The following is a 144179-nucleotide window of genomic DNA, read 5'->3' on the forward strand; positions in this document are numbered from 1 at the left end:
GCAAACTTGTTCCGTATTTGCAAAACATGGCTTATATGTGGTAATAAGAGTGTCAAGTAATCTGTGGTGGCAAGACTGGGCCCATGTGTCCGTCTGTGGTCAGATCAACCAGCAGGAAGTTCTCACTGTTGTGCATCTCTGTGTATCCTTTTTTATGTAAGGATACGACCCAGCAAGTCCCAGTTAAGTCTGGACTCGTAAATAGTTGAAATCACGCTGGGGGAGGTTCGCTTGAAATTTACTCTTATTTCTGTTCATGTTCAATAATTGCCATGTTATTTTTAAGAACTCCACATTCTTAGATGCTGTACAGCTGAAAATAGTCTACCTTGAAAGAAATCTTAACCACAGAAATTATATTTCTATTTCTATTATCTGTAGAAAAAGTACTCACTACTAAGTTTCTGACCAAAAACCTAAAACTGGTGTCTTTCCTCATTTTCCTGCAATTTAGAGGACACATCAGTATTGACACAAGTGCATAAAGCAATGCATACTCATGAGCCCATAACGTCTGTTAAAAATAAATCATTTCAAAATAAAATCAAAACCCACCTAGATATATGGCTGGTATTAAAAAAAATAAAAAAGGTATTTTCCTTAAGACTTGAATTTCTAAAAACAGTATCACAAGCTTGAGGTGTATCATGCTGCTTAACTGAACTCTGGTCACTGACATGAACGCACCATAAACAGAACATGGATGCGGCATGTTGAGGTCTCAGAGGCAGCTGATATGAATGCGTGGTGGTGGTGGTGGTGGGGTTTCTACCTGAGTTACCCATTCATTCACCACACAGCGTGCATTCCTAATGAAAGGAAGGCTCTTTATCTTCTTGCCTTAAACCCCATTTGTCTGTTCACTCCTTGACTGATGAACACAGCTATTTTCACTCCCTGTGACTATCCAGACTCAGTTCCAGTGTTTACACCCTTAGAATGCACCGACTAGAAAGGAATCCCAGGACCCCCTGCGGGGCTCAGTGGGTTAAGCATCTGTCTTTGGCTCAGATCATGACCTGGGGTCCTGGAGTGGACCCCAAGTCAGGGCCCCTGCTCAGCAGAGAGCTTGCTTCTCCCTCTGCCCCTGCCTCTCCCTCCCCTTGTTCTCTCTCTCAAGTAAATAAATATTTTTTTTTTAAAAAGGAGTTCCATCTAAAAAGAAGTATTTAATCTCCCTTTCTATGATATTCCCTTTCTTGAAAGGTAATTCTTTTTTTTTTTTTTAAGAAAGATATAATTCTCATAGAAACACAAAGTGAAAGGTGGCAGAGTTTTTATTCATCGCGTTAGTTAATGAGGGAGCTCGCAAGGTGTAATGACCAAAAGCATCCAAAGGACAAGCCATACAAAAGGCTACTAATAATGCTGAAAGAATGTGCTTAAGAGATGTGGACTAGGCGGCTTTCGTGCCAGGGGAGGGAAGTTGGTGGCATTTCCACCTGACACTCCTTTGCCATCTCTGCATGAGTGTTGTTTGCATGGCTTTGCAGTTATCTACAATTCACAGAATTGTGGAACAGCTCAAAGGCATTGAAAAGCAGGAGGTAGCACTAAAGGATGGGCCCTGAGAAAGCTCAGTTCAAAGTCCTTCATAATGTGTCTCTTTATTAATTATCATGTAAGCATACACAAATTACATCCTTTGGCTGCATAAACGGTGGGTCTAACCCGAAGTTAAGTCTCACTCAAATAAATGGGTATATGTGTGCTTAAGAGCCCTGCCAGAAGTTCAAGTGCAAACTCACCCTCGGAAGAAATATAGCTTCCACGCAGCGCACGATTCCAAGTTGGCACCTCTCTCTATTGCATTCTCTTTTAGGAACACTTTCATTACTAAGTGAAAATTACCATCTGGCAGGAGAGTAACCCCAAACCATGAAGCCTATCCTTAGGCAGAATGGTGAGGTAAAGGAAAACTACTTTATGTGATTAATTTTCTAGTTCAAAGATGGAGAGCTTACACTAATACATGTTTAGGGAAGTTACAGGTGGCATGCAAGTAAGTCTCACTCTTCCGATTGGATTAGATCATGTTAATTCACACACATTGAAATTCACCTGCATTTGTTGGTCTATCTATGGGATGCAAACCATCTCCTAGACATGCTCCCACTGTGGACCCTAAGTGTGCCTCCAGTTTTGCCGTGAACTGGATATGATGAACCATACCCTCATCCAGTTACCTTTAATGCGGTATATCTTTTCAAGCTCTGAAAATCCCCTAAACTGCAGCCCATAATGAGATGGCGGAGTTTACCATGTGGGTTCTCCAAAGCCATGGGGTTGATGAATATCTCTGAGTCCCCGCTAACCCACGTTTGAAATGGATTCAATTACAGACGCACCCTCTGGACTGCTGTGCCATTAAATGAGATCACCCACGTTAAAAGGTGAAAGGGGTTAGAACAAGTGTCCCCCAAATGTGCCACTTTGTCAAGTGAATTGCTTAGGGCTGAAGGCAATAAGCACCCAGCAGATTCAAGAAGAGCATTTACCTCTCCCTTAAACTCCCTGAAAGAATTAAGATAGGGGACTTGGTCCAGAAAGCAAACTATGACTAAGAGATAAATTATTTTATCTGAAAGACCTATCTATATGGCAGGACAAATACCTAAGTCCTCAGCATCTGGTCTTCTTATCAACCTGTGAATCATCTCCCTTCCCTTTGAAGCGCCAGGCCCCCTCCCATTCCTCAGCTCCCGATGATGGCACATGACTTTTGACTGCCCAGGTGTCCTTAGGTCACGTTGTCTTTGTGGAGTAGTTCACATGTGATTAATTTGTTTTTCTCCTTTCTGTCTGTCCTATGTTACTTTGCCTATAAATTAGCCTAAGAACCTGGAAGGATAGTCTTTTCCTCCTAAACAAAGGTCTTCAAAGGATTTGACATTAATCACTTAAATATTGCTATTGTCATTATTATCACTATTGTCCTCAGCTGAGAGACTGAATATACAAACCACCAATGGCCAGGTCATATAGGACAAGAAAACTCTGACTCCTAACTCAGCACCTCGAGCCCATTTCTATCCCTCACATGCTTTCCAAACCACCCACACAACGGGTTTCCTTCTACTTAGCCTGCCTCTAGCTTCTCCATGTTAACAAGCTCCAATGACAGCTTACCTAGAACCTGACTTGTTTCCAACACCATGTTTTCCCATTCTCTTACCTCCTTTGAGTGTCTGCAGGCACAGATGATGGTGGCTGACCTTCTGCCTCTAACGAGGCCCAATGGCCTTTTGTTGTTTCACTGGCTTGATGGATCTCAGATTAATTTTTTGGTGTCTGCTCCTTTTTTTTTTTAAAGAGTGTATTTATGTATTTGACAGAGAGAGATCACAAGTAGGCAGAGAAGCAGGCAGAGAGAGGGGGGGGAAGCAGGCTCCCTGCCCAGCAGAGAACCATGTGGGGCTCGATCCCAGAGACCTGAGATCGTGACCTGAGCCGAAGGCAGAGGCTTTAACTCGCTGAGCCCCCAGGTGCCCCCATGTCTGTTCCTCTTTGCCAGATGGCTTGTCACTTCCTCCCTGGTGCCACGTCCCATTTACCTTGGCATCATTAATTTTTAACACTCGCCAAGTCACCACCAAATACAATTTGCTGAGTGATGGAGTATATCCCTGAAAGTCCAGAACTCTGCAATTTCCAGTCCTTTAGTTCCTGAGCTAGGACTCAAGAGACCAGTGGCCTGTTCTACCCAATAGAGGTGAAAAGAAGAGACAAGGAAGAAGAGAGCAGAGAAGTGAAAGGTCTGTTCTGGGGATGGAAGGGATGGGTGGGGGTAGCTGATGTGACTGGGAGCTGCTGGCTGGGCTCTGAGTGAGCTGGGTCCAGAAGCTTAGGCACTTCTGTAAGGCAAACAATAGAAGTGTAGGTACAAGCATTGGAAGAGGCTGGTGCAAATGGGTGCCTCGAACTTAAGCCGTCTGAGCTTCCGCGTGAATCTCTCTCTGGGACCTGTGGATGGCAGAGGTTAAGTTTTGTGAAACTGACACGTCCCTTGTGGCTGACTTAGCTTTGATGTTAAGAACGGTTAAAAGTTAAACGGAGGCATATAAAACTAGCAAGGGTTTATCTGAGCAAAAATCGATTCCAGTCAGAAAGCACGCTGTGTAGCAGATATAGAGGAGCTTCAAGGAGTCATACAGAATGAAAGACCTTTGCAGGCAGAAGGGAACAGGAACGAGGCAGAAAAGCAGATTGATCGTTGTTAGTTGAATTTCCTTTGGGGAATGACAGGACGTCCACCAGGCTGATGACCCGACTAACGCTGATCAGGTGATTCCCACCTGGCTGGTTTAAGATTCCATTTCTGGGAGAGACAAACTTCCAAGTCTTGGTTTGGTGATGTTGGACTTAAAATAGCCACCCGTCCTGGGCCTGTCGTCTAATTTTTCACAGACTACTACAGGTCAGTCTGGGACCCTGAGGAAAATGTCTAGGGTAAAAGGGGAGGAAGGCTACTGTAAACTGAAGGTGGCTAGCGCCCTGTTGAGGTCACCTAACTCCCTTGGTGACACCCTGTTTAGAGTCAAAGTCCCACGGCACTTTTTTTCTAACCTAGACTGCTTCTTATACCTTTACAAAATGTCTTGCAGGGAATATTCAAAAGTGTCCTGGTGCTACCTGCAACAACAGAATATTCATCTGTGGCCTAGGGAGGGATGCCAGGAAGTGGGAAATGGCACTGAGCTCCTGTGCATCCCAGTTCCTAACCTTGCAAGTGTTCTGGCCGCGCGTTCCTTGCTTCCTTGCACTCGATCATGACGAGTTCAGAACTCAGCTGCGAGGACGTCGTTGCTCTGGGAGATGTTTGTTTTCCTTGGTGTCTGTTGGATGTTTAATTACTTAGGCACCAAGTTCGCAAAACACAATTCTTCAGTATAATAAAGAGATGTGCAGGAAGCAAGTGGACCCAAGAAGGAGATATTTTTTAAATGCCATTGTTTTTGCTGAAGGGTTTTATCTCTATTCTTAATTGTGAAGGAACAGATATGAAAACTAGGATCTAGGGGACTGGGAGGAGTTACGTAGAGCTGTTCCTATGCCAGACCTTTTGGCTGCAAAGACTAAGGTAAAGTGTCCATTATCGCCCTCGACCCGCAAGGATGACAAGAAGCCTGGTTCGCTGTTAATGCTTCATTTCTCGTTTATTTCATCAACTTCCTTAGCTTATATGCAGCAGGGTGACCAATAAGGGGCCAAGAAATGGGGAGAGCCAATGAGAGTCTTGTTACTATGCTGATTAAATTTGAAACAGCCAATGACTATGTCCTCCTTTAGGCGGGCTTCACCAGAAAGTTCCTTGTATACTTGCAGTGTATTTTGCTGGCAGTGAGCCAAGCGCCATCTTGTAATGGCGGGGACTTTCCCTGCCGGAGGCGGTCCCTGACATCTCCCCCTGTTTTGTTTTATGGCAGAGATCGTGCCTGTCTTAGGTTGTCAGTAGCAGAAAACATCCTTACCCATCATCAGACACAAGATATCGATGATCTCTGTCCTGTCTTAGGTTGGTATGTTTCTCTACTGATCTTACCCGTCTTTGACTACCGATCTAGTATGCTTAGCCATATCTGGGGAGATGTCCCAGCCCCTATTGACATAAGGGCTTGTACTATAGCTCGGCTCTGCTCTCGCTGCTGTGCTCTCCATTGGCGAGCTTTTCTGCATAGAAGCAGAATGCCAATAAGAAGGAGGACAAGATGACCAATTGTACCAGCCCATTGTTTGGTGAACTGGAACATATTGCTGAATGTTGGAAATAGCTCTGTAAGGGAAGCTGGTTACACACACGTCGAGTTATCTCAGCCAGAAGGATTCATGTGAAATTTTGAAAATCGTCAGACCAAGCACCCTGCAAATACTGGGAGAGCTGTTGGGAGGAATTGCTAATCTGACTAAGGTTAGAGAATTTTACAGGGGTAACACAGAGCGCCGAAAAAGGAACAATAGAACCAACACTCAGTATTTCAGCTAGTGAAGAACCGGGGGAAGATAAAGGAAGAATTAGTTAAAGGTAAAGGATAGGGTCAAGCCTTCAGAATAGCCCATAATTCACGTGTCGCCGTCGGGGGAATTAGGAATATCAGAGTCCCCCACAACAGTAGGAGGATCACGGCTTCCTCTGTCCTCCTCCTCGTTCTCAGGGGCCTTCCAGACCAATCTCTCTGGAATCCAAATCAGCACTTCTTTGTCCTGTGGGAAAACACAAACGGAGCCTCTGCTCCAGATTAATACAGGATCCGGGCCTTTCCATTGTCCCATAAGGATATCCTTCCAAAGAACTAAGGGCTTGGGGAAGAATCCATACAGGCTGAATGTCTTTCAGCTGCTGCTTGACCGTTTTTATCCTAGCAGTTTTCGTTTTTAATGGCGCGCCATTGGCCTTTAGAAGGTCCTTTAGGGAACCCTCCAACCTCGACTTTGACAGTCCAGATCCCATAATTAGAATCCCAACCTAATGGCTGTTCCGCGTATACTCGCCACTAAATCCCAGCTCTAAGGCCGCCCCGCTTCTTATTGGGGACTTGTACAAGATTCCCACGACTTTGATCGTGGTCCCTTCCCCGCTTACCTGCGGTTTCGATAAGAAAATCCCAGCTCTACGGCCGCCCCACTTCTTGTTGTGGTCTTGTACAAGTTTCCCACCACCTTTGTTGTGGTTTTACCCCGCTTACCTGCGGACTTCTCCCTTGCAAGGTTTTTCTATTTTTACTCCTCGCTTTACCGCGGAATTCCCACTTTTGAACGTGGCTAATGTCCCCGCTTACCTGCGGACCTTTACTCCCCGCTTTCCTGCGGATTACCTTGCAAGATTCCTTTATTTAGTTCCCGGGTGCCGGCGCCATTTATCGTTCTCGGCCCGCAAGAACGACAATCAGCCTGGTTCACTGTTAATGCTTCATTTCTCATTTATTTCGTCAACTTCCTTAGCTTATATGCAGCAGGGTGACCAATAAGGGGCCAAGCAATGGGGGGAGCCAATGAGAGTCCTGTTACTATGCGGATTAAATGTGAAACAGCCAATGACTATGTCCTCCTTTAGGCGGGCTTCACCAGAAAGTTCCTTGTATACTTGCAGCGTATTTTGCTGGCAGTGAGCCAAGCGCCATCTTGTAATGGCGGGGACTTTCCCTGCCGGAGGTGGTCCCCGACAGTCCATCCTATCCTATGTTTGACATTAAGGCTGTTCACATCAAATCTTTTCAGAATGACACATAAACCATAAAATAGAACTCATCTGCTTATAATGAAAAGCCAAGGCTCCAAGCTCCTAAGCTCCTGCTCTTGGCCTGTCCAGCCAGATGTACCCATCGTTGCAATACGTGTGCTTCCATGGAAAACGGCACCGTGTTTGTGGGAAGCACACCCTTCAGCCATCTGACGCAGACCCTGTGTTCACGCTGAGCCTCTTACTGCCCCTAGCGATTTAACAACTAGGAAAATCTCTGACAACTGAGGCTATGCTGAGGGATTCTAGTCCACAGACACTCAGATACACTCTTTCCGGTGGGAGTCCACGGACTCCCCCGTTCTGGGGAGCGGGGCAAAATATACCATCCCCAAACATGCTTCTTTGACATAAATTTTATCTTAAACTGATTATTTTTAAGAAATGGCAGACACAGAAGAAGCTCCAAAAACTGAACACAAGGAGCCCGGGGACCCCTCGACTATATCTGGTATGCGGAGTGCAGGGCTTGGACAGTTTCAATTTGTCACCTGTTAACTCAATCTCCTATTTTCTGGGTTTGGCCTTTTATTGTTTTTGTTGACCATGAGAGAACCTGAGCAAGTCATTCGACTCATCTTGAAGCTCAACTATTGAATTCATATTTAAAAATATTTCCAAGGGTAATTTCAATTTCCTAATTTTTTCATTTTCTTATTATCTTTTCTTAGAAAGGAATTTAATATCTGCATCATTTTCTTGAATCCCTTTGAGGATGCTAATTATAATTTTCAATAAAACCATTACTTCTGTTGCCTGAATTATTGATCCTTCCCCGGGGTTCCAGTCTCCACTTTCCCTACCTTACAATTTCTCTTACATCTTTTCTGCTGAGATCTGGTGATCTCTGGCTGCACATTTATTTTTAAAACTCAAGGATTAGCGATCAAAATGAAAGGGAGGGCTTGAGGTTACCTTTGCCCAGCATGTTGTGAGATTGAAGTGGGATGGGAAAAAGAGCTGATGCAGGTCAGGGGGGACACGTGACCCCTGAGATCCCCATCTCAGTGTTGCCTCTGAGTGATTTTAAGGGAAGCAGCTCGGGTGTCTGTGCAGAAGGAAGGTGCTTTCCCAAGAATTCCCTCCCCAGGTTAGAAGTCTGCCTGGAAACCCCGTGGATGGGTCCAGACTTTGTTTTAATTTCTGTGGCTGAGCCACCGCTTCTTCAGAAGCCCTGGCCCTGGAAACCAAAGTCGCCCACCCAGCCCGGCGGACGGTTCACAACATGACGTCACTCTTCCCGTCTTCACCGACATTGTCCCAAGAAGCTCAACCTCAGGAACCAAAGCTGCAGTGACCCCGAGGCTCATCCCGAGCTCCCTGAACAGCCTCTAACCTCTCAGGAGCAAGCGTCCATGACTGCTTTGCCACCAGTTCTGGGGTGGCTGCCCCCCCAGGCCCCACCATTTCCACGCTCCCAGGAACTCCAGGCATCCCCCTGGCAGACAAGCCCATCACACTGTGGTCTCTGTGCGGAGTTACCTTCCTCTGGAACAGCTCATCTGCCATGGGACTCAGTGGGCACCGAAGGGGAAGACTCGTCCGTGTCCGCTACCGGTTTCCACCAACTTACTTCGTGATGGCCCCGGAGTTTGCCACAAGCCACAAACCAGATTGTACTTGGACTCTAAAGAGACAAACTTATTCTCATGTTTGAAGATACCAGTTAGTGTTTTTCTAACCCTGAATTCCCAAGTTCACACTTTCCAAAGCCCGCGTGTTGATAAGTGTCTGCAGCTCCACGCAGGCCTGTCTCTGTGATTCATGCTGGAGGGCCGTGGCCTCTGTGCCACGTGCTCATTTCTGGTGCCGCACTCTCTGCCCGAGGCCACCCTCTGCGGATGACAGCTGGGAGTCCCATGCCCTCTGGCCAGCGGGGACTCTGGCAGGAGAACTGAGAGAGGGAGAGAGCGCTCAAGCTGTTTGTTTCCCTAGTTTGTTCCCTCTAGGTGTAGTCGCCCCCGGCTCTGTCCCCGACAAAGGTCACTGCTGCTGCCAAGGTGGCCTGTTCTACAGAATCTTCCTCCTTCCAAATTCTAGTGATCTCTGTCCGCCTGCCTTCAAACCTGGGGTGCTGCGGCCAGCCCTGGGCCCCTGCACTGTCCTTCCCTGAGACCTGTCCCTACTTTATAATTAGGCTCTTTGGTAAATAAAACTTCTTAAGGAACCTCCCTGGTGTGCACCATCTGTTTCCTGTTGTGCATCTGACTGATACAGCAGACCAGAGAGAATAAAAAAAAAAAAAAAAATACCATTTTCTGCACAAGGAGAATGCCACACCTTTGGGACTGGCTGGGTGATAGGTGCGTCCCATTCATTGAGTAATGACAGGCCCTTCACTCAGCACAGCTGTGGACGATATCCTGTGTGTCCTCAGCTTTATTCAGCTTTGGTGTGCGCATCAGCGTTGGTCTAACGCACTTACATTTCATGACAAAACAATGATTCCCCAAGTATCTTAGTTTTTAAGCAAACGGCCACCACTTGTACTCATTACAGCCTGAGTTTTTGCCATGTTGTGATTTTATTTATCCCATTGTCCTAAAACTGCCAGCTGGAGACCCGGGATTCTGAACTGCCCAACAAAGGCAAGGACAGTCCTGATCCCAAAGGTCCTTCCTACCATTGTACGATGCTCTCCAGGGATCAGGTCTTGGCTGCCCCCCAAGATGGGATAGCAACCTCACTTCCTCCTTCCTCTGGTCACCACCTTATCCTGCTTAATTTTCCCCCCAAACATTTACAGCCCCCTGACATTTAATTTGTTTGTGTGTGTGTTTGAATTTCTGTGATTCCCCGCAGTGGAATGTGAGCTCTGTGAGGAGGAGGCTTGGTCTGGATCCAGCTCTATCCCTGATACTCAAGACAGTTTTCAGTGTTATCATATCAAAATCCTGTATTGAATGAAAGAGTAGCAGATGTGGCTCTGGAGCTCCGGAAAGAGAAGTGAGTCTTTGGAGACGATAGTTAGAGAGAGAGAGAGAATGTCATTATCTTTAATGAAGAAATGGTGGTTGACTATCACTGCATAACTGGCCACTCAGAGCACCTCTGAAGGCTGAAGGCAGAGGAGAAAGAAGGCTGGCGGCATCCTGAAACAGAGTGGCCGGAGGAGAAGAGGGAATCTGGGAGTGCTAAGTGCTGTCGTGGAAAGCCATGTCATAAGGGAAAGGGGCGGAGAAAGGACGAGCTACCTAATGTTCAAATGCAGCAGAAAGCCCTGGTGAGGTCAAGGGACATGTCCACGGGCTGCGGGCTGCCTCACCGAGTGTCCACTGAGCACAGTTCACAAGGACTGTAAGATTCTTGCACACTGGCCCAGGGCCCCTTCCTGGGAAACACGCAACAGCACCGTCTTCCCTGTTGTCCTGGGAATGGAGAGGAGCCGGTCTAAATCTACCTCGTGTTCATGTGTGGCCAACACCGACCATCTTCCAGGTCTGTGCCCAGCAAAACAGAAGGGAGGTGGGGGCCCTGGGAATCTTCCTGTGGTGTGGCTGGTGGATGTGAGCACCCCTGGGTCCTGACGTGGAAGTCAGAGGGAGCTCAAAGGAAGGAGAGCTGCCACTGCCAGGCAGCATGAGTGAGAAATAAAATTTGGATGCCTGATGCTTGTGACCGGCTCCTCACAGCAGCAAATACGGCTGGTACTCCTTAACACACACAGACTCTTACTCTGGTACCCACTCGTAAGCAGAAGACCATCACCGGGTAAGAGCAAGCCAGGCTAATAGGGTTCAGACCTACAGTCCTAATGACCAGCATGAGCCTGATACAACCCCTAATCAGTGATTATCAAATATTCTGTGGCCACATATGATGGACTGGTTACATCTCTCGATCATGGGCATTTCTGGAAGACGTCCCACTCTAGAGGATGAAGTAAAGACATGTGACGCATGATCATAAGTTAGTAAAAATATAGACTCAAAAACGTGGAGACTGACTGGTCATATATTCATGTATTCCATTCATATAATCAATTCATTTATTCCAAGACAACAACGGGCAAGTTTGCTCCTCACCTCTCGTTCCTCCTTCAAACGTATTCTGCAAGTTTCTACCAAGAGGAGCTCTGCTTCCTGCCTCATGCTGGCCCCAAGCAGCTGAATCTAACACGGGAGGTCACAAGGGCTGAGTGAAGCTGCTGTAGTTAGTTCACAACGGACCCAAACAGGCACTGAGGAGCTGCCAGCAGTCCTACTGTGCTTCTGCAGTTAGCTCTGTCTCCTGTCCATAGAGAAGATGTTGTGACATATTGTCAATTTTTTTCAGTGATCTCAGCCCAGAGTCACACTTCCCATGGGAAAAACACTCTCAGAAACGTTGTCATCTTTCCAGTGGTACAGTAATACCTCTCCATGTGTCCTTATCTTCCCTCTTTTTCTGACTTTTATCATAAAAAGGAACATCCCATCTCAGATCAAAGAGGGAACAGGACTCTCAACTCTCCTGCCTTGTCTGGGGACTCGGTCCACATCCTGCTTCAGGGGCAGGAGAATCTCCTGCGGACCATGTACCCTGTAGGACCTGAGGTCAGCAGCGAGCCAGACGCTGGGGGCAAGGGAAGGGTGATGGCAGCCTTGGACGGCAGTAACTCTGTAGATAGCAGTGCTCTGGACCAACATAGAACTTACCAGAGGAAGAGGAAACTAAGAATTCCATTTTGATACATCTAGGTTTCAAGCTGTCTCTGACCTACAAATGAACACACTTGTCTGAGGAGGCTCCAGTGGAATTTATTGAGAGGCAGAGCCCGAGATGAGCTACCCACGGACACAATTGAGCTACAGGAGAAGACCCCAGAGTGCTGCCGAGAGCCTCTGACAGCCTGCAGTCAGGTGACAGGGAGTTGGCAAATGAGCCTTAGCAGGAGCCGGCAGTCGAGAATAAAAACCAGAATCCGGTGGGCAAGTTCTTCTGGACGAGCTGGGTTCAGATGACATGAGTTATCATCACTGGGAATTGGCATCTCTGCTGCCCTAACCTAGATTTCAGAGGATCAGCAAGAATATTATTCAAGAGCCTCAAGAGTATCCCTAAAACCTCATTCATCCACATTGAGTCTAACAGGCACTTTATAAATAATGTATTAGAGCAGTTAAGATGTGGGAGTTTAATTAGAAATTATAGGCCTTTACTACTCACACCCAGGAGTAGAGAAAGCATTGGAGATGTTGGAATAGAAACCATCCATAAAAAAAGTAAAGTAGGCCCAGCTGCAATCAGCATGGGCAGGGAGTGCCGCCCGTACCGCGTGACCCAGTCCAGGAGCCAAGCAGGCTGGTCATGCTCGGTGGGGGGCTCACCGGACCTTGTTGTTCAGATGCTGCTTCCTCTGACCCCAATAATATGAATCTTACCGAGCCATGTGGTCAGGGAAGTAGCCCTGAATAGAAACTGTAAATGATCTGCTTGTTAATTCACAAATTGCAAGATTTTTGGAAGCCTGACTAATATGGAAATATGTAAAGATTTGTTATATCTATACAAAGAGGGAGTATACAACAAGAAGTGTATTTTATTTATTGCATCAAAAAAAAAAAAAAACAACCATGGAAGGGTGCCTGGGGAGCTCAGTCGGTGAAGCATCTGCCTTAGACTCAGGTCATGATCCTGGGGTCCTGGGATCGAGCCCCACACTGGGCTCCCTGCTCAGTGGGGAACCTGCTTCTCCCTCTCCCTCTGCTGTTCCCCCAGCTTGGGCTCTCTCACTCTCTCTCAAATAAATAAACAAAATCTTAAAAAAAAAAAAAAGACTGCCTCAAAAAAGATACAATCATAAAGTCTCTGGCATTTCAGAAATTATATATGATTTTACATTTAATTTAACATAACTTTTGTGCTATACAAAAATGAATCTCTGATTTTAGGTTTTGGTCTAGAATGGAAATGATAAAACGACCCAGGAAATCACGATTCGTCTCTAGGCATCTGGAGACAAGCTTCTCTATAGCACAAAGTGACTCAGAGGTTTGGTACTTACCCACTGAATTTAGGCCATATAACCTATCAAAATAAATGATTTAAGATAACATTTGTTGCAATAAGTAACAAATTATATTTTATTATTATTACTTTAAGTAAGTAGGTAAATCCATACACAGAGAAATATTCGGGGGAATAACCACATCTACATCAGATTTAGTAGTATCTCCTGATGGCTCTTTTTTCCTGTTTTATCAAAAATTGGCATACATCACTATGTCTGTTTAAGGTATACAGGGTGAGGGTTAGATTTACGGATGTTATAAAGTGACCATCACAGTAGGTTTGGTTAACATCCATCATCTCATATGGATACAGGAAAAAGAAAAGACAAAAATTCTCTCTGTGATCAGTTTTTAGGATCTATTATATTGACTTTTGAATGTTATCACACAGCAGTGCGAGCCCTGGTCATCACGTTGTACACTGTACCTCTCATACTGATGCATCTCGCTGCTGTTTGTTTGCACCTTTAGCCACCTCCCCCCAGGTAACTTTCCCCAGCCCCCGTCCTCAGAAACCATGCATTTGACCTTTTTCTGTACACATTTAGCAGGATTTTTCTGTTTTATTCTGTACTTTTCTTTTAGATTTCACACACAAGTAAGATCCTGTGGTATTTGTCCGACTTGTTTTCCTTAGCCAGATACTTCCTAGTTCCATCCATGTCGTTGCCAATGGTAGGGTGTGTGTGAGTGCATGCGTGTGCGTGTGTGTGTGCGTGAGAGAGAGAGAGAGAGAGTGGGAGACAACTGCTTTATCCATTCACTCACTGATAGAGACTTAGGCTGTTCTCGTGTCTTGGCTATTACAAATACTGTCGCAGTGAACATAAGTATGCAGAGGACTTCTCAAGCTAGTGTTCTCATTCTTTTGGTTCTATTCCCAGAAATGGAGTTGCTGGATCATAGGACAACCATTTTGATGGACACTGCCACCAGCATGGGGTAATACCTCACATGGTTTAATTTGCATTTCCCTAGCGACTACTAGTGGTGATGACCATCTTTCTATATAACTTAGCCACCTATATGTCTTCTTTGGAAAAATGTCTATTCTGGTCTTTTGCTCAGTTTTTTTTTTTTCTCAGTTTTTGATTGGATTTTTTTTCCTGTTGAGTTGTATGAGTTCTTGAATATTTTATCAATACTGGGTACTATATTCAGTAGTAAATGGGGGTATAAATTAGCTCCCTTCCTCATAACAGTCAGATTCTCAATGGTTGGGCCCCACAGATTCTCCTGCAAACCCTGTGGTATGATGTCAGAGCAAGGGTTCCCACAAAGTGACCCACAATGCTGGGAAGGCATCTTCCTTCTCTTCTCCCCTCAGGGGGGTCCTCACCAAGGGGTGCTGCAGTGCCTGGAGGAGGGGCAATGAGGTCAATGTGTAGCTGACCCTCTGCCAGCTGCCTTCATCTAATGCAATCTGCCTTCATCTCTGTGGTACAGGGAATGTTTCGGCCTCACGCCTGTGTTCTAGGATTTTCTCAGCAGTGTCTCAATCACGGTTAGGTGTTCTTCTTGTGAGCGGGAGCAAAGTCAGGCATAACATACGATCCTATCTTGGTGGCATTACTTTCCTGGCAGTTATTAGAAATAATTTCCCAAAAAGGAGAAAATCATGACACTCATAAACAAATAAAATAAACCTGTCTTAAAGATTTTATTTAACTCATTGGTTAAATGGAATAACCAAGCATAATGTACACATGAAGGCAACACAGTTTTGTTTTGTTTGTTTCTGCATTGGAGGTGGGGGTTCTCCCTCGGGACCAAATTCACCTGCATGTCTCTAGACAAGAATTATTCTGCACTATGGCTCATTAACTTAGCTTGCAGAGCTCTAAAATAGCCTCTATGAAATCAGCATCTGATTACCCAGAGAGCATGCTCCACAGTGAACGCAGATTTTCTCATTGAGGCACACGTCTTCTCTACACGGCCCGCATTGCAGGAATGCTCATGAGGAAACTAACCAGGAGGTCATGTGGCATGTGCTCCACTCTGTCTGCTTTCTGCCCAGCCAGCCTTGGCTGAGGGATGAGGAGGTGGCCAATGCAGCAGGGAGCAGTGTAATTCTGAGAAGGTCTCGTCTGCCTGCCCACCATGCATTAACCATGACAGCCTGGTGCCTGCAGACTACGAAGCCTTCCATGGAGACCCTCAAAACCTGCCAGAAGCTCCTGGGGTCCCTTAGATGGCAGATGTTTGAAGAGTTGCAGATGGCACAACAGAAGAGGGTCTGCTTGTAGGACTGGTCACGTTACAGAAGACAGTTCTTTTTTTTTTTCTTTTCAGCATAACAGAATTCATTGTTTTTGTACCACACCCAGTGCTCCATGCAATCCATGCCCTTCTTAATACCCACCACCTGGTTCCCCTAACCTCCCACCCCCGGCCCCTTCAAAACTCTCAGATTTCTTTTCAGAGTCCACAGTCTCTCATGGTTCATCTCCCCTTCCAATTTCCCTCAACCCCCTTCTCCTCTCCATCTCCCCATGTCCTCCATGTTATTTGTTATGCTCCACAAATAAGTGAAACCATATGATAATTGACTCTTTCTGCTTGACTTATTTCACTCAGCATAATCTCTTCCAGTCCCATCCATGTTGATACAAAAGTTGGGTATTCATCCTTTCTGATGGAGGCATCATACTCCATAGTGTATATGGACCACATCTTCCTTATCCATTCGTCCATTGAAGGGCATCCTGATTATTTCCACAGTTTGGTGACTGTGGCCATTGCTGCTATAAACATTGGGGGTACAGATGGCCCTTCTTTTCACTACATCTGTATCTTTGGGGTAAATACCCAGTAGTGCCATTGCAGGGTCATAGGGAAGCTCTATTTTTAATTTCCTAAAAAATCTCCACACTGTTCTCCAAAGTGGCTGCACCAGCTTGTGTTCCCACCAACAGTGGAAGAGGGTTCCCCTTTCTCCACATCTTCTCCAGCGCACGTTGTTTCCTGTCTTGCTAATTTTGGCCATTCTAACTAGTGTAACGTGGTATCTCAATGTGGTTTTAATTTTAATCTCCCTGATGGCTAGTAATGATGAACATTTTTTCATGTGTCTGATAGCCATTTGTATGTCTTCATTGGAGAAGTGTCTGTTCATGTCTTCTGCCCATTTTTTGACATGATTATCTGTTTTGTGTGTGTTGAGTTTGAGAAGTTCTTTATAGATCTCGGATAGCAGCCCTTTGTCTGTAGTGTCATTTGCAAATATCTTCTCCCATTCCATGGGTTGCCTCTTTGAGTTTTTTTTTTTTTTTTTTGACTGTTCCCTTTGCTGTGCATAAGTTTTTGATCTTGATTAAGTCCCAAAAGTTCATTTTCGCTTTTGTTTCCTTTGCCTTTGGAGACATATCTTGAAAGAAGTTGCTGTGGCTGATATCGAAGAGGTTACTGCTGATATTCTCCTCTAGGATTCTGATGGATTCCTGTCTCACATTGGAGGTCTTTTATCCATTTTGAGTTTATCTTTGTGTACGGTGTAAGAGAATGGTCGACTTTCATTCTTCTACATATACAGAAGACAATTCTAATTCCCTTAGATAGCAATGTCTTGAAGGAAGGTACCACACAGTTCCTCCCAGTATGACAGCCTCCTGCTGAACAAAAGATGGACTGGATTTGAGGGCACAGACAATGTTAGCAGCTGCATACCATCGGGCATGCACAGTACAGCTGTGGACTCTGCAGACAATGGACTGGGAAGCAGTCACTGCAGACAGACTACATGTTGGCCTCACAGTGAACCCCCTCACTCCCCAATGGATTATTGCCGACTCCTAGGTCACATGTTTAGAAGGCAGATTGTAAGATTTCTTTTAAAAATGAGAATCAAGAATCAAGAATCAATGAAACATGGAATTGGGAGGGAGACAAACCATAAGTGACTCTTAATCTCACAAAACAAACTGAGGGTTGCTGGGGGGAGGGGGTTTGGGAGAAGGGGGTGGTATTATGGACATTGGGGAGGGTATGTGCTTTGGTGAGTGCTGTGAAGTGTGTAAACCTGGTGATTCACAGACCTGTACCCCTGGGGATAAAAATATATGTTTATAAAAAATAAAAAATTTTTAAAAAATGAGAATCATTAACACATAAGTTCCAGGAGTCGAGGACTGGGGGTACTAGCATTAAAGTTACACTTTACTTTTGCTGGTTCTGAGGTTCTAATCAATCTGCACCTGTTAAAACCAAGAAATAGAAGAGATGCATTAGAGCATGGCTTTGCCTGGACACCTACTGTGTTTTTAACCCATTGAGCCACCCAGGCGCCCCACCTACTGTGTTTTTAAAAGAAAACAAAATTATATATTCAATCGACAACTGGAAAATTTTCAGAAAGCCTTCCAACAGAAAAGCTTTGTACTCAGTAAGCAGTGCATGTGACCAGGAAACTGATTACACAAGCCTATGTTTAAGTGCTGTGAAACCCATTATGTAAATAAGGCAAATTCAGTAATAATATTGAGGTCTAGAACTGTAGTAGCCATTCCTTTGATTGTGGCTGGGGTCATGGCCACATATATACAATTTGATTTGTGAGAGAAAATGACTATTATGAACCATATTTTACAGACAATTCCCTAGCAATGTTTGGGAGACACTGGGTCAGAAAGAGGGGAAATACAGCAGGTTGCTCCTGAAAGCTCCAGGAATTGATATACTTTGCAAAGCAAGGGGCAGGACACATTTTTGTACCGTGGATGTGCAGCGTCTTACCATGTTCCTGCCTTGCTTTGCCTGTTGCTAAGATCTAGTGGCTTCTTGGCCCTGGAAAGGGTCCCCTTCAGTGGGGTGTGGACTCTAAGAACCAGCCACATGATTCTGGAAGCCAGTGCACAATGGCTTCTTGTAAAAGAAAAATGGCAGGTGTTCAGAAACAAGTGGATGAACAAAGATGGAAATGTTTGTTGGAAGTTCTCAGGCTTGTTCTCAGTCTCCTTTCTGGTTCCCATGTCTGTTCATCCTGCTGTACTATATTTGCCATCATGGGGGCGGGGGAGGGCCCATGTCTCTTTAGTCAATTCTCAATCACCTGGTGAGCCCAGGAATCCCTCTAGATCATCCTCCGCCACACCCACACCACACATCTCAGGAATGTTTCTCCTGCTGGAAGTCTTCACAGTGGGGCTGTTAACCTCGTCTGACCCCCAAACACACTGAGATGCACTGTTTCTTCAATGGCAGAGTGAGGACCTCAGCAAACTGCTATTCCGGGGGGGGGGGTGGGTGGAGAAAAGAAAACCAACAAAACAACAAAATACCAACCCAACAATTCAAAGGTCAATATATTTATGGATGCACAGAATAGCTATTTTTTAAAGTCATGCCTGCTGTGATGCCTTGAATGCCAAGGACAGCCACTGTCTACACACTTGTCTTAGCCCCTGAGAGTCTGCTTTGTCTGCCAATGACCATGAGTTATAATTGCTTATTTCTGTTTCTATGTATAGCTCCTCATGAATTCAATTTCCGCTAAATACAAATTATTAAGATACGTGCTTGAGGGTGTAAAATAATGAATGATATTGAACAGGATCAGCTCACCTGCCTCCAGAGACCCATTGAAGAGCACCTGAATCATTGACAGAAACGACCTCCAGCAACTCTTCCCGGGTAAGCTGTGCTGAATCGTCCACAGGGACGACCTCCAGTAGCTCTTCCTGGGTAATTTGTGCGATGATGTCAACTGACATGAAACAGCGGAGCCAAAAGCATGAAGAAATTTAACCTGAGAGGAAATGTGGTTTTTTTTTTTTTCCTATTAGTTAGGAAAATGCCAGTCTCCTCAAAGTTAGTTAGCAGAGCATTTCTGTGGATAAGTTAGAAACTGAGAGAACCAGGGCGATTTCTGGAATATCCGAGGAGGGTTGTTAATCTTGTCTGACCCCAAAACACATTGAGGTGCAGTTTCTTCAATGGCAGTGAGGACCTCAGCACGCTGGTCTTCCAGGAAAACAAAACAAAACAACAAATGCCAAGCAAACAATTCAAAGTAACTAGTTTTGAATTCTGAAAGTGAACCCAGTCACAGAACAAACCAACAGCCGTCTGTCCAACAGAAGCCACTGACCCTTGGTGAGACAGTGGGATCTGGAATGTTCTAACCCCCGCCTCCTCGCACACCCCCTCATCCCACACCCTGCTCAGCAGAATAATGCAAAGTTGGCTGGATGTGTTAACATCTTAACAAGGCTGGCCTCGAGCTGAACATCGATTAATACCATACACCAGACTGGTAGAAGGGAAAAACAAACAAAAGAAATGTGATAACCTCAATAAATGCATAAAAAGAATTTGACAAAATGCATTACCCACAAACAATCCAACAGGAAATTAAGGAAGCAGTTACATTCCAAACAGCATAACTGAGAATAAAATACCTAGGAATAATTTTAACAAAAGAGGTGTGATACTCATATACCACAAACTACGAAGCAGTGTTGGAAGAGGTTAAAGCAGATGTCAGGAAGCGGAAAGACGCCCGCTCGTGGACGGGAAGGCAGCATCATCAAGGTGGCTGTCTCGCAAATGGGGCTGCAGCTTCACAGCACACCTACTGACATCCTGGCTGCCTTTCATGCATGAATAGACAAAGGTGAACCCAAAATTCACATGAGATGCAAAAGGCCCAGAAAGGAAGAATTAATCCTGAAAAAAAAAAAAAAAAAAAAAAAGGAAAATTTAAGGCCTTGTATTTCCCAATCTCAAAACCAGCTACAAAAGTACAGTGACCAAGAGAATGTAGAACGTAGGTAGGGACAGAAACAAAGACCAAGGGCACAGAACTGAGAATTCAGAGAGACCCTCACTTTCATCAGTTGATTTTTGACAAGAGTGCCAAAACCATTTAATGAGGAAAGAATAGTTTCCTTAACAAGCGGTGTGGGGAGAACTGAGTATCTTCGTGCAGAAGAGTGTGGTCCATCCTCCCTCACACCATGGACAGAGATCCACTGAGAGTGGCCACAGAGTGACACACAGGAACTGAGACTGTAGCCTTCCAGAAAAAAACCAAAGTAAATCTTTGTGGACCTGGCTCAGGCAATGACAAGCAGTTTCTTAGAAAGTTGAGCATTGACTTAGCACAGGACCCCACAAATGCACTCCCAGAGGTACACCCAAGCTCACTGAAAACCTACATTCACACACTGTGGTGTGGTATCTGTGCACCAGTGTCCCCAGCAGCTTCATTCCCAACATCCAAAGAGTGGAAACTCCTCAGTGTTCGTAGGCGGGTCCACGGATACACGAATCCTGCATCCATCCAATGGGCTCTCATTCAGCTTACCCAGGGACCACAAAACTGGAGGTCACAGGCACAGCCCTCTAGACTGCCCCACCTGCCCAAGAAAGCAGACACCAGCCTGAGTCTGGAAATCTCTGAGACCCTGTTCACTTCAGAGCAGCTACGAGCTTGCGTGTCCCTACGGACCATTCAGGTCTGGTCACTCTGCTGGAATGACCCACAGAACTCAGGGAAGTGCTCTGCTTCCAGTTTTAATATAGCAAAAGGGTAAATCAGAACCAGCAAAGGAAGAAACATACACGGTGGGTCTGGGACAGGGAGGGTTCCAATCGTCAAGTCCCCTGAGAGGCGCTACCCTCCTGGCATCATGCGGACAGTGCGTGCATGGAGGACCGTCCGCCGGGAGGCGCTCGAGCGTTGCTGTTCCGAGTACTTCCTGGGTCTTTCTCACAGGGACACGATCAGCTGAGCCACTGCCAACGTGACTGACCTCATTCGTCAGGCCCTCTTCGTTCCCAGAGGTCAGGCTGACATCATTTGGCTCATCAGGTGCCCTAAGACTGTCAGTGCAGCCAGCCCTACCACGAGCTGTCTGGGAGCAAACTCTAGCAACTGCGGGGTGAGGGGACCCACAAGGACCTTCTAAGGCTTGGGAAATTCTAAAGATTGGGAGGTTGTCCCCTAGGAGCTGGGGACAAAGGGCAGTGAAATTCCTTATTACACAAGCCATAGGAAGGAATGAACTACCGACTCGTGCCACAACACAGATTTAGCCCAAAACGCATGATGGTAAGTGAACGAAGCCTGATGTCAAAAGCCACATGTTGTGAACCACAACTTCTATGAGATGTCCAGGAAAGGAAACCCATAGAGAAAGGCAGTAAATCATCATTGCCAGGGGCTGGGGGAAGGAGGCATATGGGGAGGGACTGCTAATGTGTCCATGGCTTCTCTGCTCGGGGAGGGTGGTGGAATGTTCCGGATTTAGAGAGTGGTGATGGGTGCACAACTCTGCATATACACTCAGCACAGGTGATGTTCATGGCACTTGAATTATCTCTACAAGAAAAAGCACGTAATTCAACAGTTCTGTATTTAATATTTACCTATTCACTAAAACTTACTTGTCCCCCAAAGTCAGTACTTATGCCGCTTTCAAGCCATTCATTTACGGACACGCACAGGGCATTGAAAAATTCGTCACCCAGCGCATGTGTTTCTGGCTGAGTGACAATGGAGTGTGGCCAGCTTTCTTGTCTTGCTTTCGGAAAGAGATGGACAGAAGACACAGACAGCCGGGAAGGCACAGTGTAAAGCCAGCAGCATCCACTCTGACCCCTGCTGGGGGAGGGCGGGTGGCCTCAGACAACTTCTTAACACTCTAAACCCTCCTTTCTCTTTCGTAAAACAAAGAAAATCAATGCATTGCTGTTAGGATCTAAGGTTTTAATCTATGTGTGTGTGGGGGGGGCGTGTTTTGTGTGCACGTACACACAGCCATAATTTTCCCTAGGGAAGATGTTTCAGTATTCCCTAATTCAGTGTTCACTGTGACTGTGTAGAACATGAGGGCCAGGAATAAAGCGAATCCAATGTACATATTGGATTCTCTCTATATATGTATATATATAAAACCACATGTGTATCTTTACACACATGTGTCAGTCATGTGTCTGTGCCCGGAAGTCTATTTTAGCTGATAGCGGACTGCTTCCTGCTGACGAACATGTGCACGATGCGACATTCTTCATCCGTTTCCTTCCAGCCTGCCTCTATTCTTATATTGAAGATGAACTTCTTATAGACAGCATGTTTCCGAGTCTAGATTTTCATTCCATTCTGCCCATCTTTTTGGTGTTTCATATTTTCATTGGTTTATTGTGACCAGTTATATAAAAATAATCCTTTTTGTTAGGGCTTAAGTCCATCATTTAATTTTTGTGTCCTGTTTCTTGTCTTTGATTTTAGTTTTCTTGTTTTTTTTTTTTTTTAATCCTTTCTCCTGCCTTCCTGTGGATTTCTTGACCATTCTTCTAGAATTCATGTTGATTTATCTCTAGTGTTTTGGAGAGTGTCTCCTGCATAGCTTTCTAGTGGCCGCACTAGGTGCTACGTTTTACACACATCAATGACTGGGCTCTGCTGTTACCCTTCCCTGTTATAGTTGTCTCAGACATTTCCTAGTCACGCGTTTGGAAATTCATCACACTGTGTTGCGATTTTTCCTTTCACCGTCCAATGTAATTTAAATAGTTCAAGGGGAGAACAAAAATCCCTTGATCTGCCCATATTTCTGTCTACTGTGTCTTTTTTTTTTCCATCCTGGTGTTTCAAGGTTTCTTCTTTTGTCATCCACTCTGTGTAGAGCACTTTCTTCTGCCGTTCCTAGTTCTGCTCTGACAGACAGTCCTGCTTTCTCTGTCTGAAAATGTCCTGATTTCCTCTTCACTCATGAAGGACATTTTGGGTGGACAGAGAATTCTGAGTGGACAAGTCTTTTCTTCTAGTACCCGGGCAATATTACATGACTCCCCTCTGGACCCCATGGTTGCTGTAGGAAACCCCCTTGCCTTTGAAGTGGTGTTGCTCTGAGGGGAGGTGATGGTTCCCTCTTGAGGTTTTCCAGACGTCACGTCTTCTGTTTGGGGGAGATTGATGACAACGTGTGGTGGGTCAGAACTCTTTGGGTTTCACTGGCAATCTTGTCTCTACAAGTTTATGTCTTGCCAAATTTGGAAGCTTTCTGCAAGCCACTGTTTCTTTTTCCTTGCTGAAGTGCACTTGGCACATAGAATCGTGTTAGTCTCAGGGGTACCACAGAGTGATCTGACAGTTGCATCAGATCCCTACAAAGTGCTCACCATGAGGACACCCTCCCTGTCTGTCACCTACAATCATTACAAAGTTACCGACTATACTCCCTGCGCTGCACTTCCCACTCCCACGAATTCTTCCCTTTCTAACTGGAGGTTTGTACCTCTTGATCCCCTTTTTTCCCAACCCCCACCCCTCCACTCTGACCACCGTGAGTTTGTTCTCTGTATTTATAGGACCGATTCTGCTTTTTGTTTATTTGTTGATTCATTTGTTTTGTTTTCTAGATTTTGCATGTAAATAAAACTGCGTGGCCTTTGTCTTTCTCCTGCTGACTTAGCATGTTACTTCACATGATACCATCCAGGTCCAACTTCACTGCTACGAGGCTGGTACTTCTTTGAATATTTTTTCAGCCTGATGTCCTTCTGTCATCCCGAGGCTCCAAGGACACGTACACTGGAGCTTCTGTTACAGTCCCACAGGGTCCTGAGGCTGGGTGCATTTTTTCAGACTGTTCTCAGTATCTTATCCAAACTGTCTAATTTCTATTTCTCTATCTTCCTATTCATTCATTCTCCCCTCTGTTATTGTGCCACACCCTGAGCATTTTATTTTGGTTGTTATATTCTGCACTTCCAAGTGTCTCACTTGGTTCCTCTATAAGTGGTCTATTTCTCTGCCAAGACTGAACTACGAGATCTAACTGTCTTCTAATTGCTTGTTGAAGTTCTCGTATGCTAACCGACTTAACATCTCTATTGGATAATTCTAACAGCTCTGCGACCTCGGCCTTGACATCTATCGACTGCCTTTCCTCATTCAGAGATCTCCCCTGGTTCTCAGCATGATGAATGGCTTTCTTCAGAAGCCTGGACAGTTTGGGTATTATGTTGTAAGACTCTGGATCTTATTTAAAGCTACCGTGTGAGCTGGCTTACTTTGACACTCGTCAGTAGAGGAAGTGGGGAATGCCAGTTTATGCCTGCCAGCTGGGGCAGAAGGGCAGGGTTCCTATTTGGCCTCCTTTAGCTCACATCCCGTGAGGGGGTCCTCATTACTTTAAGGCAGGGGTGGGAGGTGTGGCCGTACACTGAGGCCTGTGTGGTACTTCCCTGGCTGGGATAGATGGTGGCGTCTTGTGACTGCTCCCCCATGGCCTCCAACAACATGCCTGGGAGGAGGGTTGGCCTTGTCGGATTTCCCTAGGCACCTAGGGGAAACCTCAGCCATTCGCCAGGCCTGATCCCCCAGCATCCCTATGGGAGGACCTTGCTGCTGTTGGGTGACGGAGGGAATACAGCCTCCCATGTGCTTTCTGCACTAAGACTTTGGGGGATGGAAGTCCTGACAGCTCAGCAGACCTTCGTCAACACTACCCTGGTCATGAGCATATGTTGGGACAGTGTGCGATAGTCTCACGAGGGAAGTCTAGGATCCGCACCTCTCCCTGCTGGCATGTTGCGAGTGGGACTACGGGTTTCCCTGTGCTGTGATCAAGAGTGGAACAGTTACCCTAAAAGTTTTCTTCCCCAACAGGGTGCCCCCTCCCTGTTCCTTGGTTAGAGAGAAAGCAGGATTTCATTAGGGCTGTGTGTGTGGTGTGTGTGTGTGTGTGTATTGTAATAAAAAACAACACACCACATAAAATTTTCTACTGTAACCACTTTTAAGAGTGCTGTTCAGATCAGTCGTGTTAAGTATATTTACCCTGTCATGAAACGGATCTCCAGAACGTTTCCATGCTGCAAACTGAAACTCTGTACTCACTAAACAATTCCCCTTCCCCCCTTCTCATGGTAACCATAATTCCTAGTATCTGTTTCTCTAAATGTGGTTACTCTAGGTTCCTCATACAAATGAAATCACACAGTATTTTTATTTTTTGTGACTGGCTTATCCCACTTAGTATTATGTCCTCAAGGCGCATCAACGTTGTACCCAATGACAGCATTCTTCAATAAAACTGAGGGTTGTTTTTGAAAAGATCAACAAATTTGACAAATTCTTAGCTAGGTTAAGTAAGAAAAAAAACACAAAACACTAAAATAAATAAAATCAGAAAATAAAAAGACCACAGAAGTAAAAATGATTATAAGAGTATGCTGTGAAAAATGGTTTGCCCAGAAATTGGGTAATGAAAAGAAATAGAAAGATGCCTGCAAACTCATGACCTACCAGGGCTGAATCATGAACTGGAAAATCTGGACAGACCAATAAGTATTAAGGAGCTTGAATCTGTGATGAAAAACCTTCCCACAAGGAAAAGCCCAGGAGCAGATGGCTTCACTGAAGAATTCTACCAAACAATTAAAGAAGAATTAACACCAATTCTCTTGAAAACCTTCCAAAAAATTGAAAAGAGGGACCACTTTGAAGCTCATCCTAGGAGGTCAGTATCACCTTTAAACCAAAGCGAGACAAAGAAACTGCAAGAAAAAAAAAAAATACAGCCCAGTATCTCTGACCAATATTAGTACAAAAGGTCCCAGCAAATACAAGCGAACTGAATCCAACAGCATATTAAAGGGATTATACACCACAACCAAGAGGGATTTGTTTCTGGAATAGAAGCATGATCCGGCACATGAAAATCAATCATGGTAACTCACCACACTCACAGAGAGAAGGTCAAAACCACACGGCCACCCTGGCTGGTACAGAAAAGGCATTTGACAAGATTCCACAGCTGTTCTTGGTGTACAGTCCTGGACCAACAACCTTCGAATCCCGTCTTTTTATTACCTTTGTCTGGCTTTATTATCAAGAATATGCCTTTTGTTTGTTTGTTTGTTTGTTTCCCCCCTAAATATGTGGCATTATATTGGAAGTACTTACTCCTTGAGTAAGGGTAGAACTTGAGTCCACCAGGACTTGGACTTTGTGAGAGGAGTTTTGACTACTGATGTCTGAGGTCCTGGCTGGGATGCTTCCCCCAGAGAGGAAAGGGCCACCCAGTCCAATACACTCCACACCACCCACTGCTGAGGTTGTGAGGAAGAAACAGACACAGAGGGTAGCCTTCCAATGCCTCTTTGAACCCTGTGGAGAGAAGGGTTCCTGGGTCATCAGAGGTGTCACTCACTAGCAGTCTGCACCAAACCAGAAGGGTTCAGCCCGGACACAATCCACCCCCCCACGCATGCCCTTTTGGTTCACTACTGGTCTTCTTAGAGCAGAATATCTCTTTTTCAGTTACACCCTCTTGCTGCCAGTGTGAGAAACTAGAACATATGAAGTGGAGCCGTATGCAGTTACCATGTCATTCATATCACAGTTTCTAGATTCACCAGCTTATCCACATGTTATTAATTCTTTTAAAATATCCTACGAAGGTATCAGTATTATTATTTTGAAGAATTTTCTTGCAGTTTATCCACATATTTAACTCTGTGCCCTTCATTCTTTCCTGTATCTCAGACCGTGCAGTCTCTACAATTGCTTTTTTGTGCTCAGGACACATCCTTTGACCCGTGTTGACTTATGTAGTAGCCATGTGGTTATTTAAATGTAAGGAGATTTTTTAAAAGATTTTATTTATTTACTTGACAGAGATCACAAGTAGGCAGAGAGGCAGCAGAGAGAGAGAGGGTAAATCAGGCTCCCCGCTGAGCAGAGAGCCCAATGTGGGGCTCGATCCCAGGACCCTGAGATCATGACCGGAGTCAAATGCAGAGGCTTAACCCACTGAGCTACCCAGGTGCCCCAAATTTAAGATGATTAACATTAACATTAACATTAACATGGGGTTCCCCAGTCAGAGTAGCCACATTTTACATGCTTATTGATAACCATATGTGTCTGGTGGCTAATTTTCTATTCTCATAGAAATTTCTACTGAGCTGTGTTGCTTTAAAATGTCATTAATGAAGATCTCCACGTGAAGACGTACTCACTTTTTGTTATCCAAAGTGTCTTCCCTTCGCACTCCCTTTTCACAAATCTTCTCCTGAGTATAGGATTCTGGGTTGGATCCCTGCATTTGCATATAACAAGGGTAAGGAGGTGCTTCTGTAATCCTGCAGCTGAGAAACCCAAGGTCAGTGTCCTTCTCCCTAAATATGACCCTTGTGTACAACCCCAGATGAGGCTGGAAATCGGGGCCTGGCCTGGCAGGTTCCTGCTCCTGTGACTGCAAGCATCCTGTGACCTGGACAACCATATCTGCGGCTCCTGTTACTCCCCTGTAGCCATGGATAAAGTGGATCCCACATTGTTAGCTTGGATGTGAGATGGTAACTAATGAGTTACTTTCAGTTAATGAATCTTTCCCATGGGGCCTGAACTATCAGAGTCAACTGTTTATATCGAAAAAAGATACCGAAATAACCACTTTCATTCTCACTTCAGTTTACTTTATATGTATGAGATCTCCAAAGCCTCAGCTGACTCAACAGAAGCAGTAAACTAACAGACTCACTGTGGGTAAGGGGCCGTACTAAGCCCTCCCAAGGGTTAAGTCAGTGCTTATGAATACGTTCATCCCCCCAAAATGTCATAATTCTCACATGTGGGTTTAAGTAGCCCAAAGATCTAGCACTAATAACATTTTTGCTCAGCTGTAGTATTTTCAACGTGTACAGAATCTTCCAATGCCCTAGAGCTTGAAAACGAGCCCATGGTCTCTAGGGGAGCCTTGCGTGCACATGCGAACCAAATCCATTTTCTCATTTGGAAGACAGACCACTTCACGTTTATCACTATCTTCCTAATTCTTCTTCCCATGTTGCCACGGCCGATGAGCCAGGCTGGTGTAGAGGAGACTGCCAGGACCATGGAGAGCGCCGAGGGACCCTTAACATGTTAGTTACATGCACAGCGAACAACAGATTAAATAACCCAATAAACGTGTTCATTCACTATGGGTCCATGGCCCCCCGTGTGGGAAGACGGTCCACGACCCCCATGTGGGAAGACTATTTCAACATCCCAGTCGCATCATCACCGTCCGTTTATACCCTATACAGGAAAATATATCCATCGTGTTTGTTCTCCTTCAGGGCAAGAATCATGAACTTTATATTTTATTCTTAAAAAATCCATGGAAAACAATTATCCGCCAGATGTTCTGTAAGGAAAGAAAACAAACAAAAATTCCAAAAGTGCTGATTATTCTAGTTGCACGGAATGCCCCAACATGTTTTTCTCTATGGCTATATAATGCTGGGTCATAGTGAAGGCGGCTTTACGTCATCATGGAGTAAGCAGGGGTTCTGAAGTTCTAGTCTGAATAATAAGTGCTAATTATGTACTATTTTCCTTTTCTATTTGGAAATAAAACTTGGGGAATTATTGTCTTTGAACATTTATTTCATAGAAAGATGTTATTTGCAAACTGGGATTTGTATATTTATAGTGCTCTAGAAACCCAGCTCTGGGAGGAAATCTTGTGTAACCTGTTTTAAGTACATAGCAAACATCCAATGAATAACTTACTGAATATTAAATTATTGTTCTCTGGCAAAGGTATAAATACCTACATTCATAGGTACTTTAAGTTGTAGTAATCAGTAAATACTAGGCACTTTATGTTTTACTTTGTGTTCGACAATTTAAACACCTTCACAAATCATATTAACAGAGCACCGTATTCTCTATATAGAGCAGAGATAAAATAATACACACACCACAACAGAGTATATGCATTTGCACAATTTTTAATAATTTAGGGGAAAAACAATATAATTTCATAATTCAAATTTCATTCAATTTCTCTTAAAAATATTTTCCTAATTTAATTCAAAAATGTTATTTCATTAACAAATAAGCAGGTAAAATTTACAAATCAGTAAAGTGGGTGATTCGTCACTGCAGTTTGATACAATTTTGTATTCTCTTTTAAAAAGAGAGCAGAATACAATGAATTTCACTATCTATAAATCTGCAAAATGCCAGCTACTGAAGTGATTAACATTTCTGGAACTTACTATGATCATTTGTTAAAGTTGTAGTGATTTCAGGGTGTAAACAGTCAGCTGTGCATTAGCTAGAACCTATCATTTTTGTGCTGAATCCTTCTCCACTCTGCATAAGACTTTTGGGGGGAGGGGAGTATATACCATTCACCAAAGTAGGTTCTTCATATATTACTCTATTGGACCCTGAAAATCCTTCATTCTTCACCTAAAGAAACTTCAATATAGTACTGTGGTAGATTAACCTTCACGTGACTCCCATGATCTGCTGGTTCGAGTCCTTCTGTGATCCCCTCCTCTTCAGTGTGGGCAGGACTTAGGACTTGCTTCTCACCAACTGAATTTGGCAGTGGGGATGGGCCGTCACTCCCATCATCACATTACAGTGTATAAAACTCCGTCTTGTTAGCAGACTTGCTCTAGAGTCTCTGTCTCTATCTCTGTCTCTGTCTCTCTCTCTCTCTCAATCTTGCTGGTCTCGAGCAGAAGCAGGCTTCCCAGAATCTCCCAGCAGTAAGGAACGGAATGCTGCCCATAGCCGTAAGACCAAGGACTTCCCCAGCTGAGTCTCTGGATGAGGACACAGTCCTGGCTGATGCCTCAAAGCAGCCTTGCAGAAAACACAGTAAACCGTGCCCAGCTGCTGATCCACAGAAACTATGAGATAATATACTGTGATGACTTGTTAAACGTCATAGAGAACTAATATGAAACCATAAGAAAAAAGGGGTTTTGTTTTTGTTTTTGTTTTGAGAAAAAGAGTACAGAGGATATCTTTTCCTATTATTTAAAAAAGTCACAATAAAATGGGCATACACTCAAAGGTCATAGCAAGGCTCAGTGTATGGAGTTCTGGGTGGTCCTGTTGTGGTCAAAAGAAGCAATGTGATTCCTGGCAGGCACATGGCAAGTGGATTATCAAGACCATAGCACTTTTCACTTAGAAATGGCTAGTGAGTGCAAATGGTTGGCTCCGTGCAATTATCCTCTGACCCCTACCACAGAAGTCACTACTGGAACAATTCCTGTGGTTAATACAAATTCTTTACACCTCGAGTATGCAAATATCCCTGAATATGAAATGAACTGGTTGATTCTGGGTGCTCTGATGGAAGACTCTGACTCCAAGATCCTGGATCCTGACCAGCATGACAGATTGGGTCCAGATCCCACAACCTGCATTTCTCCTGGCATCAGCACCCTTCCCCCAACATTCCAAACAGTGACTAGACTGAGGTGGTGTTTCAGGGGATGGCTTGCCTAGATCACTCGGAATTTAGAAAAAAGAAATGTAGAATTTTGTTCAAAACGAGTCTTTCCCCAAGTAAATGAAAAGACAGTTGCAAGACATCCAGTTGTTGGGACAATCTTCAGAACAAGAGAACCACAAGGCTGCAAGGAATCCTGACCATAGCATCCTACATTTGAAAGAAACAAATTTAGGATTAAGTTCATACTGATGAAAGGGAGGAAGGATACATTTGCAGTGTTAAGGACAGAGTTTATACCTGAGCACTACTTCAGTTAGAAAATACACATGATGGGGAGATCGTCAGCTGATCTTTATCATAATTTACAAAGATTAATATGGTGAATTACAAAGGAAAAAAAAGCAAAGTAGTGCAGACTAGAATGCTTTACACGCTTTGCTACCTATGAATTTTTCTGTTCCATAAATGAACAGAATACTACAATTTCATAGCTGACATTTAATATTCATTTCATCACTAAAAATGTATGCAAACTGACTTAAGAGACAGATCATAAAAACAATCAGCCAAAAAAAAAAAATGTTTTTTTCTAGTTCGCTAGTGCGTTTTCAGCCCGTGAGCTCTGGTTCACATGGAGATAGAAACGCACTCCACGACCATCGGAGAAGCACTTCCCGGCTTAGAAGCATCCGCAGGTGATTGATAAAGTAGGCAAAACACAGATTTGCATGCGACACACAACACTAGGGTCCAACTTTGACTTTTATAAACTTCCGGGTCTCATTTGTAAGAGAGTAGGACCACAGCGCACATCCTTGTTCTCGCTTCAAGCCCAAAGTCATTATGCAAACCACGTGTGAATTTTCAACAATTGGGCCAGACAGTCAGACACCGCTACAAAGGGGTTAATGGGCACAGCCGAGTCCTTCTACACACACAGGTCATGAAGCAGCACGGAGCAGAGCCTCCCAGGACCGCAGGCGAGCAAGCTGACAGTGCTGCAGGACAGCCACCTGTCCGGGGGATGTGGGGGGGCTTTGTCCGTGGGGAGCCCCCGCTTAGTGAGAAAGTCCCATCACCAGAGCCCGAAGTGAGGCACTGCTGCCCTTCAGAAGAAGTACTCTCTCTGGCTCTCACTGACTGAGCTTTGCACGTTGACCTCACTCTTCAGAGCCGTCTCAGCACTGTCTCCAGCCGGGGGAACAGTTGACCCATTTTTTTGGTACAGCCACCTCTGCTGATAAATGCGTGCAGCTATGGCGGTGAGACAGAGCAAGACAAATACCACCACCGCTATCACACCTGGGGAGAGAAGTGGGAGGCGCAGTCACAACACAGACTTGTAACACACAGGACTCACGTAGCTGACAGCAAGCTCATGTACATCACACACGCATCGTCAGGAAAGTGGGCACTGGCCTATTGGAACACTGAGTTTACTTCTAAGTCCACATGTCCTTTGGATACAGCAGTTTTATGCCTTTAGACTAAAGATCTATTGGCCTGGCTTTCACTTGGTGCCTGCCTGTTAAAATTCAGAACCACAGCGTGGCCTCTAGGTCATGGCCCCACGTCATGCTAACAAGCGAGCACGTTTTCATTATTTTAAAAGGATGGAGTGTATAGACTTGTCATAGAGTAACTAAATGCTCATGTACACGTACATTAAAAAGATCTGCTGCTGACGTTCTGCAGATTTACAGTTCTGTGGTGAGTACACCAGTTCCTTCTATGACGCTAGAAGAGTCTTACGTGATCTCTGCTGCTGGGAGCCATGCTTTGTGCGTGATCCCCTTCAGGTGCTTGTGTGTAGGGTCTATGGCTTGTTTTTAAGCAAGGAAAACAATGGAGGTGATGTGCTGTACCTTGGTTGTGTGAATATGGTACGTGAGACAGTGGGACCTGTCTTACGGGACCGTCCCTCTTCCTGCTGGCAGTAAGGGGGCAGGCAGTCATGGTGGGAGTCTCTATAGGAATTCTTACATGGCATGGAACTACAGGGAACCTCTAGGTGCTAAAGGCAGCCAGCAACAATTGAGAAGCTCTCGGTCCTACAGCTACAAGACTCTGGATGCTGTCAACACCCATGTGGAGGAGGAAGTGGATCCTTCTCCAGAGGAATATTCAGATGAGACCTCAACACTGGCTGACACCTTCATTGCAGGCTTCTGTGACACTGAGCAGAGGACCCAGCTAAGCTCTGCCAAGACTGCCGACCCACAGAAATCTGGACATACTAAAAGGGAGTTGGGTTAAGCTCTACGTGGGTGGTGATTTGTCAGGCAGCAGTAGATAACCGATATACCACTGTATTAAAAGTTTGTAGAAAGAGAGACAATGTTCAGCGATAGGGAAAACAGATTATTTGACATCTTTTGCTGGTAATGCTTTAAGTACTAAAGTGTTAGCTGTGTCAGTGCTTCTCAACTTTGGCTGCACAGCAGATTATAGCTCAGAATCTTTGGTGGGAGGCTTGGACACCAGTATTGTTTTAGAAGTTCCTCTGATTTTTTACAGGCTGCCCATGTTGGGATGGTCAGATGAGGCCTAGAGGGGGTTGCTCAAGCTGCCATATTCATAAAAGAATGAATGTTAATCCATACCCAAACAGGGAGGTACCAAAAAGGCATTAATCAGTCAAACACTTTTAAGATGACTGACACAGGCATTGATATTCCAATTAGCAAATGTTAGAAAATGCATTACTGTTTAGTTACGTGAATCCAAATTCATGTTGTTAAATGAAGATTCTTCACTATGCTCTGGGACAGAGATAAAGAGCATAATGGAGCCCAACAGACTTGCAGCTCGGTGGGTGCCTCCGGTCACAGGGATTCCTGAGCAGATGCTCAGAGCCCCTGGGAAGATTCTTAAATACTAACAAGTACAACAGTCATCACGTTCACCACACTTTGCACCTCACCTGACAACAAACAGTTGTTGCTTTAATTACTCTTAAGTTTTGTTACAGGACTTCGCTTTGAAGAGCTACATTGTATCCAGTTTTAGTATCAGGGACAGGAACTCAGTAACAGTGATCAGGCCACTTGATTATCCAGTCACTGTCACCATTACCCTCAAACACCCAGGATGTTATTGTGTATGTAACTGAGTACTAGCTTGTTTGTTCTGTGAGACTTGGTAGGGTCCTAGAGCAACCTCTGTCTTCATCCGCTCTCTGAAGAGACTGAGATGATGTGACTAATGCATCCAATGCCTTCCATAACCTTCCTTTTGACAATCCCAGTGCGAATGTGTTTGTGACAAGCACTTAGGTCTATCTCTCCATCCATCTACACATCTGTGTCCTTCTCTATTTGTCCATCAATACAATGGATCCTGTGGCAAGAAACACTCTGTGATCTCCGGTGTACCAGGTGTGAGCATGATTTAGGTTAATTCCCCTTTCTGTATTGTTCCCTTTGTTTGCAAGAGGAGAGGTGACGGAGGGCAGCACGTGGAGAAATCCACCTGCCAGGGTGGTTCTTTAACCGGACTAAGTACTTTACATGTGGTGTGGTCTGGGGTCATTCGGACACAGGGCTGAGAATTCCACCCAGGATTCTATACTGTAGCTCAATGCAGCACACAGCCACCGCACAGATCGAAGGCAGAGCCAGGTGAGTTGCAGGGGCCATAACCTGAGCTGTTCCCTCCCTCACACCCTGTGTGGTCTGATTCTCCCTCCTGTCTGTCAGGAGCCAAGCAGGATTTCTCAGGGGAAAAATATAGGTGCAACTTACTTACTTTGTACAACTTGCCAGTGATATTTAACCAAAGGTGATAAAGCCCCAGAGACCACGCCTTCTCTTCTAGCACCAACCTGACTACCATCGTTGCTCTCGCTAAACATGGCACCAACCGTGACAGTTTGCATGTTTCGACTCTGATTCCTATTTCAGAAACATGAATCACATTTAAGTCGATTTATTTTAAATCAGCTTTTTGCCTTATATTGAAGTCTTCTCATTCAAAATAAATGAGAATGGCTCAGGATTAAGACTTGATTTATATTTTAACACAAAAGTATTCCTTTTAGGTATACATTTTAAATAACACATATGTTTCTTTGTTCCTGGAGTTGTGAAATCAGAAGATCATGTGCCTCATTCATTAGAAAAACAGAAGTGGTTAAGATAGGAATGGGCAAGTTCACATTCTTACACAGATTTGGTCAGCACTTGAAAATGTCTGAGTACCTTCCTAATAGTTTGGAGAAAACTGGCATCTTGATGAACAGAAACCCAATGGGCATATGCAGTCTGGTCTGCCTGAGAAGCAGACACCCACTTGCATCCCCCAGCTTGGGGACGACCTCCCTTTTCTGGAGTAGCCATGGGACAGAGAGCCGCTCGCTCCCTCCTAGCCTGCAGAGTTTACAACAGACACATTCCAGTAGTCTAATAAATGTAAGCCTTCTCTGAATCATAAGGAGGATACTTGAATATTCATTTTTTAAAGCAGGCCTAAATAAATTCTGTTTCAGAGAATACAGTGGGAGATATTTAGGATGGAACTACCTGTACATTTTCAAATATATGTAAGTACATAGAAAATGTCAATATACATTATATGTGAATATATATGTAAATACATGTATGGTTTATCTATAGGACTTTGCTTTAAAGAGCTGTGTTATATCCAGTTTTACCATCACATGTATAGAATACATGTGACACTAAACGTGTATATATAATACAAATATATGTGAATAGTTACATTTAGAAATACAAATAAATATATGTAAATCTAAGATAAGACTGACACCAGGAAACAGTTCCATATATTTATGTTTAGAAAAATCTTTAGGTTTTCTATCTTTATGTTTATGAAAATGACAACTTGCACAGTTTAGGTGGTTCTAAACTCACTTAATGCTTTACTTTTAATATTATTTTTAAAAGTTTTGGGCGAATGGACTGAGAAGTTGTGGCTGTTTTGGATCAAAGAAGTAAAGGTGAATATGTCATATACGTGTATGTGTATATATGATCTCCTGGGACATATGAATGGGTATTTTCAAATGAAAAACCTTATTACTCTGTAGTTCGGCAACTATCCTTTAACAAGTGTCTCAGTCCTACCATGGGTTCCCTCCACTCAGCTCCCCTGAGCCCCGGCAGAGGCCGACATGGGGGCAAGCCCGTGAAGAAAACCCGCAAAGGGGTGTCCTGCCATTGACCTCGCCCCCAGCTCGGACTCCGGAACACGGGTTTATGCCCGCAGTGACAGCAGCGCCAAGGACCAGGTCGTTCACCGCCCGGTTACCTCCGATGACAGCAGGGCCACTTCTGTCAGCGCTAACTAAGGGCTCTCCCCCGTCTGCCGGTCCAGAACCACCTACAGCAGAGAAAGGAGAATGACAGAGGCAGAGGAAGAGGACTTTGGTGACATTCGCAAACATCCGACAGGAGAGCAGAGCGCTGCGCGAGCAGAAAGGAACAGGAAACCCAGACCAGAGCAGGGCCAGGCGACCCCACCGAGGACCTGGGCAGCCCCGGGGTGCAGACGAGGTGGAGGACCGCGGGCGGCGAGCGCGACTGCGGGCGGAGGGGCACGCACCTGCGCCACCTGCGAGCGGGCGGGTGGCCTCCCGCGCCGGGGCTCCGGGCCCCACGGACTCCGCGCACCGGGACGCGGTGGCCACGTGTCCACGCACGGTGACCACGACGGGGCCGCTGGGGCGCAGAGCAGCCTTGAGCGGAGCGGCGGGGCCGAAGCGCACAGCTGACAGGCAGCCGGTGAAGCCGCGCACGCCGGCCCGCAGCGTGTCCGGGTCCGCGCCGGGGGGCTCTGCGGGCAGACAAGCCGGGCACTGGTTAGGGTGTGGGAGGCACAGGCCTGGCCCGTGTCTGCAGGGCCGCCACCAACTGACCCGCTCTGCGAACCCTCGGCCCCTCCTTCCGTAGGGCAAGACAGGCAGGGCGGTCCCTACGGCCCCGCTGGTGCCCGGCGGACCCCAGCTCTGTCCGCAGGCAGGCCGAAGCGACCCCGGGTGCAGTTCCGCCCAAAAAAGGAATCCACTCTCTGCCGTTACGCGTTTCAAAGATCACAGCAGTATTTTGTAACGGAATCTGTGGCCGGTAATCGAGGTGGCACAGTGAAATGTCACCCACGCGTGGGGACAACAGTGCTCTGGGAATCCCTGGGGTGGTTCTAACCTCCCCATTTACACTTGACTCTGGCCCTGTTCTCAGCCCCACAGAGGTCGCACCCCAGCTGCAGCTGCCACCAAGGAACCCCACCTCCCACTGCCTTTCCCCTGTCACAGCGGTGGGCTCTGTCCCCTTCCCGTAAGTCTGGGCTGGCTCCCCGTCCTAGCCCCCGACCTGGCTCGGATCTGACCGAGGTTGGTTAGTGGGAGAAGGGCCACGACAGACCCAGGAGAGCAGAGCACCAATCTCTTCACCTGGAGGACAATTAGCCCCTACACTGCACTTGCTCAGTGCGCCCCAAATCTGACCGGGCCCAGTTACGTGCAGGCTTCGGACGTTTCACGGGTGCGCAGGGAAGCCGCCTCAGTGTGGGGACCCGGGGCATCCGCGTCTGACTCCCTCCCTGCTTCAGTGTCTCCACTAGTCGGCTGACACCTTCTCCTACCAACCATACACAACAACCAAGAATTCACCCGGTGCCTTCCACAGGCCGGCCACCATGTGGGGTCATTTTATTCCTGCTGGAAGCCAGTTGACATTGATTTCAGAAATGCGACCTGGATCCAGGCTGGTCAGGGGAACCGTCTTTTCAAAACGATATTATCTCTATCTTGCCAATGGCTTTTGGACATGTTGGTAATTGCTCGTGTTAAGGGAGGGATAAATGGGGATCGTTGCACTATTCTTAGACTGACTGCTCTACCTTCCGCGGAAGAGATGCACGACTCTACAAGTCGTTTTGGTTAGCGCGACAGCAGGTCTTAAAGTTCACCCTGAGGATCTCAGCTGTGATCTGTCCCTCTTGATGTTGTGGATAAACTCTTAGGGGGTAGTGTTTGCTTCCTTGGAGTTTCTGAGAGGTGCTCTAAGCGCTATGTAAAAGACCTCTAAAAGCAACTAAAATGAGGGGCATGTTTGCATTGCTACAATCCTCATAAAGAACTCTCTGAAACACACAGCTCTCTTGGCCAGGCTGCTCATATGACGCATCAAGGAGGCTTATGTATGATGAATTCCAGGTAGATTCTCATAGTGAAGTAAGCCAGATGGAGACAACTCAGTTGAATGATCATTTTAGATTAAAGAGCTCTTCTGGGGCACCCAGGTAGTTCCGTTGGTTAAGGGTCAGCCTTTGACTCAGGTCATGACCTAGGGGTCCTGGGATTGAGCCCCTTCATGCTCCCTGCTCTGCGGGGAGTCTGCTATTCCCTTTCCAACTGACCCCACCCCACCCGCAGCCCTAAGGCACTCCTCTCTCCCTCAAATTTAAAAAAAATAATTAAAAACAGAGTTCTTTAAAGGTCACATTTTTTTTTTTTGCATTCAGACAATATATCTTCCATAAAGAAAGGTGTCCTTGCTTGAATATACTTAAGAGAATATCAAGAAGAACTAAAACAGGAAAACGCTGTGATAGTAACATAGGACTGCCACAACACTTCAATACTAAAAACAAAAACAAAACACCACAGGCCAATTAAAATTCCCAACCACTGAGCAAAAAAAGGAACCGGACAACACTCACTTTCCTGGTCAAAGTCTGACATGAGCACTACCAGGCTAGGGTCACAGAATCAATCCTGGGCAGATGTGTATCTTACTAATTAACTGGACTAACTTTGTGAAATTTATTTTAAAGATAAATTTTAAAATGTCTATAGGCAGTGCTATTATTCAAGAAAGGAACTCCGGTATCTCAATGTGGTTTTAATGTGAATCTCCCTGATGGCTAGTGATGATGAATATTTTTTTCATATGTCTGTTAGCCATTTGTATGTATTCATTGGAGAAGTGTCTGTTCATGTTTTCTGCCCATTTTTTGATATGATTATCTGTTTTGTGTGTGTGTTGAGTTTGAGAAGTTCTTTATAGATCTTGAATATCAGCCTTTTGTCTGTACTGTCATTTGCAAATATCTTCTCCCATTCCATGGGTTGCCTCTTTGTTTTTTTGACTGTTTCCTTTGCTGTGCAAAAGCTTTTTATCTTGATGAAGTCCCAAAAGTTTATTTTCGCTTTTGTTTCCTTTGCCTTTGGAGACATGTCTTGAAAGAAGTTGCTGTGGCTGATATCGAAGAGGTTCCTGCCTCTGTTCTCCTCTAGGATTCTGATGGATTCCTGTCTCACCTTGAGGTCTTTTATCCATTTCGAGTTTATCTTTGTGTATGGTGTAAGAGAATGGTCGAGTTTCATTCTTCTACATATAGCTGTCCAATTTTCCCAGCACCAGTTAGAATGGCCAAAATTAGCAAGACAGGAAACAATGTGTGTTGGAGAGGATGTGGAGAAAGGGGAACCCTCTACACTGTTGGTGGGAATGCAGCTTGGTGCAGCCACTTTGGAGAATAGTATGGAGATTCCTTAAGAAATTAAAAATAGAGGGGCGCCTGGGTGGCTCAGTGGGTTAAGCCTCTGCTTTCAGCTCAGGTCATGATCTCATGGTCCTGGGATCGAGCCCTGCATCGGGCTCTCTGCTCAGCTGGGAGCCTGCTCCCCCCCCCCCCGCCCACATCTGCTTCTCTGCCTACTTGTGATCTCTGTCTGTCAAAATAAATAAATAAAATCTTAAAAAAAAAGAAATTAAAAATAGAGATCCCCTATGACCCTGCAATTACACTACTGGGTATTTGCCCCAAAGATACAGATGGAGTGAAAAGAAGGGCCATCTGTACCCCAATGTTCATAGCAGCAATGGCCAGGGTCGCCAAACTGTGGAAAGAACCAAGATGCCCTTCTATAGATGAATGGATAAGGAAAATGTGGTCCATATACACTGTGGAGTATGATGCCTCCATCAGAAAGGATGAATACCCAACTTTTGTAGCAACATGGACAGGACTGGAGGAGATTATGCTGAGTGAAATAACTTAAGCAGAGAGAGTCAATGATCATATGATTTCACTTATTGTGGAGCATAAGAAATAACATGGAGGACATGGGAGATGGAGAGGAGAAGGGAGTTGGGGTAAATTGGAAGGGGAGAGGAACCATGAGAGACTATGGACTCTAAAAAACAATCTGAGGGGTTTGAATGGCTGGGGGTGGGAGTTTGGTTGTGCCCGGTGGTGGGTATTATGGAGGGTACATATTGCATGGAGCACTGGCTGTGGTGCATAATAATGAATTCTGGTACACTGAAAAGAAATAAAAAATAAATAAAATGTTACTAGTCAAAAAAAATTTCTTATGAGATGCACGACTTGCGAATGTTTATTTTCATTTTGTGGATTGCCTTTTTACTTTTTTAGTAGTGTCTTTTGAATTACTAAGGTTCTAATTTTGAGGAAGTCTGACTTATCTGTTTTCCTATTTCTGCTTGCACTTTTAAGAAACGATGATCTAACCCAAGGCTTTTGAGAAACCTTCTCTAAGAAACTCATGCCTAACCCAAGGCAACAAAAATGTACAACCATCATTTGGTCTAAGAGTTTTATAAATGTAGCTCCTACATGGAGGAGTATCATTCATTTTGAGTTAATTTTTCTAAATGGTGTGAGGTAGGGTCAACGTCGCTTTTTTAACCTGTTGGCTCTGTCCCATTTGTTCAAGACACTAGTCTTCAGCTCCACTGGATGGGCATGGCAACTATGTCTAATGTCAACTTACAATAAATAGTTTGACTTCTTGACTCTCAGTCTACTCTGTTGGTCAATATGTTTGTCCTTATACCAACAGCACACAGTTTTGACACCGTGGCTTTGTACCAAGTCTTAAAATCCAGGCAAGAACTCCAGCTTCACTCTTCTTTTCAAGATGGTTTCTGCCAATTGGAGTCCCTCACATTTCCATATGCATTTGGGATCGACTTGCCACTTGGACTTGGATCGGAACTGTATTGAACCTGTAGATCAATTTGGGGGAGCACCACCATCTTAGCAACGTTAACACTTCCAGTCCACGAACATGATGTCTTTCCATTTGTGTAAATCTTCCATAAATCCTTCCAGCAGTGCTTCATAGTTTCCAGCGTATGTGTCTCACACCTCTTCTGTTCAAGTTATTCCAAGGTATTTTATTCTTTCTGATGCTACTTTAAGTGGGATTTACATTTCTGTCTTCATTTCATTTTTGTATTATTCATTGCTAGTATAAAAATACAATAAATTTCTATATGTTGATCTTATATACTTGCTCAAACTGTGTACTAGCTCCATTAGCTTTTTTCATGGATTCCTTACAAGATCACATTCTCTACAATTAGAGATATTTTTACTTCTTCATTTTTATTCTGGATACTTTTTACTCTTTTTTTTTTCTTGCCTTTTAGTCCTCACTCAAACCTATACTACAATCTTGAAGGAAGACATTGAGAGTAGACATCCTTATCTTATTCCTGATCTTAGGGAAAGATTTCCATTATTTTCCATTAAGTGTGATGTCAGACATGGAGTTTTAGTAGCTGTCTTTTTTCACACAAGGAGGTTTCTTTCTATTCCTACTTTGTTTTTTGGTTTTATTTTTTTATGAAAGCACAGTGGATATTTTTCAAATGCTTTTTCTGTGTCTATTGAGGTAACCATGTGGCTTTTGTCCTTTATTCTATTAATATGCTGTATTATGTTGATTGTTTTTATCTGTTGACCCAACCTTAAATTCCTAGAATAATTCTTATCTGGTCATGTATAACAATTTGCTTATGTTACTGAATTAGATTTTACTGGATTAGATTTGTTAGTATTTTGTTGAGGATCTTTGCATTTGTATTAATATTGCTAAAATTATATAAAATCTTTGTGTCTTCCACCCTATGACTTTCCTCCCAAATGAGATAAATTCTTAGGCAGAGCACAAGAAAGACAAAACATATGTCACAGAAGTCAATGGTGTTTTTAATATCCAAACTGCAGTCTGTCCATGAAGGCATCAGTAAGTAACCTCCACATTATTTATAACCCAATTCTCATATATGGAGTTCCATTTCAACACAAGATCCTTCAGTGGGTTTCTTATCCCCTCTAAGGGTTATCTGCATGACTGTACTGACTTGAACTACATTCAACGTATTGTACTCTTTCCCAGGAGGAAAGAGAAAGGCACATCTTTATTCTGCACCCTTCAAAGCAGATTTTCAGGGGCACCTGGGTGGCTCAGTGAGTTAAGCCGCTGCCTTCAGCTCAGGTCATGATCTCAGGGTCCTGGGATCGAGTCCCGCATCGGGCTCTCTGCTCAGCGGGGAGCCTGCTTCCCTCTCTCACTCTCTGCCTGCCTCTCTGCCTACTTGTGATCTCTCTCTGTCAAATAAATAAATAAATAAAATCTAAAAAAAAAAAAAAAGCAGATTTTCATTTTGGTATTTTGGGGATCTTTGGCGTTGTTGCTCTTTAATGCACAAAAGACAAAATCCACAGACTACCATTTACACAAAAGTCTTTAGAGAGATAAAGCTTAGTGAAAATATCAGGGCACCTTACTGGGTTGTTTTAAAGCTCTCATACTTCAGGGTTACAGGCCACATCCAGGTTAAGACTAGACAGAAAATTAGAAATGTAATGATCTGCACTTAAACTAGGATTTTACTAAAATTATATTATAGTAACCAGGAGCACTTGACCTGAGCAGTTGTCGTTAATAAGACCACTGAAGAGCGGAAAGAGCAAGAGCAGCCTGTTAATCTAGAAGATGACCCTGAACCACTCCTCCCAGCGTGTATTAGGGTAAATAATAATGATGATAAAGGAGATCCATCATGAACACTCTTTTTTATTCTTCATGTTCCCTATTGTACTGACAGTGCTTTTAGGGCAGGTACAGTATGTCTTGTTTCTAGGATTCAAAATGCCCAGGGAAGTACAAGTGCACATCAGGGACCCCCAGAGCTTTTTTTACTGAATGGACAGGTTGTTGAGTCAAAGGAGCTCACCAAAACAAGTGGAGGACAGCCTGCCATAGCTCAGGACAACTGTATTTGGAAAATAAACGGCTCTTCACTATCCAGTCGGTTGGTCTATTTTACTGCAAGTTTATGAAAGGAAGCTCAGCTCCTATTTCCCAAATCTGAACACAAAATAGTCATCTTCTCATAGTCACTAACTGCTAAGTAGAAGTTATCCTGAAATAAAGTTACCCAAAACATGAAAAGTGTTATTAGCCTTTGATCAAGATGCATACCTGTAGGTACAGATGAAATGAATATTTATAATTTTATTAGACTCAGTTGCTTCAGGCAATAAACTTCATTGCTGAAATTCAACTTCAATTTCTACAGCCTGAGAGAGATGCTTTTTGACTAGACCATTCTTGAATAGAAACATTAACATCTTCGATTCCATGCTACTGCTCTCTACATATGAACTTCCAGGAAAATAAGAATGTATATGATAAAATGTATTATTCTCCTTTTTTATTAAAATGATTCCCTTTATATAAGGCAGTTTAGTTATTAAATCAGTTTCCATAATCCATGACATATCCTTTTACAGATAATACATTCAAAGCTAAATTGTCTTTAAAAATGGTTGTCAATTTCACACTTTCTGCTGGCAACTTCCTACCTTGTGCCACAGTCACCTCTGAACCTGCCTCATCTCTCCTGTCAGAGCTGGAGTCACTGAGGGCAAGTGGTTAGTTGTGTGTGGTGTGTTCCTTTTGTTCCTTGACCCTATCTGTCCTCATGGCTGGGAAGAGTGCCCACAGATGCCTGCTCCAGCAACAAAGGAGGGATGACTCTGCACTCACAGACCTCACCTGCACGTAAGTAAGCTGAGCTCTGAGGCTTGCGCATCCCTAAGATGATCTACTCCTCACTCTGTTCAAGCCATGAATGGTAACTGTCAGGCCAGAGAGTGGAGCTCAGCAGCACATAAAAAGGGAGCAAATTCTTTTCCATTTGGGTATTAAAAATTCTTTTCCACTTGGATTGTATAAAAAATTATAGCCTTCAGCTGACAGCCGAGGACGGGGTTCCATCGCACTGTTCTGCGAAACTCAACGTGGGCTCTGACTTTTTAGGAACTTCGTAACCTCCTCCCACTAACTGTATGCTGTTATTCTCATGGGTCAAAGCCAGAGGAGAGCTTTGTTTCTTTCCGTTGTTTACCCAGTTCTTGTGGTCTTTCTATACTGTGTCACTGTTCTTGTTTGGTTTGGTTTTGGTTTTGGTTTTTAAATTTATTTGACAGAGAGAGAGACAGTGGGAGACAGAACACAACCAGGGGTGTAGGAGAGGGAGAAGCAGGCTTCCCACTGAGCAGGGAGTCTGATGTGGGGCTCCATCCCAGGATCATGACCTGAACCGAAGGCAGATGCTTAACGACTGAGCCACCCAGGCAAACCTCCCACCACCCCCTTTTTTGCCACTGTTCTAAATAGAATAATAATAATAAAAATAAAAACTTACTGGGTGTTGTATCTAACTGATGAATCACTAAATTCTACACCTGAAATTAGTATTACACTGTATGTCAGCCAACTAGAATTTAAATAAAAACTTTAAAAAATAATAAAAAATTTACTCATATCACAAAAACATGGATGTCCAGAAACACCTAGAAAACACACCTGAAGTCACACATTAGAGACTAAGCTATTCCCCTCCCTCTCCCATGGGCTGTATGAACAACAGACTTCTCCCAGTGCTCAAGGAGAACAACTGTGCTCGTCCGCATTTCTGCGGCAGCTGCTGGAGGCCCACTCTGCACGTGTAGAGGGGGCAGGAATGGCGAGCCACACCAAAGCCTTTCTGCCAACACATCATGGGGCTCGATTCTTTATCCACCTTAAGGCACAGTTAGAAAGCAGGACCACCACTTCAGCATGAATTTGGTATCCATTATATGATGCCAAGACTGTTTTCACAGCAAAGAACCCGGGGAACCTGCTTCACTGGCTTAACCTGCACCTGTAACTCCCAGGACCAACTCGGAGCTTCCTGTCCCCTCTACCATCTAAACTATGAGCATCTGCATTTACCATTTACAAGGGCACACTGCGATTTTCCCCACTTCCTCTGAAAAATAAGAACTCATAATTTTATTGCCCATCATCTTTTAGAAAAATGTCACCTTTTTAACAGTTACTATGCTTCTCACCCTATTTTGAACATGTGCTCGTGGGCTGTCTTTAAATCTCCAGCATCTGTAGGATGTTTTATGTGTCGGGGATGGAAGAAATGATCCAAGAATCAAGGTAACAAATGGCTGGAAAGGTAGTAAAGAGTCCAAGAATTATCTCGGACCGAACACAGCCAGATGAGTGTCACGTACCAGAGCAGGAATTCTACTCAAGACCACAGGAGGATTTCTCCCAAATAACTTTAAATATCGACAGCACATACAGTCTACAATATAAACAATCAAAAGGAAAAAATACCTTTCAAACTTTATTTGTATTTCAATTAATTCTTGGTGACAAGGGGGAAACAAAGGTATAAACAATTTGGTGCTTAAGCAGCCTGGCATGCTTTTGCTCTGCTACTTTTATGAAGAATGACTCACAGCCCTAAAGGGTGTGGGGGATCTTCAGATCCTGACCTTCCAGGGGTAGCTGGGAGCACTGAACACAGCTAAGAGCAGGGCCCAGCCTACTGCCCAACACGTACTCACTTGCTTCAAAGAAAATGTAAGTCCTTTCTCCTTGTAAATGTAAATCTATATTTACCACTGGGTGATTTCTGCATTTGACTCCTGATTAATATACAATCTGTGAACGTGACACCTGCTTTGATTTCGCCTTTCCTCAATTGTTATAAAAATACCAAGTTTCATTCAGCTTGATTGCCAAGTGAGAGGGCACGTGAGGAGACCCTCAGGGGTCACTGTGGCTCACCTAGCAGGCAGCCCTCACTGGTGATTACAGGCACACTGGGACAAAAGGGCCACTTCTACCTTGACTGTCACTTGCTAGAAAACCGTGAATATGACAAGGAGCTTCTTTCAGCCTCATGAACCCTTCTCCTGTTTGCAACTTGACACTTCTGACCCATGTCGGGTTTTGCAGGAGTGGGGACGATGTTCTTTCTGACACTTACCTAAAATTGTCCCCAACATAAGGGATTTGACAGCATTGAATTCTGCCCCTGATGACAGGACGACTTGTCTCCTTGCACTCTGGTCAACCTATTAAATATTCCACAAGAAGCAAACATCAAAATGGCGAGCAATTTTGGTGATGAGAGACTGGGGGTCTGAGGGAGACCGAGGAAAACAGTAAGAGCGAGCCGTACGCTCGGCTGCCCCAAAGGTCATTGGTTTCATAGCGATTGTTTTAATGCCTTGGATTTCACACGACCCCATTGCCTATTCTTTTCCCTTTATTTGTCTTCATGGTTTAGGGATCTGTAATTGGTATGATCCACAAAGAAATGCAATAAGCTATTTCAAACCTTAAAGCTTTTACTTATTTCAAACAGAAATTAGTAACACAAGCCAAAAGTATTACTGGCACAGATTCAATATATAAAGGTTATTCTTCAAAACCTAGTGACAATGAATAATTGAAACACTGAAGCTTTTAAAAAATGTATTCCCACTTTAAGCAAAACCTTGCTTTTCCCCTCGTGTTAACATTTCTGCTGCTTTTGCTCTTTTGTAGTCAGATGGATATAGGCTCTCATTCTCATCAGAATGTCTCCAGTAATCACTGGGAGAAACTGGGCAACATTCCCCTATGGAGGAGGACAGCTTGGCATTTTCACAGTCAAATATTAACAAGAACCATGTCAGCCTCTTGCTAAACAAACAAATGATTTTGCTGAAGCAAACACTTTGACTATGTTTTCTGTCCCCGGGACTTTCTGGGAAGACTGCTGAACGTGTATCTCTTTTCTAGGATTTATTCTCAAATCCTTGCTGGAGGTCATACAGTGAATGCCACAAGTTTGGTTACTCTTGCTGCTGTGAATCTACCCCTTACCTCCACAGAGACCACCACCTCTTCTCTGTGAATCGTCACCTGGTGAAGCCGCCCATCGGCGAAGTTTTTAAAACCAAAGTTAAAAACGTCAGGTTCTTGGTGCCTGTCCAGCTTATACCTGATCTGCAAACTTCCTAAACAAGCCAAAAAAATGACATTTTTAACTAAAATGGAATTTTATAAAAACCATCAATACAGGTTATAAAGCACACTTTGTTTTTGTTTATTTCCTATAATTTGAATTTATTGAGCATTTGCTTAAGGACACCGAGAGTCTCTATTCCTGGAAGAGTGATCATTTATGTGCTCTTCCAGGGCTGAATTCAGAATCCGATTGCACTATTTGAAAAGTCAAGCCCAAATGGTCTTTTCCCAAGTTCTTCCATTTTCCTTAACAAAAGGAAAAAATTCTAAGTTAAGCATATGGGAACTCGGAGCTAGGCTCAAAGTTAATTATTCATGTGGTATTCATAGCATTTAATGGTAAAACCTCAAGCAATATTGCATTAACATTCAGTCTCTATAAGCATCACTTCTTTTAATGTGACTTATTTTAATGCACTTTAATGTATTGCTGGCATTTGCATAATGAATTTTTTTTGCACAACTAGAATTTTTTCCCTAATGTTTCTGCCATAACCAAGAAACAGAAGAAAGACCAATGATTTGCTACGACATCTAAATCTCCTGATGTCCTTCACAGGGATGCCCACTGCCCCATGACCTCATACTGCCTGGAGCAGATCTTCCAGAAAGTAGGTCTCTGCCCTTTCGCTCTGTGAAGCAAGGTTACAGCTTGGGCTAATGCTCCATCTGCAACGGTCTTGGAAAGACTCGGTGGCCATGAGTTGGGTACCTCTCATCCCACTTCTCTTCGTATGTAGATATTGCCATGAATGGCTTCCCAGCCACCAATGAGTAAAGAACAATCCTGTTCATGTGATGCATTTCAGATAGCTTAATATATTTCTTTACTTTGCTAAGAAGGAGGAGGAAATATTTCCCATGTACAAAGTGAGCTATCTTGTTTCAAAGTGAATTGCAGAACTAATTTATTCACGTACAGAAGGAAAGACTTCCCAGAATAGCAAGAAGCCTAGCAGCACATCAAATACCTAAAATGATCAAACTTGCATGGGGAAAATGTATCTTAAATGTAATCATGGAAATGTGAACTTTAGTGATAAACACTTGAGGTTTATCATGAACAAGGGTAACAAGCATGGCAAGCCATGCAATTGTGTTTCCTTTTCGTAGTTAAACACCTAAAGGGTCCCCCTCATTGTGGTCCTTATTTTCTAATTCAGCCTCCTCGTTCTTACAGACTCGACACTCACCATTGGGGGTGAGGATCACAGACAGGTACTCCTCGTAGAAGGAGCTCACGTAGAGGAGTAAGCTGGGCGTCCCTGTGGTCCGGAAGCTCAGTGTGGCCACTTCTCCAGCCAGTGTCAGACCCTCATGAAGTAAAGCTGCAAAGGAGCTTGAGTTCTTGCTGGAAGTGTAGTTAGAATGTTCCTGAAAGTCGTAGATAATGGACGAACCAGTTCCAAAATACGCAGAAATTTCTGGAATGACACTCATTTTTGTTATGTTAGCACGAAGTCAAGGCGAGGCTCTTTTCTACATGTATTTACACACTATCTCTAACCCCTAGTCTTTCAAGAGAGAACGTAAGAATGTCACGCTTTGTTGTTGTTGTTTTTTTAATTCAGAAATATTTCTGATTAAACAGGTAATTATGGATAAAAAGAGAACTTATCCCTGTATATATTCGCATGACATCAAACCAAGTAACAGTATTTTATTATGGCCCACAAAATGTTTCATCTCAGAGCTACACAGCATTAAATGACGAGTGTAAACATACACTTAGAGTTATTGTCTGTCTCAGTGTTGCGTGAATGATTCTGAATCCAACAGAAGTCATCACCAGCTTCTCAAGAACAGAATCATAAATGGGCAAATTTGGGAGAGAAACAACTCTCGTTTAGCTGATCAGAGTACTGCCTTATCCTTTCATAGAGAAAAGGTAAAATGTCAGAAACACGAGGCAAACAGCCAAATGGGGTGCCTCCCTCTCCCCATCCTGCTCCAGAACTTGTCTCCTGCTCAGGGAGACACTCACCGCTCTCGCAGAATGGCCCGTCATATGCAGAGAAGGCACAGTCGCAGATGATGCCCCTGGGTCTCTCCCTACATCTCCCTCCATTGCGGCACAGGTGTCCATAGCTACTGCAGTGTCCTCGGCAGCCTGGGTCCACGCCTGGTGTCATTGTGGCCCTTTCTTCCAGGTCCAGGGCCAACCCGTTCAACCGCAGTGACCGAATGCACCCCAGGAAGCCTCTCTGTCTGGTGGCCGTCCCGCCTACAAGGAAAACTACAGCCGTGCCCTGGGGGTCTCAGTGGCATTTCCACCCCAGGTCCAACTGCAGGCTGACTGATCACATCAGAAAAGGGACCCACCAGAAGCTTTACAAACACATGCAATTTTGAAAACCTAGGCTGTGATCTCATACTAAGAATCATCAAACGATATCGAGTAAACCACAGATGGAAATATTTTTGAAGTTGAGCTTCGTAAATATTTATTCTAAAAAGTACTTCTTCAAGTTCTATTTAGAAAGATTTGTACATTTTTTTTTTTACAAATAAAAAGTCTTTATTCTGGCTCTATACAAAAGCACCCCTTTAAGATTTGTACATTTTTAAGTCGGTTCCTTCATTAAAAAAAAAAAAAAGACCATCTCTCCTTTTTAAAGTTTAAGTGTATAAACTGTGATGGGCACAATAAAATTAGATAGTTGAAAATCTTTGCAATACAATATATATTACAAATTTGTAACATGCAAATACATATACATTGTATAGGGTTAATATGTAATATACATTATAATTTGTATATGCATTGATCATATATATTTTGTTACATATTTATTATATACTTGTTATATATAATATGATGCATATATTATATATAATAACAAATTATATATGTAATACCATCCTTTCTTAGAAATGCTTCCATTAACAATGCCATTAAAAAGGAATTGAGGAGCAGGCAAAGAAAGAAATTAGGGGTAACATTAAAAGCCAGGCTCAGGGCACCTGGGTGGCTCAGTGGGTTAAGCCTCTGCCTTCAGCTCAGGTCATGATCCCAGAATCCGGTGACTGAGCCCTGCATCAGGCTCTCTGCTCAGCAAGGGGCCTGCTTTCTGTCCCCCTCTGCCTGCCTCTCTGCCTACTTGTGATTTCTCTCTCTCTCTGTGTGTCAAATAAATAAATAAAATATTAAAATAATAATAATAATACCCAGGCTCAAGCCTGCCTCGCTCCAGCCTGCTGGCTCTGAGGTCAGGAGGGTAACAGTCACAGAACACTGAGTAGCTCTCTCTGTCATGCCTACACGAGCCTAATCTCCAGTCTGGAGGCCTTGGAGTTTTCTGTGTCATGGGTTGTACACACACACACACACACACACACACCTCCCTGCATAGCACAGCCCCCAGAAGCTGTAGGTGTCCTCTGGCAAAGCCGACTGCAGGCTAATCTGTGATTTAGATTAGTTCCTAATTGGACAAGCTCCTTATTTACTTGAAAACACATGAGAAATGACGAAGGAAGTGCTACCTCATTGATTTGCTTGCTTTCCAAATTAAAGTAGAGTTGTCTGAAAAGTAACGTAGCAAAACTTACCTCTCTCTTTGAGAAAAAGAAAACAAGTCTTAAAAAAAGTAAGCGCGTACATGAAAAGGAAGACTTCTACTACCCAGAGCTTTCATCCCTGAAGCACCAGCAGCAAGAATGGAGCCAGACTGGTTCTGAACCTGGTGTCTGCAAGGAGACTGACTCAGCCACGTGAGTCCTCCTGCGGTCTGTGTTAGAGGGGACACAGGAGAACTCGGGCACAGTCACATGTCAGATTCCCTGACTGCACTGAGAAATTGAAGCCGGGAGTTCTGGATGAAATTTGCTAACCGTTTTATAAATAGCATTGATAAGAAGTCACTAAAGCAAACACAGGTCATCAATACTGTTGAGGTCCAGCCTGGGAATCCACCCACTGGGGACTGGGTTTCTCTTCTATTTCAGTTTCTAGACTACGTCACTCACTCTCTCTGCACCTCCATTATCTCATCCATGACCTGGGAAATCTATGGAAACCATGATCCTGAACAACACCCTATGGAAACTGTATTAACAATCATCTGTGGAAAGAGAGCCCGACTCTTGCTGGAGCTCTCGGTCCACGGTGCCAACAGGAGCCGCGTGCACCTGCTGCCATCATGGCTGGATGGCTCGACTCTTCTGTGTCCACCAGCGCAGCCCAGCCAGAGGGCAGCCACACTCACCCACAAAGAGCTGGCTGTTGAGCTGCAGGCGGGCATGGCCGTCTGCGGGTGCAGCTTGAGTCTTGCTGGGGAGCTGGTCCACTTGAAGGGTCGCCTCCTTCACGTTCCTCTCGGCCCTCACATGGTGCCACCGGTTGTCGTTAAAGGGAGTGGGAGACCGCACGGTGACCTCACATCGTCCATTCCCCACATCGAAGGAAAAGGTCACTTCTGTAGGAGCTGCAAACAGAGAGGAGAGTAGCTCGGTTCATTCCGCAGGGAGGAAATTCGGTCTCGAGGGACGGGAGGTCAGCGGCACGACACGTTCGTTATGAAAGCGGACAGTGACACTGCTGCCGACCAGTGTCACTCTGAGCTGGTGAGGAGGGCAACAGAAAGGTGTGTCCTGGGGGAAGAAAAACAAAGCCGTTTTACCCGATTCCTCATCAGAGAATGCTCATCTTGCTAAACCTTAAGGAGTAGAGACCTTTCCCCACCTGAGGGAAACTGGCCTGTGACCTGCCTTCTTATACATCAGTGGATTTATTTCAAGGTGGGTGGAATTCTCATGTACTTTATTTAAAAAGCCCTCCGTGAAATTTTGAAATAAGGAACCGAGCCTTGCATACATGCATGAACGATGTGGCGAGTCGATTACATGAAATGATTCTGCAATTTAGGGAGTAGTTATCGGATGAGTTTGGTTTAATAGATCCTACTGCACACACAGTTAGGGCAGCACAGAACTGGGCAGACTGCTGTGTGTTTTGTGAATCACTGTTTTCCTCTCTATTAAAAATAAGGATTTAAAATAATGGAGCTTTAGGCGCTCCTGGGTGGTATTGTTGGTTAAGCGTCTGACTATTGGTGTGAGCTCAGGTTGTGATCTCAGAGTCACGAGATCAAGCCCTGCACTGGGCTCCACGCTCAGTGTAGAGTCTGCTTAAGACTCTGTCTGCCTCTTCCCCGCTCCCAACCCTGCTCTCTCTCTCTCAAATAAATAAATCTTTTTTAAAAAGTTATTAGAATTTTAGTATGTACTAAAGGAATACAAGTTATGAAGAAAGCATAGTAGTACTTTGGGAATTAGGTTCCCAGAAGGGTTACTGCTATATACTGAGGCCTGGTGGCTTTGCCCAGGGAGTGACGCACCGTGCAGCTCTAGTCTGATGAAGTCTGTGATCCCCAGGTTCTCTATAAACACCCCAGAAGGTGCTGTCGTCTTAAAAAAGAAAGACAGGTCAGCACTGAGCTCTCCACGGAATGTAGGGAAGTGAAGGTATGAGGTCTCAGTGTTGAAGGAAGCGGAATTCCAAAATGAATCTGTTTCCAAAAAAAAAAAAAAAAAAGATAGTGACAATAGCAAGGATACAGAATAACAACCATATTTTGTATTTCTAGCAATTTTTTTTACCATTATTACCTTTTTTTACCATTTTTATCATTATTAAATGCTCTCATTATCTATGCAAGCCTTCACTTGGGGGTTCTTCCAAACATACGGCCACAATGTGAATATCCAGATACTGACTCTTTCAAGGATTAAGATGGGCAAGACTGCAACTGAATGGACAGATAATCACTGGAAATACCCTGCATTTTTTAGAAGACAATATCATTTATAGATTACCATTAAGTCAAATTGACTTTGGGGGGACGTACAGTTAGATGAACCTTAATACACGCATAGGGTTGTATAACCTCCACCAAAATCAGGATAAAGGACAGCTCCATCTCCCCTCCTCCCTCGGGCTGTTCTTACAGTCACACCCTCCTCTGCCCCTGAGCCCTGGTCTTTGTGATCTACAGTGGTGCCTTTTCCAAGTGTCATATAAACAGAGTCACACTGTAGGTAACTTTCTGAGACTGGCTTCTCTCAGTGGAAAGCCTTTGAGATGCATTCATTTTGCTACGACTTGTTGCTGCCCTATCGTCCTTCATCATGTGGATCGGGCCACCATTTCTTTGTCACTGGAGAACGTCAGTGTGGCTTCCAGCTTCGGTCATTCACAAACAGAGCTGCTCTAAACATGTGTTTTCTTTCTTGCTTTCCAACCTAGATGACCTTCCTTCCTTCCTTGGTTGCCGCACTGGCTAGGATGTCCAGTGCGACTGAAGTCACAGAACAGAAGCGGTGAGATTGAATATTCTTATCTCATGCCTACTCCTACAGGGAAAGGATTCAGTTTTTCACCAGTGACCGTGCTGCCAGCTGTTCTGTATATAGATAATCTTTATTAGGATCAAGAAGTTCCCTGTTATTCATAGTTTGCTAAGAATTTTATTGTGAGTGGTATCTGATATGAATATATCATGTTAGTTCATGATATAATCATAGTAATTCAAATGATCGTGTTCATATCAACTGATGCAAAAAAAGCACCTGGTGTGATTGTTCTTCTTTAAACTGTTAATATGGTAGATGACATTGATTGATTTCCAAATATGGCCAACCCTTGAACAACAAGGGGGTTGGGGCACTGACCTTTGCACAGTTGGACATTCACATGTAACTCTGGACCCTCCAAAAACTTAACTACTAATAGCCTAATGGACAGGTTGACTGGACACCTTACCAAGAAGCATCAACATTTGATTAACACACACTTTGCATGTTATAGTATTATACACTGTATTCTTACAATACAGTGAGCTGGAGAAAACAAAATATTATTAAGTAAATCACAAGGAAGAGAAAACACATTTACAGGATGGTACTGTATGTTTTGAAAAAAAGAAGAAGATCTGCACATAAGTGGACCTGCCTAGTTCAGACCCATGTTGTTCCAGGGTCAGCTGCACTCAGTCAGCCTTGTGTCCTGGGGTAAACTCCAGTTGGCAATGATGTATTATTCTTTAAATGTTCCTGGATTTGTTGCTAATGTAGTTGAGGATTTTTGTATATGTGTCTGTGATGATGCTGTCCATAGTTATCTCTGACTTAATTTTTTTTTTTTTTTTTTGCATTTTCTTTGTCTACTTTGGGTATCGGGGCAATGTTGGGCCCTCATAAAATGTTGGAAAGAATTTCCTCTGCTATTTGCTGAAAGAGATTGTGTAAACATGGTGCTATTTCTTCTTTGGTGGAACTCACCAATGAAGTCATCTCTGACTGGATTCAATTCTATCAATACTTCTAGGACTCTATTAGTTGTTCAATTTATCTTGAGTGAGTTTTAGTAGTTAGTGGTTCTCAAGGAATTATTCTGCTTCACCTCCATTGGAGAACTGACATGTGTAGAGTTGTTTGTGGTATGCCATTATTATCCTATTGATGTCTATAGGGTCTGTAGTGATACTCCAACTTTCACTCCTCATATTGGTAATATTTCTCTTCTCTCTAACAGTTTTGCTAGAGAGTTATCTATTTTATTGTTCTTTAATAAATATTTTGTTTTTATAGATCTCTGTCTTTAATTGATTTCTCTTCTTATCTTTACTATTTCCTTCCTTCTGCTATTTTGAATTATTTTTTCTTCTTTTTCTAATTTCTTATGGTAAAAGCTTACATCAGAGTTGAGACCTTTTTCTTTCATAATACAAGCATTTAATACTATTACTGTCTCTCCAAGCACTGACATAACTGCCTCCCACCATTTTTGATATGTTGTATTTTCTTTTTTATTCAGATCAATATATTTTATAATGTCTGTTGAGACCTCCTTGACTCATTTAATATTTAGCAGTTTGGTGTTTAACTTCTAGGTGTTTGAAGACTTTCTCACTCTGTTGTTTCTAGTTTAGTTCATTTATGTCAGGGCATGTATTTTTGTGTGATTTATTTAATATGTGCTCAAGTTTGTTTTGTGACACAGAATACGATGTACCCATGTGCATTTTAGAATAATGTGTATTTTACTGTTGGTAGGGTGTTCCATAAATGTCAATTAAATTCTGTTGCTTTGTGGTGACATTAGGTTTTATGTACACTTTGCTTGTTTCCCCCCCCATTAGTTCCAAAGATTAATGAGAGAGGAGTATTGGAATCTCTAATTATAATTATGATTTTGCCTACTTCCCTTTTGCATCCTGTCAGTTGTTGCTTTATGTATTTTGAAGCTTATTAAGATTCTTATGTCTTCTTAATTGCTTTTTGTATCTATTAATTTTCTATGCTTTCAAGCAAAAATTCTAATACAGAATCTCCAGCTTTCTTTCAGTTAGTGTTTGTGTAGGTAATCTTTCCTTACCCCACTTTTTAAACTTATGATATCATTATATTTGAAGTGAGTTTCTTGTACAAAGTACATAATGGAGTCATTACCATCTGTCCTTTAACTGGTTTATTTAGACCATTCATATTAAATATAAATGTTGACAAGTTTAATTTAGTTTTATCATTTTATTATTTTTTCCTGTTATTTTTTCCTTGTGATTTTTTGTTCTTCTCTATCTCCTTTGGGTTTAAACATTTTTTTAGTATTCTATTTTTGTTTGTCTGTAGCAGTTCCTTGGTTGGTTATTTTAGGAGTGACAATATATACACTTACCTTTTCAGAGCCTGCTCAGAATCTACATTTTAACCACTTGGACTCATATGTCAAAACCTGGCCAACAACTCTGTCAGTTTACTGTGTGCCCTTTATTTAATGCTGCCAAATGTATGCCATCTGTACAAATTAAGAGCCCCTTGAAATAATGTTGTATTTTTTGCTTTCAACCACAGGTATATTTAAAGTAACTCAAGAGGAAAATAAGCTATTATATGTACCCTGATATTTACCATTTCTCATGCTGATTTTATACCCCTGAGGTCCCAAATTTCCTTCTGGTATCATTTCCCTTCTGAGTCTTCCTTTAGAAAGTCTTTTAAAGTATCTCTTGGTAAGGAGTGCTTTTAGCTTTCCTTCATCTGAGAATTTCTTTATCTTCACCCCTGAAGGAGGTTTTTGCTGAATATGGAATTCCAGACTGACAATTCTTTACTTTTAGCCCTTGAGAAATGTTTTGCCACTTCCTTCCTGGCTTCCATATTTCTAATGAGAAAGTCACGGCCATTTGAGTAGGAGTTCACCTACAGATGATGCATTACTCTTCTCTCTGGTTGATTTTAAAACATTCTCCATTGCCTTTGTTTTCAGCAGTTTGATAATGGTGTGTCTGGAGGTGAATTTGAGTTTATCCTGTTTCAAGTTCATTCAACTTTTCAAGTCTGCTTTTTGCCAAACTTGGACAATTTTCAGCCTTTTTTTTTTTCCTTTTTTTTTTTTTTTTCCAGCACCACACTATTCTGGTCTGCTTCTGGATGTTCAATTACATGAATGTTAGATCTTTTGTTGTTGACTCAGAGTTCCCTGAGGCCCTGTTAATTTTAAGATTTTTTTCTTTCTTTTGATCATATGAGTCATTCCCATCATTAAGGCCACTGACTGTCTCATCTCAGATCCACTATTTGGTCCACCCACGACATCTTTTTTTTTTTTTTTTAATTTTCAGCATAACAGTATTCCTTGTTTTTTACACCACACCCAGTGCTCCATGCAATCCCTGCCCTCTCTAATACCCATCACCTGGTTCCCCCAACCTCCCACCCCTTGCCCTTCAAGACCCTCAGATCGTTTTTCAGAGTCCACAGTCTCTCATGGTTCACCTCCCCTTCCAATTTACCCCAACTCCCTTCTCCTCTCCATCTCCCCATGTCCTCCATGCTATTTGTTATGCTCCACAAGTAAGTGAGACCATATGATAATTGACTCTCTCTGCTTGACTTATTTCACTCAGCATAATCTCTTTCAGTCCCGTCCATGTTGCTACAAAAGTTGGGTATTCATCCTTTCTGATGGAGACATAATACTCTATAGTGTATTTGGACCACATCTTCCTTATCCATTTGTCTGTTGAAGGGCATCTTGGTTCTTTCCACAGTTTGGTGACCATGGCCATTGCTGCTATAAACATTGGGGTACAGATGGCCCTTCTTTTCACTACATCTGTATCTTTGGGGTAAATACCCAGGAGTGCAATTGCAGGGTCATAGGGAAGCTGTATTTTTAATTTCTTGAGGAATCTCCACACCGTTCTCCAAAGTGGCTGCACCAACTTGCATTCCCACCAACACCCAGGACATGTTTTATTTCAGTTTCATATTTTTCAGTTCTGGAGTTTTCATTTAGCTCTTTGGATATGCTATTTCTTTGGTGAAATGCTCTTTTTTTCTATTTGCTACAAAAGTGTTTATGATCACTTGTTAGAGTTCTTATGTAATAGTTGCTTTAAACTCTTTATCAATTTGTTCTAACCACTGTGTCACAATTGCATTAGTATCTGTTGACTACATTTTCCTAAGCCAGCTTAGATTTTTCAGATTCTTTGTGCTAAGTAATTTTGGATGACTTCCTAGCTATTTTAAATATTATATTAATAAATTCTGGGCTTTGTTTAAATATTGTGGAGCATGCTGATTACATTTGTACATGAATATTATGTATACATACATATATACACATATATACATATATACAAATCTTATTTTTTGTTTTTAATTTATTTAGGTTTTTTTGCAGGCACTTGGCCTAGTTAGGATCTGGCCACACATTGCAACCTGCCTTCTGTGGGCTGTCTCTAATGGCAGTCCAGTTTCCAAAGCCTTTGCAGCACGACTCAGCTCTGCCTCACTTGTGCACGACCCAGCACCAGCCTGGGTCTTGGGAGGTCAACTCTCCATTCAGTTCTCAACTTCTTGGGTCTACGGTTAGGACCAAATCCATGCATGTGTGGTTCCAAGGTGAGCCTCGGACTTCATGAACAACATATAGCATGCTTTCCTGAATGGCTGCCTCCTGCTGCTCTTCCAGGTACTTTCTGATCCCCTGGTCTCCCTTGTCAGTCATGGAACTGGAAAACAGGCTCTACTGAGACTGCTCTGAAATACTCTCCTATGCAACTGTACCTGGTCCATTGCCAAGCAATGGGTGAGTAGAGGAAGAAAACAAAAATAAGAGGAGTCTTCCCATCATCTGTGAGCCACAGCTGCCCTATGCAGGGCAAAAGTCCCCTTCTGAAGTCCTGGCTCTTGTGCATTCCCTGTGCAGCTTTTGCTGCTATCATCATGGGTCTGCCTGGATAGAAAAAGAGGGAAATGGGATTCCTGCATTCCCTGAGAGTTAGGAACTTTCTGTTCTGGCCTCTAGCCAGGGTTCGACGGCTTCTCTTGGAACATCTCTGTCTTTGACCCAGTGCCTATGTCTGGGTTGACCGAAAGATACCAGAGGGAAAAGTAAATGATGCCTCCTGGTTTCTCCTCCTTGTCTCTCCTAGCTTCCTAGAGCCCTGAGATAACTGTTCTAGGAGTTCTGCCCAGGTTTCATAGGGGCACTCATTGGAGAGATGGGGTGGGTGTGCTTAGTTTGTCCTGTCTGGACACAGAGTGTGGTCTGCAGTCTAAGGTCATGAGTGGGAAGAACAATTCTTTGTACTGTCATCCGTCAAGGCATGTTCATATGTTCTTTACACTGTGACTATCCACCTCTCAATATTTTTGTCATCTGATGTAAGAAACTTCCTTTTTCTCAATGGCAAGGCTCAGAAATGCCAGGATATCTCCACATGGCAACATCTCCTATGCAGCCCCAGGAACGGCTGGCCACCACAGCCTTGGTAGATGTTGAATTTTGGCCTCTGCTCTGAAATGAGTGCCACTGGAGAGTCTGGGCCAGAGGACTGATGTGCCCTGACTTTTCCCTCTGGCCATTCTCTGGCATCTCTGCTAAGTGGGCAGAAGCAGCTACAAGCAGGTGAGTCAAGCCACTGGGAGGGGGCACTGGATCCGGTTTTGAAATTCAAAGCGATACAATTTGTATTTGTGGATGAGTCCAATGTGTGTTAAGAGAGGAAAGAAGTTATGAGTGGCTGTTACATTTTCCATCTAAATGAAAGGAAGCATGGAGTTGCCATGCCCTGAGTTGGGAAGGTTGTCATGGAAACACTTTTTTTCCTTCTTTTGGATAAACTGTTCTGAAATGCCTACTGAGGCAGAGAGGTACAGCCTAAGCAGCTGGGTGGCAGGGGTGGGAGTGCAGGGGGACAGCCTGGGGTATAGCGATGGCAGAATCATTGACCTCAATGTGGGATTTAAAGCCACCAGCCTGTTGGGAACAGCTCCCCACTGGAGAGTAGAGAGGGAGGGCTGAGGGCGCAGGCCGGGGGCACCACAACAGGATAATGCCACTGGCATGGGGAAGGAAGGAGGGAAAACCCAGACTTTTGTGGGTAAGCTGGCAGCTGAACAAAGACGTGAATCAGAGTGAGTGAGGACAGGAGGTCAAGGTCAGGTCCGATGCCATCCAATGCCACCTGAGAGCAGGTGTGGGTTAGCCAGGTTGAGGTCTCACTAATACCTGGAAAAGGCAGTTTTTAGGGAGTGATAAAGAAGAAGGCTGGAAGAGAACGTATTCAAGAGGGATTAGAAGGAAGTAAATTAAGGTAGAGTGGATCTGCTTTATTTCAGTTAGTTTGGGAGAGGGAAGTCTTCAGAGAAATCCACATGCAGTGGGAGGAGTGAGGACAGTCAGGACCACTGAGGTTCGCAACTGTCAGAGCGTGACAACGAACAGGCACGTGATGGTTTCCGGCACCCCGTTTCCCAGTATCTTACCAGTTTTAGACATCTCAGCACTCAGCCAATACTTACTCCAATTAATTAATTTTCAAATCACTAGATTTTGCTGACTAGGTGATCAGTGTTTCAGATCATCCCACCAACATTCACAGTGATAGTCCGACTCAAATACTACACAGAGGACACACACTCTGAAGGTAATACAATATTCCTCATTTTTTTCTCAAGCAGAATACACTTCTTTTGTAGGTTAACACATTCCTAATGAGATGCAGAGTATTAGCATAGATGGTGTTTTTACAGATTCAGGCAGCTACATGTCTCCTAAAACACTGACATGCATTTCCAGAGGTCAAGACAGTTAATCTGGCCTCTACTTACTGTCCCCCGAGCAAAGCAGAGGCCCCAGCACATAAGCCGCTTCTGAATGTGGTCGACCTGTGTCTCTCATCACAACCTGAGTGACTGGCAGGTGCTCCTTGTGGGAAAGGACTACTGTGTCGCTGGTCCTACAAAACAAATACGACCACCTTAGTGTTGTTCTGAACGACATCCGGAAAAGAAGCAAATAGTCTTTTACTGCAGCACAAGACGTGATAAGCTAAATTTGTAAATAGGTAACAATGAGGAGCTCAAAAGGCTCATCTGAGCTCTGACATAGTAACGTACTTAGTAAGGTCACGCAAGGATTGGAGCCCCTTGTCTGTCTGTGTGACCACAGAGATAACAGCGGCAGGACTGAAATCATAACTGTCACTGCGAGCACGAGATTATATTTCCCTGCAATGAAGCAACTCGCTGCCCTTTCCCACATGGCCGCCTGGTGAGATTTTCTTTTCTTTTTTTTTCTTTTTTTTTTTTTTGTGAGATTTAAATGAAAAACTTACACACGCAAGATCTGCCTGGCTTCGTTAAAAACAAAACAAAACAACAACAACAACTAAAAAACGCCCAACTGAATAGATTTAGGTTTTCAATTCCCACATTTTTCTTTTTTATCTCAATTTTCCAAAATCCTTATCATGGTCACTAAGCACTTCCTTACGTATCGATGCCATCCATTAAAAAAGAAAGAAAGACGGAGGAGGTTGATTAAGTCAAACGGAAGGTATGACACAATGTGCTCTTAGAATTAACACATGGGGTAATGTGGGGGAAGAGCTCATTGTGACTGTCACTATCCGTTCATTCAGCCAACGTTTGGTGCACAGCAACTCCTTGCCAGGTCCCGCGTGTCAGGGGTGTGGGCATAAGAGCCACCATCAGTGTCCCCAAGGAATCTTGTGGATATTATAAACAATGACGAAAATATAATTGTAATATAACAAAATCACGTAAGTGAATATTTGGGACTGAATATCTATGGTTCCAATGTACCGAACACCGGACTAGAGCCAGAGGTCCTGGTAGGAAGCTAGCTGTGCCACCAACCACTGCTCTGGTCAAAGAAAGAAGATTCTTCTGCACCTTGTGAGCTGCTCATGTTTTACGTCCTGCTTCGATTACATGTGTGCTTCGGATTTAGAACAGATAATAGTTTGTCTAATATTCCCTTCAGGAGTGCTGCATCTGTGTAGAACCTCAATTCTGTTGAGGCATCAAAAATATTCTTTCGAGGTAGGAAGTTTAAAATTATTAGCATTTTTATTTTGCTTTAAAAGTGTAACAAAGTGACTGCTGGAGCAAATTGGCAAGATATCAAAAATTTGAACTAAATATCCTGAAGGTTCTGAAACAATATTTTTTGGAATCAGATGGTTTCCAAAAATCAGATGGAACAAAACCCCAGGACTTTATCTGAGTAAGGCCCTGCGATTTCTGTGTGTGGAAGCACACAGGAAGGTCGTCCCAAACACGGAACACCTGGTTTGTTGAGACGGGGACAGGTGGACGGTCACAAGCCAGAGGTAGCATGGATCGTGGGGGGAGTCAGTCTGGAAAAATCCTTGTTATAAATGTGGGGCTAACACAGCAAAATTAATTCCTGGTGTTAAGTATCAGGAAATGTTACAAATAAGCATTTTCATTCCTGTCATTGCTATTTTGGTAGAACATTTAGAGGGAAAATGCAAGGGCATTAGTTATTCATTGAGTAACCCTGAATTTTAAAGAACCATTTAAAAGCTACATTTATAATGTAGTGAAAAGCTACACTTTAATTGTTTTTAGCAATGACAAAGCACAGAGAACCCTGCAAAAAAAAAAAAAAAAAAAAAAAAAAAAAAAAAACCCTAAGGAAAATCATAACGGGTAATTGTGTGTTAAGGCAGATATCATAGTTAAGTACTTTTTTCATTCTGTTGTTTGCAAAGTAGCTTCCTGAGCCTGAGGAAATTTTAAACAGCTCTGAACTGAGAATTCTTTCTCAGCACAGGTCATTCCCAAATGCCCACGCTTCACGTAGGATGAGATTCGTTGCCAGGGTCACCAGACTCATTCGAAATCGCCGGATTTAGTTACGTCTCAGGTTTTTTCTTGTCTCTCCATGTTTCTCTTTTCCCGAAGGCTGGGAGTGTTGCTCTCTCGGCGTGAGGACTCTCACGATAGGTTCCAAGCACTCAGTGATGCGACTTCCAAGGCCACTTCCTCCTGGTCTTCAGTTCCCAATGCTCTAGAGACACCTTTTTCTCTGGTTGTTTCACAGAACACCTTTTCTCAGGTGCAACACAGCCGCCGAGACTCCTGAGTTCTGGGAAAGGCTGCAGGGAACAAACACCGGCTTGGCTTTCATGTTTCCTAATTCTTCCGGAGAAAGTGAGCCTGGGGACCACAGAATGATTACCGCCCAGAGTTCCCTGTTTTGAAAGCTCCCGGGCTCGCTCTCGGGCTGTGCTGTTCCCTTCGCTGATCCCACTGGCAAACGCCCTTGGTTCAGAGCCTGCAGTCCCATGACACTCCGAGTCCTGGAGGGCCAGTCTTCCGTCCTTGCTTTCACCTTCGGAACTGCCACTGACCACTGCTTTCCCATGCGCATCTTCCCAGCGCCTCGCCGACCCAAACACTGGCAAACGACTGGCATTGGAATTAAGTGGATCAAGAAAATACTGATTTTTCCCACTCATGGCAGTCCTGTGATATCTCCATTTAGATACATCTTCTTAAAATCTCATAATAAAACATAAAAGTTCTGCATATTTCTGTTATCTTTATTGCAGAATCTACAGTCTTCATCCTGATTTTGCAGTAGTTTTCATGATATTTTCTTATGGTAATAAGCTCTTTGTAGGAATTCAGTTATTCTAAGATTCAGTGGCTAGCCCTACAAGATTCTCATTAATGTCAACAATATTTCTGTCTATCCTCTTGGGTTTTCCTGGTAGGCAACCATATTTCCTATGAAAAATTTCATCTTCATTTCCTTGCTTCTAATCATTTGTGGCTTTGAAATGCCTCCTATACTTTTGTCCCTCTGATATTCATTTCTAACCTAACTGTCCTATAATCAGAGAAACTGTCCATACCAAAACAACTACTGTAAAATTTTGGGGGTTTTGCTTTGTGAAACTAAGAAAATCATTTTGCAAAAATGTGCCATGTGTGCTTGAGAAAATTATATATTCTGTATTTTTCAGGGCCTACCAAATCAAGCTGTTGATTTCATATAAAAATATTCCATATTCTTAATAATTGTCATTCGCATGATTTACCAATTGCTAAAAGATGTATGTCTAAACCTCTTCTTACAATGGTTGATTTGTATATTCCTTCTTTCAATTCAGACAATTATTTTATATATACATTTTGAGTCATTTTTGTTAGAAACATACGAGTTTAGGATTATTAGGGGTTTTTTGGTAAAATTAAAAAGCATCATGATATGGTGATACTAATCGTACTACTTAAAACTTCAAAATTATGGGGCGCCTGGGTGGCTCAGATGGTTAAACATCTGACTTTGGCCGAGGTCATGCATGATTTCAGGATCCTCTGATGAGCCCCAAGTTGCTGGGTTCCCCATTCAGCAGGGAGTCTGCCTCTCCCTCTGCCCTTCCCCCCACTTATGGGCATAGGCACCCTTTCTCCCTGTCAAATAAACAAAATCTTTAAAAAAGAAAAAAGACTTTTCAACTTAAATTACTTCTGTGCACATTTGCTTGGTAAGTTGTTTTAGGATTTTGCTTTCAACATTTCTAGGTGTACAAACGGATATACTTATTTTTAATTCAAAATGACCTATCTGCATTTAAATGGCTATTTTTGTCACATTTATTGTGCCTCATTACTCATAATATTCTTACGTTATTTTGTTGCTCATTGTTTCCTCTTCCTTTTTAACTTTTATTTCCTACCTTCTTTTGAATTAACTGTTCCTAAAATCCCGTTTTTCCTTCCTTCCCTCTTTGGATTTGAATATTACACTGTTTCTATTCTTCAGTGCTGACACTTGAAACCCTAATGTGTGCACTATGGAGGAGGAGTCAAGACGGCGGAGAAGTAGCAGGCTGAGACTACTTCAGCTAGCAGGAGATCAGCTAGATAGCTTATCTAAAGATTGCAAACACCTGCAAATCCATCGGCAGATGGAAGAGAAGAAGAACAGCAATTCTAGAAACAGAAAAACTACCACTTTCTGAAAGGTCCCTCCCCCAGAAGATCAACAAGAAATCCAGCCAAGGAGTGCAGTTTCAATACCAAGGAGAGCAGCAGAATTCCGGAGGAGGAGAAAGCAAAGCACGGAACTCATGGCTTTCTCCCTGTGATTCTTTAGTCTTGCAGTTAATTTAATTTTTTTCTTTTCATTTTTTTCTCTTCTTCTGCTAAAATTTTTTTAACTTTTATCCTTTTCTTTTTTAACATTTTTTAACTAGTTTATCTAATATATATGTATATTTTTTCTTTTTTTATACTTTTCTTTATTCGTTTTCTTTTTTAATTCTTTTCTTTCTTTCTTTCTGAACCTCTTTTTATCCCCTTTCTCCCCCCTCACGACTTGGGATCTCTTCTGATTTGGTTAAAGCATATTTTCCTGGGGTTGTTGCCACCCTTTTAGCATTTTACTTGCTCCTTCATATACTCTTATCTGGACAAAATGACAAGGCGGAAATATTCACCACAAAAAAAAAAGAACAAGAGGCAGTACCGAAGGCTAGGGACCTAATCAATACAGACATTGGTAATATGTCAGATCTAGGGTTCAGAATGACAATTCTCAAGGTTCTTAATGTGTGCACTATGAGCCATTTAATGCTGACAAACTTCTACAAAACAAGTTTCTAAGTTCAATCATATTCTTATTTCTAACCCTGGCTGTAGTCCTCTGTCAATCACAATCATTTTGTTTCCTGGTCAGGACTGCTCCCTCCTGTTTCCGTATGGTACATGCCTGACACATGACTGGTGTCTCGCATTTGCCTCTTGTGTTTCTGTTAACCTCTGAGTTTACACATTTCTTTCCTCGATGTTTCTTCTAGCGTCTGGAACTCTCCTTACCAGATCACCCACTTTCATTTTGAAAACATTCTTGAAACTGTCTTCTGGAGTCAGCTGGTGGTGTATTTCTTCTGTGTTTGTCTGTCTATCTGGGTGTCCCTGTATTTTGTCTGGGGACACACTTGGAACCAGACAGTTACAGTACTTACTGCTGCACAGCAAGGGGAGTGCTGGTGCCTGCAGGCTTAGCTGGGTCCACAGAGGGGGTCTTGCCTGGCTCCAACAGTCCTTGCTTTGACACCTTCTGGTCACCTCCACTCCCTTTCACATGCTCTTTAATCTTCCTTGATTTCAGCATGATGTTTCTACAGATGGATTTACTCTTATTATCCTGCCTAGTATGCTAGTATTTTCTCAAGTCTGGCCACTTCTTAGCTATTTTGGTCCTTAATTATCACCTGTCTCCCTGTTGAAACTTGATTCTGACCCCAGATCTCCCCTCCCTGTCCCCGCTTTCCTTCCTCCCATGCCCATCTCTCTGGGCTAGAGTTCCTGCCATTCATCTACGTGCATTTTCCATTTCACCAGTGTTCTGATCCCGTGTGTCTAGTATCTGATCTGCCAAGTCTTAAATTTCAATGAGAATATTTTCATTTCTAAACGTTCACTCGGTTCTTTTATAAGTCGTGATCACCTTTTTCAATAGTATCTGGTTGCTTTCTCAATCAATCCCAGGACTTATTTTTCCAACAGCTCACGCATTTATTTTCTCTGATGTCCTTAAGGTATCCATGATCTGGGATTTTTAGGCATCTGTTTACTCCGTGGTTTCTTCTGTCTCCCACTTCTGGCCCTGGGGCTGTGTAGCCCTGATTGTGAGCTCATGTTTGGTGGCATTTTTATCTGTGGGAATCCTTGGGGAGGGCAGGCCTCTAGCAAGAATGTCGCATACTTTCATGATGAGCCATCGGTACTGCTGACCAGTGGCCACACTACCTTAATCCAAGGACTGTGTAAATTGAACTCCAGATCTGTGTGAGGGCAAGTGTGTGGATGTGTGTTTTCAGGGAGTTCTTTCTTGCTGCCTGGGGGGTTAGCTGGAAGGTCGGTCCCTTTCCACCACCTCTCTGGGTTTGGAAGTCTTCTGAGACCTCCAGCGACAGGGAGAGGTTTGTGTCCCATAATCCCCTTTTATGCACCCTAGACCCTGTTTGATTTCCCCTATGAGGCCATTTAAAAATGCAGCTGGCAGCGAGGGAGGTGAGCAAGCATGCGGGGTTGGCTACGGGGCTGTCATCGTATCTATTGGGTTAAACTTAACAGTAGGAACTTGGATAATGGTACCTTCAGTGAATGGGAAACATTAATCTGGTATTCCTATCTTGTCTTATTAGGAAAAAAATAAAATGGACATGATTAGTTACTCACAGGTAAGCAGAAATAGCTACCTTCATGCCTCAGTCCTCAGAGTAATTACACAGTACACATCAAAGCTTACACCTCAAACTGGCTGGGGAATACATTAATCTCTTCTCTTTATACAACTGTCATGTCCAATGTCTGCCTAACTTACAGTTTAAGCAACACAGAATTACAGTTTGCACAGGGAAATCATAGGGAAATCACCATTCATTCCGGGCGGCAGCACAGTTGCAGTGATACTGAGAATCAAGGCAGTTCCCCTGTAATCCACAAGCACACTTTTGAACACCAGGCAGAGAACCTCCCCAATAAGTGTGTGTCTCATTGGTTCTTCCAATCCACCAGCTCACTGGGGTTCCATCTGAAAGACAAGTATGAGAAAGGTGACACCTACATTGCCCCCCACTGCCTCCCCAGCACAGTCCTCTACCCCCCTCTGTCTAAAACACAGATGAGCAGAGGTTAACTCCACAAGAGTTCTTTCAAAGAGGACTTCCAAAGGCTTAAGAAATATTTCCACGTCTAGACTTAGGTTCTCACCATATGTTTTACTTTTATTAGAAAATGAGCAAGTCATCCCTAACTCATTCAGGCATGATATCTATACATTTCTCTTGAGGACTCCAATGACATCATTTATTTGGACACAACATTGAAAAAACTGTTATTAAAAAAAAAAGGAATGAATGAAAACCAGAGTAATTTGTACACTGCATCCAAAAGCCGTTCGAGAGCCTAAAATGCCATTGAAATATGTAATATGGGACAAAATACGGATTTCTTATCTATTGGACAAAAACACCCATACTCTTCTGTCATGTCTTCCAAGTCTGCTGGAGGAACGAGCTTCTTGTACTGACACTTTGGCTTTGTATCTGGAAACCACAGACATGGCCTGACAAGCCTCCCTCATGCCCGAGGTGGGTCCTGGGCTCTGGACAACTGAGGCCAGTCTATCTCAACATTCAAATGCTCCAACAGGACCAGAGGCCACCTCAGCTCTGCTGGACTGTGTCCTCTGCTGAGGCCCTAGGGCAGATGTGCAGGGTCAGGGTGACAGGGAGGAGGGCTCTCGGGAGGGTAGAGGGGAACAGTGCCTCACAAACAGAGAGAGCCAGAGCAGGAGAAATGGAAGGGACCTCCATCAGCCACCAGCGAAGATGCCTGTCCATTTCAGCATGCTCCCTCCCTCAGACCCTCAGGCTGTCCCACCCGGCCCCCACCGGGAGTCTGGAACACGTCCCACCTTCTCCGTAACTTACATCCGCCACCGCTCATTATGGCTCCCTGTTCGATGAGCCTGCACCTGCCCACAGCCTCCCAGTGGGTGCACACGGGCCGCACTCATTACCGCCCACCGCAGGCAGCTGGGTGAGATAGGCGCCAGGAAATCAGTGTCGGCGATGTTTGTTTTTTCCCCTCAGTGTGTTGAAACTTATCTGTAGGGGGTGGAAGATCTTTTCCACTCAACAGATACTTTTTAAAACACCATTTTAAACACAAGATTTTTCAACATTCTTTTCATAGATGGAGGAGCAAAGAAATCATTGCCCACAGATGCACAATTGTTTGTTTACATCCGAATCTCTTATTTTCTCTATCAAGTAAGAACCAGCAAGTGTTGTTTAAGGTATAGAATGCATTTGGCTCAAGGTTTCTTGGAGAAATCCAGAGAGTTTGCAGAAGGATCATTAAGAACAAGGCGAAGAGGAAGAAGAGGCTGAAGGGAAGGGAACAGGGCTCCCCACACCTGTGGCACCCGAGCCCCTCGCTGGCTGTCCTCTGCTCTGGCCACAAGGTCAATCCTCAGGGACCTTAACGCTCACAGCATGGAGACTGAACAGTGTCCTGGGATCAGCACTTGCCGACCTCGAGCTCCCTCTTAGGCCCCCAGAACTGCAGCCGGTGAAACCTGCAGGATAGAGACCTGCCGGCCACTGCAGGCAAAGGCTGTGGGACCCTCACACGAGCTGAGGCCCACGGCTCCCCAGCAACCTCCCGGAACACCACAGGAGCCAGGGCTCCGCCTTCTCTCCTCTCACGATAAACCCCGGGGACCTGAGAACAGCTGAGGATTTGAACACGAGAATCCTTGGGGGAAAAACTCGATTCTGACTGACACTCCCCTTCCCGGTCCCGGTCCGCTCCATGACACTCTTAAGCTCCCGGCCGCTGCCTCGGGTGGTTTCCCACCACGTAACCTCCACTGAGGGCTCCCGAGGAATGCTCCTTGTGCCCGTTCGTGTCCGTGGATGACACGCTGTGAAGCAGTGCAACCCTTTTAAGTGTCAGGCGGCACTGTTTAGGCCTCGCCTGCTCCGTAATGAAGGGCTGCTGGGATCACAGGCTGGACTGCGTTCGTCACCGAGGTTTGTACGAGTTCTCCAGCAGCAGCCCACGCAAGTGCAGCCTCCAGCCTGGGTAGCTACGATGTCCCTCATTCCGTCTCCACCCCAACCCCAGTTAAAGCCTCGGTTTGGTCGCAGCAGTGGCTGTGTTATTTACTGCTGTGGGAGGGGGCTCAGCCGAGCAATCCCTTGTGAATCAGGTAGTGAGAGGCCTTCCCTCCATGTGGGGATTCTCTACTAACTTGGGCTGCGCGTCCGGGCTGTGGCACAGACCACACACCAGCACGCATGAGTTTGTTCCCGGACTCCAGGGGGTTTTGCTTTCTGACCCTGCTAGCGGCTGGCGTCTACACCACTCTGCCTTCACCTCTTTCCTGCTCCAGCAGCCCAAGCCACCATGAGTTCCTCCTCCAGAGGCTGATTTCTCCGTCCCAGGAGCAAGCCGGTTTAGCTCGCTCATGTGCTTGGCAGGAGCCCAGTCACAACGAGCACTGAGCCCCCAGCACAAACCATGCATCCACACGCTGGAGCAAGGCCAACGGTAGCGTTTGCTTCACGCATTTCATCGACGTTGTGCAGTTCGGTCCCGGCGAGGTCAGTGTCTGAGTATGAAAGTCTTGGGGAGATGAACCCCTGGGCTTCTGAGTGGCAGGCTCGGACCTTGAGTTCAGAGGACCCTGATGACCTGAGATGCCTAAATTATAACCATTACCGCTATTTCTGCTTCTGTACCTTCGCTTGCTAACCCATGAGGAGATGGAAAAATACCAGCAGACTTTCTATGGACGCTCTGTAGCCACACATCCCACACCCAGAATCGAACCTGACAGAATGGCTGCTCCCAGACCCCCCATCCGGCTCTGGGCAGAGAGATAACAACCATCTGGCACCCCGCGGCTTGACAGGAAGACCCCGGTCAATCCTGAGGTGACACATACCCTAGCGGCACCAACTCAGCAGTTTGAAGAATGACAGCCCTTTGACCCAACCAATAATCTGTTCCCAGCCTGTAGCGTACCAGTCATATTATAGAGTTCCTTTTTGATTTTCCGTGGTATGTGGCGATTTGTTACAAGATACTATGATGTATGCTAAGTCCCTGCCTCCCCAAAAATAGTGTATAAAAAGTGTTGTGATCCTGAGCTCAGGACCTCTTAGCATCACCAGCAACAAGTGCGCAGAGGTCTGGGTTCAAACTCGTAATAAACGACCCTTGCTGTTTGGCTTTGACTCTGGACTCTGGTGGTCATCTTTGGGGGGTCTCGAAATTTGGGCACAACAGACCATTCTGACAAAATGAGGTATTTCAGAGGAAGAAAATACGAAACCAAAAATAGAATTTTCAAGAACAGTAGCGCTACGCAGAATGAGCCGCCAGCGGGTGTGCCGTGTGAGAGGAGCTGCGTGACACCGACAAGGCTCCCTATTAATAATGACCGAGAGACTGATCCCACTCAGCCCGTGACAAAGAATCTCCAGATAACTAAGCCCGCATGCTGTCCCCCATCTGTCTGAGACCGAACATTTTGGAGGCGTGGCCGCCCTTTGAGGCGGCTGAGCACCCGGCGTCCCACGGCCTCGTGAGGGACTTTCACTGATCTGTCGCCTACTTGAGTCGGGAAGAGACTTCCCAGCTCATTCTCCGCTTTGAGCGAGGAGTCACACTTACCGAGCCTGCTATTCACTCCGAGGAAAAGCATCTCTGTAAAGTCCTGATCGCAACATGGGCACCGGGGTCAGGCCCCTGCCACGGCGGGCACGGCAGCCTGCGATGGCGAGGGACTCCCACTACTCACCACGACTAGTGGAAAGCCTCGACTTCTTGCAGTGCAGGACCAGCTCCTGCCGGCAGTCGTCCGCACCGTCCATGATGGCTTGCAGCTGGTCCGGGCTGGCTGTGTACTTGAAAAACAGGGGCTGGGGGCTTTCTCCATTCAAGCTTTTGACCTTGGCCAGCTGGGAGCCATTGTGCTGTACCGAGGTCCAGGTGGTGTCCTCTGGGCAGAAACAGGGTTGGGAGGGAGACAGTGACTGTGACTAGGTTGGAGCAGTTAAACATAATGTGAAAGTTGGAAGACTCCTTTATCTGAATTAGGGTTTTAATGTTTGTAACTATCAGGTCTCTTTGGCCTTGGGGTCAGCATAAGAGACACTGTTAAACTGTTAGGAATGGGGACTCTATTGGAATTCATCTTACCCTGAATGCAGCCAACATTGTCAGGGGGCCAATTCTTAAAATTCTGTGTTATAATATTCAAAGTTATAAATAAAACATTCTGTCCCTTAATTTATGTCTTTCCATTACTGTAAGAAGAATGCTAAGTTTTTACTGTGTGTGCATATACCCTTACATTAATATACATATTACTCTTCATTGGACTGAGCATTTTTCCTCTGGTAATCAAGGAAATGCATAAGAGACACAAGAGGGGAATAAGCAGCTCACATGATCATGCAAAATGATAGGAAATCAGTATTTTTGACAAAAATTGACTGATCGTGTGTCAGCATCTCATTCAGCGCCCAGCCCCAAACGAGGGCCCTCTGGAGTCGCCAATACAACCATTCCTGTCAGGAACACGACACACTAATGTCTGCTGGCAAATTCTGACCTGTTTCGGTTCCATTGATTACCCATATTTTTAAAAGAGATTTTAAAACAATGGATGAGCACTCCATGGTGTTTAAAACAGAAGAGAAAGATCTCCCTTTCTTCTACCTTCCCCCCAAACCTAGCTCCTCCCACAGTGTAAAAGGGCCATGGTTCAGGGGCCAAAAGGCTGGCTTCATGTTGTCCTAACCCAACTTCATTTATAACATCAAATCACATAAAACTTCCTCTGGAACACGCATCTGGTACAGACATGATCGGTCGACATATTTCCAAATTATAGGGGCTGGAAACAGTCACGTGGGGTTTGTTCTTATTACTTTTAATGGCTAAGACCTAAACTAGGTTAAAAAGTCAAATCAGGAACCCTCAGAGCCCTCCCTGCCCAGCTCTCCCCATCCTGCCCCAGGAAAAACCTAACAGCCCCACTGGTGCTCACGGACCCATGGAATACAGTCAGAGATCCAGAGCAGAGAACACCCAGGGGCCATAGCTCAAAGCCTATGAAAAACACCATCAAATATGCAAAATCCAGCAGGAACAGGAACAGACTGTGAGCGAGCATGACTAACACAGTCAGTCAGTCAGGGAGAAAAGGCTTCATAGATCACCCCCTCTCTCTACTCGTTTAAGGGGCTCTGAGTGTTCCTATAGCAACTTGGATCCCACAAGTTTTTCTCCCCCCCTCTAATCATGTTTTCACCAGACATTTTACACGTCAACATTTTCCTGGAAAATTTCTTAAATGGACCTGGTGTTGTTTTTTGCAATTACCTACTCACATTCATGGTCAGGGTTTCTTCCACCAGACGAAAGGGGGTGAGAGCACTGATGGAGAAGCCAGGAGCTGGGCTTGGGGATTCAGGGGTTCTAATGCTGAAGGGTCATTTATGTCCATGGCTTATGGCACAAAGAGAAATGCTGTGCCTGAGGGGCTCACGCAGGCTGGTGGCCCTGTGATGGACTCATGGTCTTGCATGCTACAATGTAATCAGAGAACTTTCTTGAGTGGAGAGAAGGGAAAGTGTGAACAGAATCTCAAAGCTTCCTTTTGAATAAAAGAGAAATTTCAATGCTTGTCCTTTCTAGAAATATCACTTGTAAGGCCCCATCAAGGGCTTGTTATGTTTCCTTGATGCGGCACAACATGGGATTTTCATAGATTTCCAGCTGTAGCTGGGAAGGCACCCTGGAGAGGCCATGCGACAGAAGCTCTCGAGGATGACGAGACAGACCAAGGAACCAAAGGGACCAGCGTGGTGGAAAGACACTTGGTTGTTACGCACCGTAGTACGGAGCACAAATGAGATCAGAGGAAATTAACTGTAATGGGGAAAATTTCAAGCAGGACTTTCAGACTGTTGTATGAGGCCCCAACATATCACGTTCTCCAGCTCAGCGGAGCCTCTCATCTGCACACGAGCAGGGAGGCTAACCGGGGCTCCTGGCCCACCGTTCGCTTGGGCAAACCAACCTACATTAATATGACGCTTTGGTGTGATAAGCAGGATATAAAAAAATAAAACTGACTCACCATATCATATGACACCCCTCGTTTCTCTTTTTATTTTGCCAAATTATATCCACTTGGCAACCTGCAACACTTCGTACACTGTGGATTGTATCTCTGAACTATACAAGGCATCTTTGAAGGGAAAGCAGGTGGTCAAATGGATGTGTATTTTTCACAGTCGGGGAAATGTGAACCCAAGGTGGGTCTGCTATGCTCATTTTCATCTCCCCAAGGAAAAAGAAGAAAAAAGACTTGATTGTAAAAACCCCGATGCCTGTCTAGGTGGTCAGTCTGTCCTTCATGAGATGGACATTGATCTCCAGGAAAGGGAAGGCAAGAATCCCCTTTCTGACAGATGGCTGAAATAAAGTCCAAGTTGGGTCCAAACACCACCTCTTCGAAAACAAAGCCAGCTGCCTACATCTCTTCTGATGGGAAGTGGGTGCTCGAGTTCAAGACAAGGAGGAAGGCAATATGTGAGGTGGTGGGACCCATTGCCTTCCACATGCAGAAGAAGAACCAGTGGAGGACAGGCACTCACAGCGACACAGGACGGCAGAGGGATGGGAAGACTAGCAGACATCCCTGGAGTCACCAAGATGGCGTGAACACTGTGCTCTGGGCGGGACAGCCCCAACCCTTCTCAGGACTCTGCAGCGTCACGATCTAGAGGGAAACACCACAGCAGGTGGCTCCCATCTGTCTCATAGCCCAATCCTCCTGCTGCCCAGACAATGGAAGGGAAGCCTGGGAACACCCAGTCACCCAACTTCAGGAAACTGTGCCACATCACCACGCCGTGTGGTCACTAGACCTTCTGAGGTGCTCAAGTTCTCAAAGAGCTCTGAGACCCAAGACCTTTCCAGAGTGCCTCATGTACCTGGGTCTTATCCTGGATTTCAAAGGAAAACACTCCCAAGGAAAATAGAACCAGATCACGGATTCTGATGGGCATCTATGTGCACACAGGGCTGGGAGGGCCAAGCAGCTTCTGCAAACGTCCAGTGGGGACCAGAGAAGACAACCGGTGGCTCTGATCTGCCCCTGCCCTAGACCTAGGAGTCAGTGGCCCTGCCATGTTGTCCATGTGCCAGAGCCCAGGAGGACTGGATGCTTGTATTTCACCAAGGAGAGGGACGGCTCCTCGCAGCAGGCAGCCCCTGGGTCCTGGGAGAGGCCCAGAGGCCATCCTGTCTCAGCCCCACCCCTTTGGGTCCCTACGGATCAATATTTGCATTAGGGCCCTTACAAGGACTGCCGCTCTTGTCACAAGTTCGGAGGCCTTGAACTTTGCATGATTCACTTTAATATTTTCCATGCAAGACAATGCTCTAAGACACTAGACACCCCAAGAAGTGTAGCTACTTCACAGCCTTCTTCTCCTGGGGTTTCAGAGGGTCATTTTGTCACTTAACAGATCATACTAAGCGTAGCCTTATGTGTCCACTCATCATTAGTGTGGACACCTGCTGTTTAACGTGGAGGGATGCAGGGCCCCGCCCCTGACACCTCCAACGTGTCAGTATCATGGAAAGTCATTAGTGTCTCCCCCTGTGTTTCAGCCCACCACGCAGCAAGAGAGCAGAGCAATTTCCTTGGAGAGAACCTTGTGTAGACACAAAATTAGACATGGACGGAGCACTGTGTCACAGTCAATGGGAGAATATGGGCCCTAATCGGTGCTCTTGAAATCATCAAAAAATTCTCTAAGCCTTTGATGCCAAATTTGGTAAATGGGGAGACTGAGCCAGGTGACATCAAAAGACTGAAAACCATGTTTTTGCCCGTCTTCAAAGGCCATTAACCAGGCACGATGCTGGCCGAGCCACCATCTGAGGGCTGGATTCTCACTGCTTGTCGAAACCATCTTCCTGTCCATCCACAGGCAGGGCCGTGCTGATGAGAGCAGGAAGACGAACTTTCCCCAAACACACATCCTTCCACTCCCTTGGGAGCAGGGACAGGACCTGCTGTGGAAGTTGTGTGTTCCTACGCACACTGGGTGTGTCTACTTCGGGAACTCCCTTTAGAAGCTGCAGGAGATCAGCCAGAATGATATCCCCTCCATGGGAGCAGGAAGGATTCCTACCAGGCAAAAGCCCATAGAAAAGAGATTCAGGGTCATGGTGTGTGAATATCATCAAAGAACACATTCTCCCCCCTCCCCTCTTTTTTTCCTTACAAATTCTAATGTTTCAACATTATAGAATTTTCTGGAAGTGATGCAACTTTCGAGCAAAACTTGTCACACATGACATGATGATGCCATGCTTACTGTCCGTCTCAGTTTTCAAAGCAGAGAACAACGAAATCACAACTCTCCCCAAGCAGAGAAAAATATATTCCCCAGTGGCTGTGCATGTGTTCATGAAGGAGACTCTCCAACCCACATGCAGAGCCTTTTTGTTTTGTTTTATTTTATTTTTTACAAATTCCCAGCAAGTGTCCCTATCTAGAGGCATACCCCAGAGATACGCGGGCTTTGGTCCAGACCACCTGAATAACACATATACCAGAAGAATGTGAGTCAGAAGAACGTTTTGGTTTCCACTGCATGTATGGGTCACCTCTCTGCCCTCCTGGAGTCAGTATGAAGTGTGCGATGACATGATGTCTAACAAACCTACATACCTCAATCAAGAGTGCCTCTTGCTGAATGAATGCCAGCCATCATCGGCGCTCTCAGTGAGCCACGATCTTTGCTGCTGGAGAGCCTTGCCTTGCTGTTGGTGCCACTGACTGATCAGTGTGGCAGTGCTGAAGGTCAGGGCAGCCGTGGCCCCTTCTGAAAACAAGACAATGGTGATGTCTGCAGCACGACTGACTCCTCCTCTCCTGAGTGACTTCTCTATAGTGTGGGATGCCTTCTGGTCACATTTTACCCCCAAACTGTCAACTAAGCTGATGCAATATTTAAACACTTGGTTCTTTCAACCACCTTCACCAGGAGTAGATCCCACCTCCAGAAACCACTTTCTCTGCTCATTGGTCAGCAGCAGCTCTTCATTCATTCAAGCTATATCCGGAGTCGGCAGCGGGTCTGTCCCATCCTCTGGCTCCACTTCTGATTCTGGCTCTCTTGCTACCTCCACCACTCCGGCAGTGACCTCTTCCTCTGAAATCCTGAGCCCCTCAAAGTCCTCCATAAAGACTGAAATGTACTTCTTCCAAATTCCTAGTCATGGTGACATGTTGATCTCTCCCCATGAATCATGAATGCTCTCTAGGGCATCTAGAATGGTGAATCCTTCCCAGAAGATTTTCAATTGACCTTGCCCAGGTCCATCTGAGGAGTCACTATCCAGGGCAGCTACAGCCTTAGGAAAAGTTATTTCTTAATGACGACGACCTGCCGGCTGAAATGACTCCTTGATCCATGGGCTGCAGAACGGATGTTGTTAGCAGACATGAGAACAACGTAAATCTCACTGTCTGACTCCATCAGAACTCCGGGGTGATTGGGTGCACAGTCGGTAAGTGATGATAATGTGAAAGGAATCTTTTCTCTTTTTTTCCTTAGGCGGGTCTCAACAATGGGCTGAAAACATGCAGTACACCATGCTGTGAACAGGTGTCCTGTCCTCTAGGTTCTGCTGTTCCATTCACAGAGCACAATAGGTCCCCACAAACTAGTTGCACAGCTGGCAATGCAACCTCATGAAGTCACTGCGGGAATCCTGCTCTCCTCTGCAGACCCGCTGCTTCCCTGCTGCTAATACCTGCACCCTCCTTCCAGGGCTCAGATGCAAACATGGTAAACGTTCCAGATGCCTGTCTTCCTCCAGCCACATTAGGTCCATGTATTCGGCCCCGAATCCCTCCCCTCCTCCATTCCCACCTGCTCCTCCCCATCCCCACTAACGGGTCTCCTTGCCCCTGCCGGGCACAACCTGGTGGTCAAAACCCCCAACTACTCTACCAGTGGGAGTCCTAGACCTGTCACTTTCCAGCGGCGTGACTTGAGGGTACCCCTCGGGTTCCTCCCCCCACGTCTGTCCAACAGATTAGGATCCCAGGAGTGCACTCCCTCTGCTTGAAGGCTTGCTCGGGTTTTCTGGAAGCAAACCTAACTTTCAAACTGAGTGCTTCCCTGGATGCCTCTATTTACAATAGAGCCCCATGGCCTGTGCGCCCCGCCCCCACCATATTCAGAGTCACAGCACCTGCCGCCACGCACCAACCACCTGCTCCAGCAGCAGCTCTCAGGGCTCTGGTTCTGCACACAGACCTGCGCACAGCACACCGGGGGCGGGGAGTGTTCTCCTCCGCTCCCTGCCGTGGTTACCTCCGTGCCCATCACACAGCGGCTACTGAGGACGCAGGAGCTCCGTGTTGGGAGGCACTGTTTTTTCAGCTCTTCAATGTGGGGCATTACTTCAACGTTTCTCTGAATCACGCCTGGGAGCAAAGTGATTCGCATCCTCAGGAGACAGTCGGTGAGGCTTTCTTCTTACATAAATTGATCAAGAGATTGTACCTTTTAGAGGCTCCTTCTTGCCTCGAGGATAAAAATTAAACAAAACAAAACAAAACAAAACAAAACAAAAAAACCCTGGCTTATATGTCATCGGATAGTTTCTTGTGTTACCCAGAATCAAAACCTGAGATCTGTTCCTGCTTTCTCTTCACACTTTGGCCATAACTACTCTTCACTCTACTAGTGGGCTCACTCTGAAAAGGCAGCAGCAATGACAGACTATCAAAACACATCAGGGATGTTATGAAATTCGTATTAAAACAAGTGTCTATGGGCCAGCGGTACATTCCAAAGGCACTTTATAAATACACACAACGAAAGCTTCTGGGTGAAGCCTGGACCATGTGTCCACTTGCATGATTGAACTATTTTTCTTTTATTGTAACCATACACTGCAGACAATCAGGCAATTAGCTGTCTGTTACGCCTTTTGGCAGCAAAAATATTTTTTTAATAAATATGACCTCAGCCTTGTCAACCCTGCCGGCGGTTGATTATCTAGAAAACAGCTTCAGTCATTGAAAACTTACTCATCCTTGCAATGTGCCAGCTGGGATCATTTTCATTTTTCTCCTGATCTCGAAATCTTTCATTGTATAAGGAACTTTTCTTATAGGACAAAATATATGAAAATCTGTAATAGGTCCTCGACTTCTGTGATAATTAGGCATGTGATGATAAAAGTAGAATGTATTACTGGGGTGCCAGCCTCTTTATTCAGCTTTCTCTGTTCTTGGCATTCACTCGAGCCATGAAAACCAAGCAGAAATGGAGTAAGTAGAAGCCTGTTACAACCACTGGAGCCCAGGATATCTAGAAAGATCCTTACATACTTAACACTTCACATACCTTTCAGTAAAGTAAGTCAGTATATTTACCTCATATCCTGCTGCAATGTTTTGGTCAGTTTCTATGATAAGATGCTTTCCCCAAAGCCCCCAACAGTCATACATCCATCCAATGCAGAGTTGAGGGTAGTTTTGGGGCTGGAAGATATAATTGATCCAATTCAGATCAACACTAGATTCACCATTACCAAAATGCTCAGATTTTATGTATGCAGTGAGAGTAGGTGTAGAAACCATAGCAGAACTTCCAGCTTGTCACAAACCACCATTGTCAATTCCCCATAAATGGCTCCTTCCATCTAGAAATTGCAACCCTATCGGGGTGACATGTAGCAAGAGCAGAGAAAGCAAGTTGTAACCAGGTCGGGGTTACCTGAGAACCATTTACAGCTGACTCTTTTCTGACCAGTGTCTCAGACTACGCAGGGTCAAACCCTAAGGTTGTCGAAGTCCCCGCCAGGTCCATACCACTAAAGTAGCACAGGAAGTTTGTAAAGGAGGGTTGTTTCTGCTGGCAAAATGTGACGTGAGCACAGAAGGGAAGATGTGGCCACAACACACACACACACACACACACACACACACGGAGGCATTCGAAATAGCATCAGTTCATGGGCAGCATTCACCACGATACATGCACTGATCCTTTGCAGAACTTGCCTACAACACACCTGTATCCATCTGCCATATGTAAATGGATTTCTAGGGAAAATGAAATATTGCTTATACATAGTTGCACAGGAACACACACGTTATTCCATGGAGCTAAACCTCATGGTTTTGCACACAGCAACCAATCACACAAGCTTAACGAGCACAGTAAAGCGTATCATTAGCGTACCTGTCACGTTGCAGTACACAAGAGCAGGTCCCAGCGGGCCACTTCCATCTGAATCGATATAGTAGAACCCTGAGGAGTCCCCTCTGTGCCTGTGGGCGTCACAGGACTGCTCGAACAGAGCTGCAAAGGACAAGGGTCTCAGACAGGGCTGCAGTGGGATGGATCCCTCCCTGTCCTTAGTGATGGGATGCTTTCCCCAGTGATATTCATTCTGCCTTGCTCTCCAGGACGGTTTCTCCAGGGGAGTGTTCCCCTGTGTCAGTCAGGCAGCATGAAGACCCTGAAGCTTGGAGTGAAAGATTTTAAGAGGTTATCACCATGTGTATCTGAACCCTGCCTGGTCTAGCAACAAGATTCATTCCAAAACCACGATAACTGGTCTCACACTATCTCCTCTTCTGCCCCATGATGTTTAAGCCTTGGAAGTGCACTGGCTTCATCTTAAGTGATCTGTTATTACCAAATAACCGTGTCGATGTATTAAATTACTCAGTAGTTATATCCTCTGTTTACTTAAAACAATCTACCTGTGCAATGCATTACTTTCCAGAGGAGTTTTATAAATCAGTGAGTCTCCTTCATTCCATTTATTTTTTTAAGACTTTTTTTTTTAAAGATTTGTTTATTTATTTATTTGACAGACAGAGATCACAAGTAGGCAGAAAGGCAAGCAGAGAGAGAGAGAGGAAGGGAAGCAGGCTCCCTGCTGAGGAGAGAGCCTGATGTGGAACTCAATCCCTGGACCCTGAGATCATGACCTGAGCCAAAGGCAGCCACTTAACCCACTGAGCCACCCAGGTGCCCTGTCCTTCATTCTATTTATAATGTGTGTTTTAAAAGGAAATTTCCTGAAATGCTTCACAAATGATTAAGCAAATTTAAAGTCAAAATTATATATATATATATATATATATACACACACACACATATATATATGCATATATATATACACATACACACACACGTGGAATATCTCTAAGTAATTTCAACATATCCCGATTCTTAGTTGAATTTTTTATACGTGCAATAAATGTTTTGCTATCACAAGGCAAGTGACTAACATTGGTGGATGATGGACTTAATCAATGTTCAATGTTCAGAATAAGTTTAAATGACTAATCAACTGAGTAATAGCTCCCATGTGTCTCATTCATTTTCTTGACAGGAAAGACCCTTTGAAGACCTGAGAAGTGGCTAACGGCAGCCAGTCTAGAAGGACAACGTGGACTGGGTCCCTCAGCCCCGCTAAGGCTGAGACCTGGCATCCATGAACACAGACCTGCAAGTGGCCAGGCCAGAGCCACAGAGTGGACTGATCCTAGCAGGGACAGAGGGGTCCGAGTGTGGGTGGAGAACAAACACAATTCTAAGCTCACTGAATTATCTACCTTTTAAATCTCTGCCTCTTTTGAAGAGTGAAGAGAATCCGGGAGAAGCGGGGCAGCCAGGGCGGAGGGATTTTCTCCTTTCTCACAGAAGAAGATCAAAGTCATGTCTGCCTGCCCAAGGATTTTACAAATTATGGCATTCTTTTATAAATTATGGCTGAGTATCAGTGTGTCAAATTAAATTGGCCTCCATCTGTCACACACCTAGCACCACCATCCACTCATGACCACAGAGACAACACAGATTACTTTCCCAGACATGCTGACAGTTTGCCCACTCATGTTTGTGTTTCTGCAAATACATAAATATGCTCGTAACTGCCTAGGAGTGTGTCCAGAGGGACAGACGCAAAGTGCTAATGATGGTTACATTTGGGTTGGGGCTGGGACTGCCTGGAGACCAGAAGCAGAGAAGGAAACACTAGGAAGACACCTGCTGTACATGTGAATGCAGACACATTCACTGGACATTTACACCAAAATCTCATGATCTCTGATCCCTTCCTGTGGCTTTGGAACTATCCAACCTCCACTTTGGTAGACAGAGAATCAAAGTAAAGTCAGTTCAGTCATTCGACCAAATCAAATTATGAAGGCCACGAGTGAAAGACCGTTTTTTATAACACTTGGGACTTTTTCAATCAGAGCTGTTTGGAGCAATGTTTAAATCATAGTTACTGATAATGCTTTAGCAACTGTGCCTTAGTCATTAAGTCTGTGTAGGACACCTTGCTTGATGAGATGGAGAGACATACCCCATTCCTAGCTGCAACTCTAGCCTCAGACTGCCCAGATGCCCAGCTCCTTCCAAGTAGTTGCCTTGGAAAGTTCTCACCTGGCACCATAATAGTAAATAGAGATGCAGATAGAATTGTTCTAGATGAACTTATGGGATTTTAGGGGGTAGAGTGACCTCCCTTTGTCTTCAGATCCTCCTGGATCATCTGCAGAACCCCCTGGGCTGGGGACTGGGCCTTCTCATCCCAACAATGATGCCTGCTTCCTTGGGGTTCAGTTTACTTAAGGTTAGATATGGGACAATCCATGCTTTGCTTGGTGAATTTTCATGTCATGCTGTCTCTCTAAAGGCCCAGAGAAGGAAGACATGCTACAAAAGGAGGGACTCAGAAATGGTGGCAGCCACTCATGAAAATAGTACAGAGGTTCCTCAAAAAGTTGAAAATAGAGTTATCCTATGACCCAGCAATTCCACTACTGTGTGTTTCCCTTGGAAGATACAAATGTCGTGATCCAAAGGGGCACGTGCACCCCAAAGTTTATAGCAGCAATGTCTACCATATTCAAATCAGGGAAAGAGCCCAGACGTCTACTGACAGATGAATGGACAAAGAAGATGTGGTGTGAAAATACAATGGAATGTTACTCAGCCATCAGAACGGAAGACATCTTGCCATGTGCAACAACATGGATGGAACTAGAGGGTATTATGCTCAGTGAAGTAAGTCAATCAGAGATAGACAACCATCATGTAATCTCACTCAAAATTGGAATTTAAGAAACAAAACAGAGGAGCATAAGGGAAGGGAAGGAAATATAAAATAAGATGCAATCAAAGAGGGAGACAAACCATAAGAGATCCTTATGAAAACAAACAAGGTTGCTGGAGGGGAAGGGGTAGGGGGATAGGGTCACTGGGTGATGGGCTTTAAGGAGGGCATGGGATGGAATGGGCACTAGGAGATGGATGAATCACTGACCTCTCCCTCTGAAACTAATAATGCACTACATGTTAATGAATGGAATTGGAATAAAAATAAATTAATTTAAAAAAAAAGAAATGTCACCGATATACCAAAAAAGGAAAAAGTAGAAAAAAAACATAGACAACAAAAGCTAGTAATTAGAAAGCAGTGAGGATCTCAGGGCTCTGTCGTGAGCTTCTAGTAGTAATGAATTAGGGGTCAATAAAGTGTGCTTAGCTGTGAAATTGAGAAAATAATTCTTCAGGAAAGAGCCTGGTATTCAAGGTGGAAGAAATGGGATGGAGAGGTGGTCGAGAGCCCTCGCTGGCAGTGGTGTCACCACGGTCAAAGGAGCTGACCTCTTTCTTTCCTCAAGCAAGCAGTGTGGAAAATAAAGCACTTACCTTCCAGGGCAACTCTGGAAGGAGTTGAAACGTGCAGAACTAGACAGAGTGAGGGTCCCACAGGCATGCGGTAAGTCCCCAATGTGTAAACCACCACCATTATCAAAAAGCATCAAGATTGCAAGGGACCTGAATGTTTGCCTGGCTTCTGGCTGACATCTAGAAGCCCCCCGTGGCATTTCCCATCCTGTCCTCCTCCAGAGAGTCTCCCTGTGTGATTTTATAAATACTGAACATCAGTACTTCGTCCTCTTTGGCAGACAGGACTTGAGAACCAAAGTTGAGTCCAACCCAAGGAACAGAACAAGTAATACCACTATGCCATCTAGATTGCTTTTTGTATGGGGGGGGAGCTTGTTTTTTCACTGTTTGTTATATTTTATCTTCCTTTGCCTCCTATTTTATTTGATTTTTTCTGTCCTATTTGATACTATGGATTTCTGTAAGCTGTCGTAACATCACTAGGAAATAAAACTGATTAAAAATAAACCAGATAAGGGCACCTGGGTGGTTCAGTTAGTTAAGTGTCTGACTCCTGATTTCAACTCAGGTCATGATCTCAGGTTCATAAGATCGAGTCTGATGTCGGGCTCCATACAGGGCTGGGATTCTCTCTCTCCCTCTCCCCCGGCTCCTCCCCACCTCTAAAATACATAACCAAGCCAGACACAAATTAATCTCTAAAATACCTACTGGTTTTGTTGTTTTCCACCACATGGTTGCACAGATACAGACACATATATACCAAATCACGGAAAGGAAAAGAAACTGCACAGAAATTGGGACAATGAGGTGTGATGCTTACAGGAATGGCAGGTTGCACCTGTGTATCCAGTATATGCACAGTCACAGCTGAAGGTGTCCCAGGACTGGGAGCATTCGCCCCCGTGCTCACAGTAGCTGGGCAAACATCTGCAAGAAAACAGATACACTGGCTTTTCCCCACATTCAGTCAGAAAATTTGTGTCTTAGGGCTAACCTGCTACAGTGAAACATGATACCGACAGGGCCTACATCAAACTCAGAAAGTTTTGCCCCATCAAAAAACAGAAATGCAACCTTTCGAATGAGAGAGGATATTTGCAAATGATATATCTGATAAGAGTCTAATAACCAAAATATATACAGTGCATATAACACAACATCAGAAAAATAAATAACAAATTAAAAAATGAGCACTGAATCTGGACAGATGTTTTCCCAAGAGGCCATCCAGATGGCCAACAGACACATGAAAAGATGCTCATGACTCATCATGAGGGAAAGGCAGATAAGAACCACGATGAGATCTCATCTCACTCTGCTCAGAATGGTTAGTATCAAAAAGACAGGAAATAGCAAGTGTTAGGGAGAATGTGGTGAAAAGGGAAGCTTTGTGCACTGTTGGTGGGAATGTAAACTGGTGCATCAACTACGAAAACAGTATGAAGTTCCCCAAAAAGTCAGAATAGAAATGACATATGATCCAGCAATTCCACTTCTGGATATTTATCCAAGAAAAACAAAAACATGAATTCCAAAGGATACATGCATCCTATGTTCATTGCAAGCATTATTTACAACAGTCAAGACATGGAAGCAACCTGAGTGGTCATAACAGATGGGTGGACACACACCGGTAGACTCCTCGGCCATAAAAGAGAGGAAACCTTGCTATTTGATGGAACACGAATGGACCTAGAAGGTATTATGCTCAGTGAAATAAGTCAGATGGAGAAAGAAAAATGCCATATGATTTCATTTGAATGTTGAATCTGAACAAACCAAACAAATGAGCAAACAAAAGACAATTAAAAAGAGAAACAGACTCATAAATATGAGAACAAACTAGTGGTTGTCAGGTGGTGGGGGAGGGGAGAAGGGCAAAATATGTGAATGGGATTGAGAGGTACAGACTTCCAGTTATAGAATAAATGCCAGGGATGAAAAATACAGCATAGGGAATATAGTCAATAATATTGTAATAAGTTTGTGTGGTGACATGTGGCAACGACACCATTCAGGGTGGGTGTTTCATAATGCATGTAACGGCTGACTCACTCTATTGTACACCCAAAACTAATACAATATGTAAACTGCTTTTCAATTACAGATTAAAAGAACTTAAAGTTAACTCAACTTAGATCATAGACTTAATTGTAAAATACCAAACTGTTAAACTCCCAGAAGAGAACACAGGAGAAAAATCTAGCTGACCTTGGGCATGGCAATGACTTTTCAGATATGGTCTATGAAAGAAAATATTGATAATTCAGGCTTCATTAAAATTTAAAACTTAAGGGAATGAGAATAGAGTCCACAGACTTGAAGACTGTCTTTGCAAAATCCATATTTGACACAGGATGGATATCCAAAATATAGATAAAACTTTTTAAAAATCCAACAATAAGGGCAATGAACAACCAACTAAAAACTGGGTCCAAAGAGTCAAAAGATCTAAACAGATGCTTTACAAAAGATGGCCAGACAGAAAATACATGTATGTAATCATGAACAGATGTCTTACGAAAGATGTCCAGATGGAAAATACATGTATGTAGTCATGCTCGACATCATTAATGATTAGGAAAGCTCAAATCAAAACCCAATGAGCTGCCACTTTTCGCCCCCTGGAATGGTTCTCATCAAAAAGACATCATGACAAGGACAGGCAGGGACAAGGAGGGTTTGGACCATTCCACATCACTGCTAGGAATATAAAATGGCACTTTGGAAAGCAATCTGGAAGTTCCTCAAGCAGTTACACACAAATTCACCCCTGACCCAGCAATTCCACTCCTAGGTATCTGCCCAAGAGAACCAAAAACACAGGTCTGCACAAAACCCTATACATTCATGTTTATATTAGCATTATCATAAGAGTCAAAAAGTAGAAACAACCTACATGTCCATCAAATGAGGAATGGGAAAAAAAAATTTGTTAATATCCTCACAAAGGAATGTTAGGCATCACAACTTTGTCAATGATGTAGAAATGAAGACCAATATCAATTTAAAGACAGATTACTTGGGTCCTGACAAGTCACATGGCCTCTCTTGTTACACAGTTAAAGCTCTCGATATAGTCCTTCAAAAGCTTCATACATTTGCAGGAACTTACTTAAGTACTTGATATCCTCTGGAGCTCAATGCCTATTTCTCTCAAGGAGTCAAAGGAATGGGTACCTTTGGGTTCCTTCTACTCTATATGCAGTTGGCACTCCTTTGCTATTTGGAAGAAAGTGCTGTAAATGAGCCCAATGTCTTTCAAAGGACACACATAAACTCTCTCCTGCTAGGTCTTCTGGCATTTGAGTGGGGACACCAGATTCCATCCAAGAATTAGAAGGTGAGCTTCTTGGGAAAATGGAAGAACATCTCTTCACCTCCAATGATTATAGAGCAGGTCTGTTTGCATCTGGGCCCTTCCCTTGGTGACTATTGTCCCATGTCCTTGGCCTATTTAGGACAGTTTCCTTGACTCTACACACATGAGGTCAGCTTCCTTACCCCAAACCTCCAGCTTTCTTGGCAGGAATCAGTATGCACAAGGAAAACCAGAGAGAGGCACCAGCTGTAGTAAGAAAACTAAAATGGTGGCACACTCCCAGGTTTGTGATTGGTGGAAACCGCAAGTCCAGCATGCTGGTGATGCTTACACACAGATGAATCGAGCTTAGCCTGCACCAGTTTCTTTGGGAAGGGAGGTTACAAATCCTCCATATCATGCATGGACCAGGTCCCTTCTGTATTTAGGGAAGATGTTGGCCACAATTGGTGCGGAGGAGGGCAATCAGGATTGAGATAGTGCTTAATGCCTTGACCTCTAAACAATTGTTAAGAGAACAGATGTCAGCCTAGAGGACAGCCAATGAAGGGAATTCACTGAGTACTTGTTGGACTATGGAGATAAATTGTGCCTAAACTTAGAGCAGGAAATATGAAGATTCATGGTAGAAATCTGGGTGGAAAAGAGGACATTGGTGAAGCATTTGGTGAATGGGCAAGGGTCTCATTCCTGAAATATGGAACAGAAGCAGGATTCTCTTCTTTATGGTGAGAAAGAGATCCCTGCTTTGAGATGGAAACTTCAATAGATGTCATGCTTGAAATTCTTCTCAACTTTAGGATTTTGTACTTCTATTATTCCCAAAATATCTTCAGATTTAAGCCTCTTGACTCTGTACCTCCAAACATCATGCTTCTTCTTCAGTGTTCCACTGAGTGATGATGCAACCCCTTATCCAGCTGTCCAAGCCAGAACCCGAGGGTCATCCTGACCTGTCCCTCTCCATCCCCCCATAGCACACACTCATCAGCTTGCACTTCTGTTCACCACACACCGTGTACATCATCTACATTTTTCTTTTCCTTACCTCAGGCTATTATTCCTTCTCCCATGAGTAGGCAGCCCCTTACCTGGCTTCCAGGCCACACACCCTCTCTCTGTGGCCCACACCCAAACCATCTTCCCCCGTTGGCAGTATTGCTTAGCTGTGCAAGTGGCTTCCTAGCACAGATCCCTCAGTGACTTCCTGGAGAGCCTTAGATCAGCGTCCGGATTTTGAGCTAGCCACCAGGCCTCTGTGGTGTAGCCCCTTCCCAGCCAAGCAACCCCATCTAACACCATCCCTCCTGCTTGTCCTCAGACACCCAATTTCTACAGCAGCCATGTTCAAACAGGCAGACTCATGATGGAACTTTAGCTTGGGCTCATGGCTTTACCATTGCTGGATTTCCAGCCTCTCACTCAACTGACATACCCACCTACAACCCCAGGGTAGGTGTCTCTCCCTCCTCTCTGATAGCCCTGCCTTGTCCTGTCACAAATTAGGCACCTGTCCCACATGTCTCCACAACCCCCACCCCAGAACTTCCACTTCAGTCTACTGATCTCTAAAAAACAACATGTAGAGCACGTGATGTTGTATTTAGCGTCTAGAAGATGAATGCTGGCCAAAGTCCACAGAGGTGGGCAAAGCGGCCGCATCAGTACAGTCCATGCCTAGAGATGTTCAAGGTGGCATTCCTGTGATCCTAAAAGAAATCTGGAAAGGACTATGTAACCTGAGTTATAGGACATGAAATCCTAATGTCCAAAACATGATTGCTGTAAGACATGATCCCTCACCACGATAACCTCGTTTCTGAAGCCTTGTCCCCAAGAACTCACAGCTCTCCCAGTGTCATGGGAGCCTGGGATGTACAGAGCACCATATGCATAAGTCCTTGTGCAGCTCAGGAAGGTCTCCTATATCCCCAGCCGGTTTCAAACATCTTTTCATAACCTGCTGTGCCATTGGGCCAGGAATGCTGTTATACATCATGAATTATTAACTCCTTTACCCGACAGATAAGAGTTACAAAATTGCCTGCATTTCAATCATAAATCTCAGCTTCACCTGAGCACAGCATGACTGGCTCTGGACAAGCAAGGTGAGGGCTGATGGGTGGCCGGGGTCAGCACGGAGCAAGTGCCGGCAAGAGCCTGGCATGGATAGATGCTCAGTCGTATTTCCACGTGAATCTACTTTGTGGTACATTGAACATGGAGGTGGAGGTGTGGCCTGAAGCACCAAGGAAGAGTGAACGTTTCTAACAGTGCAGAGTAAGGACATGTTTTCTGATGTTAAACCATGAAAACCATAAAAATTTACAATTATTGGCTACATCAGCCAAAGTGCCGATGGCTCTTTTCAGGCCCACGAATGGGGTTGCCATGAACTTCAGTTTCTGCTTTGAGCGGAGAAGGTAACTTAGCATCCCAGATCCCAGAGGTCCCCATCCATTGCTAGTATGTTCTAACAACCATTTTTAGGTGTGATATGGGAAATCTTTCTATTTTGGTCACACACACACACACACACACAAAAGCATACCTCACTCATACTTTGTTGTTGGTTTTTTGTTTTGGGGATTTTTGTATGTTTCTGGCTAACGACCTTTCTGCACAAAGGCTCAACATGCATTTCTTATGTAAGAGAAACGATATGATTGCATCATGCTTTGTGCAGGAATTCCCAGGGCACTGAAGTAAGATCCTGTGAGCTTCACGAGCTCCATGACTGAACAACAACCTGACCCCTGACCCTGCTGAGCCACTGACAGCCATTCTCATAGGTGAGGGCTGTACCCTACCTCCAAGCGAGGGTTTCTGAACCCCCTCCCAATACTAAGATTTAGGATTCCAGAGTTAGCAGAAGCTGTAACTTACAGACGAAGCCAGTTCCTATGCCAGCATACATTTCATAATCTGAGAATTAGGATTCAAAGTTTTTGCCTAATTCTTTGACTCTCCTTTTGCCCCTACAAATGAACAGAATATAACTATACCCATGAACATCTGCATTAAGGAAAGCAACTTCTGATGAGTTAATGTTTCAAGCTACTGGAACTTACGGTTTGCTAACACACTGCCAAACTGCAAGTTACTGGAACTTACGGTTTGCTAACACACTGCCAAATCCAACACAACTTGTACTTTATTGACACTACATAGGATTCCAACTGGTGCCGCTAAACTGGGAACAGATCTGCTGCACAAAGCACCTTGTACAGCATGAACTCGGAAGAGGCTGGCCACACACAGATGTGGGAGGGTGTCTGGAGTGTGCCCGCTTATTCGACAGGAACGTAAGGCAGTCCCACTTCAGGAAGGGCAGACATACCAGGCACAGAAAACTTTAATGTCATCACGCTAAGCCATCCCTTTTAGCTAGAAAACCTGAAAGTCCAAGAGTGTGACAAACAAGACAGTTTGAATAAAGTTGCAAGACTTCATGATTTTAATGTCCTATGGTTTCGAGGGTTTTCTTTCTTTTTCTTTTTTTTTTAAGATTTTATTTATTTATTTATTCATTTGACAGAGAGAAATCACAAGTAGATGGAGAGGCAGGCAGAGAGAGACAGAGGGAAGCAGGCTTCCTGCTGAGCAGAGAGCCTGATGCGGGACTCGATCCCAGCACCCTGAGATCATGACCTGAGCCGAAGGCAGCGGCTTAAACAACTGAGCCCTCCAGGCGCCCCTCTTTTTCTTTTTTTAAATTGAGGTATAATTGACTTAAAACATTATGTTAGTTTCAGGTGTGCAATAGAATGAGTCAATATTTGTGTATCTTGTGACGTGATCACCACGATAAGCCTCACTAACATCCAGCACCACACACAGTCACAAAAAGTTCTTTCTTGCGATGAGGACTTTCAAGATCCCCCGTGACTTTCAAAGATGCAGACAGTATTCACTACAGTCATCATGCAGCTTGCTACATCTCCACACTTACTTACTTTAGAGCGGGAAGTTTGTGTCTTGTCACGTTGCACTCGTCCCCCACTATGTCCTCACTGACTGGTACCGTGCTCAGTGTGTGGTAACTGGGTTCCCTCCGTTCCTCCTTGTGTTTGTGTGATTAGGAATCCCTGAGGCTGAGACCCTTCTAGGGGAAGAGTTACTTTTCATTTTCTACATAGAGAAGGGAACATGGGGTGAATCCCGATGACCACATGTGGCTTTCAACCTCCTGGTCCTCAACGATTCATCATCTTTCTAGAATATTCTAATCTGTTTTGTGCCATGAAAGAATTTTTAGAAGTATTTTTATTCATCAGTATTTACACTCATCAACAATTATGGCACCATGAACAGGATTCTGTAAAAACTAAGTGGCTTGGGGACACACACAAGGAAAACTCACGACTGCATCTTCTAAGAAGACACCATCTGAAAGGAGCAACAGTTTGAAATTAAGCAGGGTCATTTTCTAGTTTTTAATTAATGATAGTTTTCCACATGGGTTGGCTCTCAGGAAGGAGAAGGGGCTAGAAGGAGGTGCTCTCCCTCAGTGGCTCATTTGTTCTTAACCCACTATCCAAAAATTTTGACATCAGGAATGCCAAAATGACCTGGGACAGCTTTACCTGTCAGTGAGGCCACAGGTGTCTATCTGGAGGTCACGGAAAGTCCCCAGCGACCCCTGCTGTACTGTGATGGGGTCCACTGCCTTGTCGCCAATGGAGATGAGCCTCAGGCAGCCCTGAAACCCGGCCAGGGGACCTCCGCATCCAGGGCCAGAGCTGCGGTCAGGACAGCCTGAATGAACATGGAGACACACAAAGGAGAAAGTCAACAGTCGTGACCGAAACAGCCGTCTGTATTCTGTACGCGCCAGTTCGTCGCCTCCTGCTCGCAGACGCCTGAAGATTACGCTTCCTCATGGACGGGGCGGTGGACGGCTGAGAACAGACGCTACTGGTTTTGGTAAAGCACAGAAATAACAATTCAAGCCAGGCTGGTGGACAGATGAGCCGAAGGTAGACTCTACCAGTAGAGTCAAGGCCTAAGCTGAGTTTAATTTCTCTTTTGAAACCGTCCAGAGAAATTGGTCCTTTCAGCATGATATTAAACTATATGAAGTAAAGGCCATGGGATAACAAAATCAGAAAGAAAAAATCTCAGGCCTACTAGGACCTACGAAACTTAAAATGCTTGAGAAATAATTATGTACGTGAGATTCCTACTCTGGGCGTGCATGTGTAAGCACATCGTCACAGTTAAAACAAGGTTTGACCATACACGGTCAGAGACATCTAACGACAGTGTAAATGACTTACGTTTCCAACTGTTTCTGAATGAAGCATTTTAGTCAAAAACCTTTTCACACACACACACACACACACACACACACACACACTTAACAAGTATCTCAACAATACGGCCCTGAGAATAACGGAGAAAAGTTAGCATCCTGGAGCACCCCATGCAAGAAGAAATGAGCTTTAGCTGTTTTCAATAATAGTAAATTTTTACAAGTTCTGCTGCATTCACTAATTGGCTTGCTGTAAATTACTGTTAAATTAATGAAGAGAAAAGGCCATCAGACCATAATGACTCACCAAAAGCTTTAGTGGCCCAAGACAGCAAACCAGAGTCTGAGGCTGTAAATGAGTTTGATTTCTGGGTGGCTTCGTGTGGCTCGTCAAGGCTCTGAAACCGGAACCTACGGACAGCGGACCCAGACAGCCACCCCCGATTTCAGCCAGTGCCGATCAGTAATTCCTCTTTTTGCTGCCGCCTCTCCTCTCTGGGAGCCCTTCCCCGGCTCCTGCCCACGGAGCACTCCTGACAACTTCGACTTTGGTGTTGTGTGATTCTGATCAGGTTTTGCTCCAAAACACCCTTAAAAATTTGAATCCACCTCAGGTTATCTTCTACAGTTGCAAACCATAATGCCTCTGAGGATGACAGAGAAATTGTCACTGGATGGCACAACCCCAGAATGGATCATGAGGTGAGACCTCGTTACAGACGTCATTGTTCCCTGGTCTGCTAAGGCCTCACACACACAAGGACCCTAGAGAGACTGAGCGTCATTTGATGTTTCCCAGCTCTGCAGGGCATGTGTGCTGGTGGACAGCACCACGATTCCACAGAAGGAATCCAGAGGGCAGCAGCTTCCCACTACCCTCCCTGGCAGACACTGAACTCTGTGGATGGTAGGGTAGAGTGAAACTGTTGTCAGAAGAACAATTTACAAAACTCACACAGGAGAAATATAAAAGGGAAAAGGGGAATCTGCACCACATGTAAAAAGGCTACGAATCTGCGCGAGGAACTTTGTCATGGAAAGAGACACAGAGCCCTGCTTTATGCCTGCTGTCCTGTCATAATTATCGAGATCATCCCCTCCATTTGCTAAAGCATCCTGGTTTGGACAATAAATTATATGGCCACCCTAACTGTAATAGGAAGATGCCCTAGTCTGCTCTAATGGGAAAGCATGGCAACAAAGAGTCACTGACCACATGGTGAGCAGGGAATTGCCACTGAGCCTCTGTCAAGAGAACGGGCTAAGGAGGGTCTCGGAACATGGGGCACTGGCTGCCATGAATACCGCATACTGCTACGGAGCATGGACTGGATAAAGTGGATTTCCCTGTTATCACAATGCATATTCCGGTCCCAATGGACGTCCATTAAGAAGATAATTAAAGAGACACTGGCATACACCATTCTTGGGGCTGGATAAAACATCTCTGGCATTGACATTTTTGGGTCTCAAAGTTCCCACTCAATTTGAAGCTGACCTGCCCCCCCTTTCCCCAGAACAGAGCCGGGGAGTCCAACACACCATACAGATGAGGGGCTCTGAACAAGGAATTCTTCCCCTGTGCATACAGCTTTGAGCACAGCACATCGACTGAGAATCGGGCTGCATGTTCACTGGTCCTAGACCTGCCTCTCTTGCTTTTCCTTCACAAGAAACAATGGTCATCTTCTTATTTAACATCAGTAAATGGGGGTGTTTTGGTTTTGAGTGTTTGCTCCAGCTTGGTGATGGCATTAGCTGGGTTGGTTGGAAAGTGTAAATTCCTTCTCCAGGAAAAAAAGATGCTGTTATGTTGGTATAAAAAGGAGAGTTGAATATGTTGGTTTGAATCAGTGCCTGGAACTGCTCTGTAGGAATCAAGTGGGTGTTTACAGCGGAGTACGTACAAGTCATTCTGAATTTACACATTAGTTATAGATAACGTGCTGTGACTGCAAGATCTTACACTACTTTTGCCATTCAGTGCCAAATTTTAATCACAACCAAAAAATAGCAAACTGGTAATGAAGAAAAGTCATTATACTCTCTCATGGGATGTTTAAACTTTGTAATTCCACTTATCTTAGAGACACAATTTGTTATCAGAAACTATACTAACGAGACAGTTTTTCTGCACATCAACACAATTTTATGAAAACACATAAGAAAAGCCTATTATGCTTTTTTTTTCCAATACATTGCCTCCAAATCTCTAGGGTCCTTTCATAGACCAAAGGCTGGAAACAACCAAAGGTTGTTTCATTGAATTGATTATGCATATTAGGAAAGCTTGATAGTTTGTACATAAGGAAAATTTTAAAATCACTGGCAAGATGATTCTTGGCAGCTATAGGATATTTATCACATCTTTTATAATAGCAAAAAAATGGGCACCATCAAGTTGTTGCTCAACAGTAAAACGGGACAGCAGATTTAATAAGTGAAACATGGTGTCATACACATCAAAACCACAGGGCAGTTAAAATTAATTAACTTTACCTATAAGTACTGCCAGGGTTGGATCTCCAAAATTAATCTAGAACAGTGACAGCAATAACAATAAAAAGAACCCAGAAGAAGGCACACGTTAGGGCCCTATGCATAAACTGAAAAGCAAGGGAACACAAAACACTACTGTGTGAAGTCACCTACATGGATATAGGTTCTAAAGAAAAGCAATACATTAAAAATTACAAACTTCCAGTTGTAAAATAAATAAGTCATAAGGATGCAACGTACTGCATGGTTATTACAGCTAATAATGCCTTATTGTCTATTTAAAAGTTACTAAGAAAGTAGGCCATAAAATTTTCATGACAAGAAAAATTATAACTATGTATGGTGGTGATATTAACTAGTTATTGTGGGATTATTTTCTAATGTATACAAACACTGAGTCATATGCTCACATCTGAAACTGACATGGTGCTACACATTGATTAAAACATAAAAAGTTGTTTCTCCGATTGACTTATTTCACTAAGCATGATAAGCTCTAGTTCCATCCACATTGCCGTGTCAATCAGAGAAAGACAACTATCCTATGATCTCCCTGATATGAGGAAGTCGTGATGCAACATGGGGGTTAAGTGGGTACGAGTAGAATCAATGAAACAAGATGGGATTGGGAGGGAGACAAACCATAAGTGACTCTTAATCTCACAAAACAAACTGAGGGTTGCTGGGGGGAGGGGATTGGGAGAGGGGGGTGAGACTATGGACATTGGGGAGGGTATGTGCTTTGGTGAGTGCTGTGAAGTGTGTAAACCTGGCGATTCACAGACGTGTACCCCTGGGGATAAAAATATATTATATGTTTATAAAAAATAAAAGAATTAAAAAATATATATATAAAAAGGTGATCAAAGATTAGTAAAAAGGGAGGCAGGGTAATTCTTACTGGGGGGTGAGAATTTAGAGAAGAGGGAGACATTAAAAGCATTGTAGTGTTTAATTGTGTACATTAGGGGGTTAGCCCACAAACACTCTTTCAAGAAACATGAGCAGTATTTTAAAATGCATACATGGATTACAAAATGACCTCATATCACATCACATGTAAGTATTTATGGAAGGTACTTGTTCTCATGCAGCTGTGCGTTGCACATTTGGAACATGCCCGAAGCTCTGAGAGAAGACTCTGTGGTTTTAGAAAGTTGTTTTTTTTTTTTTTTTTTTTTTTTTACTTTTTAATACAAAATAACAAGCATTCCATTTTGCACCATTAAACAATACAGCAAGGATTTTTCTTCCTGTCCCTTTTAGTGCTTCAAAATCTTTTATGTTTTAAGTTACAGCCCCTGGGTAAATTCTTTATTTGGTTTTCAAGGAATCCGCTCCTCCGCAGAGCTCTAAAATATGTCATAAGCAGGTTTTTTTTTTTTTTTTTTAATTTTACAGAGAGAGGGAGAGATCACAAGCAGGCAGAGCAGCAAGCAGAAAGAGGGGGGAAGCAGGTTCTCTGCTGAGCAGAGAGCCCAACGTGGGGCTCAATCTCAGGACCCTGAGATCATGACCTGAGCCGAAGGCAGAGGCTTTAACCCACTGAGCCACCCAGGCGCCCTGTCATAAGCAGGTTTAAGAACCTGTCTGGGTCAGAGGTGCACCGTATTTGGCAGGGGGGGTAGAGCAAGCAATCCAACGTTCTAATGCTCCTGGCACCGCTCCACGCTCACAGTGATGCTTGCTTCAGGGGGCTTGGAAGACTAAACACCCTGTGTGGGCTTACTGTCAACTCTTTGGGAGGATTTTATACTTTCCTTTTGGGCTATCAAGTTATCTCCACCATGACCTCAAACTTATTTTGGAAACAAACAACCATAAAATGCGAAAGAGCAAGGACAGCTTCCAGCCAGGATTAGAAGGACGTCTCACAACTGACAGGCCTAAGCTTCTTGTGGCTCAGTCTTTTCACACGGATGCCTCAGAATGGACATTTGTTACCCTCAGGAGCTCCCCTCCCTGGCTGCATGGATCCTGCACAGACTCGGTCGAAGTTCTACCGAACAGGCAAACCCGCCGTCTCCCACAGTTGGGGTGATGGCCTGGTGTTGTCTTGGTAAAGTTCACCACGAGGTAGTGAGTGAGTGTCTGTAGCCTTTAAGTTCCTCTCTTGCTCTGGTGTAGGTGTACACAGTGGGCAACAGGACCCTTCCTGAACGTTTAGGGCAACAGAGCAGCTGGGGATCTTGGGGAAATGCAGATTCTGGCTCAAGAAGTCAGGGGAGTTACGTCTGCACCTGTGACAGGCTTGAAAGTGGTGCTGCCATGGGTGACTCCCAGGCCACACCAGAGGACCTGGGCCACCCAGGGAGGAGAGCAGCTGACAAAAAGTAGACCGCCCACATGCAACAAGGAATCTGTCGCATAAAAACACCTGAAGGAAAGATTCTAAGGGTTATTTGGCCTCCCCAAAATACTCTACAGTGAAGCACAAAAGGTAAGAGACAGAGAGCGAGGACCCTCAGAGTGGCCTGCACAGAGTCACCTGGAGAGCCCACTCCCCGGGTGTCAGAGCCAGAGAAAGCAGATCTCTAGGGACAGAGACAGGCCCTAGCATTCTGGAAGCTTTCCAGGTGACGGCAGTGAAAACAAGTGCTAAACAAGTGCTAAATTCAAGACCCCCATAAATTCAAGGCCCCCCATAGACTTGTGTTTTAGGCCATGATTTACCACCTTTGTCAGGGGCGCCTGGGTGGCACAGTAGGTTAAGCACCCTATTCTTGGTTTCGGCTCAGGTCATGATCTCAGGGTCACGAGATAGAGCCCATGTTGGGCTCTGCACTCAATGGGAATCTGCTTGGGATCCTCTCTCCCTCTCCCTCTGTCACTCCCACTCATGCTCTCTCTCGCTCTAAAATAAGTAAATAAATCCTTAAGCAAAATTTATTGTCTTTGCTTGACATTCTCATTGACAGAACTGAAAGAGAAAGCTCACTCTTCAGTATTAACCTTCATTTAAAGTTGCTGGTTGTCTCAGAAGTCAGGAGCTGGAAAGACAAGGATGGTTTGATTGCCAGCACCACCAGTTCCTTTCACTTACCGCCCAAATAATAGGTGTCCCCTGAATCAATCTGCCCACGCAGGGAGTGAGCCACAGAGGCTGCCTCACCATCCACCATCACACTCAGGTCATTTCCTTTCAATGAGAGGGACACTGAATGCCACTGCCCATCACTTAATCCAGCACCTGGAAGTAAACAAAATCGGGTCAGAGATTGCTAAAAACCCTATAGATGCAGCTACACAAAGCCATGCTTGAAAACAATACAATCATGATCTTAGACACCCTATGAAACTCCACCTGAAGTTTGAACTCACCTGAAACCCCCCAGGTTATTTAGCTGGCTGGGCAATGGAGACACACCACAGAGGACAGCTGGGCCTCTCTGAGAGAAAGAGAGAGGCTTGGGACAGATGTGGGCTTGGGGGGTTCTTAACAGGCAATGAGATGATGTGGTATCCTGGTCATGTTTCTCTAGGAGGAAGGGGTTGCCTGTGGAGAGAGGCTCATTGAGTGAATGTGCGGTTCCAGCGGGCCCTTGCCTCTGCCCTCCCACAGTCATAGATTGGCCAGTCACGTTCTAACACAAATTAGATTCTAGCAAAAATCACTGTGGTCAGTTAAGAGTATTAAGACATATGTGCACAGGGCAATGACTCTGTTTCACTTTCTCATCACTCGGTTAAATCAGAAAAGTACAGGAAGGAAAAAAGAGAAAAGGAAGAAAGCTAAATTGAAGAGGAAAGGAAGAATCAAGAGTGGACATTGCAAACATTCTGCCCTGGACAGCACGATCTTAGTTTCTCCCAGTGCTCAGGCTTTAAAGGGTTAACACAACAGGATCCTGAACAACCTTAAAATGAGCAAATATCCTAGTCCCCTGGCACACAGCGCACTTCCCCCTCTTCTAGTTTGTTAATACTTTAGGATATTAAGAATGATAAGATTTTCCAAAATTGTTTTTATAAAAATAAAATCTTGTCCCTACTTTCATATATTATTACTATATATAGTCTTGGTAGACTCTTTAGAAAAATATATCGTATATATCAATATAACTCTTTATATTGATAAGTTGCTGTATCAGCAACTTAAATATTACTAAAACATGAAAATTCATAGAAAAAATGTAAAGTTTAGAAAGCATCACATTAAAGTGTATGTGGATGTGTATGGATGTGTGTGCATACTCAATCACTGTCTAAAATTGGACAAAAACCAGTAGGAAATATTTTCAAATGTTAACATTAACTTTCGATGGGGGAATTGTGTTTGCCTTCATGCCCATTTTCCATTAGCCAAAGCGAGTCATTCGTTCAAAGGCAAGGGACTCTGTCGTGGCCCCAGAGACACCTGCTGTTCTTCTGAAGGAGCACAGTGAATAATTGGAATCTCTAGAAATTGTCTTGCCCAACAGGGAAACAGGTCAGAAACAAACTGTTCAGCTCATTGAAAACAACAAAGTGAGACTCTTGATTTCTTTGATGTTGTGCCCAAGCTCGCGAATGAGCCTGCCTGACTCTAATATGATGGTCTTGGGGAATTGTCCTAATATATTAGCCTATACCTCTTGCAAATGAGAAAGGTGCCAACTGCTTAGAGCCCTGTGAGTTTGGAAGTCAACCTGCAAGGGTCAGAAGTTATTTTCTAGTTCATGGGGGTATGGGGCCATGTTTCTGGTAGAAAGTTAACAGGCTTATTTAGTTTAGTATCAGAGTTTGGCCCAAGGAACCTAATCAACCCTGTAAATCCATGTCCCTCCAATTCTCTTTAATATGTCAACGGTACTGCAATTTAAAATGAAAATACAGCTTTTTTTTTTTTTTGCCTTGGCTTCATTTCTCATCAGTGACGTTGACATGGATTCAAGATGCGGTGCATAGGAATATGTTTCTGGCCTGACCCAGAAAGTCATAGGCCCTACTGTAAAAACCGTGATGCCGCTGCTCCTCTCAGACTGTGAAATAGGAGCGACGGTACTTCCCAGCACTCCCTTTCAGGGACTTTAGCTCTTTGTCATGTACACACATCTCTCACTTTCTGTGTCACATTTGTGAATCCAGAACTGTTGCAAGGACCCCACATGGGTTATGTTCATGAGCAATGATAAGAAAGTTGACATCAGAATCCAGAGGATTACGGTTAGATACTCAAGACCTACATTATGGCACTGGTCCTGAAGGAAATCCTCCAGTCCTGGAGCTGAAGGAATCCACAAACAAGAACCTGGGAGTGTCCCTTCCACTCTTGTCATTCGGTATTTATTTTGAAGTTTACCTAACATTATCTGTCAGGATAATCCATTTAAAATCTGATGTTAATGGGGCACCTGGGTGCCTCAGTGGGTTAAGCCTCTGCCCTGGGGATCGAGCCCCATATCGGGCTCTTGGCTCAGCGGGGAGACGGCTTCCCTCTCTCTCTCTGCCTGCCTCTCTGCCTACTTGTGTTCTCTCTCTGTGTGTCAAATAAATAAATAAAATCTTTAAAAAAATCAAATAAAATCTGATGTTAAAATTCCCTCCTGTCTCCTCCCTCCCCCCCATCTACCCACCTATCTAGGACATAGAGTTATTTCCGGGGAGAACTTGCAGAAAACACTCCAGAATATCTCCTTGAATGGGTAACAGATGCCATTTACCTCTATAATAAAAGACCGTTTTTAATAAAATTTGACATTCTCATTTAAAAATGAAATGCCTGCTCTTATGATCATTCTGTTTCTCCCCATTATAATTCTCACCCTGTGTGTTTCTTTTGTGTGTCTTCTACCCTCCCCACTTCCGGCGGAACGAACGCCTGTCTCCCAGGCAGCACTTACAGTCAAAGGATGGATGGAGGAGGGAGGGGCGGGGGTGTTTTGATTTGTGCTGAGAACCCGATGCTCATTCTCCCACCCACCCCCCAGCTCCACAAAGGCTTCTGTCTTTGGGGGGGGGGGTGATGGTCTTGGAACTAGTTTTGGAATAATGAGAACTAAAGGTTTTGGAGTAACTGCTGACTAGCAGACCCTGGGCTCATGGTCTGTAGGCTCAACATCATTGCTTCTACCATCAGTCACACTAGTGTCACTCCAAAGATGAGGACCTGAGGCTTGGGGAGAACACAGGTGGGACTTTTCAAGCCCATCAGCCCTAGCAGCCCAGAGGTGGTTCTGGAAATGGGCCTGGGAGGTGAGTCCTCTCACACAGCCCTCCCACCAGCTTGTGTAAAATCCATCCTAATCACAGGGAACATGCCCTGGGCAGTCAAGGCCCTTCTGGAAAGGGAGGACTGTATCTTTTCCGACAGAAATGGAATGCACGCTCCCCTCCCCCTCACTGACCTTCTGTTCCCACCACGCTCCACTAGCCCAGCTCCACAAGCACACAGACACTAGATTGTACACTCTGGACCTTTCTAGATGCCTTCACAAACACAGTGAGGTAACTACTTGGAAAAAGGACCCAAAAGCTGGAAGCAGGGTGAATGATGACCAGGTGTCCTTTCCTGGCATCCAGGGTTACATCTCACTCAGCCTTTAAACTTCAGTTCTTGGTTTGGTAGGTGCTTTCGCACTTCATCCAAGGTTTGGAATGAAAACCAGTCACCATCTGTCTCCTCTTCCTCACTTTCTGTGCCACGCAGACACACCTTTCTCCAGCTGAAGGCTCGTGGCCCCCTGCCTGGAGCGCATCACTCAGGGACATTTTTCCAACAGCATCAGCTCATTCTGTGCCTCTGTGTCATGATCCTTCAGACTTTTTCATCACTGTGACATTTGTGATGCTGATCTGTGATCCATGACTACAACTCGCTGAAGGCTCATGCGGCACCATTTCTTAGCAATAGAGTATTTTTTTATTTTTTATTTATTTTCAGCATAACAGTATTCATTATTTTTGCACCACACCCAGTGCTCCATGCAATCGTGCCCTCTCTGATACCCACCACCTGGTACCCCAACCTCCCACCCCCCGCCACTTCAAACCCCTCAGATTGGTTTTCAGAATCCATAGTCTCTCATGGTTCACCTCCCCTTCCAATTTCCCCCAACTCCCTTCTCCTCTCTAACTCCCCATGTCCTCCATGCTATTTGTTATGCTCCACAAATAAGTGAAACCATATGATAATTGACTCTCTCTGCTTGACTTATTTCACTCAGCATCATCTCTTCCAGTCCCGTCCATGTTGCTACAAAAGTTGGGTATTCGTCCTTTCTGATGGAGGCATCATACTCCATAGTGTATATGGACCACATCTTCCTTATCCATTCGTCCGTTGAAGGGCATCTTGGCTCTTTCCACAGTTTGGTGACTATGGCCCTTGCTGCTATAAACATTGGGGTACAGATGGCCCTTCTTTTCACTACATCTCTATCTTTGGGGAAAATATCCAGTAGTGCAATTGCAGGGTCATAGGGAAGCTCTATTTTTAATTTCTTGAGGAATCTCCACATTGTTCTCCAAAGAGGCTGCACCAACTTGCATTCCCACCAACAGTATAAGAGGGTTCCCCTTTCTCCACATGCCCTCCAACACATGTTGTTCCCTGTCTTGCAATAGAATATTTTTTTTAATTAAGGTGTATATATTATTTTTCCAGACATAAAGTTCCTGCACATTTAACACACCATGGTATACTGCAGACATAACTTTTATATGCATGGGGAAGCCAAAAAAATCCATTTGGTTCACTTTATTGCAATATTTGTTGTATTTGGGTGGTCTGGAACCAAACCTGAGTATCTCGGAGGCAGGCCTGTATTTCAAAGGTTAAAAAAAAAAAAAAAAAAAAAAAAAAAAACACTCCTCAAATGCTTCTAAAAAAAAGCAGCAAGAAAAATGCACCTCTGGTTTGTTTCCAAAAATTAATGTGTTACCCAGTGAAAGCTTAAAAAATCAATTCAATAAAATATTCCTATAATATTTCAGTGCCAGCCTTCAAAAAAAAGCTAAATAACTAATCCCAGTGTGTTGGAAGGCAGAACGGTGTGTACTCACGTGAAACAACAGCAAAACCTCATCTCTTCGTTAATAAGGCATGCAACTTGTAAATCTACACAAACCAAGAGTGAAGCAATATTCAAGATTTGACTTGACACTCCTTGATTGTGCTCATCTGCTGAGGTCCACAAGGGAATTCCCTATGCTGGTGGTCATATTTTTTCTTTTATTTATAAAGAGCAACAAAGAGCTACGTTTCATTCCCGGCTTTCAATCCCGACCTGGTAACCTGGGCTAGGCAAGGTGTTTCTTCCATAGTCAACACTCGTGGAATGACACCCACCTGGCTTTACATTTTCACCAGCACTCTAAGGCAAAACAGTCCCCAGACTCCAAGGATAACATGACCCTGGAAGGGAGTTTAGAAATGTGGGTCCTTCTTGGAAGTCAAGCAGAACATTCACCCATAGTTATAAGAAGCCTTATCCAAAACAGGGATTCCTGAAGGAACAGAAAATCTAGGAAAAATCGTAACTTCAAATATTATGATTGGTGTGCGTATAGGCTCCAAAGATTGGATAAGGAAACTCTTTTGTCAGGACTCCGACTTAGGCTACTGTTCTCCAGTGTTTCACGTGGACTGCCAACTCCCCACCATCAGTTGATAACTAGGTTATTTTTTAAACTTTTAAAAAATATTTTATTTATTTATTTGACAGAGAGACATCACAAGTAGGCAGAGAGGCAGGCAGAGAGAGAGGAGGAAGCAGGCTCCCTGCTGAGCAGAGAGTCCGATGCGATGCGGGGCTTGATCCCAGGACCCTGCAATCATGACCTGAGCCGATGGCAGAGGCTTAACCCACTGAGCCACCCAGGCGCCCTATTTTTTAAACTTTTTGAGAGGTATGTGTGATCTGCAGCTAACTTCGGGTCACACCGACTCACACGCCAACAGCCTGGAGGTACCTAGTGCAAAGGTAAAAGAACTCTAGTTCCCTCTAGAAGGATTACAAGTTATCTTACTGATTCAGTCACTCATTTCATGCAGAGGGGACAGAAGGACCATGTGGTCACAGCAAACACCTATTACCTGCTGTGACATCCCTCGCCGTGTGTCCGGGCTGGGAGAGACTCAGCCTGAGTTTTCCATCATTAAGAACGAGCACGAGAGCCACTGGCCCATGTTGGAACTGAGTGGTCAGCAGCAGCCCTGCCCTGTTCCAAGTTCGGAATTGGAAAGTGACCGACACCTTGTCCTCTCCGACGGTGCCCGGCAGAGCCAAGTAACTCCTGGAGCTCAGAAAAGTCACGGGCACAGTTTGTGGGTGTGAGCACGAGAAGGACACATTTCCCTGTGAATACAGCGGAAAGGGGTTTAGGAAGGAGCAGAAGGGTTGCTTTCATGAACAACCAGCTTTCCAAGAGGCGCAGTTTCCTATCAACCCGCCAGCAAGCAAGGACCTAAGAGCTAGGCTTCCCCATCCAGCTGCAATCCAGAGTTACCTGACAGGTCCCTCAAACCATGACGGTGTCCTGGCTGGGCAAACCTCCTTCTGAGGCTTTTAGGGAAGTTCTGTCTCCTCCATTTCTGGGCATTGGTGAAGGAATCTCGAGACACATCTTTCCCAGGCCTTGTGCTGGGTGCAGGACACAGCAGAGGAGACAGATTTCTTATACTTCGAGGCACTGGCTGTTTACTCGCAGCATGAAGCCCAGCATCATGGACAGTGGCTCTGGGAACCTTCCTGCACTCCGCTTGGTTGTGTGAACACTTACACACCCATCACTCAGGGGACATGAACATCTGGCTCAGGCAGGCCCTAGTCTTCGGCCCGTCTGAAGCAGGGGTGTGGCTGGCCTGCGTGGGCTGTCCACCTCTTAGAGGCTCCCATGGGCTGTGTCAACCAGCACACGCTCCCCAGCCTGACCTCTGACCCGCCGACTGCCTGTTGCTTTTATTTCATTCTATTTTATTTAAAAACACACCATTGAGCTTTAGATTATGTCTGCTGCTCAAGGAGCAAATTTATTTTTAAGTTCTTAAAAGAACTCCAATTAAGTGGGGTGCCTGGGGGCTCAGTGGGTTAAGCCTCTGCCTTCACCTGAGGTCATGATCTCGGGGTCCTGGGATCAAGGTCCTGCTTCTCCCTCTCCCTCTGACTGTCCCCCTGCATGTGCATCCTCTCTCTCTCTCTCAAGTAAATAAATAAATTCTTTTTTTAAAAAATTAGATTTTCATAAATTCCAGAGGAATATGTGCCCAAACATTGTCCTTCCTCTCCAAAATATATACCATAAAAGCACTGTAATCAAGTCACTACAGCATTGGTATGGGGTAAACACAGCAGCGGAGCTCAGTGACTGACCCACAGAAAGATCTGAGACCACAGGTACAGCCACCACGTGGTGAGAGGTAAGATTCAAGCCTGTGCGTGGAGGTTGGGTCTGGTCACTAAACAGCTCAGGCATGAATGGGTACCCACAAGACCTAAAATAACTACTGGTCCACACAAAGAGTAAAGCCCAGACAGTCAAAGACTTATTTTTTTTCAATTTTAAAGTAAATAAATAAATGAAACTGCCTTAAAAATTTTTACAGGAAAATCCTTGAGATTGTATCTAGAGTCTAGGGTTTCAGAAGTATTTCAAAGCAAGACGAAATACTACAAAGCTATTTAAAAAAAAAATACATCAAGACATTGGCTACGTACCAGTAAAGGCATTTATATGCTCAACATGGCCCATAACATTTAATATAAAAGATATGATATATGATATATACAATTATAATATAATATATATAATAGAATATATATTTATATTATAACATGATCTTATATTTCATAGAAAATTTGTTAATCTGAGAAAACATCTGGATCATGAATGACATAGGGTAATTCATCAAACCTAAAACTCTCTTATAAATTGGGGCACCTGGGAGGCTCAGTTGACTGAGTGACCGACTCTTGATTTTGGCTCAGGTCATGGTCTCAGGGCCCCAGGATGGAGTCCCAGTGGGGCTCCGAGCTCAGTGGGGGGTCTGCTTGAGAGGTCCTCTCTCTTTCTCTCCTTCATGATCTCTAAAATAAATAAATCTTAAAAAAAAAAAAAAGCATTTCCACAGGTTTCTCTGAGTTGGAAACTAGAGATGGAGAAAAGCTCACATAATACAATCCCATTTCTGTAAACGACACTCAGTATGGAGGCGTCGACATTCACAAAGCTGCGCGCACTGATTGTAGAGGATCTGAGCCTCAGCAACCACATCTGGAAGGACAGACGCTCGCTCAGTAACACGCTGGCCCTGGGGGACGGCCGGCAGCCGCGTGGAGGGACGGAAGCCTGACAACAGCCCAACCCATCTGAGGGGTCCACCTGCCTCAAGATAACATGCTCCTTATTCGCTGACTTAAGTCCCCAGATCCACAGCAGACTCCTGGCCTTGGGACGAGAAGGTCCCTAACGTGCCCAGTCGCCTGTTCAAAGCCACATCTGCCTTCCAAAGAGTCAAGCAAGTTTTCTGGCAAATCTTTTTCTTTCTTAGGTCACAGGACTGATTTTACTAAGCTCCCTTTGTGTATCTGTGGGCCTTGGCCTCCCTTTGCAGAACAATGGGGCGTTCCTGCACATCAGGAAACGGGCACCAGACCCCTGGGGCACAGCCCCTGAGCTCGGAGATAGGGTTTGTGGTTGGCACCATGGAGCCTGCCCAGGATGGAGAGATGCAGCAGACCCTTCACCGACCCACTCCTAACCCCTCTGCAAATCGCTGGGCCAGGCAGAAACCCGACAGCTGGCTTTTGCACAAGAGTCCACCTTCTCCCCAGGTTCCTGGCCTCAAATTAAATCAAGCTCAAATTCCTTTCCAATCCAAATTCATCTCGCGAGTACTGGCCCTTCAAGCGAGCGATAGGCACTGAGCTAGGAGTTCAGTAATGGGAGAAAGGAGTCTTTATTCAGATGTGCCATGACACATGTGCGAAGGCATGCGTCTGTTTCCACACACCTGCAGAAATTAAGAAGCCAGTGATGGGGACGGAGGAGGGCACTTGTGAGGAGCCCAGTGACGCAGGGAAGTGCTGAATCGCTGAACTGAACACCTGAAGCTCATACGACACTGTGTGTGAGTGACTGGCACTAAAATTTTAAAAAGTTAAATTTAAAAATCAAGTTAATTATTTAGTGAATTAAATCAAAAACGAACTAAAAGGCATACATGACTGGCACTTTCCCTGCCTTCAGGAGAGGCACATTCTAGACTGGGCCCATCAGACAAGCTGCAGTTCCCTGCTCCGTTGACCTCACGTGCAGCTCTCTTACCATGACGAGGATCTGTGGTGTGTGTTTCTTGGACAAATCAATGAGATCCACTCCATTATAGTAGAGATTTTCAAAACAGCCATGAAAGTCTTTTTGTGGGAATGCCACTGATTTTCCGTGTCCAGGAATCCCTCCAAAGCTGATCTTAGAAAGAAAAAAATGACATAAATAACATTGTTTAATGATTTTCTGATTGTCTGCCTAAAACATGTATGCTCAGCAGGTATAAGATAATTGCCTCCAATCTATCTGGCATTATTTTAACATTATCACGTTAATTTCGGGTGAATTTTTAGACGTAGATGTACCAGTTCTTTCTTTATTACATTTATATAAGTAGGTTAAATATCCCCTCTCGCAATTTGCTACCCGAAGAGTTATGTCACTTCAGCTGACGGGGAAAGTTGTACATTCATTTCCACGGTCACTTTTGATCTGGGTGACAAGGCGGCTGACTGTGATGACATTCTACTTTACAAACCTTCCCAGAAACCAGCTTCAGGGTCCGGGTCTTTGCCAGGACACTGCTGATGGGTTAGAATAATGAAGGCATCGATAATCTCATTCAGGACCAGGCTCTGCAGCTGGCCTCCTCGGGTGAGGCCACTTACACTAAATGAATGTTGAAATCATCCCCTTTGCTGTGATAGATGTGCTGAGCAGAACCGGCAGAACAAAAGGTGTTCTCCAGCGCTGCTTAGATACATGCGGGCAAAACGCTGGGATGTGTTAAGCCTTTAAATGTCCCTAGAAACAGTATTTTGAATTGCCTGACTCTGGCTCTCTTGTTCCTTGAAAAGCAGGTTGGAATGTATGGTGATTACTTCTCCAAGCACCCTAGATTGCTAATTCTGTTTACGATCACCCTAAAACACAGAGATCTCCAAGGGAACGGATAATGGTCAGCACCAGAGGTAACATGGAAAGCCGTCCAAACACGTATTTTACTGTGCCGCCTGTCCTACTGATAGCTCTTCATCCACACACTTTCTGAATTCAACAACTACTTCCTCTCAAGGGAGAACTCACACCTATGAGTGATACAACATCTCAACAATGTACATGGGTCTCCTGCTGGGCCGTCATCTGTGGGAAACATTTCGCCAGAATTCCAAATTACTAGCAATGGGAATTTCTCTGTGTGGCGGTATTTTCTTAAAAGGTTGTGTTGCGTTTAAATAACAAAATCTGTAATACTTGAAAAAAAATGTTCACACCTTATAATCAAGATCCAAGTAGTCGCACTCGCCCTCGGCCTGGAAATGCTGACTGTGCCTGTCCACAGTGAAGCGGACATGCGTGTTCCCGAGCTCAATGAGGACAGAATGCCAGTGCTCGTCATCCAGCAGGCTGCCCAGGGTGAGGGTCACATGGGCGTCAGGGGAGGGCAGGTTAGCACAGCCTACAAGGACAGGTGAAGCAAATGAACCACCTCATCCAACCCGGTACCATGGCTGCCGTGTGGGAGGCCAACTCAGTACTGTGGCTGCTGTGTGGGAGGTCAACATGTCCCCCAGTCACTTTCCTGGCACACTTCTATCCGGAGAGCTGGTCAACTGCCTTTACCTCAGCCTCATGTACAACCTTCTCTCACTTGGGAATGATTTCTTCTATCTTTCTTGTGTTTATTATTATTAATTATTGCATTTTCATTTTTCTTGGAAGTATCTTCTTCCAAGAACCTCATGAAGAGCACCACCTCATGGTTTCGGGGATCCGCCCCTTGTCTTTACAATATTACCAGGTTGTTTACTGAACATGTGCAAATGGTCTTACACACTAATCGACCTGTAAAACTTGTTACAGTCAAGTACATTCAGGATACATGAGTGTTCTCCATAGTACACCTCAACCGTGGAGCGACCACGCTCCCATTTGCCCAGACCATTCTGTTTCATGCCTCTGGCTCCAAAGTAATTATTTCTAGGGTCTTCTTTCTTTCTCAAAAGTGTTCTGGTTTTCAGGATAAATTAGCTACTTAACTGTGAAAAACTAAGCATAAAAAGATACTTCTATCTAAAGAGGCATATTTTTGAAAGCATCCACTAGAAACTTTTTACCTGAATTAAGCAATAAGATGAGCTTTCCTCTAACTAACTGCAGGGTGACGTGTTTGCCATTTTGTCCTTCTCTGTGGAGTAGAATTCCGTCAGTCTGCCTGGTTTTAAATTTCAAAGAAATAACATCTTTTGCTGGACTCATGGATTTCTGATTAAGCGTATATAACAAGGAGCTTTTCCCATCAAAGTTAACCATCTTGGATCCTACAGTGGGAGAAATTAGAAAATAATCTAAGTATAATACATCTTTACTGAAATGAGCAAGTTCACACACACACACACACACACACACACACACATCTCTGGTCTGTTTGGTGCGGAGGGAAACAACGGTGCTGCCCATCCTCTCTGATACCTGTAGATGAGATCCCTATCATCCACTCTTTGCCTTTTCTGACATTTTCCCTAACATGTATCATCTAGAAATACTTCTGTTGACTAAGCCCAATTGCTTCTGCCTGTGTACTGGCCACTTCTCATCCTGTAAACAACAAAGATCGGTAAAACAGTTGAAGTCACTCCCCAAGTTGGCACATCGTGGCTATGAAGCTGCCATTGTCCCTCAGCTCTCCGATAGTCTTATTTCTCCCACTATCAAGATCACTTGCATTCTCTTTATTGAAAAAGTCATATTTTATCATTAATGTGAAAAGAACACTGGTCAAAGCAACCACAGACAGAACAGAAGAGCACAAAGGGACTCATACTACACAGAAGAATCTCTCATATTTCTCATATTTCACAAGTAAAAAGACAAGATGTTACTGTGCCTTAAAAAGTCAAAAACCATATGATTTTACTCATACATGGAATCTAAAAACAAAAGAAATGAATAAACAAACAAAGCAGAACCAGACCTATAAATGCAGAGAACAAACTGGTGGCTATCAAAGGGACAGTGTGGAGGATGGGCGAAGTGGGTGAATTGGAGCGGCAGGTTCAGGCTTCCAGTCATGGAGTGAATGAATAAGTCAAGGTGTGGCTAGGAAATTAGTCAATGATATTCTAATCGAGTTGTGTGGGGATGTGCGGCAGCCACGCTTGTGGTGAACATTGTACAACCCGTAAAATTGTCTAATCACCATGTTGTACACCTGACGCTAATGTAACATTGTGTGTACACTGCACTCAAATTTTTGAAAAAGAGGTTTTTTCAAATGTGTGTGTGCAATAAATGAAGGTACAAGAAGAAGCCAAAGAAACAGGAAGTTGATGTCTTCTGAGCCGATGATACAATGTTGGGTTTATTTAACTTCACAAAAGCCTGGGACCAATGTACATTAGGACCTGAATTTCATTCAGACAAACTAAAATATTTACAGTAAACCCTTTATGTTCACAACTCTAAGGAATCCTTTATTTCATGCAACCACCTTCTGAAAATTCAGGAGTTTAATTCTGGTTCCCATACATGGTGGAAAATATATAAACACAGCAGTGTGTCTAAAAATCATGGAAATAAGCAATTATTCTCCATTGCATAGTTAAATTAATATCTGATAAAAACATATCCCTTTGTCAAATTCAAATGATGTCCCTTCTTCAGTTAGTGAAGAATTGTTTGGTCCACAAATTATTCTATCAGGCTTCTTTTGATCAGATTAGGTTTGTCCCCAACTTCCCTGTTGCCACTATAGCTTTTTAAGAGTAATATTAGTCTTCTGATGTGTTGGGTAAGCACAGAATCCAGCTCCATCCCAGAACTGTGACTCTGCTGGCCTGGGGTGGGACCTGAGAGTCTGCTTTTCTCACATGTCCCCTAGCAATGTTGACAATGTCAATGCCGCTGGTCTGGTGACTACATATGAGAACCACTGCTCTACAGAACCTAGATTATATTTCCTGGAACATTCCCCCTCAGGCAAAATAGAGTAGTGAAAAATTTATTGGATTTATAGAAACACAAAAGAATGGGCTGAAAATCCTTTTGTTGTAATGTTTTTGTTTCCTCTCCAGTGAGATCCCTAACACTCGTACCTAGAACAATCAACCACAAGCTAATCATCACATTCTATCTTACAAGGCACATTTAACATGTGTTTTGACAGGTTCCCTAAGCCTAGAAGGGGACTGAGTTGTAATCTATAGATGTCATCAATGGAGTAAAACAAAGCCACTTCAAACAATATATCTGGTAGTAATCTTGGTGGTTTCATTAAATCTTAAATGGTAACAAACATAAGCTCAGTGGAGAGGAGTTAAAACAGCACAGATAAAAATGAGGAATTGCTTATGGTTTGTCTCCTACAGACCTGTACCCCTGGGGATAAAAATATATGTTTATAAAAAATAAAAAATTATAATAAAAAATGAGGAATTGCTTTCAGAAGTCTGAAATGTGAGGCTGCTTTCTTTTCATCTGAAATGACCCACATCACTCTGTAGCCTATATGGCCCCATGAGCTAATTTTTAAAGGTTCGTTAAAAAAAAAAAAAAGAAAAAAAACAACAACAATTGTGGTGGAGATCACAGATACCCATAGACCTAAAATCGTGCTGTCTGGCCCTTTACAGACGCCTGTCTTCCCCGCCCTCAGTGCCATTAAACAGTGATGCTTGCTGAGCCGGATTCCTGGCTGCTTACAAGTGGCCATGATAAGAACCAGCTTACTGCAAGACATGTGGCGATCCTTCTTCTACTTAAATATTAAAAATCCTGAGGGTTTTGAAGGGGCTGGGGGTGGGAGGTTGGGGGAACCAGGTGGTGGGTACTGGGGAGGGCACGGATTGCATGGAGCACTGGGTGTGGTGCAAAAGCAATGAATATTGTTACGTTGAAAAGAAATTTAAAAAATAAAAATAAATAAATAAAATAAAAATTAAATGAATGAATAAACAAATAAATAAAAATGAGAGGATTCAGTCAGACCACGGTAGGACTGGAAGGATGAGTAAGTTGAATACCAACTTTATAGTCAGAAAGAACTGTATTTATGAAAAAAAAAATCAAAACGGAATAAAGAAAGATCTTGACACACACACACACACAAAACCTATTTTAGATGGCAAATCACAAATTTAATTATTTTTGATCTGCCTGTTGCATAATTCAATATAGCTCGTTTGTCACTTTTCATGAATCTATATTTGTGAGGTCAAAAAATAGGTAAATATTATGGCTCCTGTGGAATAGCAATACAGACCATTTTCCGTAGCTTCAGAACTTGCCTTGGCAGGGATTTGGCTTTGGAAAATATAGTTTTGTCATTAAAAGACCATTTTCCTCCATATTCCCTTCCTCCCTAGCCCTACGCTGCCCTGACTTAATTTCCATTTGTTCCCCCAAGTACAGCTGCATTTTCATTTAACATGGGTGCAGCACCCACTAGGTGCTGGGATGCTGGGGGGAAACCCAACAGGACAGACACGGCTCGGCCTTCCCAGAGCTGACAGTGCGCCCCTCACCTTCTCACTTCAGCTATCATGAAAAGAACACATTTCAGCAGGAGTAGCCTAGTCTTACTGCGGTCTGCTTAGGAAACTAGAGACAAGAAAGCTCACAGTCAGGAAGGAGGAAGTGGAGCACGGGGGAGGTCTTCTCTGGGGAAGTGTCGGTAAAGAAAGAGGGTAAGACCTTCCCAAGCATAGGGCATGTGTCACACACAATTTACAGGTAGGCACCCAAAAGCAGCCAACACGGTTCAAACAATGGGCTATACTGTTGATCAAGAAGCCCCTCATGATAAACGTGAAGCCCACGTGATAAGTAAGAGTGCGCCCTGTCACAAGGATGACTTACAATGGGAATGTGTGCACTGGAAACTCAGTTTCGGGCCTCATCAAAGAGAATTAATTCTACAGAATGTTGTTCACTTAAAAACGTTCATGAATGAATTTGAATATCTGAAAACAAACGGACACGTCACTAAACATAAAATGACATTTTGAAACATGTGTGACTCATACACCATTTTTAAAGGCAATAGATTTTTTAAAAAATTAAACCAAAACATCGTATTGTGGGACAGAGAAGACTTAGCTTAGTGAGTTTGCAGCAGCTAGCTCTCCAAGTGCAGATGGGGGACAGCCCATCTATAGAAGTAGAAGTTCCCTCACCTTCATGCCCATGTTGGTGATAGCATCAAAATATGGCTCCAGTTAAGAAAACTAATAATTACAAATTGAAATCGTATAAATTGGAAAAACACTTTGTATTTTTCAATGAAGTATCATATCACATTTTCCATTTTGGAATGTAGGTTCTGCACTCTTGCAGAACAAAACTATTGGTTCCCATTCTGATTCATAATAAGTGATCTCCATCTCAAGTACCCCAATAATTTAATTAGTTGAATTACGTACGAACACATTTTTCACGAACCTTCTTGTAAAGTTAAGTATGATGCTAACAGGTAATTTAATGCATTATTTTGGAGTTTTTATTCAAATAAAAGTATGTTAGAGTTGGTTATTTGTATTGATTATGGACATTTAAATTTTTATGATACTTGTATTATATGTGCATTTATATTACATATATATTCATATTTATAAAAATATATAAATATCAAGAGTGTTTTGAGGTTGCTAAACACAACCTATAATTTTTTGCTGTAACAGTCAGTACACTTTTTAAATAAACACAATATTTTAATTTTTTTTTAACTAGGCTCCATGCCCAGCACGGAGCCCAACGTGAGACTTGAACTCATGACCCTGAGACAGAGACCTGAGCTGAGATCAAGAGTCGGATGCTTAACTGACTAAGCCCCCCAGGTGCCCCAGATAAATACAATGTTTTAAAATGGCCTATTACATGTTTTACTCCCAATTTTATTTTCATGCCTGACTTGACACTGGACCAGAGTGTCACAGGGAAGACTGGTAGGTCCCCATGGTGTTGGCCATTCTATGCCTACATAGTCCATGTTCCCAAGGACTCATGCACTCCTTTCCTCCCTCTCCTCCCCTTCCTTCTTCTCTCGTGCTTCCCTTATTCAGACAAGCAACACACGAATGAACACAAGACGACACTATACCACCACAGGATGGGACTAGTACAAGCTCAAGAGAATACTTGAGAAGACACAGACCATGAACACAGTGGTCAAAATGGAAAAGAAGGAGTAGAAGATGCCCCAAGGAAGAATAACAGTCAAGAAAGAATTGAAGGAAGACCTGGGGTCAGTGTCGGTGTCTGTGGCTTACGGAGACCTACATCAAGGATGTCAACGTGAAACTGATCAGAGTGTGTAAATGTTACTGAAAATTTAAGAAAGTGGAGGACACCCGAATGGAAACCTTTTCAGAGTGGGATACAAAACCTAGAACAAGTCCGTGGGGAATATGGCCCTGGACGCCCCCTTCCGCGAGGCTGCTGGAGGGGGCATGGGACTCTAAGAAGAGCTCACACACACTCCACGTGCAGTCTAGGAGTTGGGGGAAGGGAGGGCTTTCCAGGTAGAGAATGTGTGTGTGCCACCCCAGGAAGCCATGAAGAATGCCTGGTGTTCGTAGGGACAGCAAATACCATTGTAATTGGAGTTTAAAGAAGTGAAACCAGAGAGAGAAACTGCATCCAAGAGACATTATATGCCAAGATGAGCAATCTGGACATGTTCTCAATATCAACAGAGCAGTGAGACTAGAAATGGGGGGGGCAATAATTAGCACTTTGGGCTATAAATCATATCATATACAATTACTGTCAAAAACAAAGTGCAAAGCTCTATGCTTGAACAATTGCTCTTATTAATAGTAAGAATGAAGACAAGACAGAAGCTCCACTAGTAAACCATGGACGCTGGGTAGTTTTGCGAGTCACTGTGACTGTTATCAGTCCACAGTTTTAGGCTAGGAGCCCCCTGTGGCGCACATCTCGTGTTTGCTGACTTTAGCACGCAGGTCCTTCCCGGGACCAGGCCTGAAGCTTTGATCTCCCTGGGACTGACCTCTCCCCCAAGGAGGTGGTACCGCCTCATGAAGAACATCAGGCTAACAGCAAATCACCATCAAAGACCTTGTTCTGCTTTGAAGTCAGTAAACCTGAAGTCGTTTCCAGAGTAATAGGAAGGAGAAGCTGATTTTATGGGATCAAAGAGAAAACGGAGTCTCAGGTGGCCCAGCCGCTTGCCGCAGTGAGCACGTTCACGGAGCTCAGACACAACAGGAGGGAAGGCGACAGCCTGTGGAAAGAGGAGGAAAGGGCAGGCAGCATCGCGAAACCATCTCCGCTGAATGTCGCGTGGAGGGGCCAACACAGAGGCAGCGTTTGGAAATGGAGTAAAAGCAGAGCCCGTCTGAGCTCAGGAAGATGGTGGAGCTGAGGCTGAAGTGAAGGGACACTTGAATCTAGGATGGGGTCACTTCTGGGATGGCGAGCCCCACCTCCAGAAGGTCTCCCTGCCTGTGGGATCAGCAAAGGGGCAATGGTATCCTTGCTTGGCAGCAGTTTCCTGTGCCCCACAGCACCCACACCCTCCTGCACCCTGAGACCACAGAAGCCCAGAGTCCCAGAGCCACTGTGTGCACACTCGTGCCTTCCTCCCTCCAGAAGCCCCTCCCGACCCCAGCTCACTCTGCAAGCCCTGCACTCAGAAAACTGACTGGCCATGCTCCTCCCTAGGCCCCAGGATTGGGTTCCAATATTTTACATTTGTTTTGTACAATTTTATGACCTCTCATAAAATCCTGACAAAGAAAACCAATCATTTTAGAAGAGCCCCCTACATCCAGTCCCTAACACAGATCTTTGCAAACAGCACGTATCCGATAAATTCTGACATGGCATGTGAGGGAACAAAGAAACAAAAACTTGCATAATATAGTAGTTATGAGAACCAAATTTGGAGGGAAGACAGAGTTTTTAAATCCTAGGTCCAGTATGGAATAACTCTTGCAAACCTCTCCATGTCTCCACGGTGAAGTTAGTTCTTCCCTCAAGGCCATACCAGATCCATCTGGCTGGTCTGGTTGTTGAATGAGAAAATGTCTGCTAGGTAGGATCTGACATATTAAACATTCCACCTGTGACAGATCTCACTGACACTTTTCGGTAAAGCTAATGCTCTGCTCAGGTATGAAGTGAAGTGTGACCCAAAACCCAGCCTCCCACGATGTTCCCAGCCAACATACTCTTTGGGTTATTTTCCAGTTTTCTAGAAATTTTTCCTTAATATTTTTTTCTTTTGTGCTCATTTAAAAAATTCCAGCATATTCCAAATCATCAAAATGACAACGGTAGAGTCGATTTCCCCACAGACGTCACTGAATGCATTTCTGCTTGTGTTGACGCTCACACTGGCTGTGACTTTTGTCCCTCTGCTCATCAGTGGGGAAAAGGGGGAAGGCACGACACATAAGTGATGTTCAAACAACGGGTCATGTCCAGGAAAGTGGGGATTTGAGCAGTGAAGATGGGAGAAGCCCAGAGTCATTTTGGGTTATGGGGAAAACAAGATCACCGGCTGTCCCCTATGTCCCCACACCAGGGTCACCTCAGTGCCCAAGAACGGCACCATCCGTCACAGTGAGTTGCTGTGGTTGACTTGGAGCTCATTGTTTGGATGACACGCCCACTCTAAAACAGGTACCCCGCTCTCTTCTGGGACTCTGATTCCGAAGCTCAGTTCGGGCCCTCTATGTTCACCTAAAGTAACTAAAGACAGCAGTACCCAGGCTTTCCACAAAGACATACCTAAAAAATTAGAAACAAGTAGTCAAGCTCGCTTTTCAGCCTGGCCACGAGAGCATGTCCCTCGGTCACTGATTTTGGGGCAGGGAGAGGGTTAAACAGCACTTACGGTACGTGCATCCGTACACTTCCATCCTCATCCCGATCCTGCCCTTGGGGCTCCAGGCTAAGGGGAGGAAGCGCAGGAACCTGGCTTCGAGCGGAGGCTGCAGCCGGTAATGCACCACGCTGTCGGCATTTGTGTTCCCTGGAAAACCCTGGGAGGAAACGGAGAAAGGATCAGTGTGTCTGCGGAACTCAGAGCTCCCCGCTCTTCTCCTGCGGGTTATGGAAGCTTTACTCTGTTCTTATGCTAAAGCCCATCTGCTTCACAGAAAGTCTGCTAATGTTTAAGAGGGCTGTGACCACATTTCCTCAGGGCCTGGATTAGTCACCATTGTTCTAAGCTTTCCTTATTTGCAGGGTGATTTACAGTTCAGTGGCACCATTAAGCTGGGTGTAAACCTGCCACCCTTGAAGGCTCGCTCTTCCCCTAAAGCGGTTCCCTCATCTCTAAGCCGCGGAGACGCTGTCCTGCAGCCCACATCCAAGGCCATCAAGCACGATGTTAACCTGCCGCCCCTGCAGGAAGAACCTCGGGCATGAGCGCTGGGAGGGACGTACACAGGGTTCTGTTCCAAATCCTTCGTTTATAAAGGCAAAACCGAAGTCCAAGAAAGTAGAGTCTGTGGCGGTAGGACAGCGGTTTCTGGGCAGGGCCACGACTAGATTCTGGGCTTTGGATTTCAATCGCAGTGTTCTCAGTGTGCGGTCAGGTTGCCCCCAAGATAGCCGCATTTCGGGAGCACTGGGGAGACCCACAAGACAGAGGGGTACCCTTGACACAGGCACCTGGCCTCAGGCTAGAGGGGGCCAGCGTGAGCACAACTGACGTTGTTACAGGAGACGTGTGACTCGTTTCTCACCGCGTTGATTTCATGTGAACATCAGCATGGGGTAATGCACCATTTCGGGGAAACCCCAAAACAGGTGATGCTCTGCATATACACACATCGATCATGTCACTGATGACTTAATCTATTTCAGACAGCTGTGTCACTAATGATTTGTTTGGTTTCTCAAAGGTAATACATACCTGCGAGAAGAATGAGAGAACAGAGCACAAACTCCAACACCAGGAAGTGCGTCCCCAAGCAGCCTCTCGGCCCTGACCTGCAAACTCTCTTGAATGCTCCGGAAGTGCTCAGTACTTGCGTCCGGGGAGGAAAAGGGAGGCGGGCTTCCGATGACACGGACCTCGTCACCCCTGTGGTGAATCTGCTCCCCTCACCCCTACGGTCCTGCCTTCCTTAGCATTAACTCCCGCACAGTGATCTTCCAGAAGCTAGAGTGTGAGCCACAGGACCACGGTTCTTGTGTAGACAATTTGCTCCTGTGAAGTCCCCTGAGATGCTGGGCTCCTCTGTCCTGCCACCTGGGCCCCAGAACCTCCTCTAGCCCCCTTCACACCAGGATTTCGATGGGCTCTTCCTGCTCTTCGGTGTCAGTGTCGACCCCGACACTGTACACCCCCTTTTAAAACTGATTCCATCGACTCTTCCTCAGATTGTCCATCAGTTTTCCCAGAGGACCTATGTCAACTGGTAAATCAATGCTCTCAGTTCTTTGGAACCCCCCATCAAAAGTTCAAGTTCTGTGTTCTTTGATCTCTCCAAGTCTTACCATCCAGAGGGCCAAAGATGTTCTCATAATACTCCTTCATATAATAGTAACAAAATGAGGAACAGAAGACTTGACCCTTTCTTATGCTCTCTGGCATCAGAAGGACACACTCCGCCTCCCACCACAGTTAAAAGGGTCAGATATACTCACGCTGCACGGGAGCAAATCTCGTAGTTGGGCCAAAAAGAATGCACATCTTGTCATTTTGCTTTGTGAAACCCTAGGCCTGGCTTAACACCCAAACCCAACCAAACCAAGCCCTATCACTACTCGGACTTGTAAGCCACAACAAGCAGGTAGGAACAGATGGAACCAAGAATACAGAAAACTCAAATGTGGTATCAGGGCCAGTCTCAGACCCTATAACTCTTCCTCTTGGCTAGTGAAGGAAACATCATCTGGCAAGCCCTCTGGCCTCTCTCTCTTGCTCAGTGGAAGCACCATTTTGTCCAACATCAGCCGTTCTTCAAGGGTTGGCAACCGTTACACCAAGAGCAGGCAAACCCTCTCCATTGACTCTGTGCTCCAAATGGGAAGTCGGAAATGTGCCCTCCCTGCCCCCAGCTTCCTGCAGGAACTGGGTAGGAGCTACTTTGTACCAACATCACCACTGTCCAGCACAAGCTCCTGTTATTACAGGCTCCCAGACCCACTGCCTTCATCCACAAAACCAGCTTGGTCCAGACAACTCTGAAGGTTGAGGAGCTATTACATGAGATAATACCTGACAATCACGTTCCCATACCTGCCTGGAGGTAGGCGGTCCACGAGCACCAGCTATGGTGGCCACAGCCTTGGCTGCCATTTTGGTTATGGCGGGCGCATCTGGCAGAGGCTGCTCATCTGCATCCCATTCCTTACACTGTGTCTCAGGTTCAAGACCTGAGACATACAGATGATCGTCGGCTCCCACATTCACTGCAATGCCAAGATTACAATTCAACCTCAGAACTGAAGTCCATGTTTATCTGAGGGTAACTGACAAAAACTAGGAAAGGTATTTGAACAAATTGTTTTATTTTCCTTGGGTATCATTACTTCCTTCTGAAGTACTTTGTCTGTGGAAGGTAAATTCTGGACACCGTCATTCAGACTGTGTGATGACAACACCATATAGCAAAAGGAATTTCTAGTGCTGTTTTAATGGAATTTAGACAGAATACTATTTAAGAAATATTTCAAGGGACAATAATGTCTTAATAGTCTATGAAGAGGAGATTCAGAAGGCACTCTTTAAAACTTCTGGGAATCTGTATATGAAACATTTGTCACACACAATTTTAATTACATTCAAATATTGGAACGTATATATGTATGTGTGCACAGCTCTGTGACCATGTTAATCCATTCTAATTTTAAGGAATCACATTATTTTTGTCTTACATAGAACTATTACCAGTCCTTTTGGGTACAAATCAATCACTCATTTCTTTTAAGATACATAAGTTAAATGAAATGACTTCGGCACAAGATGGATCCCCACTAGCATGTCACTCTCACTTTCATGGCTCATTACTGAAATGATCTCATATATTTTGGTGAAGCTAGTGTTTATCTCTTAAGAGGTGGTGTGATCTGTTCCTTGCCATATGTACTTTTGCTTTGGTGTTTCCAGAACAGATCTGGGTGAACAGGCCACACAGCCTTGCAGAAACAAAGGCCCACTCTGTGCTCTAGTTAAGTGGGAAGATGAAAGCCCCATCTTCCCGATCTCTCGTGACAGGAGTGACCTCGGGGAAGCCAGCATTTTCATGTGTAAAGTAAGAGCAAGAAAACTTCTCTTAGAATTTTGATGAGTTAGTGGGAGGAGTTCCATGGGCCTGTCTTTCTGGCATCCCTCTTGGCTCGCGAGCATTAAGAAACACAACCATGAGACTCTCCCCACAACTGATCACTAGAGACACTTCATCTGGACACGGACTCAATATCCGGTTACTTTAAAGGCATCACATTGAATCCTTTGTCCACTATTAGGAGCAGACGATGTCTGATGAAGTCTTCCATTTCCACATTAGTTAGGTTGAAGGTAACCCGAGTCCACGGCTTGGGCTCTGTTCACCTGCTAGAAACATGTTTCTAAGATAATTTGTTTTAGGAATTGGTGACATTTCTGAAAAGCTGCCAGCTCTGCACTGATTGAGTTAGCAGTCACGTTAGTACACTCTAAATCCGGAGAAGGGATCACTGGGAGACTCCCGCAGAGCCACGGTCTCAGTTGTAAACTGAGTCATCACAATTCTGCATTGGAGTCAACAAATAACCTTCGAGATGCCTGTTATGTATTTGTCATTTCAGGTTTGAAATTATCTGTGTCCTAAGGTCAGCTTTTATACCAATGCCTTCTTTCCAAACACAAGCAGTGTTGCCTATAGAAATAGTCTTGGTGATTTAAAAATAAATAAATAAATATTACGCCTCATCTGCAGGCCCCTAGGAAACCCGAGCTTCATTATTCACTCACTGCTGTTCATTTTAAGACCTCTGAGGTAGGAGAAAAGATGTTGCTGGGATCAAGAGAGCGGGCAAGAATCCCCAAGCTCTAATTCTGGCCATTTTAATTACAGGGCCATGATGGTCTTGGACAAGATGCTTAAATCTCCCCGCATCTTAGCTTCTTCATGAGCAATGGGGGAATAATAATAATTACTGCTAATATTGAAAATAATATTTTGTCCCTGTTATTTCCAGAGGCTTACAGACCATGAAAGGATGTACTGAAATTATTTGCTGTAGTTAGACCACATCAAAGTTGTAGGCAGTTGTTTTAAAGTAAGTGATCTTGTTATGAATTATTTTTAATATTTGAGTGAACTAGAAAGTACCATAACATTTACACATAGATAAATCAAGGAAATCCTCCTCCTGTCATTCTACTGAGTGAGCCGGACTGGGACGTCAGAAGTATGACCCAGAGGGAGGGCCTGACCCCTTAGATGTCGGTCAGCCAGGTGCCTCGTGCGAGGTGAGCACTAGAGTTTAACTCATGCGGATGAGTTGACTCCAACAGTGTCCTAGAAAGTGAACGAATAATCTCCATTCTCACTTAAAACAACCAGACAGGCACCTGATGCCCATCTTCTGATGTGACGACCTCAGTGTGTCAGAAAAAAATGTGCACTTAGTTAAGCATTTCCTAGTATCTTTCATGGACTCAGTGGAAGCAAGTCACACAGTCAAACCAGTGACCAAGCAAAAAGAGACGACTACGTCTCTGGCTTCCAGCACCTTCCCCTACCTGGAGAGGGCACCCGCCCTGTGACTGAGCACAGCTACACCTCCCAGAAACCCACAGAGACTGGGTCTGGACTCATCCACATCCTGGGGCCAAAGCAGGTGCAGGAAACAGGGTCCTGAATGCTGCTCTTCATTAAAGTGCTTTTGTAATCTCAGCTGTATAAAAGGACAATATATACATTCCCAAAATATTATTGAAATGAAGTATTTTTAAAAACACATTGAGAAGCTTTAAGGCCTTAATGCTTAGTTTTACCTTCTGCTTGAAATACGAACCCAGCAGACAAGACAAGACAGGTCTGACTCTGGTTTCTCAACGCTCCTCCCTTCCCTATCTTCTTACGTGATCAGGAGAAACACATTTTATAAGCTATCTGGAAGGCCCACTGGTGTTGGCAAAAATGTTGAAAGTAGAGAAAAAGCCAGAAAAAAATATTTCCAATAGCAAAAAGATCATACTTTAAAAGCAACGTAATGTTATTGAAAACAATACCAGAACATCACAAAAAAGGTGTGTGGTTTGATACATAGCACAAGCTTATTTTCTGGAAACCGAATTAGCTTTCAGTATTTGAAGAGTGACACCAAAGAACAAAAGGAGGTATTGTTAGTGTTATAAGAAATCAATTTAGTAATAAAAAAAAACATGACTTTTCTCTTTGTCTGCATTAAAAATAAATCAAAGCAAAACTAAAAAAAAAAAGAAAAAGAAATGCCTCAACTGAGTGTTTAATAGTGTGCCTCTCCTATCAGCAACTTGAAGGAATTAAATAAGTTAATTGAATGAGAAGAATTAAATATATAACCTGACGTAAATATAAACTTGACTCCAGGCACAGTTTTGGGGCATTCTTTAACAACTCATTATTGGCAGAATAGCACGATCCTCTTAGCCTCCTGCATGTGTTCAAAATAATGATATATCAAATGGGTTATTTGTACAAAATTTAGAAGATTTCTCATCAAGAAGTACCTGTGACTTGAAGAGATACCATATGTATTTAACTCAACATTAAAATACTTTATAAAGTAGGGAACCCAGGGTGCCTGTGTGGCTCAGTGGGTTAAAGCCTCTGCCTTTGGCTCAGGTCATGATCTCAGGGTCCAGGGATCGAGCCCCACATTGGGCTCTTTGCTCTGCAGGAAGCCTGCTTCCTCCTCTCTCTCTGCCTGCCTCTCTGCCTACTTGTGATCTCTGTCAAATAAATAAATTTTTAAAAAATCTTTAAAGTAGGGAACCCATATAACTTGCTGTGATGGGCTGAATCATGTCCCCCACCCCAATTCATATGTGGAAGCCTGAGCCCCCCGTACTTCCAAATGTGACTGTTTGGAGACAGGGTCTATAAAGAGGTGATCAAGGTAAAATGAGGCCATTGGAGTGAGTCCTGATGTGACGAGCCTGGGTCATTACAAGAAAAAATCTGGACGCACAGAGACCCCAGGGAACGTGCGCATGGAGGGAAGACCCCGTGAGTACCAGGGAGATGTCACACATCAACTGCAGCACAATAACTTGGGTGGGGGGACTTCACACTAACATTAGACGTCTTGGACAAAAACTCCCCATTTTTAAATAATTTCTGAGGGAGAGTGAGTACCACTGAGCAATTAAAAAAATACTTCTGAAACCTGCTCTGTGGCTTCCCATTTCTTTCAAGAGGCTAACTGCCCAGTGCCTGGCCAGCTCAGTCAGAGGAGCGTGCAACTCTTGATCTCAGGGTCTTGAGTTCAAGCCCCACCTGGGGTTTATTAAATAAGTTACTCAGTAAATAAACTTTAAATAAATATATATTTTTAAGAGGCAAATGGCCCATGTTAATACAGGAGAACAAGCAAACAATCCTGCAGTAGTAGAATGAAAATGTTTTCCAAAATGAAATTCTGAAATGAAAGTTCTGAATGAAATGTTTTTCAAAATTTTCTTCTTCAATAGAGATTTGGATTTATCCTGGACTGTTTATAAGGGAAACATACTCACCCTCCCAAAATTCTGCTGTCATACATACAAAAAATCAGAGTCACTTCTGAGGGTAGTGACAACTTTGCATTGAAAGAAAGTGTTAATTTATATAGAATTTAGCCAAATAAGTTAAAAATTGTATCAAGATCAAATAGCTGTTTTTCAACTAATTGTCTATATAAAGTTGTTTTGGTCATTTTAGAAACCCCTCACCCCCCAAAATGCTCTTTTCTTAGCATTTTAAATTTGAGTCACCAATACTGTTAAACCAAAATGATTAGGGTCACTATGAGTTCAAAATTAACTCTGACACAAGAATTATGCTTAGAATAGGATAAAAGCAATACATATCTGAGAAATAAGTTGAAATGAGTATGAAGTAAGTCCTTTGCCACATCGACTCACCATTTTCCAGAGACAATAAAAGGCTGTGGGGGCCAGAGCAGAGGGAAGACAATTCTCCATGGGTTTCTCCCATTTCTGCACATCTTACAGAGTGAAGCCCTGACTCTTTTCTTTTGAGCTGTCTTGCAAGGACATTTATATAGAAAGCAGCCCTGTAAGATCATTTTTTTTTTCCTTCCAGGTGAAGGGCAGGCATGCTTCCTGCACAAAAGACTCAGGTTCCGGGAGCTCTTGTAATGTAAGCCCCTGAGTGTGCAGGCACCCACCTGGGCATGACGCACACTCACATGAGGCAAGTGTGATGTAGGGTCCAGGGGAACCAAGGTCAGGATGTGATGCTGCCTGCCAATAACCAAGTCAGTCCCACGCTCCCCGTCTCTGACCCAGGAGTCTCCCGTCTCCTCCCACATCCAGGAAACAGGCAGGCGAACTTGTTGCAAATAGAGCAAAAACTCAAACACCTCACAGTTCTAGATGGAAAGTTTGAAGTTCATCTCCCTGCAGACTCCTGAGAACATGTAGGAAAAGGCGTAAGACTAAACACTACTTCATTCAAGCCGCTATGCAAACATTTGTACATTTGACTATCTTGGTCTGTTATGTTGTTCTCGTTTGTTTGCTTTTATTAATGCATGAATCCAAATTTCTGAATTTATTTTTAAGTGCTACATGTTACACTGTTTCTTAATAAAAAAATAACCAAGAAAAAACAAAATGTGGTCTGTGTTCTCACTAGCAAGAAAACCGATGTTGACACGGAAAATAAATGAGCTTGGGCTAGAAAAGTCAAGTAGTGCAGAAAAGCTTAACATGCAGAAGCCACTCTTCCTGCTCTCTCCCTGTCCCCAGTTAGCCATTGTTTATGGTTTATGTCTTCTGCGTTTCCTGCTTCCCACCTTTTTTTTTTTCCAGATTTTCTAGTAGGGATCCCTGTGATTAGAGATGGACAGACATGAGGACCCCGCCTGAGGCACAACAGGGGCCATCTCTCTGCCACAGAACCCTTTCCATGACTAGCCATGTTCTAGAGAAGCTCCAGCCGATATCCCAGGCACTAGAGGAAATATTAGCAAATACTGCTCATGCCTCCCCCCAGCATGGAAGCAAGCTGGGTCCACGAAACACCAGTCCCTGACACCTGGAGACACTCTCCTCCCTTCTCCAAAAGGGAAGCAGGAAGGAGAAATCCACCCAGGCCCTAATCTTCAGAAAGACCGATCAGGCGCTCATGCTTGGTTTAATCACTTAAGCCGGATGAAGTGAAGACATGTTCGTTAGTACCCTGCTTACCACTCATTTTTAATCAACACCTGGCATGATAAGAAAGCACGCCTCTCATTACCTACACATTGCATTTGCTCAATGGTAAGTTTTGTGACACTATATTCGACTCACATAATTGGCTCCACAGTTTGTCTCTGCAGTAAAATTTCCACCTACAAAAAAATTTCACAGAATTGGAAGAAATCTGCATTATGTTCTGTATACAACCCAGATCTTTTCCATCTCAAAATGTTTACCTCTGTATTTCAGTATGCTTGACAATCTCCTTTATAATCTCAGGGTATGTCTTAGACTCTTTAAATATGCAGACTAAACTAGAATCCGGGATTCCAGAGACACAGGGGGTGATGATATTATGGTCTGAGCTCCTGCTAGTGTTAGGGAGGAAAGATTTCCCATCTCTTGGAGAGGGGCCTATACAAAACTGACGAGAGGCAGATGAACAGGAGCAGAAGTGTGTTCATACAGACGGGAGAGGAGAAGCTAGCTCTGGGCTGAAGCTGGAGGCTTACTAGACCTCATCTAGCAGGGAAAGAGGGAGGAGACAGGGCTCCTAACGGAAGAAACAGATTTGTCTTTAGGAAAGAAAAATGGGTTTTAGGGAGAATGAACCAGAGATGGGGAATTTGTGGTAAGATTTGTTTATTCAAGTGGAAGTTTTTCTTTTTCTGCACCATGAACAGAGGATGTGGCAGCGATTTAGGGTGGGTTTATCTCAGTGTCTCTCCTGGGAGTGGATCCGCCTGGAGGAGGGGACTCCTGGCCGCCTCACCTCTCAGAAGCAGCTGCTTTGAGACAGGTTAGCGCCTTGAAGGCTTCTTTCTGCAGCTGTTTCCCAATGCCTTGGGGTTAAAATCTTCTTCATGCCAGTTTGGGGTTCAGAGAGGGTCCCCCTACTAGAAGCCCTCCCCCTCTGTCCTCACCATGGGCTCCCCCACCCTCACCCCATGGGGCTATGCTTGTTCTTTACTCTGCACAGAGGACAAAACTGGCTGCCATGAGGTCTGCTGGCCAGAGGCAGAGCGGGGTTCCTCCCAGGGCTGTAGGACTCCAAAGCCCTTGCGATCCGACCACTCGAGACATCTCAGAGCCACCTCGATCCAACACTCCTTGTGATCTTCAATCAGTTTGCCTCACTGTCAGCCACTACCTGAGATCCTGGACCTTCTCCTTAGCCGCTCTGTGCCTGTAAGAGGACAGCAGCACTCACTGCTAACCATGTTACCTCTCCTGACTAGCATCCATGTTGTAGACAGCAAGGCCTTCTCAGAAACACCCGGAGACCAAGCTCATCCCGTACTGAGAGACGCCTGGCAGCTCTTGCTGTTGGGCTGTGACCAGCTCTATGGCAGGGGCCATAAACGCCCCTGTGCAAGCGGGGCAGTGGGGAGGGCACCCTGAGGGCAGGCACCCTGCACTGCCGACTCCTATGAGGAGGATCTCCCCCGGAAGTTGTGCGCACAACACTACCGACCACGCTTCCCCCTGTGATGGAGGAGCTTTGCTACCCATCCTCACAACCCATTTCTGATGGTGTTTGGCCACTTACAGAACGGAAGACGATTGGTTTCCAAAATTTCGTGAAATTCACATTAACTGAAAATTTCATTTTTTAGAATCTATTTATTGAGAGGGAGGGGCAGAGGAGGAGGAGCAAAGGAGGGAGAAGAACAAGCTGACCCCCCACTGAGCGGCGAGCCCGGCCTCAGGACCTGAGATCATGACCTGAGTTGAAACCAAGAGGAGGTGCCTTAATCGACTGAGCCAGCCGGGTGCCCTGAAATTTTTGAACTAACTTTCGAAGTATGCAAGAAAGGAGAAAATACATTACCGAAGAATTCACAAAATGGTAATGACAGTGACTTTATGTGCTTGAGGAGGGTTTCCTCCACATGAAGCCCTGAGTCAGGACATTGGCTTAGAGAACCTCCCTCACAACCCTAACCCCTCCTCCAATCCCTCCCCTAACCCCTCCCCTAACCCCTTCCCTAACTTCCTCTAACCACTCCCCTAATCCCTCCTCTAACCCTTCCTCTAACCACTCCCCTAACCATGCCCAATAACCCCTCCCCTAACCCCTCCTCTAACCACTCCCCTAACTGCTCCCCTAACCACTCCCACTAACCCTCCCTTTTAAGTCAGTTTCTCTCCTTCCTTTCTTCATCCAAAGTATTTGTTAAACAGCCAGGGTCGGCATGGAGCCTGGAAGAGGACCCCCATCGGCCTTTTTGCTGGCTTGGACCAGACAGACAGACAGACATCTGAAGAAAAGGGCTCACCTGTGCTGAGATCTGACTGTTTCCAGGACACTAAATGTGATTTTTTTCATAAGCAGGATCTCAATAAATCCATGCCATGACCCTGTGGGTTAAGGTTAATCAGGCTGCTTTTTATGGAAAGAAAGGAAAACAGGTTGAGATCAGGAAAGTTTCTTGGCCAAGGGGTCACCCCCAAGAGGCCTGCCCCCGAGACTGAGGGTGGGAAGTTTCCAGAATAACATCTCCCACACTAGGGCACGTGCTGGGAGGAATCCACTTGCTGATGGGAGGTTTTATCTACACATACTCCTTGGTTTCCCTACCAAAGAGGACTGCTGAGGGATGGAAACATGACGTAGGAATTCTCAGGGGAAACACCGAAGAAACATCAAGTCGAGGGTGCTGAGTGACTGTCCTTTGTCGGTCCTTCCTCTCTCTTATGCCTTCAACTACCCCCTCAGCACGTGGAGGGTTCGGACGGATGGGCTCAGAAGCCCTACAAACTCTGACTAAAAGAAAGACGCCGTGACAAGATTTCACCAATGCCCAGGAGTTTAAAGGACAGCAGAGAGAGCTAAGATTCCGCATCAGAAGCAGCCAGGGACATCTGGAGGAGAAAGGTGCAGCTTAGCCCCTCACAGGCCTGCTTCGCATGGAAAGGCAGGCAGAAAATTCTGGCACTCCTTCCTGTAGGCATCAAAAGACCATCCTTCCTTCATTCAAAACTTACCACCCAAATAAAAACCACAAATGAACAAACAAACAAATGAAACATGTGGAAAGCCTGAGCCAGGGACAGTGGTTTCTACCCCAACTATTCCTGAGTTAGTATTATGGTCTTACACTACCTCGCTTTTATTGTTTAACTGCCTCTGCTCTGAGTACATTTCAGAGAAAATTCTTAAGTGAGCATTCAAGTGAAGCCATAAAAATGTTCTGTACTGTGATCAAGTGGGCATTTTAAAGATTTATAATTATGCTTCTTAACGTAAGAAACGCTCCATGCCATGCCTCCCAAGCTAAGCTTGTTAGGAGTCAGACAGATTCATGAATGTGTGCAGTCTCTGTTACATTTCCATCCTGGGCTGTTTTTCTTCTAAATGTTTATAGCTGCTTAAGCAGTGATTTAGAAAAAATACTTTGACTACTTTTTTTTCACTCTACAAACCCATGTCAAATATTGTGGAAATATTGAAAGATATAATTCTCCCGTTTCGTTCTTGTGTCTCAAAGCCTTTTAATTTGTGTTTTTGAGAATGCTGTGCATTGATGGTAACCTAAGTGTACTAGGTGTCCTGATACAAGGGTGGTGGTCTCCATTCGACTCGAAGTTCACTTCAGCACAGAGGAGCCGCTGACATCCTCTGCTCCTCCTGTGCAGGCTCTGCCTGCCACATCACTGGGCTCACTTGCCCTGCTCTGTGTCACCAACAGTTTATGGGACCGCTGGGAGTCGGTGTTCTGGGATCCTGGCTTCTCAGCTAGACCCACTGGCAGAGTCCTGGGGGCCACATGATCTGCCCACAGAGTCCTACCATGGCCCAGGGTAGTAACAGGGAAGATCGCTTAGCATTGAGAACGCTTAGCATTGCTTCTCCTGGTCTCCCTGCCCCCCCCACCAGGGCAGCACCCCACCTCAGCTCCTGGCCACCACCAGGACGCAGTGGTAGCTGCTGCAAACTAGGGTTAGAAGAGTCTTCTGCCCACATGTGACATGCATGTGATCTTAGTGAGGCAATGATGGGCCAGGGAAGAAAACAGGATCTGCTGAGAAGCTCTAACGCAGAGTTCCTGACTGTCCTGCAGCGTCCATGACGAAATCTTTGACTCTTCGTGGACTTCCACTCTGTCCATGCAAAACCAAGGGGACAGTGACCCTGCCTAGCCCCCTCCATGGAGGAGGGAAGGGGTGCTTGTGATTTATAGACTGAGAGAAAGCTCACGAATCCTATAGCTGATGATTTGTGGAACGAGGCCCGGTAGGAAGAAAAGAAGTAAAAGACGGAACAAAAACAGAAAGGTGAGGTGTCCTTTTCTTTCAGACAGTAACAGAGGCACCGAGGAGTCTGAAAGGGGACCAGGAGCTGGGGTCCCGGGCCCAGAGGACACCACGGACCCCTGAGCCTCAGCAGAATGCACAAATCTCAGTTCTGCATCACCATTAATAAACAGAAATGTTTCTTCTCTCTCAGTTTCAGGTGTTGAAAGACTGTTTATATATTTTGGAACCGTCCCGGGCTGTACCAGAGTCTTGGTTCTCTTACCTGAGAAGGAAAATATGGTTGAAAATGAGAATAAAGGGTGAAGACTGGATCATAAATTGTTAGCACTTCCTCTCTCCCTGATAATTCAACATCACCACGCAGAGGCTGTGAGCCCCCTCCTGGGCCTGCCAGGGTGGTCAGGCAGGCTCCTGTCACAAGGTTCCCATCTCACCATCCCCGTCTGTGACCCAGGGACTCCAAAATAGCAGTGGAATCCCCTCAGTGCTTTGTGGCCATCCCAACCCAGGTTACAGGGACCTGCCCAGGGGTTCTCAGTGGTTCAGGTCTGCACCTGCTGGATATGGTCACCTCCTGGGCCCGCCTGCCATGTGGCCACCAGCAAGGGGTGCCAGTTGTGCCTCCCACCCTAACACCTGTGAGCATAACAAACCTGGTCATTTCTTAGCTTTCCTGCGTGTGACTTCCACAACCACGCTGGAATGTTCCTTAAAGACCCCACAAGGGGGACTGACCTACCCCACTCACAACACAGTGATATTGGCCGAAAACAGACTCTTCATTACAAATACATGCAGTCTGGGAAAACTAAGTGATTCACTAAGCCAGACTTCTAGAAGGTGTCCTGCATCCCAAATGCCTGATGAACTCAGAGAGCCCGTCTCCTGCTCAGTGGATCACAACAGCTCAGTTCCTCTCTGCCCCAAATCCTTGCTTCCCTGCTCGTGACTGACCCCGTTCTCATGACCATCAGCTGTGGCTTATGACTAGTCATTTCTGATTGTGTAAAATACACTAGAAGGAGGACCTTATGTGACAAATGATTGAGGCATAAGAAGTCATACCTCTGCCACAGTCTCTTAAAACACTAAGAAACTTCTTAAAACATAAATCAGAAGATGTCAGGACATCTAGCACAGGAGGCTATGCAGCTCCGTCTGAGCGGGCCAGTCCCTCAGATCACTCACCATCTGCGACTGATTTTAAAAAGACAGTGTGTGCTAAGTTAACGTAATTTAACTTATATAATTTTGCAATGCTTTACAAAAAGGATAATCACAGTTCTCGATATTATCTTATTATGATTATGAAAAGAGTTAGTTTGACCTTTGCTCAGTATTTATTCAAATGTGATTTTTAAGCTTCATTTTACTAAATGAGATGAACCATAAAGCTATGGGATACTGTAGCATGAGCAATTCAGAAGTCCTGAATGCTGCTGGAAGGCTAACCCGTGCAGAGAGGATCTAAGGGCAGGGGACCCGGAACAATGTGCTTGTAGATGTCACCATAGGCTTATGTCACACATGACTTTTCAGTCTTACAATGAATGGGTTTTGTGAATTCAAAATTACTCTGCAGAAGCTGTCATAGCTGTCCTTGCCTTCCGTCATCACTCTGGTGACTGGGCACTAGGAATTCTGTAAAATATTTTACATAAACACTACCCATCCACCAGTGATGGAACTAAGATATGCTCTATACACAGGGAATCATTTAAAAAGGTTATTTTCTCTGAGATGACAGCTGCTTTCACCTGGAAATGCAATAAATACTTTCCTTACAAGATTCCAATGACTGACGGTGAGGAAACACACAGGGCACGAGTGCAAGGGGCCGGAGTCAGGCTCTCAGGGCTGCGCAGGCTGGGGCTGCGTGTGGGAACCAGCACCCCCAGATCAGGAGCCCCAGAGCCCGGGATCCATGAGGAAATGCAGCAGGTGCATTTGTTGGATGTCAGGGAGTGCTCCCTGGAGGAGGCGGCAGTGGATGCGGGATTTTCACTGCACCTGAGCAGGCCACCAGAGCAGGAATGACTGGGGCAGGGCACAACTGCAGGAAAGATGCTGAGCTGGAAGGAAGCCGCGGGGGACTGGCAGTCTGCCCCCGGGACATGGGAGGACTTTTAGGACATGAACTGGCCAGGGGACAAGCTGGCAAACCGGGCTAGGACACTGCACTGTGAGGGACCCTGAGTGTCTGAGCCAGAAAGGGCGACACGGTCCCCAGGCAAGGGGCACCCAGGGAGGCTTCAGGGCACAGACCCACACCTGCTCAAACGGGATGACCACACAGGGCCCGGAGTGGGGGAGAGGAATGGGGCTGCTGTGAACGTGGGCCGGGAATCTGTCTCTACAGACTGTATCTGAAATGGAGCTAATTAGTGATCAGGACTGAGTAAAATGGAGTGAGGCCAGTTCTTGGAAGGTTGCGAGGTGGTTTGCCTCCTGGTGCCCAGCCTGGCTTACGTTGTTGTCGGGTTTCCCTCCTCTTCCAAGCACCAGCCATGAAGTCAGCATCCGGCAGAGTTCCAGTGACTAGCCGGGCATGGTGGAGGCCGCAGGAAGCAGGGTCCCCATCTCCTCGTGTGACCTGTCTCCCCTAGGGCTCCCCGGGGGGAGTGCTGGCGCCCTGAGAGACTCACATGGATCCCAGGTCCTCGACCCTCCCCAGCCTGAGGTCAGAGAGAGGGCTGTCCCTCCTTCCTCTGGAGGGGGCACCTTGGAGGGGGCCCTGAGAGGGGGCCTGTGGACCTGTCCCTCCCCGCTGCATTTGTTGGGGTCCCTGCACTGTGAGGATGTGCCCCACAGAAGTGCTCATTTAGTGAGTCCCCAGGATGGCACGGCTTCCCTCCCCCCACCCCGGGTGATGGTCAACTCTAGCTGGCCCTCGGGGAACATCTGATAGGAAACAGAAAGTGCAGGTGCCTGAAAATGGGCTGGATGAGGGAAGGGTGGAGGGGCTTTGTGGAGCCAGCGACAGAGGCACACAGGACATGGCTGGAGGTCAGCGGGGACAGGTGAGGAGCCTGTCTGAGTGCTGGTTCCAGCCGGGGTTCCAGCTCTCCGTCAGTATCACACACTGCCCACAAACCCCCCCTGAGGAGGGAAGGCTGCTTTGGTTATGGGCGTGTTATTACAGTGACTGTCACAGCCTGAGCACCCGTGGGACGGTCCCTGGTACCCGGGAGGCTTGGCAGTGTACTTTCATGCTGTGAGCATCCAGACACATGGTGTTGTTTCCAGCAGCATCTGGAGGGACGGCTACCGGCCCTCAGTGCAGGAAGCACGTCTGTGTACAAGGAGGAGCCTCTCCACTCACATGAGGTCACACGGTCTCTGTCAGAGTGACCATATCCCTGTGCAGTTTGAAGGTCCTCTTAGGCATCGCACATATCAGGCTGGCGGGGAAGACCTCTTCTTCTATCAGTGACTGGGAAGCCACTCACACTGTGTTTTTATTTTAAAAATATGGAAACTGGCAGATGAAAATAACAGAACACAAACATGTGTGTACCAGCACGTTTTGAAATAGACTGAATATTTTAAAAACTTACTTAAAAATTCAGGAAAGTGATGTCAGCAAGATGACACATAAAAAAACTCCATGCCTGTTCCTCCACAGAAACACCAAATACACAACTAGAGACTGACCAAAATAACATATGGGAACTATGGGAACGGCCAAAGAGACACAGCAACCAAGTGAGTGCCCGGTCAAGAATGAGCCACGTGTTGCAGGGCAGGAAATTCCGTGACTGTGCTGGGCAGAACAGCTTGAGCAGAGTGGTTGCCACAAGCTAGTCCCCTCTGCAAACCATAGAAAGCAGAGTGGACTGATCTGCAACCCTTTGATTTCTAACCTGTCAAGGGGATACCTGAAGGACTGGTCTTGGGACACCCAACACAGAGTTCAGACAACCAAAAGTGGCTCACACCACAGAAGGGGGGGGAAATCACTGGAAGCAGCATGTTCGACTTGTGAAAACTGTCCTAAAGGTAATTACAGACACAAATATCTGGGGCAAGTGATTACTGATTGAGGAATACAATAGAACAGCTCACATCCCTAAAATGAGCAAGGGTGTGAGCCTAACAGAGAGGAAGACATTAACAGCAGCCATATCAATGGGAGACCTGGGAAGAGAGCACATGAACAGATCGAGGGACAACAAAGGCATGAGAAAAATGCATGCCAGGCTGATTAGCGAGGGTCTCCCCTGCATGAAGCCAGCATGCAAAGCCTGGGAGAGGGGGCTGTTTTTAAAAATATCCAGTTTTCTACAAAAGATCACAAGGCATACAGAGAAGAAGTAAAATGTGGCTCATTCAAAGGAACAAAATACATCTCCAGAAACCATCCCTAAAGAAACACTGGCTTTGGATTTACTAGAGAAAGGCTTTAAAACAATTGCCTTAAATATGCTCTAAAGGTTAAAGGAAAACATGGACAAAAGAGCTAAAGGAAATTGAGAAAATATAAGAGCAAAATGAGAATATCTACAAAGAATTTGGAATTATTAGAAACAATCAAATGGAAATTTTGAAGGTGAAAAATATAAAACTGAATTTAAAAAAATCATTTAAGGGGTTCAATAGGAGATTCAATCAGAAAGACTCAGTGAACTTGAAGACAGGTCACTTGAAACTATTGAGACTGAAGAGTAAAATGAGAAAAAAAGGAAGAACACTGAACTGAGCCTGAGAGACATATGATGGGAGAACATCAAGACCAATATAGACATTATGGTCTCACTCCATTTTACTCAGGCCTGATCACCAATTAGCTCCATTTCAGATACAGTCTGTAGGCCCAGGTTCACAGCAGCCCCACTCCCCTCCCCCACTCCAGGCCCTGTGGGGTCATCCCACTTGAGCAAGTGTGGGTCTGCGCCCTGAAGCCTCCCTGGGTGCCCCTTGCCTGGGGACCGTGTCACCCTTTCTGGCTCGGGAAAAAAAAAAAAAAACAGGATCCAACTTTATTCTATCTATAAGATACTCATTTTAGATGTAAGGACACAAACATAGATTTGGAATTAAGTCTACGGCCATACCACCCTGAACGCGCCCAATCTCGTCTGATCTCGGAAGCTAAGCAGGGTTGGGCCTGGTTAGTACTTGGATGGGAGATTTGGAATTAAAAGGAAAGAAAAGATATTCCATGCAATTAGTAACCAAAAGACGAGGGTTGAGTATACTAATATCAGATAAAACAGACTAATGCAAGAAGTGTTTCAAGAAATGAAGAACATTATATAATGGTAAGGTCAATTCACCAAGAGGATATAAGAATTATAAATAAAATGTGCAACCAACATCGAAGCACCTACATATCAAACTGACAGAACTGAAGGGAGAAATAGATTGATCGAGAATAAAAGAAGGAGACTTCAATACCACATTTTCAATAACAAAGGAATAATCAGACAGAAGATCAGTAAAAATTAGGGGACCCGAACAAGACTATAAGCCAATTGGTCACTACAGAGATTTATAAAATACTCCATCCAACAAGAGTAGAATACAGATCTTTCTCAAAAAGCCATGGAACATTCTCCAGTATAGACCAGATGTTAGCCCATAAAACAAGTCTTAAAATTTTTATAAAGATGGGGATCAGGCAAAATATCTTTTCTGATCAAAATGAAATGAAACCAGAAAGATTTCAGAAGGAAAATTGGAAAATCTACAAATATGTGGAAATTGAACATTATCTAAAACAATAAATGAGTCAAGGAATAAATCACAAAGAGAAAGTGAAAATTTATTGAGACAAATGGGAATGAAACCACAACCTAGCAAAACTTATGGGATGTAGCAAAAGAAGTGCTAATAGGGAAATTTATAACTATCAATGCTTACATTGAAAAAGAAGAAATATCTCCAAGTCAGCAACCTAACTTTACACCACAGGGAACTAGAAAAAAAAAAGAAGAAGAAGAAGAAGAACAAATTAAATCAAAAGCTAGCAGAAGGAAAAAAATAATAAATATTAGCAAAATAGAGATAACAAATAGAGAATAAAAGTAAGATAAACAAAACAAGATAGCAAAATAGAGGATAGAAACAGAGAAAATCCACAAAACCGAGTTGAGTCTTCAAAAATCAAAAATTGATAAGCCATTAAAGAATCTGACTAATTGAAAAAGAGAGAATACTCACACAGCTAAAGGCAAGAGAGAATACTCAAACAGCTAAAGGCAACAATGAAAGTTGGTCATTACAACAGATTTTATAGACATGGAAGGGTTATAAGAGAATACTGTGAACACTGTATAGTAGCAAACTGAATAACTGAGATGAAATGGATTAATTCCTAGAAATATGAAATTTTGCCAAGACTAACCCAGAAAGAAATAGAAAATATGAACAGACTCATAACAAGTAAGGATGCTGAATCAGTCATCAGGTCTCCTTACAAAGAAAAACATCAGACTTGATGGTCTCACTGGTGATTTCTACCAAATATTTAAAGAAGAACCAACACCAATCCTCTTAATCATTTCCAGAAATATGAAGAGGAGAGAACTCCCTGACTCATTCAATGAGGCCAGCATTACTCCATAATCCAGAGATACTATAAGAAAAGACAATTACACACCAACATCCCTGATCAAGACCAGTGCAAGAATCTTCAACAAAATACTAGCAAACTGAATTCAGTAGCATATGAAAAGGATTATGCACCGTTACCAAGTGGGACTAATTCTTGGAATGCAAGAATGAATCAAGAAACAATCAGCGCCATAGGTCACATTATGAAAGGAAGGGTAAGTCACATGATCATCTCAACTGATGCAGAAAAAGCACTTGAACACATTCAGCACGTTTTCATGATAAAAGCACTTAACAGACTAGGAATAGAAGAAACTATGTCAACATAATCAGAGTCATATATGAGAAACTCAGAGTGAGCATCATACCCCACAGGGAAAGGTTACAAGCTTTTCCTCTAAGATCAGGAACAATTCGGGGATGCCAGATTTCGTCATTTCTACTAAACATAATACTGGAAGTACAAGCCAGAACCATTAGGCATGAAATGCCTAATTGGAATCTAATTCCAATGGAATGGAACCTAATTCCAATCCAAATTGGAAAGAAATAAGTAAAATTATCTCTGTTTGCAGATGGCATGATCTTACATGTAGAAAACCCTTAAATTCCAGGAAAACAACAACACTTTTAGAACTAATCAATGATAGTTGACCAAAATCAACATACAAAAATCTGCTGCAATTCAATACCCCAGCAATGAATAATTTTAAAAGGACACTAAGAAAACAATTTCATTTATAACAGCACCATAAAGAATAAAATACATTGGAATAATCTTAGTCTAGGGGTAGTAGAGTTGTACACTGGAAACTATGAAATGCTGCTGAAAGAAATGAAGGAATACACTTATAACTGGAAGGCTACATCATGTTCATGTTTTGGAAAACTTTATATTTCTAAGAGTTAATGCTCTGCAAAGGGATCTACAAACAATTTTCAACATGGGTGCCAGAATTACTCAAGAGAAAAGGGAGAGTTTTCCAACAACCAAGGCTAGGAAAATTGGATAATAGTATGCAAAAGAATAAAAATGGACCTTCACCTTGTACTGTATAGAAAAGTTGACTCAAAATGATTCAAAGTCCTCAGCATAAGACCTAGGGCTATCAAAACTCTCAGGGAAGAAAAACAGGACAAAAGCTTTATCACGTTAAATTTTGTGATGATTTCTTGGATAGGCCACTAAAAGCACAGACAGCATAAGGTAAAAGAGATAAATTCAAACACATCAAAATTTAAAACTTTTGTGCATCAAAGAATGCCATCAGCAGAGTGAAATGGCAACCCATGAATGACAGAAAATATCTGCAAATTGATTAGAGGTTCATATCTGGAATACATAAAGAACTTTGTACATCCCAACAACAAAAAAATCAGACATCTTGATTTTTAAATGCACAAAGTACTTCAATAGACATTTATCCAAAGAAAACATACAAATGCCCAGTGAGCACATGAAAAGATGCTCAACACCAGAAGTCATCAGGGAAATGCAAATCAAAGCTGCAGTGAGACACCACTCACACCCTTTGGCTATGTTTTCAATGGGAAGTAAGATGTGTTGATGAGGGTGAGTTGGAGCCGTGGTGCGCTGGTGGGAATGCAACACAGCAAAGCAGATAGTTCCTCAAAAACTTAAAAATAGAATTACCACAGAGTCCAGGAATTGCACTTGTTGGTATACACCCAAAAGAACTGAAAGCAAGGTCTCAAAGAGATATTTGTTCACCCAAATTCACAGCAACTTTATCTCCTACAGCCAAAAGGTGAGAAAGTCCACAGATCCCTCAGGGGAAGAGCAGCACTGGCATATACATGCCGGAGAACATTCTTCAGAATTTGACACACGCTCCGGCACGGATGGACCTGTAAGACATGCTGCGTGAGATCGCCCGTCACGGAAAGACAAAAATGGTACGACACCACTTAGATGAGGTGCCCGGATGAGTCAAATTCATGGAGACAGAAAGTGGAACGGCTGTTGCCATGGTCTGGAGAAAGGCAGGGATGGGGAATTAGTATCTCGAGGGCAGTGAGTTTCAGTTCGGGAGGACGGCAAGGATTCTGGAGAGACCACAGTGTGAAAATGCTAATGCCATTGACCCGGCTACTTGAAAATAGTTACAAAGTTAACTTCTATGTTGTGTCTGCTTTACCACAATAAGAAATATTTAAACAAAAAGTGCACTTTCATTAATGTGAATGAGACCCAGCCTGATTTGTGATCCAGTGAGAAATCTAATTCCTGCACATAAACTCCCTGGGGTGATGGGGAACCCCATCCCCCCCGCCCCCCAGTGCCGATCTCCTGCTCACCCTGTGCGTCATCCACTGTGCCCACCACCAACATCACAGCAGTGACAGGGGACCCACCTGCCATCATGCCTCATTTGGAGTCACAGAGAGGCAGGACACTTGGCACAATTTCTCACCTGTCCTCACACAGTGGGAACATACCCACCACCAACTTCACATGGTGAGGGCCTCAAAATGCCCACTCTGGTGTTTCTTTTTGTTGTTGTTGTTGTTGTTGTTGTTTTTAAGATTTTATTTATTTATTTGAGAGAGAGAGAGAATGCATTTGCACATGAGAGAGAGCACATGAGCAGGGACAGGAGAGAGTAAGAAGCAGCCTCCCCACTGAGCAGGGAGCCTGAAACGGGGCTCGATCCCAGGACTCCAGGACCATGACCTGAGCTGAAGGCAGACGCCTCGCCGCCAAGTGGAAGAGGTGGCGTACGTCTTAACACGAGGCATAAAGGCTGGAAAGGAGACAGCGGCTTCAGCGAGAAAGGATATGAAAGCCAGAGAGGCGCAGAGGGAGAGGGACGTGAGCTCAGAGACACTGTGTCCAGGCGAGGGCCACAGAAAACCAGAGGCAAGTCTAGGATGGCCATCTTCACTGCCTTGCATTTCCCCGAACAAAGATGCCATGAGATGCTGAGCAAGTCCCCAACAGGGCATGAGGCAGGCGATGCGTTTTCCCAATGCTGAGCAGCTCTCTTTGCTGGTGCCCAAACCTGGAGGGACCCGCCATGCCTGCTCTGCATCTCACCCCCACCAGAGAGAAACCATCAGCAGAGGCACCATGGAGGAACTCTGAACAAGATGGCAGAGCTCTAGGAACTGAGGCCCAGGCGGGGCTGGGAAGGCAGCCAAACCACATCATTCTGGAATGCCACTGCGGATCCCAAGGGCAGCAAGTGCCCAGACATCCCCCAACCACTGTCCTTGGGTGCACCTTCACCTGCAAAACCCAAGGCTTGGGGGACCCAGATCTGCCTCAACTCACCAAGGTCATGGCCATCCTCTCGTGCCTCCTCCCCCTGTTCTGTAAGGCTTTCTTCTGCATGTGCCGGGAAGCGATCTCAAAGCAGGTAACAAGAACAAGAACGAAAAGGAAAATAAAGGACTATGTTGACCGTTTCTAACACTATTCCAGGGTAGCACTGACACTGACCATTGTATAACTCCGAGCTCAATTTTCTCGTTCTGCAACATGAAGACACCTGCTGAACAAGATGAAATGACATAAAGTACCTGGAATGCTTGAAACCACGCCTGGCTCATAGTAAATGCTCACTAAATGTCAGACGCCAGTCCGCAGGCATCAGCTCGGCTCACACACCCGCTTCCCTCTATGGGTCCCACTGTACGTTGCACTTGGGATGCTGTTTGTTCATCTTCCCACGTTATTCAAAAGCATTTTTCTTCAATTCCCTTTCAATTCCAGATTATTGCTCTTCCTCCATTATTAAAAATGGTCACAACAGACAAAATGAGAAAGTCTCTCTCCTCCTGTCCAATAAATATCATTTAACTACAGCTGCCTTTGTCCTTCCTGGCCATTGTCATGTTGGGATGTGTTGGAATCCCAGCTCTGGGACCTGTGAATGTAACCTTGTTTGTTATCTGGTTTTTGCAATGGTCAAGTTAAAATGAGGTCACTGGGACTGGGCGGTTTATAAGGAGAGAGACGAGAGCAGAGGAGAGACAACAAGAACACGTGGAGGATGCCACGTGATGACCAACGCAGACATTACACTGATCCGTTGACAAACCAGGGGCCCCAAGAATCACCAACAACATCAAACCATTAGAAGGACATGGAATGTTCTCCCATAGACCCTTACAGGGAGCATGGCCCTGACAAGAGATTGAGTTTGTACTTCTAGCTCCAGAGTCATGCAAGAACAAATTTCTGTTGTGTTGAGCCTGCGGTTCTTAGTAACAGTACCTAGGAAAATCTTACAGGGATAGACTTAATTCCTTCCCACCTCAAGGTGCCCAGGAGTGTCTGAGAGGCAGGTAGGTTTTCCAAGAGAGGCAGGAGATCACTGTGTGCCTCCTTAATAATCGATTAATGAATTTATTTAATTTAAGGGTAGAAAATCTTCAACAAGGTAATGAATGCATTAAGCATTTCACTTGTTATTATTTGGGGGCATACAGAAAAAAGCACTACCACAGTGACTTTGCCTTCCGTTTTGAGACACTTTTCTGCTAACCCTCAAGTTTCCTCCCAGGAAATAGGAGCTTGTGCTGGGTCTGAATCTTCCCTCAGTGGGAACTTCCCCTAATAAAGTTCTTGCTGCAGAAGGCACCCCCCCCCCCACGCCGCCCGGGGAGTCTCTTTCCGTGGTCCTGAATTTTTTCTCTTCTCTCTTGTAAGAAAGAAAGCTATTGAATCATTACAAAGATCAAGCTCTGAAAGGAAGATAAGCCACTCAGGTTTGAATTGATTAAGAACATTAAAAAATACACAATAGAAGACGGGATCAAATCCAAATAAAGTGCCTTTGCCTAATGCACATCAAATGGGGTGGATTTTAAACTTCTCTCTCTCGGTCACAGACGTGACATGAGGCAAAGGTCTGGGACATCCGCTGCCTGCCCTCCTTTCTTGCTCACCACTCCTTCTGGAAAAGGGTCTGACCTTGGACTCTTTTTTAAAACTGGGCTCTTTTGATAGTTTTAACTGAATCTCCTCAAGGGCATAAGGGAAAAGATTATGCCAATAAGAAAGTAAAAAGAGCTCTGAGCACAGCACAGCATCACAGGGACTATGACTGGCAGGAGATCTGATGTCTCAGGCGTGGAGCTCAGCTGGTGGACAGGAACAGGACAGACAGACATGCTCATTTCCATACACACCGACCTCTGTACCATAATTCCAGAGGCAGCTTGCCCTTTTATATGCAAGCTGGAAGTCACCTAAAAAAGTTTTCCTTAAATTGGAATAGTATTTATTCTTATCTGTATCCTCAAAAAGCCTATATTAGAAATATAGTCACAGTGGAGATGACTTAAGATTCTATTTACATGAAGGATACTCAAGCCTAAATCCTCATTTCAGCTGACAATCTCAAATAAATAGCAAGCATATTTTTATTTTTATGTGTAATAAAAATAGCATGAATGATATGATATGCCTTGTAGCCATTAGCCTGTAGATCTTAGAATCGACACAATTTATGTCAAGGGTGTAATCTGGGGAGAAAGGCCAACACAGAAGCAGTATGAAAGAAAGAAGCCAGTAACTGGAAGTTTCCAAATGTCATCAGGGAGAGACGGTCATCCAGGAAAATAGCCATGAATGACACCTTTTTGGAAGCCATTCACCCAACAGAGAAGATGTGGCTTCATGAATATGGGGTCAGCTCATCATGCCTTCTTGAGAAACACAGAGATGCAAAGGGTCCTACTGCTTTAGAGGACAAGAGCACAGAACTTGGGGGATCCACGTAGAGTAAGCAGAAGCATACCTGGACTGGGTCTGGGGGAAGCAGACCCTCAGCTCTCAGCTCTCAGAAACACACTGTGTAGATGAAAAATTAGAACCCTTGTGTGCTGTTCAGGGGATTGCAAAATGGTGCAGCCCCTGAGGAAGAGTTTGGAGCTTCCTCAAAAACTTAATATAGGATCACCATATCCAGCAATTACACTTCTAGGGATATGTCCAAGAAACTTAAAAGCAGGATCCCCAAGAGACAGGTGCACACCCATGTTCAATGCAGTATTATTCACATTAGCCAAGAGGTAGAAGCTCCTCAAGGGGCCATTGATAGATGAAGGGATATCTCGGTCCAGTCAGGCTGGTAGAACAAATCACTGTAGACTAGGTGCCTTCTAAATGACAGAAAATTACCGCTCACAGTTCTGGAGGCTGGAAGTCTGGGGCTGGTGTGCCAACATGATCAGTGAGGACCCTCTTCTGGGCCACACACGTTCACTGTGTCCTCACAAGGCAGAAGGGGGTAGGTGTGTGTCTGAGCCTCTTTGATAACGCACCGCCCATTTCTAGAGGACTCTGCTCCCATGACCTAAGCACCTCCCGAAGGTCCCACATGCTAATATCATCATCACCATTGGGAGTTTGGGTTAGAGCAGTGACTTCAGGTGGGACACAAACATTCAGATCATCACAACAGATAAAGAAAAGATGGTGTACCAAGACAATGGGATATTATGCAGCCTTTACAAGGAAAGAGGTCCTCTCCCATGTTACAATGTGGATGACCTCAAAGACCTTATGCTGAGTGAAGTAAGCCAGCCACAGCTAGACTCATGCTATAGGATTCCACTTACATGGAGCACCTGAAGCAGTCAAAGTCCTAGACACAGTTAATAAAATGTGGTTTCCGAGGGCTGGGTGGAGGAGGAAGGGGAAATTCGTGTTCAGTGTGTTCAGAGCCCTTCATTTTACAAGATAAGAAACTTCTAGAGATGTGTTGCTCGACAACATGAACATACTTAATATATTAACTTAATATAATTATCTTCAGTAATTATACTGAACTAAACACCTAAAACCCGTTAAGTAAATTTAATGTTATGTGCTTTTTACCACAATAAAAATTAACTGTTTTGTATTTTTTAATCCTTTCAACACCCAGTATTTAATTGAATAGCAATATATACATGTAGTTTAAAAATAACAATTATTGTGTATTTTTAGTCCCCAGCCCCTTCCGCAGACTGAGAAGTGCTATTATTAATTTGCTGTGTGTCTTTCCAGAATTATGACGTGTGCATGCACACGTATGTGCATGGTCATCTCAGGGACCTTGGATGGGGACACAGTGTGCGCATCGCTTTCCTCACTTAAAATAGCATTTCCTGAAGCTCGTTATCAATACATAGATTCACCTCCCTCTTTTCAAAGGAAGGCATTTGATGCAATACTGCACCGTAGCATGCTTTATCTCTGCGCTCACCAGCGGCAGAGAACCGGACCGTGACTGTGAGGACGTGACACTGTCCTCACAGGCGTATTCTGTGCCGTTTATGTGTCCCTGTGGGATTCATTCCCAGGAGTGGAGTTTCTACTCGGTGTAGACAGTGTACTGAGGGGACTTAAGGTGACGCTCCTTCTGGACTATCATCTTCAGAGCTATGCAGCAGGCATTTGGGAACCCCTTTACTTAATTTTATGGAAATTGCCCTCCAAGGGTTTGTGAGAGTGAACAACTTTTCACGCATTTATAAAACTCTCTGTTTCATTTTGTTTGCTGTCTATTTCTATCTTTACCCCATTTTTTTCAAGATTATTTATTTATTTATTTGTCAGAGAGAGCAGAAGCTCGGAGAGCAACAGGCAGGACAGGCAGAGCAGGCAAAGGGAGAGGCAGGCTCCCCTTGGAACAAGGAGCCCGGTGCGGGACTCGATCCCAGGACTCTGGGGTCATGATCTGAGCTGAAGGAAGACGCTTAACCAACTGAGCCACCCGGGCGTCCCTATCTTTACCCATTTTTAAATGATTTTTAAAATCATACCCATTTATTTACAAGAATGCTTTATAAATGAAGAAAACTTGCTCTTTATCATATATATTTAAATTTTCCCCAATTTATGTTTGGTGTCATCTCACAGCAATTTTTCCCCACACATCATTTTTAAATTAATCTGGCTTATCAATCTTTTTATTTTTTTTTTTTGTAGCATCTGGGTTTCCCATTTTCCTTAGCATGCTCTTTCCAATAATGTGTACAAAACATTTTCTAATTGCATCTACCCTTTCTCTGTGGCTGATTTATTTTAAATTGTATGTATTTAAGGTATAAAATAGGGATCCAACTTTATTTATTTTTTCCAGGTTGTACCAGTATCATTTATTGAATAATCCATTTTTTGTCACTAATTTGAAGTGGCACATTTATTTTTTGCTAATTCTGTAAATATATTTATTAATGAACACTATTATTTCTTCACTAATATTTGCATTATGCTAATATAAACAATATTAATATTAAGTAGTTTCAAGCAGCTACATTTAAGCTTTGTAAGACCTTTTACTAACTTAATAGGAATAATTCCCTTTAATACTATTCTTTTTACCAATTGCTGTGGCTACTTTTGCATGCAAACATTTTAAAATGAAAGTTAGAAAGACCTCATTTTAGGGGCGCCTGGGAGGCTCAGTGGTTAAGAGTCTGCCTTCAGCTCAGGTTATGATCCCAGGGTCCTGGGATAGAGGCCTGCAACAGGCTCCCTGCTCAGTGGGAAGCCTGCTTCTCCCTCTCCCACTCCCCCTGCTTGTGTTCCCTCCATCACTGTCTCTCTCTCTCTCCCTCTCTCTGTCAAATAAATAAAATAGAAAGAAAGGAAGGAAGAAAAAAAGACTTCATTTTATTTTATTTCAGGGTTAGTTAAGGATGAGCATACATCATACATCTTGATATCCAAGGACAAGGGTTAATCTCGCTTTTCTTTGATACCCCTTAATGGTGTTTTAAGTACCTTTTGGAGCTTGTCTTGTCAATTTTATTGTTTGTGATTCTATTAAAAATGAAATCCATCGTTCCTTTATCATTTAACTAATTACTTATAAGTACAAAGAGAAATTAATTAATTTTGGAAATTACTTTCATGAGGAGATACATTGCTGAGTTATTTTATTTTTTTTTAAATTATTTCCCAGGAGATTTTCTACAGTTATTCAAGAACATATAATGACAAATTATCTTCATGTCTAATTTTAATGCCTCTTGTATTACTTCCCTCTCTATCTGAATGCACTTTTTAACTTGAGAACGTAAGGTTAGAGGCTTAGAAAGGAGGGCTTAACACCTTCATCTTTTAAGGTCACATTGGATAAGTGCTTTTAAAAAGCCGTCCAAATTCTCAAAAGTAAAAGAAATCCCAGATTGATTATCTCTGACACAAGTGCTGAAATAAGGCAGAAGTAGAAGTTTAAAACTTAATCTGGAGATGAACAAGCAATAAGGGGAAAGACTACTTTTTACCTAAGTAAGATGACTCATTATGAAGACAAGTCACCCACAAGACCTCATGACAGAAACGTGAAAAACACTGGTCTCCTTCAGATTGCAGAGCAGTCATCTGTCTTACATCTGTTTCCTGCATAACACTGCTCAGTAAATGATACTGTAGCAACTAGGCAGCCATCTGGAAAAATCCATGAGCATGGATCCCTACCTCACACCTTAGACAGATACAAAATGGACTAAACCAGGGATCAAGCAACCTGCAGCCCAGAGCCA

The 144179-nt window shown here is 44.3% G+C and overlaps 1 protein-coding gene across 1 annotated transcript; it reads right to left on the reverse strand.

Annotated features, from left to right (window-relative positions):
• Positions 1-29029: 29029 nt before the first annotated feature.
• On the reverse strand, positions 29030-116086 carry LOC101693459 (contactin-associated protein-like 3). The gene is made up of 22 exons (XM_045083036.1): positions 115913-116086; positions 115359-115506; positions 107617-107820; positions 106774-106958; positions 105557-105700; positions 102327-102588; positions 96354-96500; positions 90144-90315; positions 83056-83162; positions 78756-78875; positions 70262-70462; positions 66322-66478; positions 59707-59834; positions 51921-52091; positions 50790-51008; positions 48566-48805; positions 47775-48005; positions 46438-46571; positions 45554-45641; positions 36006-36227; positions 35703-35774; positions 29030-31736 (listed from the first exon to the last, which is right to left on the reverse strand). Exons 1-22 carry the CDS (start codon positions 116084-116086, stop codon positions 31543-31545), a joined length of 3720 nt encoding a protein of 1239 aa, XP_044938971.1. The 3' UTR covers positions 29030-31542.
• Between the last annotated feature and the right edge of the window lie 28093 nt (positions 116087-144179).

Source organism: Mustela putorius, unplaced genomic scaffold (genome assembly GCF_011764305.1).
Source record: "Mustela putorius furo isolate JIRA1106 unplaced genomic scaffold, ASM1176430v1.1 tig00000680_pilon_pilon_pilon, whole genome shotgun sequence".
Taxonomy (NCBI): Eukaryota; Metazoa; Chordata; class Mammalia; order Carnivora; family Mustelidae; genus Mustela; species Mustela putorius.

What these genes read in the sequence shown, in the direction of transcription:
- LOC101693459 (XM_045083036.1), bottom strand. Translation starts at nt 116,086, where the DNA reads ATGCGGCTATCTTGGGGGCAACCTGACCGCACACTGAGAACACTGCGA. An exon ending in TGTGTACTGCAACGTGACAG is followed by an intron (nt 70,463 to 78,755) that starts GTACGCTAATGA and finishes GTTTCTGCCCAG; the next exon opens with AGGACACCACCTGGACCTCG. An exon ending in CGGGCCATTCTGCGAGAGCG is followed by an intron (nt 48,006 to 48,565) that starts GTGAGTGTCTCC and finishes GTGTCATTCCAG; the next exon opens with AAATTTCTGCGTATTTTGGA.